General features: G+C 33.5%; 17 protein-coding genes, 3 long non-coding RNA genes, 1 other non-coding gene and 1 pseudogene across 29 annotated transcripts; 11 read left to right on the top strand and 11 right to left on the bottom strand.

Annotated features, from left to right (window-relative positions):
• The first annotated feature begins 1590 nt into the window (after nucleotides 1–1590).
• On the top strand, nucleotides 1591–7629 carry LOC100810168 (probable beta-1,3-galactosyltransferase 2). 2 transcript variants are annotated; one of them, XM_003550439.5, is made up of 13 exons: nucleotides 1591–2155; nucleotides 2252–2383; nucleotides 3078–3171; nucleotides 4104–4165; nucleotides 4260–4267; nucleotides 4348–4467; nucleotides 4591–4654; nucleotides 5055–5127; nucleotides 5237–5357; nucleotides 6281–6368; nucleotides 6436–6561; nucleotides 6778–6887; nucleotides 7149–7629. In XM_003550439.5, exons 2-13 carry the CDS (start codon nucleotides 2274–2276, stop codon nucleotides 7295–7297), a joined length of 1125 nt encoding a protein of 374 aa, XP_003550487.1. In that variant the 5' UTR covers nucleotides 1591–2155; nucleotides 2252–2273; the 3' UTR covers nucleotides 7298–7629. The 2 variants fall into 2 exon arrangements, with proteins under 2 accessions (XP_003550487.1, XP_006600308.1); XM_006600245.4 differs by having other exon boundaries at nucleotides 1595–2130.
• Nucleotides 7209–10122, bottom strand: LOC102664728 (uncharacterized). The gene is made up of 4 exons (XR_418958.4): nucleotides 9667–10122; nucleotides 9189–9262; nucleotides 9012–9104; nucleotides 7209–7331 (listed from the first exon to the last, which is right to left on the bottom strand). It is a non-coding gene; the product is annotated as an uncharacterized lncRNA (long non-coding RNA).
• MIR171Q (microRNA MIR171q) lies at nucleotides 9456–9564 on the bottom strand. Its single transcript, NR_126668.1, has one exon. It is a non-coding gene; the product is annotated as a microRNA MIR171q (primary transcript).
• Nucleotides 10123–16286: 6164 nt separating the features above from the next.
• LOC100305892 (uncharacterized) lies at nucleotides 16287–18492 on the top strand. 2 transcript variants are annotated; one of them, NM_001251394.2, is given in 6 exon segments: nucleotides 16287–16361; nucleotides 16452–16493; nucleotides 17054–17109; nucleotides 17188–17240; nucleotides 17995–18113; nucleotides 18207–18492. In NM_001251394.2, coding segments are annotated over 5 exon segments (360 nt in total). In that variant the 5' UTR covers nucleotides 16287–16361; nucleotides 16452–16456; the 3' UTR covers nucleotides 18302–18492.
• A 991-nt stretch (nucleotides 18493–19483) lies between these two features.
• LOC102664518 (uncharacterized) lies at nucleotides 19484–21854 on the bottom strand. Its single transcript, XR_001385839.3, has 2 exons — nucleotides 20219–21854; nucleotides 19484–19866 (listed from the first exon to the last, which is right to left on the bottom strand). It is a non-coding gene; the product is annotated as an uncharacterized lncRNA (long non-coding RNA).
• Nucleotides 21855–23515: 1661 nt separating this feature from the next.
• On the bottom strand, nucleotides 23516–26256 carry LOC100809631 (ankyrin repeat domain-containing protein 13C). Of its 2 annotated transcripts, XR_418957.3 has the most exons (3): nucleotides 24643–26098; nucleotides 23930–24417; nucleotides 23516–23844 (listed from the first exon to the last, which is right to left on the bottom strand). XR_418957.3 is itself a non-coding variant. In XM_006600242.2 (2 exons), exons 1-2 carry the CDS (start codon nucleotides 25984–25986, stop codon nucleotides 24073–24075), a joined length of 1689 nt encoding a protein of 562 aa, XP_006600305.1. In that variant the 5' UTR covers nucleotides 25987–26256; the 3' UTR covers nucleotides 23830–24072. The 2 variants fall into 2 exon arrangements, 1 of the variants encoding a protein (XP_006600305.1); XM_006600242.2 differs by having other exon boundaries at nucleotides 23830–24417; nucleotides 24643–26256.
• A 324-nt stretch (nucleotides 26257–26580) lies between these two features.
• LOC100789804 (uridine 5'-monophosphate synthase-like) lies at nucleotides 26581–29766 on the top strand (annotated as a pseudogene).
• Nucleotides 29767–33039: 3273 nt separating this feature from the next.
• Nucleotides 33040–40578, top strand: LOC100784846 (arogenate dehydratase/prephenate dehydratase 1, chloroplastic). 2 transcript variants are annotated; one of them, XM_041011270.1, is made up of 11 exons: nucleotides 33040–33701; nucleotides 35146–35213; nucleotides 35299–35391; nucleotides 35491–35676; nucleotides 36050–36130; nucleotides 36213–36308; nucleotides 37981–38058; nucleotides 38130–38219; nucleotides 38307–38374; nucleotides 38927–39008; nucleotides 40143–40578. In XM_041011270.1, exons 1-11 carry the CDS (start codon nucleotides 33416–33418, stop codon nucleotides 40197–40199), a joined length of 1185 nt encoding a protein of 394 aa, XP_040867204.1. In that variant the 5' UTR covers nucleotides 33040–33415; the 3' UTR covers nucleotides 40200–40578. The 2 variants fall into 2 exon arrangements, with proteins under 2 accessions (XP_040867204.1, XP_003549790.1); XM_003549742.5 differs by having other exon boundaries at nucleotides 33044–33701; nucleotides 35491–35691.
• Nucleotides 40579–41689: 1111 nt separating this feature from the next.
• Nucleotides 41690–44838, top strand: LOC100781095 (glucan endo-1,3-beta-glucosidase 1). Of its 2 annotated transcripts, none has more exons than XM_003549735.5 (4): nucleotides 41690–42121; nucleotides 42194–43504; nucleotides 44266–44293; nucleotides 44445–44838. In XM_003549735.5, exons 1-4 carry the CDS (start codon nucleotides 41992–41994, stop codon nucleotides 44614–44616), a joined length of 1641 nt encoding a protein of 546 aa, XP_003549783.1. In that variant the 5' UTR covers nucleotides 41690–41991; the 3' UTR covers nucleotides 44617–44838. The 2 variants fall into 2 exon arrangements, with proteins under 2 accessions (XP_003549783.1, XP_006600304.1); XM_006600241.4 differs by having other exon boundaries at nucleotides 41746–42121; nucleotides 44404–44545.
• A 3072-nt stretch (nucleotides 44839–47910) lies between these two features.
• LOC100776999 (uncharacterized) lies at nucleotides 47911–49952 on the top strand. 2 transcript variants are annotated; one of them, XM_003549727.4, is made up of 4 exons: nucleotides 47911–48477; nucleotides 48572–48708; nucleotides 48796–48906; nucleotides 49158–49952. In XM_003549727.4, the coding sequence occupies exons 1-4, from the start codon at nucleotides 48102–48104 to the stop codon at nucleotides 49740–49742; spliced, it is 1209 nt and encodes a 402-aa protein (XP_003549775.1). In that variant the 5' UTR covers nucleotides 47911–48101; the 3' UTR covers nucleotides 49743–49952. The 2 variants fall into 2 exon arrangements, with proteins under 2 accessions (XP_003549775.1, XP_006600303.1); XM_006600240.4 differs by having other exon boundaries at nucleotides 48572–48906.
• Nucleotides 49953–55485: 5533 nt separating this feature from the next.
• Nucleotides 55486–60305, top strand: LOC100819758 (L-ascorbate oxidase homolog). The gene is made up of 7 exons (XM_003549723.5): nucleotides 55486–55846; nucleotides 55999–56108; nucleotides 57659–57929; nucleotides 58019–58121; nucleotides 58244–58589; nucleotides 59146–59514; nucleotides 59761–60305. The coding sequence occupies exons 1-7, from the start codon at nucleotides 55688–55690 to the stop codon at nucleotides 60050–60052; spliced, it is 1650 nt and encodes a 549-aa protein (XP_003549771.1). The 5' UTR covers nucleotides 55486–55687; the 3' UTR covers nucleotides 60053–60305.
• A 1168-nt stretch (nucleotides 60306–61473) lies between these two features.
• LOC100817094 (U3 small nucleolar RNA-associated protein 6 homolog) lies at nucleotides 61474–65151 on the top strand. The gene is made up of 6 exons (XM_003549719.5): nucleotides 61474–62225; nucleotides 62357–63001; nucleotides 63271–63720; nucleotides 64257–64429; nucleotides 64530–64713; nucleotides 64897–65151. Exons 1-6 carry the CDS (start codon nucleotides 61821–61823, stop codon nucleotides 64987–64989), a joined length of 1950 nt encoding a protein of 649 aa, XP_003549767.1. The 5' UTR covers nucleotides 61474–61820; the 3' UTR covers nucleotides 64990–65151.
• A 292-nt stretch (nucleotides 65152–65443) lies between these two features.
• LOC100813904 (uncharacterized) lies at nucleotides 65444–67618 on the bottom strand. The gene is given in 6 exon segments (NM_001255278.2): nucleotides 65444–65670; nucleotides 65878–65983; nucleotides 66091–66263; nucleotides 66832–66990; nucleotides 67087–67206; nucleotides 67302–67618. Coding segments are annotated over 6 exon segments (837 nt in total). The 5' UTR covers nucleotides 67551–67618; the 3' UTR covers nucleotides 65444–65640.
• A 1755-nt stretch (nucleotides 67619–69373) lies between these two features.
• On the top strand, nucleotides 69374–72227 carry LOC100809241 (aminomethyltransferase, mitochondrial). Of its 2 annotated transcripts, none has more exons than XM_006600239.3 (4): nucleotides 69374–69666; nucleotides 70087–70652; nucleotides 71214–71332; nucleotides 71566–72227. In XM_006600239.3, the coding sequence occupies exons 2-4, from the start codon at nucleotides 70095–70097 to the stop codon at nucleotides 72110–72112; spliced, it is 1224 nt and encodes a 407-aa protein (XP_006600302.1). In that variant the 5' UTR covers nucleotides 69374–69666; nucleotides 70087–70094; the 3' UTR covers nucleotides 72113–72227. The 2 variants fall into 2 exon arrangements, with proteins under 2 accessions (XP_006600302.1, XP_040867203.1); XM_041011269.1 differs by having other exon boundaries at nucleotides 69397–69847.
• Nucleotides 72228–73555: 1328 nt separating this feature from the next.
• On the top strand, nucleotides 73556–74860 carry LOC106796750 (uncharacterized). The gene is made up of 2 exons (XR_001385733.2): nucleotides 73556–73751; nucleotides 74574–74860. It is a non-coding gene; the product is annotated as an uncharacterized lncRNA (long non-coding RNA).
• Nucleotides 74861–79872: 5012 nt separating this feature from the next.
• LOC100809088 (probable F-box protein At4g22030) lies at nucleotides 79873–81407 on the bottom strand. The gene is given in 2 exon segments (XM_014769489.3): nucleotides 79873–80139; nucleotides 80141–81407. Coding segments are annotated over 2 exon segments (1233 nt in total). The 5' UTR covers nucleotides 81323–81407; the 3' UTR covers nucleotides 79873–80088.
• Nucleotides 81408–83187: 1780 nt separating this feature from the next.
• LOC100808550 (probable F-box protein At4g22030) lies at nucleotides 83188–84684 on the bottom strand. The gene has a single exon (XM_014769485.3). The coding sequence runs from the start codon at nucleotides 84594–84596 to the stop codon at nucleotides 83325–83327; it is 1272 nt and encodes a 423-aa protein (XP_014624971.1). The 5' UTR covers nucleotides 84597–84684; the 3' UTR covers nucleotides 83188–83324.
• A 6513-nt stretch (nucleotides 84685–91197) lies between these two features.
• LOC100799838 (S-type anion channel SLAH4) lies at nucleotides 91198–93087 on the bottom strand. Its single transcript, XM_003549689.5, has 2 exons — nucleotides 91947–93087; nucleotides 91198–91509 (listed from the first exon to the last, which is right to left on the bottom strand). Exons 1-2 carry the CDS (start codon nucleotides 92817–92819, stop codon nucleotides 91261–91263), a joined length of 1122 nt encoding a protein of 373 aa, XP_003549737.1. The 5' UTR covers nucleotides 92820–93087; the 3' UTR covers nucleotides 91198–91260.
• A 1686-nt stretch (nucleotides 93088–94773) lies between these two features.
• On the bottom strand, nucleotides 94774–99401 carry SOYAP1 (aspartic proteinase 1). 2 transcript variants are annotated; one of them, NM_001250135.2, is made up of 14 exons: nucleotides 99274–99401; nucleotides 98245–98622; nucleotides 98062–98122; nucleotides 97510–97604; nucleotides 97310–97422; nucleotides 96940–97108; nucleotides 96822–96861; nucleotides 96634–96698; nucleotides 96340–96453; nucleotides 96150–96214; nucleotides 95884–96040; nucleotides 95678–95797; nucleotides 95193–95281; nucleotides 94774–95083 (listed from the first exon to the last, which is right to left on the bottom strand). In NM_001250135.2, the coding sequence occupies exons 2-14, from the start codon at nucleotides 98614–98616 to the stop codon at nucleotides 94999–95001; spliced, it is 1545 nt and encodes a 514-aa protein (NP_001237064.2). In that variant the 5' UTR covers nucleotides 98617–98622; nucleotides 99274–99401; the 3' UTR covers nucleotides 94774–94998. The 2 variants fall into 2 exon arrangements, with proteins under 2 accessions (NP_001237064.2, XP_014624820.1); XM_014769334.3 differs by having other exon boundaries at nucleotides 94864–95083; nucleotides 98245–98643; nucleotides 99274–99303.
• A 4311-nt stretch (nucleotides 99402–103712) lies between these two features.
• LOC100784668 (WRKY transcription factor 6) lies at nucleotides 103713–107130 on the bottom strand. The gene is made up of 6 exons (XM_003549661.5): nucleotides 106814–107130; nucleotides 106593–106694; nucleotides 106216–106377; nucleotides 105531–105821; nucleotides 105329–105442; nucleotides 103713–105208 (listed from the first exon to the last, which is right to left on the bottom strand). Exons 1-6 carry the CDS (start codon nucleotides 106967–106969, stop codon nucleotides 104564–104566), a joined length of 1470 nt encoding a protein of 489 aa, XP_003549709.1. The 5' UTR covers nucleotides 106970–107130; the 3' UTR covers nucleotides 103713–104563.
• A 3337-nt stretch (nucleotides 107131–110467) lies between these two features.
• Nucleotides 110468–112115, top strand: LOC100808021 (wall-associated receptor kinase 2). Its single transcript, XM_003550435.4, has 3 exons — nucleotides 110468–111371; nucleotides 111634–111678; nucleotides 111771–112115. Exons 1-3 carry the CDS (start codon nucleotides 110561–110563, stop codon nucleotides 111896–111898), a joined length of 984 nt encoding a protein of 327 aa, XP_003550483.1. The 5' UTR covers nucleotides 110468–110560; the 3' UTR covers nucleotides 111899–112115.
• Nucleotides 111808–114461, bottom strand: LOC100807483 (putative pectate lyase 2). The gene is made up of 4 exons (XM_003550434.4): nucleotides 113670–114461; nucleotides 112941–113044; nucleotides 112715–112853; nucleotides 111808–112593 (listed from the first exon to the last, which is right to left on the bottom strand). The coding sequence occupies exons 1-4, from the start codon at nucleotides 114402–114404 to the stop codon at nucleotides 112375–112377; spliced, it is 1197 nt and encodes a 398-aa protein (XP_003550482.1). The 5' UTR covers nucleotides 114405–114461; the 3' UTR covers nucleotides 111808–112374.
• Nucleotides 114462–121829: the final 7368 nt, after the last annotated feature.

The following is a 121829-nucleotide window of genomic DNA, read 5'->3' as shown; positions in this document are numbered from 1 at the left end:
AATTTCCACTATGAAAATGTTGAGATAATTTGTAAGTGTTATTTTAACCTTGAGACATAGTTGATCCTAGTGACACAGATCCCACTCATCTCAACTATTAGTTATAAAAAAAAGTTTCGGACGTGCCCTTTATCTTTTGGGCTTGCCATGTCCGGTATATGAATATGAAATAACTGCGGCGGTGGCGCGGTGCGGCCCGTGGGTATCCTACTAGTCATGAAATTGCGGAAGCTTTCGGCCACTTTGCTTCCTATTCACTGCTCCCATTATTTATTTATTTTTTGATAAAGTCTCTGCTCCCATTTTTTTTCTTCTTTTCTTTTTATATTTTTATTGGCCATATGCCCATAGTGCAAATATTAACTCCATAACGAAACATAAATTGCTTGTAAAAAAAAAACCAAGTATAAATTAGTGTTCCAGATATAACGTCAAATGACTCAAATCACTCTTTCATCATACTGGTCTGTGAAGAAAAAAATGCAACTTACTGCAAAACCCACTGCAAACAATTTTGGGCAAATTGCACTAGTTTTTTTTTTTTTAAAGCATCGCGTCCTGAAATACTTTTGTTTTAATTTTTTCCCCTTCTAACATCGAATTGAGACGCAATAATGTGAGATTACGGTAAAACATTCTAATTTTCTAACAAAACAAGCTGAATAGCGTTAACAATCTTAATCTTAACGTGAAACTAATTGGAAAAATTGGTTTAATGAACAAGATATGTACAGTAGAGTCACGGTCAATATTATGAGACATGAATATACGATGTGCAAAGTTTGGTATTTTAAAAATCAGGTGATGTATGATTTTAGAGTTAGTCGAAATTGGACATTCCTACTTGGGCGTTTTCAGTTAATCTAGCATGGGATTAAGCTCATCGCAAATTTCTATCATCGGAGATAGATTCCCTTTGTGTCTTGGGCACGATCTTCTATTCTTCATAGACATAAGTTCTAGTAAGCGCGTTACCATCCTTGGATAAGTCATTTCCTATGCCCTTTTCATATTTTAAAATGTGATAAAGCACACTTTTTCTGCCAGAAAATGAATAACAATGCAAAGAAGAAAAACGGTTCTTAGGATTTGGTTTCAGGCCTACTTTATACTATAAAATAAGTTTATAAGGTGAAATTGTTCTCAATTATATATTTTAATTTAACTATTATCATTAATCGATGAAGGAACATCCTTCTGCATATCGAAGATTGAACATTTTAAATATAAATTTTACAGGAATAAACATATCAACATATGCCACAATCCAACAACAATAGTTAGAATCCATCTTAAAAGTTGGATTTAGGCTTAACTTAATTCACAAAACATGCTTGTTAAACAAGGATTACTTGTCATTTTTTTATAAACTTTAATTTGACTATATCATCAATGGACGTGAGATCTCCAAGGAGAAGTAATAAAAATAGCCATGCGTTTGGTATAATTAGCAGAATTGTGGCAGCGTTACAGTTACACGTGCGTTAAAGGCAAAGAAAATAACTTTTTAGACTTTTAGACTTTAGCGTTAGGGTGGATTGGGTAGCACAACAATTTGGTTGGATTGCATATCTAATTTAGGGTGATTCAGACCAGTTTACTTGAAGAGACTCTCACTCGGGTGGGATCCATCTGAACTGGATTGAACCCACTGTCGACAAAACCTCAAGTGCCTAGTAAAAATAATTGTTACTACTTAACACCAGCCGACACTTTTTAAGGCAAACAAAATACCCCTCCTCCAAAATAACTTTAATCAATGCACACAAATATTTGTTTCCCCTTTTCACAATGGGGTTTTGTTTTGGGGGGTACAATGTTGTTAGTGTTATTTATTAATGCATTGTGATTTACCATGAAACAAACCATACACCCAGTTGAGCTGAAAAATTGTGGAACGGAACATTTAGGGGAGAAACATAACTGAAGGGAGACAAGATCCGAGAAGAGAAACCGTGATCGAACACTTGAGTTACTGTTACCGTTATTTGTAGTTATCATAGTAAATTGTTGTTCCGAATTTCGTTTGTGCTGTCAAGAGGCGTTTGTTGAAAAGGGACGGTTCCCAAAGACTGGAAGATAAAGAGGGGGCCTTAGTGGGTCTTCCTCTGTTGTGCCCAACGAAACAAGGTAGTGACTGGCTGCCACAGAAGCTGTAAAGTTTGCTTCTTTTTTTATTTTATCTTTGTTTCTCGTTGTACTTTTTTTTATACTGTGCATTATTATCTGTTTCTATTTCTGGTTATTATAGTGAGGTGAGGAAGAAGAAGAGAATGAAGAGCAAGGGAGGTGTAGAACTGAGTGGAAGGAATGTCTTACATAGGAAATGGGCTCTTCTGCTTTGTGTGGCAAGCTTCTGTGCTGGAATGTTCTTCACCAATAGGTACTTGTGCTTCTGGGTCTCTATATTTCAGTATCAAGTTTCATTTTTTTAGTTGTTTTCTGTGAGTGAGTGAGTTTTTAGGCTGCAAAGGGGGTTATGCTCTAAGGAATAATATTTCAATGCCTGTGCCTTCTGCCATAGGGCATTTAATCCATCCTTCTTTTTTGTTTGTTTTATACTTGTAATCTTGTATAAATATTTCTGTTCAATTTCCCATATGATTTTTTATTGGTTTCATTAAATGCCCAAAGCTATTGAGACTCATTTTATTCTTTTCTCTTATCCACTTCTTGTTTTCCCTTATGTTCCGCTGAATCAAAAAAGTGATGGGTGGGTATCTATATTTTATTCCCCCTGCCCTCTCTCTTCATATGAAAATCGTGAAGTTTTAATTGAATGAAGACATTGGGGTGAGCTTAATTAAATGAATGCTTCTTTTCATATGCATGACCTGTGATCCTCAATTTATTGACATTTGTTCATCTCCCTTGATTCTGGCCTTGCTTGTTTGCGAACAAATATCCACTTAGGTTTATAAATTAAATGCTCACAATCTCTGCTTTTATTATCAGAATTTGAAGGTAGAGGTCCTTTTTTTTGTCCAATTTCTACTCTATTAGTATTTATTAAAATAGGTCATGAATGAGATAATCATTATCATATACAAGGAATGCTAACCCTAATTGTATATCAGGATATGGTCAATGGCTGAATATAAAGAAATTTCAAGGGCTTCTACTGAGATTGAAAGAATAAAATTAAACTCTGAGGGTTGTAATCTAAATCTAGTAAGTATGTCTGTTACACTTTTACTTATGTTGTATTTTGGCTATGATTCTGTCTTGGACTTTCCCCCTATCCCATAATATAGACAATAGTCTGTCATTGACTGCTACTAGCATTAACAGCCTTAAAAGTCCCCTCCCCATGGAATGATCAGGAACTACTACTGGTTAGTTCATTATTTGTATACACTTGCATAATGGAATGGGGGAAATGTCACTAATAGACCCTTGTTTTCAGTAACTGTATTCATTGGGGGTGAATGTGCCTTCAGAATTAAGCTGCCAAGTGCCAAGTGCATGCCTAAGGTAGTGTTTGTATAGGAAGAAACTTCTCTAATTAGTTTCTATAGAAGTTTTCTCTTTTGGGTCTTGTTCATTAAAAAAAGGATACATTTATTTTTAAGAGCTTTACAAGGATTGTATTTGGCCCAACTTCTCCTTTTAAGGAGAAGACAACAACAACAACAAAAAAGCCTTATCCCCCTAGGTGAGGTTGGCTACATAGATTATATGATGCCGTTCGGCATGGTTAAAAACCAAAGTTTATTGGGCCAAACGTTACCTTAAAGTATTCTTGTCTCTGATATGCCATCTCATTTGGACTTGAATTCTGGACAACTGGCACATGCCACTAATACATTGTATTGACTTAAATTTAATTTAATTCAAAAATTAACAAGGGGAGAAAGGGTTGAACTCTTGCTTGGTTGAGAAGGTTCTGGACCAACTATTTCAAAGGATTAGGTGTTAGGTGCAAAGCTAGAGTGCTTTTTATCTGACACAGATTTTACTCTTGTGGCTTTTGAAATTTGGTATAGATAAAGTTTAAATCTCAGGCATATATGATATAACTACTAGCTGCATCTTCTGTTACTTTTGAAAAAAAGATATGTTATCATGACATGTTCTACTTGATGTTTTGCCTTTGTCCAAAGGTTGTAAGGCCTAACTCCAATTACAGTCAAGTGGAAGTTTCAAATACACAGAACGTTATCACGTAAGCCTAGCCACAGAGGTTGTTTGCACTAGATTTACTTATGTGCTTATCAAATAACTATAATGCTAAATTCATTTCTATACATGAATTGCAGGAAATCGAGTAAGACAATATCTACTTTGGAGCTGAATCTTAAATTTGCTTCACTACTTAATTTATGCTGAATGATTGTGCTGTATTAGGGAAGTCAGAGACAGTTGAATCAACTACAAGGAAAAAATATTTCATGGTTATAGGGATCAATACAGCTTTTAGTAGCAGGAAGCGCAGAGATTCTGTTCGTGCAACTTGGATGCCACGAGGTGATTTAATGATATTTCAACATTTTCTAGTTTTTCCTCTCTTAAAAGATCTCCTTTGGCTTGTTTAAGTGTTTCCATATGCCTCATGTATCTGATCCTGGTTTCTGATGGAACTTCATATAGCTGAGGAAAGAAAGAAGTTGGAGGAAGAAAAGGGCATAATCATACGATTTGTTATAGGTCACAGGTCAGATTTCCTGATATTCGCTGTCCTTTTTTGGTGTGTTTACCTATTTATGATTATCCTGTTGCACTTAATTTCTCATATGATCTGCTCATAAGAACTTTGTTTTGTGGTCTAACCATCAAATTGTATCCAACAGATGCTTGTTCTCTCATTCTGATGCAAGTTGTGTTTATTTCTATCCAACAGGATTGCTTTTTATTGTGTTGATTGGTAGTATACTCATTCTTTTAGGAGAGGGAACTATAAATAATTATTGTCAAATCATTAAATCAATGACACAATGTCATGAAACCTTCGGGTCATCCATGATGAAATCCTTTATGGTTGGTTGAATTCATATTTCCTTGTGATGTTAAATTAATGATATCCTAGAGATTTAATTAGCCTTTTTGGTCTATAGTTCTACATCTGGTGGCATTCTTGACAAAGCTATTGAAGCAGAGGAGAGGCTTCATGCTGACTTTTTGAGGCTGGTGATCTTTCTCTCCTGCCACTTTTCATTTAGATACATAATCCTATATCTTATTTATATTGTGCTGGCTTATTTTTGTTAATGAAACAAAATATGTTTGTGTTAAGCAGAACCACATTGAGGGATACCTAGAACTATCAGCTAAGACAAAGATCTACTTTTCAACTGCTGTTGCCTTGTGGGATGCTGAATTTTATGTCAAAGTTGATGATGATGTTCATGTGAATTTAGGTAAATAGAAAAATATTCAGTCTTATTGGAGAAGTAACTATGATAAATTAAAGTGATAAATCTAAGTCACAGTTCTTATGATTATATATGCAGATGAATAACCTCACGTCTTTATAAAAGAGCAATAAATCATTTATTACAAATGTTCTATAAATATGCTAACTGAATGAGGAAGGGTACTTCAAAAATAATTGTTAGAAATCCTATTGAATTTTTACTTTGTCAATTAACTTTAGGAACATACATCCAAATGATATTAGATTTAAATAGAATAGGAATTTCTTTTATGTATTTGTTTTGTTAGTAAAATTGCCTAATGAAATAAAATTAATTATCCGTGGGATATCATGACTTATTTTATAGAAGAAACTCTTGATGTATTAACATGTGACTCAACTAACATTGGACTTTCTGTCAATTTGTAATCTTGAACATAATCCCCGATATTGTAGCACAGCTAATTTCATTTATTCATCTGTAGTTTCCTTAATTGTTTGCATTAAAAAGTTTGAGGTTAGTATAAACTATGTGCAATAGGATTGACCAGGCACTATTACGTAAGTTTCCAATTAAGCTATGACAATGCTTAGATTCTTCTTGTGCTTGGTATATTGAAGTGTTATATTTTATGCTTTCTGCAGTGTTATATATTGAGAACTGGCACATTCTCTGTCAAACATTCATGTAATTATTATGTTGTGCTCGTAGTTGTATTTGGAGTGTTTGTTTCATTGGATGAACTTTTATACAAATAGACAGAAGAATGAAAGGCATAAAATCCACTCGACTCTTGGGTATTTTAGGTGTTTGACTACTTTCTTTATACTTCATAATGGACACTTCATTGACTAAGCAGTCATAATTGTTATATATATATTCCATCACTTTCCTCATTGTGCTTATTGTTTATTTTTCTATCTCAGCAACACTTGGATTGACTCTGTCTATGCATCGTAAGAAACCTCGGGTGTATATTGGGTGCATGAAATCTGGTCCTGTCCTTGCTCAAAAGTAAGAAAACCTGTATTTTATTTTTGTTAGTTTAAATCCACTTCCTAGTGTAACTGTCTTACCACAGGGGAGTGAGATACCATGAACCCGAATACTGGAAGTTTGGAGAGGTGGGAAACAAGTACTTTCGGCATGCTACAGGACAATTATATGCCATTTCACAAGATTTGGCTACTTATATATCAATAAATCAGTAAGTCTTGTTTTCCTTGCTCAAAACTGTTAAAAGCACACAAAGGCAAGGGGATGATAGGATGTCAATGAAATTGAGATTTTCATTAGGTAGGACCAAGTGCAGACTAACAATTTCATGGACTCTTCTCTGCTAGTATAGAATTGAATATCGTACCAACTAATCTGGGATATAGTATTTCTTTGATTGATTGACAGTTTGATTTTATAACGCCAGGGGTATGCTGCATAAATATGCTAATGAAGATGTCTCATTGGGATCTTGGTTTATTGGTTTAGATGTGGATCATGTTGATGATAGGAGAATGTGTTGTGGCACACCCCCTGGTATGTTATAATTCGCATGACACCATTATCATTGATCCAATACTACTTCAGAATCATTGTATATAAATCTGATTAACCAATGAAAAACTTAGCATCTGAATGTTTACTGTTTAAACTTTGAGATGCTATATTATGATTCTTTCCTCATTTTAAAACTCGAACTTCCATTTAAGCCTGCCTGACATAATGATCACTTCCCATGGTAATTGTTACCAGACTTTGAAGTTTTCATTTAACAGTAGTAGTGCTACCCTCCTGCAGATTGCGAGTGGAAAGCACAGGCCGGTAACATCTGCGTTGCTTCGTTTGATTGGAAATGCAGTGGGATCTGCAGATCTGTTGAGAGGATGAAAGAAGTTCACCAGCGTTGTGGGGAGGATGAAAACGCATTGTGGAGTGGAACCTTCTAAAAACTAAAGAAGTAGTAGTGCAATATTCAGAAACCTGAAGAAGAAAAAAAACATGAGTGGTGCAGTGCAGGCTATACACGTAGTCTGAGACTAGTAGGATGATATGATATGATATAGACATATAAGTGTAGCTGCTTGGGAGCCAAAGAGAATGAAGAAGAAAGAGTATAGTAGCAGCCAACCAATCCATTCTTTTGTTAAGTGGCTGGAGGGCTTTATATTCTAGTTCTCTGCCATGTCTAACGCTTCATAATAATTATTACTTGTCTTACAAAATCTAATATAATTTTTTTTGTTCGTTCCCAAAAGTGTTACCTTTTCATTTTTGTTTACCTCACTATCCCTTCTCAGTTTTGCTGTTTATCACTTTTTTGTGAAGAGTGGAAACGAGAACAAGTAATCTTTTCTTCTATTATTCAGTTATTTGATGAGAATCTAAGTGGGGCAAAAAAGCTGTATGAAGATGAAAAATTCTTGAGCTGTTGAAACTACAAAATCTCGAGCTAGAATTATCAAATAAATAATATAATCTATAAAATTGTGATTTTCAATGTGTTTAAAAAATGTTGAGACTCATTTTCTTCAATTTATTTAATAATTTTTGTAAAAAAGTTTATTAAAATATTTTAATATAATTCAGAAAAATTTATAATTATGTTGTTTATCTAAGCTTCTTTTCAATATATTATTGATTATTGATGTCATTAAGATATTTAAAATATCTAAACATGCTATTCCAGAATCAGATTTTTTATATTCTACAATAGTTATTTCGAAATATCTATACAGAAGAGTTATTTTGGAATAAGATTTTATATGAAATGTATAGGTATGTCAAAATAACTATTCCAAAATATAAAAAATCCTATTAAGAAATATCTATACACTTTTGGAATATCCGTTCCATAATAAAGGATGGTAATATTGCTCCATTGCATTTTGACGGGGTTGTCGCTGCCGCCATGGGGTTAAAGGGGTTGCGGTGGTGGTGCAAGGGTGCTGATGCCATGGGGAAAGGGGTTGTTGCTGCAGCAATTGGGTGCACATTAGAGTAACAAGTATTATTGTCCTCTATAAGGTGCAGAAAGCAAAAATGTGGATGAAGGAAGCAATTGCCCCCGTCAAATTGGATTTGGTTAAATTAGGCCTAGCCGTATAAACCTAGGATAAGATACAACACCTAAAATATATCAAACAAAATGTCATTTAAACTTGTCTAAAGGGTAGTGTGAGAGATTGAATAAAATGATAGATTCATTTCATAATTATATTTTTAATATTAAAATGACTTTGTTTTTTCATCTTGAAAGCTTATTAAGGAAGGTCTAGATTTTTTATATGAATGTTTTTAGTACTTGAATATCTATTATTGTAGAAGAAAAATGAATGTAAACAATTTTGTTAATCCAAAGGAAGAATATTACAAACAGATAACTAGGAGAGGATTACAATTTGTATCATCAAGAAGATTATTTGAATTAATATCTTGGTACGTACAGTACTGCTAACTGCTAAGGAATTATTGTAGTCAGAGGTACATAAACCAAATTAATCAGAATTTGATCTAACCTTTTATTGTGGAATCAAAAATATTTGTTTGGAGAACCGAAACAGAGTTCACACCTTTAAATAATGTAAAACAATTAAATTTAAAAGCAAGAGAAAGATGGGACATTATCAGCTACAATATTGTCAAAAAAACAAAAAGATGAACCTTTAAATAGAAGCAAAGTAAAAGTAAAGAAAGATTTATCTTTGCCAATTGCCACTTGCAACTTGATCCGCCTCTAATGAAGTCCCTACCACCCTGAAAAGAAAAAAACAAAAGTTAAAACAAATTTCCTACCTATCATACCAATTTCACTCTATCCCACATCAAAAAATTGATCACCGCTTTTCGGAGACACAACAAAACATGCTAATAAGGTGGTCACCGCAAAGTAGCAAGCATGATGAACACCAAATCTGCGGTAGAAAAAAAAACAATTAACGGTACTTACTCTCTTTGTCAACACTCATTTCCAGTTACCATTGCTACTTATGAACTCTAAGAACATGCAACAATCAACATATATAAAAAAAAACATAAAACTAAATAAATAAAAAAACCTTTATGGTGCTGCAAAGTTCCATATATAGAGAAAAAAAATGTCATAGCCCGAGATGAATTACATGTGATATTGGCACGGCTCAATCAAATAACACAGAGTTTTTGGATCATAAAACACTGCCTTCTGATTGAACCGCACCAATATCTCAAGTTCTCAAGCTATTCGTTAGAAGTTTGATCCTACACACTTCCTATTCCTGCACTTTGAAAAGAAACAAAGAACCATTTGTTAATAATGAACGTGATAAGAAAAGCTTACCCCTATGGTAACACTCCTATATATCCATCACCAGAAAACATAATAGTTGGAAAGTTTGATGAAGAAGGTAGTAGTATTATGTTCCCTAGAAGTAACTATAGTGTCCTGTGAGATTCTTAAAATATAATGGAAGAGAGAGGGGTACCGTGGACAGAGACAGAGAGATGCAGAGCCTTAAATAAGGTGGCATTTAATTTGCCAACGACCAAGCAAAAAATAGGAGGGGCACATTAAATTGTGAGAGTGGAAACAAATGGAGAAAGGCATATTTTGAATTGTGACAAGAAGAGAAAGGCCAGTGAGACAACAAACCGAGTCTTGGTTCCAGGTTTTTATATTTATTATGAGCCTCAGAGGGTAAGTTGGTCTGCTGCCAACCACATTTGAAATTCAAATACAGTAGGAAATGACTTTTGGAAAGTTAGTGAGTAGTTGGTGTGAATTTGTTTGTGAATATGATGGTGATTTGATTGAGTCATTTTCTATTCAACCAATTTTATTTGGTTTATCAACAACATCTATATGGTGCAAAAAGTTTGATTTCGTCAATATCAAACGGATATTCACTTTCTTCCACATTCAAAGGCAGAGATGGATAGATAGATAGTACCTGTGAGTGGAGTTAGTTAATAAAAAACCAAACGGTCTTTGGTATAAATCCATAAAAGGAAGCTCATAGGAAACTAGGAAAGTAGATTCATGATTCATCATTTATAGGGCAGATTTTCCTATCCCTTCTTTTTAACATGAAATGTATTGGTTGTTTAATTTATGATTAATTAATAATTTTCCTTCTTAAGAAAAAAAAAAGGAAACTAATGAACAGAATCCACAAAATCCCATGGAAGAGGAGGAGGTTGTCACGTCTACTAACATTCCAAAGAATTTCAAAATTCTATGGCTTTTTTTTTTTTTAATGCATCCATCTGGGGATTTTGTCCTTGATTCGTATGGCTTTAGATCCTTTTTACACAATGTGTAGATTTACAAATAATTATGTTAGGAAATTAGAAAATGTATATGAAAGTGTTTTATATTTCATTAGGTTAGGTGTGAAATATTTATTGTGTTTACCGATAATTAATTTTTGTCAAGAAATTTAGCTTATTCTTTCAGTGAGGTTTCTTTTTTCATTCATGTTATTTTTTTTATCTAGACCATAATTTGTGGAGACAATCTTATTCGAGTTACATTTATGATTACTATAGACAACAAACAAATTTGAACCGAGATTATTAATTAAGCTGAAACAATTTCATATTAATTGATTTATGTCTTTAATGATTTAATTATATTTTTTTCATTCATAAAACTTAAACCAAGATCTTTATTAAGAGATTCGAAGGTAGTGATACTATTAGCTGAAATATATTTGATTCTTTGTTTGTAGAAAATTTTGATATAAAAATCCTGCACAAATTTAAAGTTAAAGTAATGCTAAACAAAGAAATGTGAATTTTAATAAATTGATTATGCAGTGTTTCTCTTTTTGATATAGTTGAGGTGCCAGCTGGTTCTACCTAAATTCTCCTTTTGGTGACAGAAGCAGAATAATAGGTTAGCATCGACAGCGTTAATTAGTTCCCATGCATGCCTGTGAGGGACCTTGTGACATGTTATGTTGCTTTGTAGTATTTCCGCCAGTAATGCCCATAACTAAGGGGGAGATTTGTTCGCACACGTTTTCGAACGGAAAGTTTTCACTTTATCAACACGTTGGCACCACCGGTTATGATGCAGGGGCAGGGGAAATTAAATATTTGAAAAATAATTAAATAACTAAAGAATTGCAATCTTTTTTTTATTCTCTTCATAAATTATTTCGTGAAAATTTGGATTACAAATTAACCAGTAATTGCTCACTCAGAAAATGCAAGAGCAAAAACAGGCAATGCTGGCTGAGATTGCATTAAGCTTTGAAGAATTCAATATAAAGGTGATTAAATTACTATAGTTTATTAAAAAAAGGAGTTCAAGAGAGTATGTAAATGGCAGCAAACTCAAAAACAGGTGATTGGGCAGCTTAGCTCTAACTAACCGCAGCAATTGTCCTATTTATGCGTTGTACATGAACAGAAATTACAGAATCATCCAGTACTATTAGAACATTGCGTTCTAGCATTGATAATGTAATACAATGTTTTAGACTTACACGTTTCTTTATACAGTCATCTGAACACTGTTTTGGGGACAGGCCCCAAAAATGATGGGCATAGGAGTCCAAAAATAAACACTCCAATTCTAGCGGGAAGCTTCAAGCTTGGAATATCAAGTTAGACCAAAGGGTTGGCCAAATGTCAATTCCAAAATAAATGCCTGCATAAGGATGTAGCCTTGTTTTTACACGCTGTCTTCAAGTACGTTCTGTTTTTTGATAGACAGAAATTAATATTTGTCCAGAAAATTTATAGGCAGTATCGAATCGCAGTGCATGTCTAGATCTGCGTCAGTTTTCTTCCAAAATCACCTATTCTTCTTCTCCCACTTTAACCCCAAAAAAATTATTGTCAGTTTCCAATTTTTACATCAACTACTCATGTTTTAGTCTCTGAGCTCTAGGTGCAACCAACACGCAGTAGATCATATCAAATTTTGATGCTTCAACCTTTTACTTAGTGTGTTTCAATAATGAATAGCTACCAGAGTTCATTCGGACTCCTAAAATCATAGTGAAATTTTGGAAAAGTGGAAGTAACTACTTATTATTTTAGGTTTCAACGTGAAAATAGAATTGATTTTTGAAAAATTGAATCTAATCTGAACATGTACACTATATTTTATTTGTCATTGCAGTAAAAGTAAATAGAAAAATGTGTGTTTAAAAAATTGTGTTGTTTTTATTTTTTAAGTAAATAAACAAAATTTGTATTTATATCCCTCAATCCGTCATTTAAGGTTTGGCGTGTTTGGTTTTATGGTAGGCAATCAAAGTCACGTCAAAAAACATGAAAAATCAGAAATAACTCAGTCTTATTTTACTTTTACCATGAAAAAAATAGTTAGTTTTTTTTTTTTTTTTTATCAATGTGCCATTGATCCAACATGCTAATAGTGGATTAGTTGTTGACATTTTATGTGAAGTTTTATCTAATACCTCATATATGGCTTATCTTCACTACGTTTAATATATCAGGCTGCTTCAACCATTTTTTAATACATAATTTAATAAATTATATTTTATACGACATATAAAATGAAAGGGATGTAATATTAATTATCTAGGTAAAGCACCATAAGCAAGTGCATGCATGTATTAATAATAATTCCCCAAAGCTTGTTGGCTAAAAACTCGTGGATTGTTTTATGTCTAACAACATAAAAGGAAGAGAAAAGTTGAAGCATCTTAGATGAATTTATTATTTTGCTTTAAAAGGGCGAAAGTGGAATAAACACCGAAAAAATCCTAACACTCAAGTTTATAGATTTTTTTATTTATTTATATGATATTCAATTTTTTCACTTTTACTTTGGGACTTCACCACACATTTACTCCAACTCCAATAAAGTGTACTTGCTACTTAAGCCACCATATGTCCCTATCCTCATGTGAAATAATGTCTTATCTTTCACCTTCTTTTACACTAGAAAACAAGTTGAGTTGAGTAATGTCTGTTTACACAATAACTTGTAAATCCTGCAAGAGATATCCCACCTCTCTCCTTTTGAAACATTATTCACACTGGCTAATAAAACCTGAGTATTATTAATTTGAACTAGATAGAATCTCTTCTTTAATGTTGAAACGAAGAATCTTCAGACAGTGATCACAGATGCAATAAAGTGCTCATCAACATGGTCATTGAAATCCTCTGAGTAAGAGTAAAACCATAATATATATATATAGTGATTTATTTACAAACATGAAAGTTTATTACCTTAAAAAAAAATGGGGTTGGTGTAGTTAATGGTATCCACCTGCTAAAGAGAGGGGTGTGTGGTGTGAGAGTCAATATTACTCGTACTTCTGCCAGCACAGTAACATAGTAATGCACCTCTTTAGGATATAGAGCCTGGACCTGTGTTCCTTAGCTCTTTTGAGGAATCTCTTCTTCAAGCTTGAAGCCTCATCCTCCTCACAGCGACAAACTTGCAGTGTGGAACTTGATGAAGGAGGAGGAGTACTAGAGTAACAGTTATCCATGTGCACCGTGTGCTATGTTTTTGTGAAGAGTAGTGTATGTGTGTAAGAGAACGGAAAGAGAGAGGGGAGAATGAATGAATATGAAAAAATGTGGTGAGGGATATGTGAGAATGGGAAGTGTAGTGTGTGAAGATCGAGCTTATGGACACAACACCACTGTCCAATGGCATTGTGGTCCTGGTACGATCTGACTCACACAGTGGTCCTCCCCACACTCAGTTCTGGGTTCTGGATTCAGTGGATTGGCCCGTGGGAAACCAAGGATCTACTTGGATTGGAATGGATGATGCACAAAAAACAAAATCAATATCATTTCCTTAACATAAATTATTTTTTATGAAGAATGATAATGTGTGTACTGATTCAATCACATAGGATCATTTTTAATTGCTTGACCGTGTTCAACGAATGCCTTTTAAATTCAAAAAATAAAACATGTGATGGTTATTTTGATAGTTCATTTAAAATCATTCAGACATGTAAAACAATCTTAAAACTTTAAATTTTAATTTTCTTATAGGAAATCATGTAGGTGAGATAATTAAAGCCATCTAATTTTTCCCCTTAGTGAACCGTGATCAATACTTGATTACTTGTTACTTTCTAATTAAGGTGTAGCATAAGTAATTAGTCCTATGAAATATTTGTGGAATGAGGAGTTATTCTTAAGGGCTATTTTACTTTTTTGAGAGAGATTTTTTTATGATCCAAAAATATTAGTTTTTGTTATAAATATTAGTAATAGAGATTTTTGAACCCGTAATTTTTTTTCTCCCTTAAGTTTTTCTTTTTAACTATCAAGGTTAATCTTATATCTTTTATTTCTTTAAGAAATTAGTCTTATAACTTTGATTTATGGAGATATTTTGTATTTTAAAAAGAAAAAAAAAACGTATCGATTAAAAAGATGTAAGAGTCCAATTTGTTTAAATTTAAAAAATATTTTTTAGGAAACAAATAAAATTTACTTATTAAAAAAAATTATTTTATAAAAAAAGCTTAAACAAACGTACCTTAAAGTTTAGTTTTGTCCCAATTGATTCTTAAATTTTACCTTTTGTAATTAGGTTATGTTAGATAAAAGTAACTAAAAAGTTAGCTGAAAATTAAAAAACTAATTGATAGCGGAAAGCTGAAAAGTTAGCTTATTAAAATATAAGTATTTGATAAAAATTAATCATTGAATTAATTAAAAAGTGTAAAATAAGAGAAAAATAATAATATCATAATTTATTTTAAAAGTAACAAGGAAAAATATATTGAGGATAAAAGTGGAAAAAATTTTAAAAGCTAGAAGTTAACTTTTTAAAAATGCTATTTCAAGTATCGTTTTAAAAAATATTAAAAGCTACTGAAAAACTATTAAAAAAAATTTGTTTATGGAACAATCAAATGAGTTTTTTAACTAATAAAAAACTTAAAAACTAGCTAAAAATGCATTATCGAACATAACCTAAAAACTTCTGTTAGTTTTTTTTAGCTAGTTTGACTAAACATAATCTAGATCTTCCTATAATATTTTTTGTTTATCTTATTATTCATGATTATTTTGTTGATTTTTATAATAATTCAAATAATGATTTATGATTTAATGAAAGTGTAGAAATGTTTTATTCCAAATTAATTTAATTTGTTAACATTAATTAAAATTTTGTTCTTTGAAAACTATAATATTGTTAACATTTTGCTTTAAAAAGAATAATATAAAAAAATTGTATATGGGTGATTTTAGAAAGAGAGTAATGTTTGCTTTTTTTTTTTCTTTTGCTTCCAAACTTCCTATTTACTTTAAAAAAAAAACTTAATATAAAACCATTCCTACTCATTTGTGGCGGTTGTGATTTTTAGCTTTTGATTTTCAAATGCAATATAAAAAAAACGTGATTGACAAAAATTTTAATTCATTTTCAAAATACTTATACATTTATTTTTTAAAAAAGTTTTATGAATTTAATTTTTTATTTTAAAAACACTTTTACTCTAGGTTGTACGTCACTCAAAATAAACAATTTTATTTTAAATGTATTATATTTATAATTCAAAATAAAAATAAAAAATATAATATAAATTTATTTTTAACTATTAATAATTTTTTATAAATAAAACTAGTGAAATTTGATTTTGAAATTGAAACAAAAGATGACAGTTTAAAATGTATAATTAGAAATATTTGTTTTATTGATAATTTTTTTTATACGTAACAATCAAAACACAAAATTAAGTCACACACTCAAACAATTAACATGTAGGTGTAGGTGATAAACTTTTTTAATAATAGAGAAAAGATCTAAGGTTTTTTGTTTGGAGTGGAATATTCAATTTGAAAAATAGTAGATATGATAATTGAATTGGATAGGAATGAGTAAAGGCAGGTGACACTCCATCCGAATTGGAATAAAAAACCAAAGAAAAGAAAGCTGTCATGGCAATTGGCAAGTGATAATAATAGCAAACTAATTATACGTTTCTTTTCTTCCCCGTCTCAACTCAATTCCATTCTCTTCTCTGAGTCTCAACCTAATTCCCCATTCATCCATCTTTACGTGTTTGTTGGGTATGTCAAAATCCTTTCTTCGACCTTCCTTACTCACACATACACGTTATTATGTTTCGTTTCTAATGTTTCGCTGTTTGAAATTTTCAGATTCCATGGCCAAAAGCTCCTTCAAGCTTGAACATCCCTTGGGTACTCTTTTTCTTCTTAATCTTTTATTTTTAATATTTTCACTCTGATATTTCTATCTGTGGCCTTATTCATGATTCGTTCCGTTGCCACACACAAACACTTAAACTATACTGGCCGCATGTTTTATCTCACAAGGCCCCAACCCTTGTGTTTAGTAGGGTTTGCGCGTAATTAGTACAGTTAAAACCTGTCTCACTTAAATTGTAATGCCAACCTTTGATTCCTGGAATTCAAAATCGATGGCTTTTCGATTCTGTGGAAAAAAAAATAATTATGGCATAGGATAATTCATCTAAATGAAAATCTAATTGATTGGGATTATTTTCTAAGACAATTTCAAAAGGATCTTTTGCTTATTCTCTTTACGAATAGAATACTGAATATGTTTATTTCTTTCTTTTATGCCTGTCTCTATACACCTTATGTTTTCCCCCTAGGACAAATATTTTGTTTCACCCTTTTACGAGTATTGTATTTTCTCTTTATATCTAAGGCATACTTTGCTGCATATTTGTCTTTTTGAACTCCTGAATTGAACTTTTTGATCTTTCCCATGTCAGAAAGAAGACAGGCTGAGTCTGCTCGCATTAGAGACAAGTATCCTGATAGAATACCTGTAAGATTTTTGTATAGATTGTTTGGTTGTTTGCATTTTCTTGAGACACTCTTATTGAGATGCAGTCACTGTGTGCAGGTGATTGTTGAGAAAGCGGAAAGAAGTGACATCCCAGACATCGATAAGAAGAAGTTAGTGATTTTATCTAATTCCACTTACACTGTTGTATTCAAGTATAGTTTTGCTGTCAAATGGGGTATATATATTTTGCTTGAAGTTGGTTGATGCTTTCTGTGAAGATTTTGGGGCTTTCAATTTTTGTTGTCAGTAATAATGTAACAGTAGTGGTGGGTGGTGAAAGTAGAAAATTAGGAAGCCGAGCAACCTCGCAGAATTGATACTTATGAGCAAAGTCAGAACTGATATCCAAATGAGTTAGGAAGGATCCGTTGATGGATTGGAGGCAATTATTATTAAGAGTATATTGACAGAAAATAACTTGGCAATTCTGCATGAGTTCTGTATTAGAAATTGCATGACAGCAGTTATTCATAGGAAATAACTTAATGACGGTTATGTATTAGGATTATATCCAATAGTAGTGTGTGTAATTAGGCAAGTGTGTTGTTCTTTCTGGCCTTGTCAGCTGCTTCTTTCTTTGTTCCCAAGGCATATACTTTATATGCACGTGTGAAGTAATTTCCTTTCTTTTTGGTTGTATTTATAAAAATAATTTTTTAACGTAAATAATTAAATGCTAATCACTTGTATGTAGAATATTATTTTATGAACTAGTTTGCTCCCACTTCATAACTTCATTTTAATAAGATATTTGCCAAAGATTGATATAGCATTGGGTAAGTTAGGCCCCATCAAGTTATGATTCTGTGCATTGGTGAATTCTCACTTGGTTCTGTTTCTGATTCTTTTGTTGTGATGCTGTAGGTACCTTGTCCCAGCGGATTTGACTGTTGGTCAGTTTGTTTATGTTGTCCGTAAAAGGATTAAGGTCAGTGCGGAGAAGGCTATTTTTGTTTTTATCTACAACACTCTACCTCCAACTGGTAAGTAGCCACTACTCAAGCTGAATTATAAATTAATTAAATTATTGTGTTGGCAGTTCTGGCTGTACTTATGAACTGTATCTCTTGTTGCAGCCGCTTTGATGTCTTCTATTTATGAGGAAAATAAGGACGATGATGGGTTTCTTTACATGACATACAGTGGAGAGAACACTTTCGGCTCCCACTAGGGTCCAAATTTATGATATACTCTGTAAATAGATGCTGCAAGATGTAAACTTTCTGCTGTCGATAGTCAATGCCTATCATGTTTATTGCTTATGGTTTACGTATCTATTGAGCAGTTATTTTGCTGCTTTGATTATGTGCATTATCTTTACATTATGGATTTCAATATATGAACTTAGATTTTATGCTCTCAGTTGAATTTTTTTTTTTTAGTGGCGGGCTGAAATTTGTAATTTTGTTTTCTTTTGGTAGTAAGCACTCTAATAAATGAGAGGGGCGCTACTGATACAAATGATAATAATAAAATGGAGTAATCCCCAGTGACTTACTGAGTTTGGTAGTGTGTTTCGGCTCCATAATTGTCACAAAATAGCAATCAACGATTATAGCATTATTGAAAAGCTCTGCTACAAAAGGGCCTAAACCTGTTCAGGTCTATGGCCTGAACTGTGATCTTTTCTTTTCCGACACAATATTGTTGTATTGTTGTCCAGTGACACTGATCAATTGAACTCCGTAATGTTTAATTTCTACTGCCTGACATCCTATCCTTTTTAGAGTTGATTTCTCTGTTCAATTCATGTCCTTGCCAAATTACATTGTTCTTAACAGGGATCAATATTTGTGGCTATTCAAAATGCTATCTATACATTAGACACTGATAAGTTGGGAAAATGTTAAAAGTTTATTCTTTGCCATTTTTTTTGTTCTATCTTCTCTAACTATCTAGGACTATTGTTTCCCAAGACTCACTTAAGAACGCTGCTCCAAACACACTAAAAAAGTTTTTTATTATTAAATACTATACCTTTAAAAAATTGATATTTTTTTATATTTCAAACGATTAAATTGTACATGCACTAAAAAGTAATTGATTTTTTTATTATTATAATTCACGGCTTTAGACACCCACCACAACTTTTGATTTTTTTCATAATTTCCAACATTCGTGACCTACGATATAAGAGATCACTTTGCAGGAATGTGTTCCTATAAAAAAAAATAGTATTATATGTATAAATTTTAAGGAGAAAAAAAAGCTCTTTAATGTTTTACCAATATCAAGTTAAGAATTATTTTAAGCTTTTAATAATCATGGATTGTTAAGCGAAATAATGGCCCAGTATCCTAAAAGAAGTTCTTGACTCTTAGGCTATCAATCATGCAGTGTTGGGCAAAAATAGTGAGACTAATACTAACTTTACATATCATCTTCCTCTAGAATCGGATCGATCTTAACAGACCGAAACACCAAATCATTAGTTAAAAGGAAAAGAAAAAAAGTTACAAAACTGGTATCTGCCATGGTGCTGAATTACAAGTGCACACACACAGTATATCCTCTGGTTTACTTAGATGTACTCTTTCTCTTGCACAGGCTTTTTAACCATTTGACACAATTTGAGGCACTTGCTTTGACTTTGCCGAAACCACCCTTAGAACCTGAATTCTTTTTCTTTCCGGTTTCCTTTTGAGAGATTGTGTCATCATCTTCCATGGCACCAATACCACCAGCACCCCATTGATCAGCCCAACTCGGTGCTTCGCTTGCCATGTTTCCTGATGCCTTTTGCAGCATAAAATAATATTATTAATTCAACTTTGTTAGATCAGATCTCAATCTTTTTTCATTTTAGATATGAGGAGACAAATTATCAATAAATCATTGCCACAGAACAAATCTAGGGATAAGTTTGTAGTCATTTTGATCTTAGGCACACATATTGGAAGAAATTTAAGTACTTGTTTTGAAAATATATTACAACATCAATCGGGCACGTGATCATCAATTCGTATAAATTATTCCAAGACACAACTCATAAAATAAAACTATGGAAAGCTTTCAAATATAGAAATATTTGCCAAGTGTATACGTTGTAAAGTTGAAACAGAAAAGCTTAAAAAGACATTAGTAGTACCTCCAAATCCAAGGACTGAACTGGATTTTGATGCAGAAGATTTGAGAAGCTTGATGGAGGAGTTAAAAGGGACAGAAGGAGTAGTGAACCAAATTCATATATAGCTATAGAGAGAGAGGGCTAGCTAACTAACCATGTTAGATGGCCTGGCCTGTCTATCACCCTCTCCTTGTTACATTGCTTTTTCTTTTATCTTTTTCATAATAGGACGACAACTCACCTATTTGTTTGAGTATTCCCATCTGATTAAGCAAACTATGTGCGGCATCTTTCCTAGTTTATTTTAATTTTAAATACTACTATACTATACATTATCATATAATAGTGGATGGATATTTTGATTACCAATGTGAGTTGCCTTCCCCATTAAGGCTTTGTTCGGCCATTGTATGGTATGGTTGTGAGCCCCTGTCTTAGAAGGCCAAGGGTATTTGTCAATTGTCATCCAACGTTGTTGGACATCACCTTAGCCACTTTAACTAATGCATGGATTTACCCGTCTCTTAATACCTTTTTGGGTTCAATAAATTTTAACACTTATAAAATTTCATATTTGTGTTTTTTTTTTCATCATGAAATTGATGAGAAGTATTTTTCAGTTTTAATTTTTGAAATTTTTTTGATCTATTTTAATCTTGTTTTTTTATTCATCAATGTTGTTAGTCCTTAAAAGGAACTAAACATAGGCAACAAAAGGAAAAAAAAATAAACACACAGGGATTGATCAATAGAAATAAACATGGATAAAAATGAATAAAAACAATAATAAGAACTAAAATCAGAAATCTAATTTTTCATGAGAATCCTAATCTTGTTTAACTGTACTTTTTTTAGAGTCATGTCACAACTGGAGTGAAGACTGGAATAGTGCAAAGTATTTAAAAATGGATTGTCGTCAGTATTTTATTTTAAGTAAAAACATTGAATAGAAAATTACTTTTGTACATAAATTATAATACATCAAGGCATCACCGACACATACATACACAATTTGCTTTACGAAATAATAAAAGAATAAGAAAAAAATCACAGGTATAAAGAAATTGAAGTCAACCGAGAAGTACTACTCACATGAAAATACTCTCTATCAACAAAGAAACAGGAACAAAGTAAATACACAACAACACAAACGTGAAGGGAAAAGTACATGGTTAATATTGAATGATAGGATATATGTTTTCCAGAAATAAAAGTAAAATAATGAAAGGAAAAGAACCTGTGAACAAGTGTTGAGTCTGACGATATACCCTAGAGGGACTGCCAAATTGTGAACTAGAAGGTAGTATTTGCAGTTGCAGGTGATCCATGAGTGATAGAGATTAGAGAGAGGTCTTTTTTTTTTTTTTGTAACTGATCTGAGTCTGCAAGTCTTTTTTATAGTAAAACTGGCTTGCAACTGATTGTTCCATATTTTTCTGTACGTGCAACTGATTTATTTTCTCATATTTTCTTCTCGGATTCTCTGATTTTCGGTTTTTCAAATTTCCACAAATTTTACTTTTTTAAAATTGCATTCGGATATATTCACAAGCCGCATCAAACACTCAATTACTGTTTAATCTCCCATACTTTTGTGAGCAAAAAGAAAAAGAACATATATTTATCAAACTATGATTAGTGGGTGGCCTTTTATAGCTTGAAGGTCCAATAGTCTAGCCAGTATCCTATTTTCTATCTTTAGACACCTAGTATCAGCCTCCTTTATTGATTGTCTTTGCTATTAAGTTCCGAACCTGCTTTCAAAATTTATTTGCATAAACGGAAGGGAAATTGTGTGAACAAATTAAAAAGAAAGAAAGAAACTTATATATACGGGAAGCAGTAAAAAAAAAAATATTTACTCTTAAAAATTGACGTTCTGGGATTCAAGCGGGGACCGAACCCTTTAATTAATTAGATCCCACCAAAGGTCTGCTCTAAATGCTACAATCGAAAAACTTTAAAAAGAAAAAGGAAGGTTTGTCAAAAGAGAGTCAGAGCAGAAAAAGAATAACTCAATAAAGATTACAGGGTAACGTCTTCTGTACGAAGGAGGATGTATTTATTCAACAATAAAGTGAAGCTACGTGAAAACTAATTCGAATTTAAATCTACTCAGCTACAATTAATTATGTTTTTTGTACAGATAATTAATTATGTACTTATCTTTACAGTTTGAGAATGATAATGATTTCTTCTTGAAGATTTTACCATAGGATATTTGGTTTTGTTCAAACCCTTTATATATGATGTAACAAAAAGTGAGACTTAAAAAAAAACCTTTTAGTCAATATATATGATTTTTTATTTTAAAAAATTAATAATAAATAATTTTTTGTTACCACGAACCTCATCGCTTGTTAAACACGTGATAATTTCAAAGAACAAAGAGTTTTGCTATTACCATGAAAAACTGAATCAATTGGCTAAATGTACCACCAAACCAAACATAACATCTATGTACATGTTTTTCTCTTAAAAGAAAAGTTTGGATAAAGGAAATATAATTCCATGCAAAGTTAGGAAAGACTACCACTAACTCCAGCAAAAAATTATAATGAAATTTATATATTACATTTGAGAATCGAATAAGTCACATCTAGTCTGCGAAGGTTCAACCAAAGACGTTATTGAGACATGTTCTTTATTTACTTATTTTCTAGTTACCTACTAATATAAAATTTTCATGATAAAATTTTGTAAGTTATGACTGTATAAAGTTTAAAATATTTTTAAGTAATCCATTTATATATTCAATTATAGGACACTCTCAAAACTATACTATTTTTTATTTTATTGTCCTGGAAATTAGATGTATCGTGTATGTCATTCTTTTCGTAATTTTTTATTCTTTTAAATTTTTTTAAATAATTTATGTCTATCATTTCAAAAATTTAGATATTTTATTATATATCTAAATTTTTTAATTTAAATGAATTATATTCAAGGATAAAATGATAATAAGTTAATTTAAAAACTCAAACGAAACAAATTAAAATTTCAGAGACTTTTTCTTTAAACAAGTAGTGTTTGAATAAGGAATTTTAATTGTGTCGATTTAAATTATTTGGATATTTAAAATTCTTTGTTTAGATAAATTTTATTTTAAATTTCTTAGATTAAAATTGTGCCAACCGAACCTAAGCATGAAGGTTCTGAGAACAACCGAGGAAACGTGGATACCAACGTGATCAAACCTTCAGTTATAGGATTAATGTATTAAGTTGGACCTTCACTTAACGCTCCCGAGAAACTGGTCACACTGACAACCAAGTGTCCAAGTGGATGGAGAAGAAAAGGTTTATGGTGTTGAACAAGAGGGCCCAACCGTCGAAGGACCAAAACCATTGAAACATGATATTGATAAGGTAGACTCGTATCGAGGAAACGAAAACCTTTTTCTTTATTATTAACTGGACAGAGAATCTCCATTCTCACAGATCTATGAAGTCCCTAATAAATCCAGTCAAAGAGGTTCTTACATTACGTTCCTCGGGCGGGCTATCAAAAAACACAAGACTCTCCAAAATGGTGAGCTGTTGGTGCTAATGAATCAGCTGTCCTATTCCCTTCTCTAAAAGTGTGAGTAATCTTGACGGACCAATATCGCAACATCAAATATTGCCCGTATGAGATAAGACCATAATCTGATAGAAAAGAATGAATGCATGTAATGAAGACAGATAAAACAAAACTGTAAGCAAAGAAATGTAGCGATAGCTTCTAAAGCACCTTTTCGGTGATTCAATTGGAAGCTCCAGCTTCTTTGTGAACGAACACCATTTACCTCTCCACCCCAAGCCCCAGTTGAGTAAAAAAAATAGACGGAATATCTATCTACATATTGAACGTTAAAAACACCTAACTCCATTGGCTTACTTAGGCTTTCTGACGGACTTGGATTTCTTCATTTTACGAGATTTATCATCCACACTGGTCCATGTGTATCCCGCAGGAATCTTAAAAGGGTCTGAATCAAATGCCATACATCGTTGTTTATTCGACACGCTATTATTTCGTCTCAGCCACGTTGATGAGCTCGAAGAAGAGCACCTGTTTTCTGCTTTGCTCTGTTCCTCATCTCCTCTGCCTGCCCCTGCGGCACTGAGCAAATGCCTTGGACTGGAGAATGGAGTGTAGAATTGCTCCAGAGGTTGCAGCTCCACGAACTTTGTGAACGTAATCACCACCCTCACTGTAGGGACCACCGGTATAGCCACCTGAACCCACATCCCAATTATTATTTTTACATCAAATCATCGTATGGGCTCCACCGGTCCAAATTCTAATCCCCATAGAGGGATTTTTCAAGTCGGGCCCACAAAAAGACCAGGCCAAAATAAGAATAATAGACTAATAGACAATAGTAAAGCCAAAATAGAATCTGATTTAATTATAAATAAAAAAGACTCAAAAAAATGTGGTTATTCCCATAATGCCCTTACCTTAACGGGGAAAGTTCCCGGCGGGAACGTGGTAGTGAGTAACTCTCTAAGCCTCCTCACTGCTTTGACCTTATTGGCGAGTATGTCGAGTAACGGCAGAAGCTCCTCGGTCTTTAACGGAAACTGCTCCGTTAGCCACACTGACGGCCGTAAGCTTCTAACGTACTCCTTTTCCTTGGTCTGAGTAGGCATGGTCACGCTTCGCGGCTGTGGGGCCGTTACGGACGTTAGGTCGAGGCTTTTCCTTCCCATTGGGACCCACTCTGTCTCTTCTCGAACGAAGCTACTGTGTCTTCTCTTGTCTGGCATTGGGAACCCGAAATTCGGATTCTCCGCAACGAGAAAACCGTCGTCGTCTTCGTCCAGTTCCAACGGCAGCACCTGCTCGCTCCCTGCCACGTCAGACTCGCTGCCGGCCACTTTCCGTGACCGGAAACTGAAAACCACGTTGTGCATTTCGTACACCTTCGCCTTCCACTCTCCCACGCTCTCTGTTTTCTCTTGCCTTCGCCAATTCATTCTGCCTACAAGCTCTGCCTTCGTCACGTCCATGCCAGGACGGTACACGCTAGTCTGCGAGCAGAATCCGGCGAGGTCGGACTCGTTCATCGGTCCTCCGGCGTTCTCGAAGGCGTCGAAGATTTTGCGGTCGTCGCGGTTGAGGACGAGGAGCGAACCGGAGGGGACGTCGTGCGTGTGATCGCCGTCTCCAAGGAAGAGGAAGCTCTGGTCGGCGCGCTGGATCTTGAGGCCGTCGAAGCCGGCGAGAGAGGTGTCAGCGCGGAGGTTGCCGTCTCGCTTCCAGATTTTGTAGGTGTCGGAGGGAGCGATCTTTCCGACGAAGGGAATGAGGGAGCTCTCGAAGTGGAAGGAGATCTCCATGTAGAAGTCACGCATGCGGCGTAGCGCGGCGATGACCCGCGGGAGGCGACGGCGCCACTTGGACCAGGCGTTGCGATGGTGAAGGCGGAGGAGGACGAGCGCGATGTCGGAGGCGCGGCGGCATAGCGCCTCCTGCAAAGCGTTCCAGCCGGCGGAGTTCTGGAGGGAGACGTCGGCGCCGGCGGTGGCGAGGGCGCGGGCGGAAAAAAGGTCGTTGAGTCGGACGGCGAGGTGGAGAGGGGTTTCTCCATAAGGAACGTCGCGGCGGTCGAGGACGAGGGAGATCTGATCGGCGATTTTTTCTTGAGCGAGGGAATCGGATTCTGTTTGAATAAGAGAGGGATCGGGGAGACGAGGGAGTGAGGATATGATTCTGGAGAGGGTGGTGTGGTCGCCCAATGCGACGGCGTAGTGAACTGGACTGTGACCATAATTATCCGGAGGAGCGGTGGACTTGGCCATGTTCCAACGCTCTCGCTTAGTTGCGGAGGAAGGGGTATTTTAGTGAAATGGACACTGTTTAAAGTGCCAAAAGGGCAGTGGCTTGTGCCGGGGGATGAGGTAGCACTTCTCCTTTGGAACTGAGTCCTGTCACTTTGTCTCCTTCCAGGGGCCTCTTTGTCATTTCGTATTCCTTGCTGAAGTTACTTTGCTAGGGAATTATTAAAAGTACTGTTGCAATTGCGGCATGCATTAATGCTATTCGTTTATGTTAATTAATTGGAATCAATGACATCACGCGCTTAGTGGGACAAGAATAAAAAATAATATCATATTTTAATTATTTGAAAGGAGAAAAAAATACTAGAAAGGTAAATACATATTTTCTCTTCTTTTGTTTGATTTGAGTAAAAAGTGAGGAGAAAATACATATTTGTAAAAAAAAATTCAAAATAATATATTAAAAAGTAAGTTATAAGTAACTAATTAAATTATATTAGGTCAAATGACCTATTTAATTTTTTTTTATCTTTTAGAAAATTTATTTTAATTATTTATTTTTTAAAATTAATTTAAAATGATTTTTTTGTTAGTTTAAAACTAATACTGTTAATAATATTCATATGCTGCTGGCAGCTAAAAGCCGCTGCAATTTCACCACCACATCTCCACCCTCGTCAGCCACAGACACCCACACCACACACTTGATTCAAATGCCGTCAAAATTTGACACACCCAACTGAGAACAAACAGATCTGACACCAAGCAAGATAACCCCATCAATCTCCATACCCTCATCTCGGATTTCTCGAAAAACCTCCAATGCATTCCTCGTTAGCTACATTACATACCCAGTAAGTAACCTTTGTATCACCGCTCCTAGCGTAAGCAACATTCAGCAATGAAGGTATTAGCAAGATTCAACACACCAACATCAAAATTCCTAAAAGCTAACACCAGTACACGAACAAATTAGCAGATTAAGTCACACACCTTAGTGATTCCTACTTGAAAGCTAGATTGAATTTTTTCGGTTTCTAAAAGCTAACTTTTTTTTAATCCAAAAACGTGTTTGGAGGGCATCCCATAGGGATGCTTAAAAGTCTTAATTATTATTATTATTTTGGTTGAATAAGGATCTGGCTTCTTTGTTTAGGATTTTATATTTTATATTGTGGTTGTCGGATTTATCCATGTCTGTGTCATCTACTGAACTAAATTTTTCACTTTTTTCTAGCCATTGTTCAATGTTCATTATTCTGCATTATGTGTGTTGTAAGAATTGCCCAATCTGTGATTTCATTTTCATCCGCGAGGTGAGAATGCAATAATTAAGTCTATGCTATGAATCCCATTCTGATGCTTAAAATTACAGAACAAGAATCTAAATTGAAGATTTTTATCCATTCTGGATGTTGCAGGTGAGGAAATGTCGGCATCATCATTGATAGAGTCTCCAGTTCTTCAACTCCATGAGATCTCAGCTGTCAAGTTCGGCAACTTTAAGCTCAAATCTGGCATCTCCTCGCCAATCTACATAGACCTCCGCCTCATTATATCTTACCCTTCTCTCCTCCAGCAAATCTCTCAAACCCTTATTTCCTCAGTCTCTTCCACTTCCTTTGACCTCGTATCCGGTGTTCCTTTCACTGCCTTAGCCATTGCCACATGCGTCTCTCTTGCTCAGACCATTCCCATGGTCATGCGCCACAAGGAAATCAAAGATTAAGGCACTACTAAAGCTATTGAAGGTGATTTCAAGCCTGGCCAAAGTTGCTTAATCATTGAGGATTTGGTTACCAGTGGCACATCAGTTTTGGAAACAGCAGCACCACTGCCTGCCTCGGGATTGAAGATAAGTGATGCTGTTGTTTTGATCGATTGAGAGCAAGGCGGGAGAGAGAATTTGGAGGAGAATGGTGAAAATTTTGAGCAATCATGGGAAACTTGATGAAGAGATGGTAGGGGTTGTTATGAAATTTTAAGAGGAGAATCAGAAGGTTGCTGCTTTGGCAAAGGTGGGGAAGCCTGCAACTAAGGTCAAGGCTTTGTCATTTGGGGAGAGGGCTAAGCTGTCAAAAAATCCAATCGGAAAGAGGTTGTTTGAGATAATGGCTGAAAAGGAGAGTAATCTGTGTTTGGCTGCTGATGTTGGAACTGCAGCTGAATTGCTTGAAATTGCTGGGAAGGTTGTCTTGATATCATTTTTAGGGATAAGTACTATTTTAATCAGTCCATGCAATTTTGTTTTCTATCTTACATATTTGAAAGTATCCTATGTTCTCCGGCTTATTAACATCAACTGGATTCTAATTAGATGATTCGCCATGATCATATATTTTCTTTTAACTAATTTGATTGGTTTTCTCTTTCAGGTTGGACCTGAGATATGCTTGCTGAAGACTCATGTGGATATTTTTCCGGATTTTACACCTGATTTTGGCTCTATGCTTCTCTCGGTATAGCACTAAAAGAAGCTCTATTTCATTTATATGCCTTTTTTTTTTTTCATTTTCAGGATAGCTCAAGAAACCTTTTGGTTCCTGATATTATTGACATTAGCACACTAGAAGTTTGCTTGAATTTTTTTCAAACTGGATGGTGATTCCTGCCTTTAACCTATGATAAGGATGTTACGTACTGTGAGCATTGTGTCATTTGTGTGTGATAAGTTTCAGGCAATCCTTTACATATCTGGTCTAGTTGTATCTAATATATGCTTTATTTTATTGAAGATTGCAGAAAAACATAACTTCTTAATCTTCGAGGATCGTAAATTTGCTGATATTGGTAACACAGTGACCATGCAATATGAAGGGTAAGACTGCTCAACTATCATGGAATCTTTTTCTGGATTCCTCTAATTTATTTCTGCATTCCATAATCTCAGAGGGATCTTTCATATATTGGATTGGGCTCATATAGTAAATGCTCACATAATCTCAGGTCCTGGAATTGTTGATGATTAAAGTTGAAGGTCTGTACTAGTAAGCATTTTAATTGTACTATTTCATAGTAACACCTCAACTCATGGCCTAACATGTTTCTTGAACCATGCTCAGGGTTTACCTCGTGGCAGGGGTCTATTACTGCTTGCTGAAATGAGTTCAGCTGGTAACCTTGCCAAAGGAGATTATACCACTGCTGCATTAAAAATTGCTGAGAATCATTCTGACTTTGTAATTGGCTTCATCTCAGTCAATCCTGCATCATGGCCAGGGGCACCTATAAATCCTTCTTTCATTCAGGCAACCCCTGGAGTTCAAATGGTAACTGGTGGCGATGCTTTAGGGCAGCAGTATAACACTCCATTTTCTGAAAGTTCCTGCTTAAGATAAAGATTTGCAAAAGTATTCTGCCCCATTCTTAGTTGTACTCTCTTAAAGCAGCATTTTTTTTTTATCTTGCATTGAAAATTCATTAAAGCAGCATTTTTTTTTTATCTTGCATTGAAAATTCATTAAAGCAGCAGTTTTTTATATCCTGTAGCATACTGATCTTGTCAGTTCAAATATTTTTCTAGGTGGTCCATGATAGGGGCAGTGACATCATCATTGTGGGGCGTGGCATCATCAAAGCAGTAAATCCAGAAGAGGCAGCTCGTGAATACCGTCTTCAAGGATGGAATGCGTATTTGGCTAAATGTACTTGATGCCTGCATTCCTAGAATAAAAGGGTGAGCCAAAATGTTGTTTTAATGGGACACCCTCTCAATATAAAGTTAGTCATTTTTCAGTTGGAATTTTGAAGTGAATTGTTTATTTTCTTTGAGGGAAATTAAATGAAAATAAATATAAAATATAGAATGGTAATATAGAATTTTATATAATTTCCTCACAATAGATATGTAGCAGTAAGGTTTAAGAGGATAAATCAACTCCTCTGCACCAAGGTTTACTTATATTGAAACAGAGAACTTGATCAAGAATAGGGCAAATAGAGTAGTCAAATAGCAAGCTACCCAAGCTCATCTATCTTGAATTCGATTTTGGATTCCTGTATTCTATTTTTTACATTGAATAACATTTATATTCTATTTTTGTAGAGATTTCTTTCACATAAATAGAGTAGTGGAGTTATAAGGTTATTTGGGTGGTTAAAGGAGATCGGAAAATGTCTCTTAACAAAAAATTAACAACTAACATTTGTTGATAAAAAAATAGAATAGTATTAAATTGAACTGGTGTAGTATTACGTTCTTATTATTATAGTGAGAAAGACTTCATAAACTCCATGTCTGTCATGGATGAATGCTAAGCTTATTGAAGAAGCTTGAAGAGAAAGAAAACAAAAAGGAAGCAAGTGAATAACATAGAATGACTTACAAAAATTGGTTATTACAACAGATTATATAGTTAGTTATAAGAATAACTAACTCTCAACTAATTCCACTAATTGTAGTTACATGAGATTAACCTATTAACCAACTCTAGTTACAATGTTCTATGCTAAGAAGACTGTGCAAAGCACAAGCACAATCTACTTCACTAGCTTTAAGTTTTAACAACCGCGTACAATGTTTTGTGAGTAGGCATGGCAAACCAGACGGGAAAAATCCGAGTTGACCGGGATTGGGGTCGAGGTCAGATTTTCCCCGATAGCCAAAGTTGGGTTCGGGATCGGGATGGGATAATTAATACCCGCCCCAAACCCGTCTCCAAACCCACCCCGCTAATCATTAATTTACAAAAATATCATTACATATACATTTATCACATTAAAACATGAAACTATTAGATTGAATTTTATGCTAGTGTTAAATTGAATTTTATGTTGTCACGTAGAATCTAAAAAGATGTTATGGTTATTATTTAAAATTATATTTTTCATTTTATAAAAAATTATAATTTTTAATAAAATTTTATAAATATGTCGGGAGCGGGGCGGAAAAAACCCGACCCCGTCCGAGACCGGGATGAGGGGTAAATATATATCCCGTTGGGTTTCGGGGGCGGGGGTGTGGAGGGAAATGAGGAGTCGGGAGCGGGGGTGGGATAAGCAAAATCCGACCCGATCCGCTCCGTTGCCATGCCTATTTGTGAGGATAGGAGAAAAAAAATGAATTATGAAAGCATGTAAATATAATATCCATTAGTGTCTATCTAGTAGTAAGATTTGAATAATTTATATAAAGTCTTTACTTTAATCTTATTGCCGTCATTTTACACGTTTCCAAGTTAACCTTGTTAACATTATTACTAATAAAATTTGAAAATTAATAATCCACGGAGTATTGCTTATTTTACTGTACTACTAATTAGGAGATTCACATTGCACGTGAAATGCAAGAAACACCCAACAACGACTCAGTTCATTGGAAATGATTCTAGATTTCTAGTGTCAAATGATGGGAAAAGTCGCATTTATATACATATTTCTATTTCTTTTTCTGTAGGTTTTACCTCTTACCTACCTCCACAAAATGAAACCTTTGAAAACAGGGAAACTTTGACTAGAAATATTAGTAAAAAGTGGTCATTATGCTGCAGAGCCGGAGTGATTTATTTTTCTTTCTATTTGTGTTCCATTTCCATCTCGTCGTAATTGCTTCAGCGTTTAGACTTAAAATAGTTAAATTAGACTTATACCATGTCAATTTCATCCACAGACGTGGGTTCCTCCATCAGAGTGAAATTATTTCTAACACTATCAAATTTGAATTTCTTCCGAGAATCTTCCTACCGAACGCCTTTCTTCCAATAAAGTTTAAAAGAAAACTTGGAATAAATAGTGCGTGCACTTATAATATAAATTATAAGTAATTTTTATAATGTCATTTAATCATTCATTCATTGTTGCGTGTGATGAATTTATTGATATTTATGAGAATTATTTTTAAAATTATATTAGCTATAATTTTTTTTATTAATTAACAATATTTTTTTTATACATTACAGTATAATAAAAATTAAACTCAAAAACTTAACTATGGAAAAACTTAAAAGTCGTGGTGAATATGTAGATATCTTCATGTGTTTAGTGAAAACTTTATATATTGAATTTTGACCCAAATATGTGACTACAAATTATAGTCACCGTTTATCATTGACTTAACTGTTTATAATTAATATTTCAAGCTATTAAACTGGACCGGGTAATAATGTGTAGTTGTTGACACAATTGGTAGCTGGTTTCTGCATGCATTCTTTCTACCCAGCTTCCCTTCCAGTTCCAGATCATGAAAGCAGCTGAGAGTCAAAACAACTTAATTAAGAAATAAATAAATACAGAGAGATTTGGTCAACAATAATAACCCCTCCTATATATATATATATCTTGGCAAAACCCATTCAGAATTTTCTAGATCGATGTCAGTTAATAATGATTTTCGTAACTGAATCAATAACTATTCTTTTGTAATTCTATTTTTATTGAAGAAAAAGAAAAGAGTGAAACTCATTGTAAATCATTCACAAACCTTCGCTGTTTAACGAATTGAAATTGACAATTTTGTTTAATTGGTAAAAAGAAAGCGTTTTTAAAATATAAATAAGATATAATTTACGAGTCTTATTCTCCCAGTGAATTAGATTTCTAAAGGCTCAGATCATTCAGCCTGTTGGCATTGCAATTGACTTGAGCCTGTAGATGTTTTCAACACTCACAGCCAATGCATGTCACCAGAGATTGAAAATATTCTAGAAATAATAATATATTATATAATTAATATTTTGTATAACTAATAATATGTTTCTATAAATAATATTTTATGTTATCTAATTTTATTTAATTTTAATTACTTATTTAATAATTAATATTTTATATAATTAATATATTTTTATATTTATATTCTATATAAGTTTATTTGTATATATTTAATTTAATATAATACACAATCAATATAATACAAAATTAGATATTTTTTTATTCAATTTAGAGAATGAGATTTTTTTTTATATTTTTTCAATTAGATATTTTTAACAGAAAATGTAAAAAAAAAAATGAATAGTCAGGATTCCTCTTATACAGTACAAAAATTGTACATTGAATGCGATTTTTGGTTATTGAAGAGGCGAGTGCATTGTTTGTGTCTCACACGTTAAGTTAGAGACAATGTAATATAATACATATTAACTGGGCTGGTTAGTTACAGAATGTGTATGTATTATAACAATCTAAGGAAACTTGTAGCAAGCGACAATTCTGCTCACCTACCTGTTTCTTCGCGAATTGTTTTTGTTTCTCTCACATTTGAATCCCCAAACCAAACAGAACCAAATTTCTTCTAGTGGTGGAGGCACAGTTCGTATACGTATACCATCTGTTCCATTTATTTGTGGGGTCACCAAAAATTCTAAGCGCCAACCGTAATTCATTCACACTAAACAATTACTTAAACAATGTCATGCTGTGAATGAATAAACCAAACTCACCAACCACGACCACTCTCATGAACTCTGAACTTGTCTTTCTCTCTCTCTGACATTGTAGATTGGATTGCTTCATTTTGATGGCTCTTAAGGCTGTATCCATCTGGGGTTGTTACAAACCTCCTCCTCAATTGGGTGTTGGTGTTTCCAATTCTCATTCTACTCTGATTGGAAATCTAAGATATGATTATGACAAATGCCGCAAATGGGAGTGCTGTTGTTTGGGTGTTTTGGCTCAGAGAGCTACCACTGCTGTGGAAGATGAGGGCCCCAGTGTCCCACCTTTGGTTGACTCTTCAGGGGCTGCTGATGGTGTTCACCAAAATGAGTCAAAGGGCTTTCACAAGGACTTAAACTTACTTCCTAGTGAGTTACATGATATCTCCCTCCCAACCATAAAATTTTGATCTTTGTGTTTAACTGGCAATCTGAGAATTTAAGGCATAAATGTTGCATATTTCAAAAATCAAACTTTGCTTATCAACTAATCTTCTTCCAATTGGTGTTTGGAGGGATAATTTTGTTCGTGGTTCCTTCTGTTAAGTTTTCACTATTTTCTCATACAATTCTGTGGTTGAAGTTGGCAGCGCAAGATATTCACTGGATATGGATATGATATCAGCATTGAGCTAGTTTATTTTTATAGCTTATTCTCTTTCATGGCCACCCTTTTTTTTTCATTAGGAGAAAACTTAGATCAAGTTATTCAATTCTCCATTCAAATGATGATGACACATGAATGTTCTCTCCATTAACAAATAACTCCTATTGAATTTGTTTTAGAATTTTAAATAAATAACTACGTATCATTGTTTAATTGGAGAATTTAATGGCAAGGATGCAACAAACTTGATCTAAGTTCTGTGTTTTTTGTTAACACCCCCCAGGGGTGGTCCTATGTTAATGGATTTGATGTTTCTTGAAGATGTTATATTGTAATTTCCTACAATACCACCTGCAGCTGAATGATCTTTTTCTTCTGTTAGATGTATTCTTGGTTGAAATTTGTTGATAATAAAGATAGCCAAGACAGAAGAAGATCCCTACCAAGTAAAACACAAAATCTAAAAGTTGCAAATAAAATTTAGACAGGAACAGGTATGTAGGTAGATAAGAGGGAGAAGACAAGCAATATACCGGGGAACCTCTGTTTTTATTACTTGGCTGCTCTTATTTGTTTTAAGAAATGAAAACTATCTAAAGGAGAGATTGTTTATGATGTGACTGCTTACATTTGTGCTTGCAAGACATGTAGAAAGGCAATAGACTAATTATGCCATAGAACACCAAATTTTCTAAATGGTTGACCATGTCCGTTGCATCTGATGTCATTTTGGTGATCCGTAAAGGACTCATGGTGACACTGTCTAGATTCTTGGCTCGGTGTGATGGCATCAATGGAGAATGGTTATGACTTTTTGAGAGAAGGCATGCACTATATAGTTCTGACTTCAGATATTATGAATTCTATCAGAGCAACCTATATGGAATTGAATGATCCTCATGGCGGCCTAACCAATAAATTCTAGGTTACTCAGCTAATTTCAAATGTATTTTTCTTATAGGTGTTATGATTATCACATTGATTTTGCTTCTTGCAGTAAATTAAATTGAAGTTTTAGTTTAATACACTTTGAACCGTGCACCCATGCTAGCATACACATGTGTATGCGTGCAGATAAATAAAATTTCATAAAATATAATGGGTGGAATTTATGTTTTTATGTTACCAGTAGCCAGTAAGTGATGTAACTCCATTTGCTAAAAAATTCTACATTTTGTCACAATTATGTAACCTCGTTAATTGCAGAGCCATTAACAGCAATTGACATTTCTTCTTATCCAAGAGATGGATCAAAGGTGCGCGTGGCTTATCAGGTATATATGATGCTTAATAGTTTTTCTTCAAATAAAATATTCATGGCATTGTTGCCTTTGCTAACTAGTCAATTGGCTGATACAGGGACTTCCGGGGGCATATAGTGAGGATGCAGCTTTGAAAGCATATCCAAAATGTGAGACTGTGCCATGTGACAATTTTGAAGCTGCATTTAAGGTTCCATTTCTTGTTTTATTCTCTCTCTCTCTCACTCTGTGATGCATTGACTTGTAAGTTATAACTACTGCAGTGATATATTTGTATTCTTCTCTGTAGGCAGTTGAATTATGGTTGGTGAATAAAACTGTTCTACCCATTGAAAATTCTGTTGGTGGAAGCGTCCACCGTAATTATGACTTACTTCTTCGCCATAGGCTGCACATTGTTGGGGAGGTGCAGTTGCGAGTTAACCACTGCCTTTTAGGATTGCCTGGTGTGAGAAAGGAGGAGCTCAGAGCTGTTGTGAGTCATCCCCAGGTTGGCTATTATATATAGTTTTTTTTTTCTATTTTTATCATTGTGGTAAAGAGTGAATAGATATAATTCATTATGTTTCCCATTTGAACAAAATGAATGGGTATGCACAATTCTGCCTTAAGATAGCAGCAACTTCACAATAGAACAATTTATTAGATTACATCAATCATATTTACTGTTCTGCTATGTAGTAATGGCTAACCTCAACATGCCAGCTTTCAAGTGTTAACTTGGTTTACGATTGCACAGACTTTTGAGACAACTGACTGTGTCACCAAACTAAGCTTACCTGTTGACAACAAAATACCTAGCCTTATTTAGAAATTTTAAATTGATACAATGATAATTTTACATGCAGGCTTTTGCTCAATGTGAGACAACGCTTAGTGATTTAGGTGCTGTCAAGATTGCTGCACGTGATACTGCTGCTGCTGCTCAGGTGTATTAAGAATTTCTTGTTGTCTGAAAGTAAGCATTGATTGGGTTGTACAATGTTCTAACAATTATTTTCTTGAGAACAGACAGTGGCCTCAAATTGTGCAAGAGACACTGGAGCTATTGCAAGTTCCCGAGCTGCAGAAGTGTACGGGCTTGACATTCTTGCAGAAAGAATTCAGGTAAAACTTCCTTTACATTTTATGGAAGATTGAGCTGCTAAAGTATATTGCCTTAGCTCATGTTTTCCTTTTATCACAACATGGACTTTAATGTATGCAACTGATTGCATTGGATGTCATTTTCACCTAGGGCACGGAGTTGATGCCTCTTCCACTTATTGCTTTCCTTTCTGAGATAGGATTGGACTATTTTTATTTGATACTTTCTAAATGTTTGCGCCAATATTTTAAAATGAACTTTCATCATCATTTCTAGAAATGAAAATTACATTGGGCTTTACCCTAATTAATAGTTTTTCTAAAAATGAAATTGACCATGCAGTATTTTGCTTGGTGATAGAATTTATATTGTAATTATTTGAGTAGATCAGAAGAACTAGCTGATAGCATATGGTTATAGCAAAGGATTCTAGTGTGCAATAAAGCAGCAACGACCACAAAAGCCTCAGCCTACTAGGTGAGGTTGGCTACATGAATCATATGACACAATTTGGCTCGATTCAAATACTCAACTCATACCTACCATGAAATGATCTGACTAAATTTTGTAATAAAACAATTGATGTTTTTTGAGGAATAAGAAGCAAGTGTCTCTTTTGCTAGATTGATATTGGAAATCTCTGGAGGATCCTGATCATCAAATAAGCTATCCAGGGAATCAGAAGACTGTGAATTTGATTTTTGAAGAGCCTATATAATTACAAAGCAATTTGAAAAGGCAGTTAACTTAAAAGTTTTACATAAACCTTTTAACATAGTTAATCTTTTAAAAAGTGAACACACTTTTGGTCCTCTAAAGATATACTCAATAAGAAGTGACATACAGCACTAATTACAAATATCTACATTTATCCTATCCAAACTCCTAATCCTGTTATGTAGAAATTCAAATTTGAAACCTCTTTTGACTCTTTCAAAACTCCCACTCAAACTAGCTTGAAAATTCTTTCAGAGACAGCTTGCCGAATGATTCATTAAAGTTCTTATTGTACAGCCTGTTGATGAGAATGTCTACATAGTGTGTGTACTGTGCAGATCTGTCCAATTTCTCTTTCTTTTAATTGAAGTGTTTATATTATATACTTCCATGTGCCTGGTTCTGTCATCAAGAACAGGATGTTTGGCTACAGAGATTGCAGACTCGTCAAGTGAACCTTCATAGGTGCTGAGTTGTCAACCTATAGTTATTTAGTAGTATTTTCATCCACATAATCTTACAAATTCCATGGGCCATTGATATAAATTCCACTTAGACCTAACCACCATATTTTGTTTCTTACTTTGCCATGCAATAAGTTTCCTTGCAGATTGTATATCTGTATTAGGTTCAATGTGAATCAGAATGTGAAACTTCTTGACTCTTTCAATAACAAGTGTATTGTGTGTGATTTTAGTGTTCAATATTATATTTTATTAGTTTATCAATTGTTGTTCCATTCTATCTGTTCAGAGAAAATATAAGACAGATTTCAGTGATAGCATTATTCATTGTGCAGTACGTATACTTAAAAAAAACTCTTAGTGGATATTCCTTTCGCCATTTTTAGCTTTTATTGAAAAATATGTCTATTTGTATCCACAAAAAATGTAGAAGACAGAAACATGTTTGTTATTGACTTGTTTCTGGTGAAGTCAATATTAAAGTCTAGCTGATTCATTGCAATTTTGATAGGATGATGATGAGAATATTACTCGTTTCTTGGTCCTTGCAAGGGAGCCTATAATTCCAGGAACTGACAGGCCCCATAAGGTATACAAATTTTAATTCTTTACATTTATATTTTTATGAATTTTCTGATGAGTTCATGACTTTTCTCTCAGACTAGCATTGTTTTCAGTCTAGAAGAAGGTCCAGGTGTACTATTCAAAGCCTTGGCAGTTTTTGCTATGAGGGATATTAATTTGTCAAAGGTGTGTTGATGTGTTATATTAATTGATATTGGAGTTTTGAAATTGCAACTCACATCCATTGCTCTTATGTTTTTCTTGTAAAATTAGATAGAGAGTCGTCCTTTGAAGCAGCGCTCATTGAGGGTTGTGGATCATTTAAATGAAGGGAGTGCCACGTAAGTAATTTTGTTCCCTGTTCAAGATTTGCGATAGCAGGGTGCAAATTTTGCAAATTGACCAGTGATTCATACTTTATCCTGTGAACATTTATGAAGATAATAGGAGAATGAATGGAGTATACAACTTAAGGGCAAGAGGCTTGTTAGAGTAAAATGGAAGGGGATAGGATATAGTTTATGATACGTTGACATCCCTTTAGAGATTCACATTACTAGACTATCAAGGGTGTATTTGGGTAAAAAGCTTAATTAAACACTTATTCAATAAGAACTTATTCGTAGGCTTCATTATGAAATTTACTGAAATAAGTTGAAAAGAACTTATTTTAATAAACTTCTCCATTATCTGTTGATTCTCTTCCAAGCACCCATTAATAGAATATAACTTTATTCTAAAAATCATATTTCCAAGTCTTTGATTCAAAAACTGAAAGGAAAAAGTTCTGAGACAGGGTTTTACTTCATGAATGTGATCTAATGATTTTGTTATTTTGTATAGAAGTGTATTGCAAAACTATGACTTAAGGCATAAAACTTTTCTGGTGGCAGGTACTTTGACTACCTCTTCTATATTGATATTGAAGCTTCTATGGCAGAACCTCGTGCACAATATGCTTTAGGACAGTTGCAGGTCTGCCCATTATCTCATCAACTCAAGTTTAATATTTTGTTGCTTATGGGAGTCACAAATTTTATCAGTATTTTTTCTGAATCTATAAAATTTCTTAATGCAGGTGGGCCCATACAATTATTTAATAATATTTATTTTCTATTATTGATGAATAGTGAGTCTAATTACACATTTTAGAAACTAACAGAAGGGTGACAAATTTTGTAAAAAGTACTTTAATTAGATGATAAAAAATGGAAAGAATAAAAGAAATACTTTAATAATTAAGGAAAATAATTAAGATTAATGATGATTAAATCAATTATACTAACTAGTTAGTCTGTCAGATATACCAATCCACGACTAACAAACCCAACATTGTTAGTAAATAGTTTAGTCCCTTGAGCGTGTTAATCAAGGTTTAATTCTTGACCATTTGTATTGAAAATGTTATGTTGAGAGAAACAAAACTCACTTCAGTAGTCTTTATGCCATGAAAGAGATTGGCATCTAATTGTTGATTAGGAGATACCCTTGATGATCACACGCACACACGCACAAACATATGTCAGTCTGCTAATTTGACTTTTAACCAGCAAGTCAAAGGTTATCCACACCCCAAAAAACCAGGTCATGCTCTGGTGCACCATACCACATTCAATCCCGTTGATCTGGGTGTTTAAGGTATTGATGGTGGGATATCCTTCGCCAATTTATGCTGTGTAGAGTAAAATGTTAGCTATTCTATGGAGCTTGTGGTGGAATATTCACCATTTGCAATTGTTTGTAGATTAGTGCTTTTACTATTTGCTTGGCCCAATGCCATATTCCACAACCTTCTAGGAAAGCCTTTTTGTTTTTGTTAAGCAGCATCCCTGTTAGATAAATTTACTTCACTAACTTCAACTCTTTTCTATATCAGTTGCATAGTACATTGTTAAAATTACTTTTACTACTCTAAATCTGTGCATAATCACAAAATCCAGTCGTCCTCAGTGTTCTTACAAAAAAAATATATTAAATTAAGGTATTGTCTATGGTGACCATGACTCTAAGTCTTTAACCAAGTTGAGGACTCTTCAAAGGTAGCTTTCAAATCAAATGCTATCTCTATTTGTTGGTAACATCTGTTTATTTTTTTCATTTCCATTTCAGGAATTTGCTAGATTTCTTCGTGTTCTTGGTTGTTATCCTATGGATACAGTATTATAGAAGTTCAGTGTCTTAACTAGGAGCAACAGTCATGCTGTTCATTTTGCTGATAACATAAGTAGCTACTACCCCAGAGGTTCATCTTCAATCAGAGAGGTGGGCAAGAAGTATCCTTTAAAAGCATTGCCCCTGTCACCTCTTTCAAAAATCTTTTCATCTCCTAAGGAGGTGCTTTGAAGTATATCATCATAGTTTTGACAGTGGAGTGAATGCTGCTACAGGAATCTTCATTGTGTTTTATTCCTTCATTTAGATTTTAGAACTCTTCATATTAAAGAGAATTCCAATGCAAACTTAGTGACCAAAGTATGTACATATGGCTCTATTGAGCTATGGCAAATAAATGAAGGACCAAGCCACCCAAAATTTTCTTCTACCATTAACTGCTTTACCAATCCACATTCCACAATAATATGACTCCAGTACATTTTTTTTATTCAGTTGGTATAGTGAATAAGGACGTGTTTCTTACTGTGATTATTTGTGTTAACCAGGATTAAAAGGAATTGAATTTCCTTAACAGTGTGAGTAGTAGTTAGAATTTAAGTAAAGATCATTTCAGATTTGTTATTTATGCATTCAAAATCTTTTATTTCATCCCACAAACAACGAAAACGATGCAAGGACATTGTCAAGTGTCAACACACTAGAATCTGCTCGTAAGTTCAAGTTCTTATTCCTATTATCAAAATTTAAAAATGTTACTAGTCTTTCTAGGGTAAATTACACTAAGTTTCGTAAAATTTCACTTGATATTTCCTCCTTTTACTATTCTTATACTAATTTTACTTAATTATTTTAAAAATATTATTAATACCCCTTAATTATTTAAAAGATATTACTATTTTTTTCTTAATTATAAGATCATTTTAACTAATTCATTTCTTAAGAAAAATAATTAATTTAGTTAATCATATTAAATATATTAATTATTTATACTATTATTTTAAAACTATTCTTTTCTTAATTTTTTCTTATTAATATTTGGAAAAAAAATAATTAAGTAAGGGTATGTAAGAAAAAAATTAATACATCCAAAAATTAAAAAAGAATCATATAAAAATCATATAAAAAAAGACAAACAAATTTTTAAAAAAAACTTATAAATAGGTAGGTACGGAGAAAATATATTATGTATCTCTAAAAAAAGTTGTTGTAAATGGTAAAAAAAAAACCAATAAATTATGTTCAATCTCAAGAAATTTAAGGGGATGTTACTTTAGTTTACTCTACATTCTAATGATTTATGTACTTAATTCACATTTAAAAAACCTATATAGAAAGACTTCATATTAATGTTTATTTAAAATTAATAAATATTTTTAAATAATATTTAAAAAAAATTAAAATTTATAATACAAGTTATCTATTTCTTATATTGATCCTGTTAAAATCTATTCAAGCTTCAATTTGCCGGTCCAATCAAAATCCGTCATGTTAGCTTCAAGTCACCATATATGAACCTTTTGAAGTTATTCAGCACACATGATAGAGCATATTTTTGGCAGAAAGAAAATAGAAACAGAAGGCAAAAAGTACCAAAAAGAAATAGGAGGCAAAGCACTGTCTTCCACCAAAGAACTGTCGAATTACAGTTTTACCCCAGCCACGTTGTCCGACAATTTTCTTCATTTTGCGCAAATGTCTTTAAGTCTAAACTCTGAGAAGACAAAGAAAGCCAAAGCCCCTTTTCCCAAATTAAGTCCGTGAGATCACTTAGATGTCTCTATTCCTAATCCAAATTTAATAATTAAAACATATTATAGCTTTGTGTGAAGGAGTAAATGAAAATATGTTGCAGTTGGCACATGTCATCTCCTCTACTCGAGCTGAAGCAGGGATGAGGAAGTTAAGTCTAGGCTCCTTTTCAATGGCAAACTCTAATCTCGTCATCATCCTCTACTTCTCCTTCTTCACCTTCGGTAGTCATTAATCAACCTCCAAAATTAGCTTCACCAACCCAAAAACCTAATTATAATTAACTCACTTTGCAGCTGAAGCAGAAGCACTACATTCCCAGCTTAAGCAGCAAATCCAAGACCAAGAGAAGCTTCCATTCGTGGGCGTCAACATCGGCACCGACGTCTCCAACCTTCCATCTGCCTCGGACCTTGTCGCGTTCCTTCAACTGCAGAAGATAACACACGTTCGCATCTACGATGCAAACTCAGACATCCTGAAAACTTTGTCGGGGACCAAGATTCGCGTCATCATCAGCGTCCCCAACAACCAGCTCCTGGCGATTGGTTCCTCCAACTCCACCGCGGCCTCCTGGATCGATCGTAATGTCGTCGCTTACTACCCCCAAACCCTCATCAGCGGAATCTCCGTCGGCGACGAGGTTCTGACCACCGTCCCCTCCTCCGCCCCGCTGATTCTCCCCGCCGTCGAGTCCCTCTACAACGCCCTCGTCGCCTCCAACCTCCACCAACATATCAAGGTCTCAACCCCTCACGCCGCTTCCATCATTCTTGACCCTTTCCCTCCCTCTCAGGCTTACTTCAACCAATCCCTCGTTTCCGTTATTCTCCCTCTCCTTCAGTTCCTTTCTCGAACCGGTTCCCCTCTCACGATGAACCTTTACCCCTACTACGTCTTCATGCAGAATAAAGGCGTGGTTCCTCTCGACAATGCTCTCTTCAAACCCCTCACTCCTAATAAGGAAATGGTCGACCCCAACACCTTGCTTCACTACACCAACGTCCTCGACGCTATGGTCGACGCCGCTTATTTCTCCATGAAGAACCTTAATATCACCGATGTTGCTGTTCTTGTCACTGAGACAGGTTGGCCTGCCAAGGGTGATTCTAAGGAGCCTTATGCTACCAAGGACAATGCTGATACTTACAATTCCAATTTGATTAGGCATGTTTTTGATCGCACCGGAACCCCTCTGCACCCTGAAACTACTTCCAGTGTGTTTATTTATGAACTGTTTAATGAGGACTTGAGGGCTCCGCCGGTTTCAGAGGCCAATTGGGGTTTGTTTTATGGGAACACTTCGCCGGCTTATTTGCTTCATGTGTCTGGGATTGGGACTTTTTTGGCGAATGATACCACTAATCAGACATACTGCATTGCCATGGATGGGTTTGATTCTAAGACGTTGCAGGCCGCGCTGGATTGGGCGTGTGGACCGGGGCGAGCCAATTGTTCCGAGATTCAGCCTGGAGAGACTTGTTTCCAGCCTAATAATGTGAAGAACCATGCTTCTTATGCGTTTGATAGCTATTACCAGAAAGAAGGCAAGGCTCAGGGGACTTGTGACTTCAAAGGACTGGCTATGATCACCACCACTGATCCCAGTAAGTTCAATTTTTCAGTTTTCATGTGCCTTTTTGTTCAATTATGCTGGAATTGGAAGGAAACAAGAGATAATCTGTTGTTCAATTTGAGCAACATTGTCATTCTTTCTTGTTTTCTCTAATTAGCTAACCTTAAGTTTATGGCAATATAGCAGAATTAAGAAGACATGCTCAAAGTGCTCAAAGAGGGTTTACTTTGTGTGAGACTTTAATCATACCTTCAAGAGCGCTTAGTGATTCAAGGGTTTACTTTCTGAGTGACATTACTTAATAATTAAGATTTGAAATGGGGAAATGATTTGAAAATAGAGGTGTGGTAAGGTAATGATTCCAGACATTTTTGTGTGTGGTTCCCACGCACTGCAAAGGCCATTTTGGTTTGGCTCTATTATGTGAAAATTGAAATTGAAATTGAAGGAGGGAGCTGGTAATTTCATTGGATTGCCACCCGTTCCATGACTTGGATGCTTGCTTGTTTGTCTTGGAGCACACTGTTTCTCCTGACAATAGCAAAGATTCTGGACCGTGTTTCTAGATTACCTTCACAGAGTTGTAATTTTCGTACTCTCCATTTTTTTACGGGGCAGTTTCTTACTACTGTAGTCTTGCTTGCTAGCTCAAGCAAGTACTTTTTAGAGATTGTATCAGTGCAATATGGGCTCCACGGTTGCGTTTTTTCTCTCTCTTTTGGTCTGTTCCAGGTATAGCACTTGTGATTAATATTTTTTTTTCTTTCTTTTATGTGGGGAATACCCTTGCAGGTCACGGGAGCTGTATATTTCCTGGAAGGTAAGAGACAATGTCTGCCTAGTTACCGTATTGTTTTTTAAATTATCATGGTCCTATAATGGGGATCTTTGTTATGCTCAAATTCTGAACTTTGGAATTTTATTTAACAGCCTACCTTAGTTTAATTGATTCCACATTCGATGTAATGCAGCAAGAAAGTGAGCAACAAGACAAAGGAAGTGGTCAACTCTACTATCTCAAGCAGTGCAGGAGAGAAGTTGAGGTTTAAAACCTTTAACAGCATAAAAATAAGTGCAATTGGCAACATTTTGCACATTTTATTGGTTGCATATCTCCCTACTTTGTTGGTAGTCCTATTATGAGGTGCAAATAATTCAATTTTTTGTTCTTTTTGGATTTTGAATTTCATAGAGTTTAAGGATGAGGTCATAAGAGAAAAGGAATCGCGCATGATCTGTAGGTCTAAACTTAGGGCTTATGTAGATGCTTCCTTTTTTAAGAAAGCAGTGTTAATAATTTTTGTTGGGGCTCTTGTAATTAACGTATGTATTTCTTAAAATTGTATTTGTTGGTTAATATGTTTAGAATGTGTATCAACATGTCACCATTATCTCTGTATTGGAGGCCCATGATTTTGGTCATTTTTCGTGGTAAAATTTATTTTCCATTACCTTTCTATTTTCTCTGTATATTTATGTTGGGAGTGAGAGAAACATAACCAACAAACCAAATGCCAATTTTTTTTTTCCATCTACCAATAAAATAAAAGTTAGTTTTGAGAGGTAGCTGTCTAGCTGAGAATGCTTTATTTTCCTTACCAAAAGAAGGTGGTACTCTGGTAGTGCCCCTCAGTCTCACACCAGGCTGTTTTTCATTTTCTGAGAACATTGGACTAATTTTATTTCTCCTAGGTACAACATGTTTTAAAATTCTGAATACATGTGATAATTTTTTTAAAAAATTAATTCAAAAGAAAAGGAATAGAAAATGAGAATGAGGCGTGCCATTCTTTATATGAAAGTGGATTAAGAAATAAAGTTAAATCCAAAACAGCATTCCAATTTTATATGAGAAGTTTTCATGTTTTCTTTTACAGAAAGAAATTTACTTTATTTCATTCAAAATAACATAATGAATACAATTTAGAATAATATAATCAAAGGTTTGAGAGCTAGCAAAATACAATGATGCTCTAGCTAAATTATGAACAAGAAAAGAGAACAAAAATGTGGTAGCGTGGATCGAAACACAACCTTCAGATCTCCAGTCTGACACTCTCTCAACTAAGCTATCCCCGCTTGTTAATATATCAATAAAACAATATTAATTAATGACTTTATATTAAAAATAATTATTTGAAAAAAAAGTCATCATAATGTAAAATTGATTTTAAAAGTTAAATTTGATTAATTAATTTATCTTAAGTTAGGTTTATTAAACCAGTTATTATTTTAACATGCTAGTTAATGATTATTTTAGAAAAATATTCCTTATTAAGTTTAAAGATACATTATTAGTATAAAAAAGTTTACATTATTAACTAATAAAAAAACATCACTATTGTAAATTTTAAAATATTTATTATTAAAATAAAAAATAATTATTATTATTATTTTTAAGGTTCTCATTGATAAATTTTTCAAGTAGGCTAAGATTCATATTTTACCTAATCTTGACTCAACATTGGTGATATAATTGAATAAGTAAGAAAACATTGTTTTACATATAAGAAAGCAAGATGGGGGATAAGAAGTATAATAAGAACAACAATGATATTTTGCACGAATGTTTCCTTGTACGAATCACTCGAATTAGTTATATGAGATAATTTACTTTTTCAAAATTAATAAATAATTAGTTATATGACACAATTTACACGTTCATACATATCTTATGAAAATAATTTTGATCTAATCAACATTTTTCTAATAAGAAATATTGGAGGTAAAGCTTGACCTTTTTTTTTTGTTAAAGCCAAAATAAAGTTTCAAAGCTTATAATTATAACGTTTTATAATTATAATGTCCTATGATTGTCGACTTCTGGATGACTCTCATAACATTTCACTCAACTCCCTCATTTGTCATAATCATTTACTAATCATAACTTAACTTTTCTTATATAATTCTTCTTGAGACCTTCACAATTTACTTTAACTGCTTTTCAGGATCAATGTTTGTTCTAAAAGCTAACTTGAGACATTTTAATGTATTTTGTTTTCATTTACACCTTTTTTAAAAACTTTCAAGTTTATTCATTTCATAACTATTTTAAGTCAAATATGTTTAATTATGAAAGTCTTATGTAATAAACTACCAAAAAATAAATATTTTTATTAGTGTAAGTAATATTAATTAATTATTTTAAGTCATTTTTAATTGTATAATCTTATATTTTGACAGTTTAGGAATCTTTATTTTTTTTATGTGATTTGTTCAGATATTGCAATAACTAATGAATGAACTCTTGTCTAGTAAATGGACTTTTTTGCGGTTCACACAAGTTCTTTGTCTTTTTTTCTCTTCAGCGGGAAAATTCCAAACTAAAGGAGATCCAAACCCATAATCATTCACCATTCAAAACAAGTATTCATTGAGAGGTGGATTTCTGTCACATTTATATCATTGTGTTTTTACGAAATAAAACACCAAAGAGTCGTGACTATTTGAAAGAAAGAAAAAATATGATAGGTAAGCGTGATAGCATAACATACAAAGGGATTGTTACGAACAAGCTTAGAATGACAGAAATACAGGAAGCACCAACATCAATGGTGCAAAAAGGAGAAGGGACTAAAGGAAGGTAGTAAAGCCCACATACCTTGAAGACTACATTTGAGAGTAGTTTCGGAAGAGGGAAAATAGGAAGATCTGCATCAAATCCTGCTTGTGACATTTTGGTCCCTCGTGGGCAATTTTACAAAACAAATTTCATTACTAGAACATTCATAGGATAGAATTGTACAAAATCTGTTATAGGAATTTCTATAAAAGGCTATGTAAATAATCAAGCAGGCATCAAAAATAAGAATTCTCTTTCCTTACCTTTGTGTTTCCCTTCCTTCTCTTCATTCTGGAGGTCGTTGCCCTCGAAGCCAGCTCTGGATTCTTACCCTAACAAAATACTTTAAAAAAAAAAACTTGAAAGAAAAAATACACCAAAATACACTCAAAATAAGCATTTTTGTCCCACTCTCTTACTCTTGGGATAATAATAATCTCTTAAATCTTTATGGCTTGGTGTAACTTTCATGACAACTTTCTCTTACATTTACTTTTACATAAATCACTCGTCTCATTTCTAACATGACTTACATATCGAGTATTAGAATTGCAAGATATATGGACTATATATTTTCTTCTTCTGAATACTATGTATTATTCGACAAGATAATTAGAATGTCATGAACATGAAGTTGATTGTCGCTATCTTTTATGATATTATGAAATAAAGAATTATAATAAGTACTATATGATTTAAATTTTAAATTTTTTTAATAATTATATCATATTTTAAGGTATTATCTAAAATTTATGGAGGAGAATGTGAAATCTGCCAGAGTTTATTTGTAATAAACAAATAAATAAATACACCAGAAATGAGAAATGTATTAAAAATATTGATAAAAGTATACTGATATTAATAATTAACAAATTGAGTATTGGGAGAGAGCATTGTTCCTTCGAAGTTCCAAGTGCTGCGTTTTGATAGCCGTGCAAAAACGGCATGAAATTTGAAATGAAAGGAGTGGAATGCGAGCCGAGCAATTATGTATATGTACTAATGTAGTCTTCAATTTCATTTTCAACCTCTGTTCTCATAAAACCCTAGAAACATTCAAACAAGGATGTCTTGTTGGGCATGCAAAAAATGCACCTTTGTGAATCTCCCTTCTCAAAAAGGGGAATGCGAAATCTGCTTTTCCCCCGCGTCCCCATTGTCAATGGGTCCTTCTTGTTCTTCGTCGCCCCCAAAATGGTCGTGCAAGGCCTGCACTTTCTTAAACCCTTACAACAACCCTTCTTGCGAGGTCTGCGCCACTCGATGCTCCGTTCTCTCCCTTTCCAATCTCACCGACTTGAATGACGCCACCGATCACGATTCTTCTGTCGGTTCTGTTTTCTTTCCTCTTCGAACCTGCAACAAGAGAAAGGCCATTGATGATGACGATTCTTCTGAGGTCATCAATTTCAAGGTCAAGCCATCCAATATCACCGGTGATGGTGAGCGTGTTTCTATACGTTTTATTGGTTTTAACTTTTAATATTTGCAATGTGCGTTTTGTTTTTAAAAAAACTTTTATTTGATATGTGGCAGAGAATATCGACACAGGAAAAGCGTTTAAGATATTGAGTTACAATGTTTGGTTCCGGGAAGACTTGGAGTTGCACAAGAGGATGAAGGCTATTGGCGACCTTGTTCAGTTGCATTCACCTGACTTTATCTGTTTCCAGGTTTCAATATTCATGCTTACAATTTTCATATTTGATGAAATTTTTAATTTATGTGGCTTTGTCTATTTTGGACCGCTTCTGCCACAGGAGGTTACTCCCAATATATATGACATTTTCAAGGGATCCGCTTGGTGGAGTGTGTATTGTTGTTCAGTTTCTTCTGAGATGGCTTATTCAAGACCCTACTTTTGTATGCTGGTAATTCTCACATCTTTACTCCCTTGGCTTTGATATACCCGCCTGTTGTGTCTTAATGTGGTTATTATTTCAAATTTAATACTTGTCACCATTTCTTGTGTGATTGGCACTTGTGTTATTTTTTCTGCTTGATTGATAATTTTATGGTGCTGATATATTATAGTATTTATAATCCCTATGATATATTGAACTTGGTGTTGCTGTTTTGACATTTATGTATGATATTTTATCCTTTGAACTTTGTATTGTAGTTAAGCAAACTGCCTGTGAAATCATTCAGCAATAAGCCCTTCAGCAATTCTATAATGGGAAGAGAACTTTGCATTGCTGAGGTTGAAGCTGCAAGTGGCAAGCCATTGGTTATTGCCACTAGCCATCTTGAGAGTCCCTGTCCAGCTCCTCCAAAATGGGATCAGATGTACAGCAAGGAAAGAGTAGTGCAGGCCAATGAGGCTATAAACCTTCTCAAGAAACAGCCAAGTGTTGTTTTTGGGGGAGACATGAACTGGAATGACCAACAGGATGGTCAATATCCTCTACAAGATGGATGGGTTGATGCCTGGTCTCAGCTAAGACCAAATGAAAGTGGTTGGACTTATGACACCAAGTCAAACCAGATGTTGACAGGCAACCGTACTCTCCAAAAGCGATTAGATCGCTTTATTTGCCAATTCACTGATTTTAAGATAACCAGTGTTGACATGATTGGGATGGAAGCAATACCTGGTGTTTCATACAACAAAGAAAAGAAAGTAAGAAAGGAGATAAAACAACTGGTACTCCCAGTTTTGCCTAGTGATCATTATGGCCTGCTTTTGACAATTTCTAGTAAGTAAAGCCAGTCAGGAGAATCTGGCTGGTGAAACCATTGTTATGATGTTCTCACTCTCCGCTGTTGCTGTATCTGCATGCAATTTTGTATAGAACTTGTAAATGGAGACGGTACTGACATTGCAAATGGGGACAAAGTGCAAAGTGCTGTATTTTTCAGAACTTCTATAGTTTTATCTACCTTGGATAGTAGATATATAATTTTCCTTTCTCGATATTGCATTTGCTTTGCTTTTAAATTTGAAGGTATCATACTATTCTGTAATTCTATTACCATTTTATTTTGTCCCGAATCTTAGTTGCCTTAATCGTTAGAATTTTATTTTGCATTTGAAAGAGTTGGTTACTAGAATATTTTAACGTGAAAGCTATTATTACTTATAAGCAATGGTGAGGGGGATGTTAATGTTGAACAGTCCATAGTATAATGCATGTATATATTCAATGTTTGCCTTCAGATGCCAATCCTATCCTCAAAATCATCATCATTGGTAATATCATGTGCTTTTTCCCAAACTATTTGACCCATTTCTGCCAAAATAGTTAAACAGGACCAAAATCTTGGCTTTTAGCCAATGGGAGTAAGGGGGTCTGTGACGAGACGCATTAAACTTGTGTTTATGCACCCAGACATTTAAAATAATTTTCTTTTTATTTGTTGTTAATTTTAGTATTCCAATGTAAGATTCAAAATTTAGTGGCTTGCTTGGGTTTTTGACTTGATGGGAGATACTTTTAATTCATCCAATTTAGCCAGTCGTGACAATTTTAAAATATTGACACGAATAAATATCAATGTCGACATTAGGATTTTGATTAAGAGTTAATTTCATATAAAAATAATATAAAATATTTATAAATAATATAATAAAATAAAATAATAACTCATAAATTTTATAATATTTAAATAACTAAATTTAGTAATACATTACAATTAGATAATAAAGGTGAGAATTTGGTGTTATTTTGGAAACAACACACTAAATGAATGTATGTTGAATATTTTAATTTTTTAATTTATGACTCGTTGATTTGGTGATAAATTCGAGAGTCTATCGACTTTACTTAAAATTTATAAAGTCTACTAAAAAGAGATATAAGATAAATAGACTTCGTAAGAGTAATTAAGTTAATTTGAGGATTTGGAGGATGGTTTGTTCATATGATGCATGTACACTATAGTCCTAATGGAAGTACTTTATCTAGGCCTAGTTGGATCGAGCTATGCAAGAAAGACATACTGAGATGGCCAGTGGACCTTTATCCTTGTAATAATCACCAATGAGAAGAACAATTCTGCAAGCAGGTTTGAGGTTTGGGTGCATGTTTAGTTCTGCTAATTATCAGTGTTCTAATAATAAATTGTGTACATCATTTCTCACTTCACAAAAGACGTTCAACGCCAATCATTCTTGCACGCTGAATTAGCATTGAACGTGACTCAAGGCTTCTTAAACACCGCTAAATCATGCTAAGAAAGTTTGGAAGAATAATAGGCGTAATATTTATACAATACTTTTTGTTTCATCTCTTTTTCTATCTTATTTTTCTTCTCACCTCATCACTTTATTATCTTTTACTTTGTTTTTATTTCTCTTTTTTATACACCTAGCTATGCATTTCAAAATTGAGGTACAGATTCAACAATTTGTGTTTAAAAATGATTAAGGAGCAGAAACCCCATAAGTTTAAAATGATAAGAAAGTGATTCTTTCTAACGTCTAAGAAGTGCTTGCTTGATGATTATTTGCCAAGAGCTGTCGGTTATTGTTGATAGACAACAAAAGGATACTTGGCAGGAATGTGAAAGTCGGGCCAATCTGGGGAGAATGTAGCCATACAGATGACCAACAAGTAAACTAGAATTGCATTGATGACCTTATTTGTTGAACTATAGTAGTAGATTACTTTAGGGATCCACTGTTTTCATTTCAGATAGAATTTACTATTTTGCCAAAATGTTTTATTTTGCAGGCCCCGCAACCCTCGAGTTTCAAGTCACAGTAATGACTCCATCTTAATGATTTTCAACGTGCTGCCGACGGTACCTACGAGGGTTTTTTCTGCCTGTCTTGTACTGTTATACTACATACATACAATGTCCCACTAATTGAACCATCAACCACTTTCTTTAGTCGTAAAATACTAGCAAAGTGATTATTTGTACCTTGAAAAGAAATGAAGATACAAAATTGTTTGGCCAAGTTGTTTGCATCCCTAGTATGATTCAATTAAGAAATAAGTCAATTAATGATTATGAGCCTTAAGTCTATACTAAGAATTTAGTATTTATATTTATAACTTGCACGGTAAGTTAGAAGCTGATTTTAACTTCATAATACGTCTGGTCGGATAAAAAGTACATGACTATATGTAACAATTAAAGTGAATAAAAAGGAACCAAACATCAGCATCAGAATAGGCTAATAATCATCAGCACCAATTTAACAAAAAGAAGAGTGGAATCTTGAATCAGTCCATATATAGCAGAATTGTCCTTGCCTATGTATGACGCATAATTGGCTAATGTGATCTTTTTAGTTTAAGCAATAATTTCACATTCACAATTCATGGGTTTGGTTAATTATTCCCCCTCATTTGGTCATTGATTACTATTCTCACGTGATAAACATAAACTACCAGTATCTATATGACTTGTGCCATTGAGTGGTCTTTGCTGCACAGCTTAGTATGAACTGTGAGATATTAGTTACTCGGTTGGACCACCGTTAGTCATCACTGACTGGGAAAGATGGCCCATAAAATTAAGATGGGCCCACACCCACAACTTTTCCATCTCTATTTCGCCATCTTACACGCGCGGCAGTCATGGACGCTGGTGTTACCCTGGATTTAAAAAATGAGAAAAAAGAAAACAGATCTTCACACACTCTCCCAACTCAGCTATCACTGCAGTTTAAAGTATTTGGTTACTTCTAAATTTTGAAAACATAAACAAAACACATCATTATGTTAAGTTGTTCTTAAAGTTAAATTATCTTTTACAGTCCAATCAAATATTTATCCTATGTTACGTAAAACCTCTCATCAATAACTTAAATATCTTTTTCATTTTTGTAAATTAGTATTTTTTTTTATTTTTATGTTTTGTAAATTTATTTTTTACAAATTATATTTTTTTTAAATATTTTATATGATATTTTTTTACTTTTCAAAATACTTTTTACTATTTAAAATATTATTTAAAACGTTTAAAAATTAAAAAATAAGCATATTTTAAAAAATAAATTTATAAGGAAATTTTTTAAAAAAAAAACACTAACTTATAGGAAAAAATATGTATTTAAACTTATGTATAAAACTTGTCCGTAAAATGTGTGTCTTAATGTAAATTACACTAGTGGATAAATAATCTAAGGAAACGTCTGGATAATGTATTTTGATTTTCTCGTTAGAACTCTAGATTCTTTTTTTTTTTAAAAAATTTAATATATGTCCAATAGTATTTAAACAAGTGGATAAGTAGCTGTTTTTATTTTTGCTCCTGTAATGTTAACGTTTGACTTTTTGAACCATATAATTTTATTTGTTTTAATATTGTCCTCACTCCATCTATAACATTGTTAACACTTGTTTGAGTGCGATGCCTACTACACATAGTGACATATTGATATGAGCTTAATATCTCCCTTCACTACTATACCCCATATTTGAACCCCTATCGCCCATCAACCTTTTTAAGCACTCATTCTCCATTACTAGCTAGGGTTCAAAATCCATGCCAGAAATTAAGAAAGGTAGTAAATGAACACGTGCTCGGTGGAACTTGCTTAACTCATATAATTGCTACTATATTTTAAGCTTGAAAGTCTTAACTCTATGTTTGTCACTAACATGTATCTTCGTTGGTATTGTCGGTACTCACCGTAAATGAATGCGCTATAAACCAATCACGAGCCTGTGTAGAAATCTGCTTCAACCCAACAACCTTATTTCGCATGATAACAAGTGCCATATCTCTAAGCATAGCCCCTACATTATGCTCCTTCTTCGTATAATTGGTATACAAATGCTTAATACATGCCATGTGCTACTTCTAATTCACCCAAAAAAATGTCATATGCAACTTTTTAGATTCAAAACCTGATTAATTACTGGAATTCATCCTTGCCCATCAAAAGTTAAGGTTTTTATGAATCAATTGAAAATGAATAAAAACTCCGACTCACACAACTTACACTGACCATTGGAAAAAAATGAAAATATTTTAAAAACTTAACCACACAAACAACAGAAGGATTTTACTATTAGGGCAATCCAATAAAAAATAAAAAATTCTCATCTTGAATCAGAAAATTGGATTTTTTTTTCTCTCTCTCTAGATTACCCACTAGGATTAGGGCATAAGAAAATTGTATTTACTGCCACCAGTGTTGTGTGTTGATGTAAAATGTGAGTTGCACGTGACTCCAATTCTTCAACTTCAAAAAGAATACAGAAAAAAATAAAAATTCAAATTCGTAACTAAAAGTTAAAAATATTACCATGAATGACTGACATCATCTTGGTGCAAGTAAAATATTTATCGTATTTACTGCTAACAGTTTTATATTTTTGTTGATTTAAAATGTCAGATGCATCAGGCATGTGACTTGAATATTAAAAAAATTAGACGCAGTTTGAGCGTGCAGCGAATTGGGCTGGCGAGGATGCATTACATTAGTGAGGTGCGTGGGGACCACTCTGAAGCATGTGATCACGACGGTCCTTTATTTGTCCCACTGGATGACAACTCATTCCATCTTTCTTTGCTTCCGCTACCAAACAAAACTCAACTGAGGACCCTGCCCCTCCCTCCATGATCAAATTACCTATTCTTTTTTCTTTAAATACATCCAAGTTAATCGATTTTTTTATTATTATTTATAACTTAATTCAACAGGGTTTTCTAATACTTGGAAGGCTACATTTCTAATACTTAGATAATTACTTGTGTAACGTTAATTTAGGAACTGCTTAAGAGACTGAGTAATATTTTAAAAATTAAATTAACGATTTATTGATTTCAATCAAATAAATCACTGATAAAATAATATTATTTAAAGTAAAACAATTATGCGATATAGAAATGTACAGTATATACTAATTATATAATATATATTCTTTCAAAAAAATCATTTAATATAAATCAATAACATACTAATTAATACGCGCACAACTTATTTAAAAGTTCGTTTAAAAATGTGTTTATACTTAAATTTAAATTTTTAACGAGTAAAGTTATTTTATTTTAACCCTTATAGATTGGTGTCATATAACAAGATAGAATCTCGAATCAATAAAATTATATCATATTTTAAACTAAATAAAATAAAAAAATAAGTATAATATGCTTCCTTGGATTATTTATCCATTGGTGTAATTTAGATGAAACCGTACATTTTGTGGGCAAGTTTTATACAGAAAAACTAGGATTAGTAAGTAGAATAAGAGGATTCACATGCATAGGATAAATTTGTAAATTCCTCTATCCTATTTTTATTTTTGTCAGTATCATCCGTCCTTATATTTGATTTTAAATAATTAAAATTAAACTATTTTAATATATTTATTACATAAAATATAAAAATTTAATAATTTTACCTTGAATTTTTTTGTAAGAGAAAAAATTCAATACAGCTCCACTTTCACTTGTCTGATGTCTCAGTTAACCAGAAAAAAAAGTTCCACTAACGCGGAACTATCCAAACAAAAATAAAAATAGAAATAAAATGAGAAAGACAAGGAGGAACTAGAAAAGTGAAACACTGTAATAGTTGTAGACTTGGTTGTAGGTTGTCTTCTCTATTATTGACCTGTGCTATAAATCTTTGTTTTGTAACAACAAACAGATCTATAATGTAAAGGGAAGGGAGGTTCACATTCACATTACAAGCAACAACTTAACGCTTAACAACAGCACTCTCCCTAATCCTTCTGTGTATGCAAAATGAGACCATGCAAATGCAAATGCAATGTTCTCTCTGCTCTCATTCTTCTTGTCACATTCCTTTTTATTGCTTCTTCCGTCCACTGTGAAGACCCATATCGGTACCTCACTTGGAAGGTCACCTATGGTGACATCTATCCTCTTGGTGTCAAGCAACAAGTACTTTCTTTTCTTTTTCCTAAATAACTAACTGTCACTATTGTTCCTTGTTGATCTCGTGCTTCTGTTCTTCTGAGAAAGGAAACGCTTTTTTCTTAGCCATATCGGCTCATGGAGGGGTAGTTTTTGTTGAACATGTTTCGATTTTGCAGGGGATCTTAATTAATGGGCAGTTTCCAGGGCCTCAAATAGATGCTGTTACAAATGACAACTTGATTATCAATGTCTATAACTACCTCAGAGAACCGTTCCTCATTTCATGGTACATTCTTGTATCTTATTCCTAACTGCATTGCTGTGTTTTTGTTTCTTTAACTCTTGTCCTGGAACCATGCCTTTTTATAAAAATTGTATTTGGCGGAATGCATGCTATATTTATTGTATCTCACTATCTCTGAATGCCATATTTAAGATGAAATAAAATAAAAACTATTAAAAGTTCCTCCCTTTTTAGTTTTTATCCACCAAAATTACGTTTGTCGCTCACAACTTTTCTGATAGATCACGTGAACTTATTCTTTCCCTTGAAGGCGCAATTTTCCTTTGATTCGGAGGTATTCAGAACCCACACAAATTGGTATATTAGATTTATAAGGTGGTTAGTGCGATAGTTAAACAAAATCTGTTTGCCTTAGTACATGAAAAAGAAGGGAAATCTTACGTTGTCTTTGTCAATGTTATCTTTTTGGCCTCTTTTGTGTAATCGATCTTATCTTTTTTTATAAAAAAATTGTAAAACCACTTTCAAGCAAACAGCTAATTAGAGGTTATATTCCATTTTTAATGATGCTTTATGGTCCAGTCTCTGTCCTATATTACTTAACACGTGAATTATGTTTCTATGAGTGGCTGCATAAAAGGATTCATCATTACAATATTCTATTTGAGCATCTTGCAATTGACTATGAAGATCCATGTTATTAAAATAGTATATTTTAGCAGCTGAGGTCACCTAGCACATTCTACATGTCTTAACCACAACCGCGATAAAATTTATTGGTGTGGTTGAGTCTATATAAGACTCCATACCTCCACAAAGAGTGCCCATCCAAGTGAATAAAGTGAGCTTAGACACGTGAGTTGCTAAACTAGACATCTCTAGGACAATGCTAAACGAGCTGGTAAAAGTTAACATTGTTTTTGCTTAACAATGCAAGTTTTGATTCCCCAATTTGAATTTGATCCCACACATCTTTTATTTGAGTTGACAAACATGGGATCATATCCCTATTATAACAAAGTGTCAATACGAGAAACTTGTGAACGATCAGAAACCTAATACAGAATCTTACTGGAATTTTGGACAAGCTGGATTTACTATTATGATCATCAGATAATGGACTTACAAAATTGTTAATTTGTGAAAATTTGTTCACACTGTGAATCCACTATGTTTCATAGGCATCTTCTCAACCCTGCAAACGTAAACCGTCTTTATTACTTTTCCTGTTTTCCATTCCAAATGCTGGATAATAAATTTTTTGTAATGATTTCTCGCATGAACTTGTTCAAGGATTCAACTCAAAATGGAATTGAACTCCCCTGTCATGTGGGGTTCTTGCAAAATTTTGATGGTTCTCTGCGAAGATATACTTAAATGCAACATATTTAAGCAGATTAAATCACATTTCACGAACAATTGTATGTGCTAAATTTTAGAATTGATGCTATTTCATAGGTTTATCTAATGTGCAATCAATACCAATGATTTTTACAAACACAAACGAAGTGAATGATATAATGTATACATTTAGCAGCTAGAAAATAATTGCCATTTGTCAGAATTTGATGATCTTATCATATCTTCTGCAGGAATGGCTTACAGCATAGGAGGAACTCATGGCAGGATGGAGTGTATGGCACAAACTGTCCAATCCCACCTGGGAGGAACCTCACATATGCTATCCAGGTAAAAGACCAGATTGGTAGCTATTTCTACTTCCCATCTCTTGGAATGCACAAAGCTGCTGGAGCATTTGGTGGCATCAGAATTTGGAGCCGGCCTCAAATTCCTGTCCCTTTTCCTTCTCCTGCCGGGGACATTACCATACTTGCTGGAGATTGGTTCAAGCTTGACCACCGAGTAAACCCCTTGCCTTCATTTCTATTTATTCTCTCTTCATTTCATCCTCTCCTCATCATTCCCTTGATAATTACCCTTTGTTATTGTAGAGACTGAGACGACTCCTAGAGAATGGTCATAATCTCCCCTTCCCTGATGGCCTTCTTATCAATGGACGTGGTTGGAATGGAAACACCTTCACTGTTGATCAAGGTAGTTATCCAAATAATTCGTGATTGTCCATTTTTTATTTTAAAGCATTGATGAACTTCCTTTAAATTTTCAAATGCATCCCTTTCATTACACCATTGTTGCAATGCATTCATCATCTGCAGGTAAGACTTATAGATTCAGGATATCAAATGTGGGGCTCACAACATCAATCAACTTCAGAATCCAGGGGCACAGTTTGAAACTTGTGGAGGTAGAAGGATCTCATACCCTCCAAAACACCTATTCTTCCCTTGATGTCCATCTCGGACAGTCCTATTCCGTGCTGGTCACAGCTGATCAACCTGTCAAGGATTACTATATGGTTGTCTCTACAAGATTTACCAGACGGATACTCACAACAACTTCCGTTCTTCATTATAGCTATTCAAAAACAGGGGTATCTGGTCCTGTTCCTCCAGGGCCTACCCTTGATATTGCATCGTCTGTCTATCAGGCTAGAACTATCCGGTACTCTTTGTGTTGCATGTTGCTATTCTGTTGTTTAAGTCTATATTTATTGGAATTTTTATATTCATAGAGCTTCCTTATACAAGTTGAGTTAATATACAATTTGTTTCTACTACTTGTGTTGCCTAGGTCCTTGAATGAGTGCATTTGTATGAATTGACCCCTAAAACTGTCAACTCATAAACAATTTCATCTCGCAGAACTAATTTGTATTTATATGCACTTTAGAGACCAAATCCACACAAGTTTCCACTTTACAGGACCAAATTATACATTAACTCTTACAAGCACCATACTGCCTATAATTCTGGATCAAATTTCAAACAATCCAAAAAACAGAAGATATGCTTGTTGCTGATACGTTGAGTGATACGATAGTTACCTTTTTCAAGTACTGAACCGATATTAAAAAGGAGTCTCTGATATTCCATCTGGAGAAATATGATCACTCTCATTTTAAAGATCAATGGGGAAAAAATTGTAGTATAGTCATTTTTATCATTTTATGTTTTATTAGCCAGTAACTTGGTATTCTGTTTTGATGCTCCAAAACCAGGTGGAACCTGACAGCAAGTGGACCAAGACCAAACCCTCAGGGATCATACCACTATGGATTGATCAAACCGAGTCGAACCATCATGCTTGCAAATTCTGCTCCTTATATCAATGGCAAGCAGAGGTATGCGGTCAACGGTGTCTCATACAATGAACCAGATACCCCATTGAAACTTGCCGACTACTTCAACATCCCTGGAGTTTTCTACGTTGGAAGCATTCCTACCTATCCTAACGGGGGCAACAATGCCTACCTCCAAACTTCTGTCATGGGGGCTAATTTCCATGAATTGGTGGAGATTGTATTCCAAAATTGGGAGGATTCTGTGCAGTCATGGCACATTGACGGCTATTCCTTCTTTGTTGTAGGGTATGTCTTATTTATACATATGTACTTAATATATTTTTTTTTATCAGTTTGTTAGTTTTCTTAGAAATATGAATCGAGGGATTTGAACTGGCGACCTCTCTCCCCCCCTTCATCCTTCCCCCAACGATCAACCTTATATCTCCACATATGTAGTTAATATTTAACTAACCGATTATTAGTTTGCATTGCATTTTAGCCATGTAAGTGTAACTAACATATGATTTTATTTGATGAGATGAAAAATAGGTATGGTAGCGGGCAGTGGACAGCAGACAGTAGAGTACAATACAATCTGAGAGACACAGTTGCTAGATGCACCACTCAGGTGTATCCAAGGTCATGGACTGCAATCTACATGGCTCTTGACAACGTGGGAATGTGGAACATAAGGTCCGAGAATTGGGGAAGGCAGTACTTAGGACAACAATTGTATCTGAGGGTGTATACACCTTCCAAATCATGGAGGGATGAATATCCGGTGCCAAAGAATGCGCTTCTATGTGGCAGAGCAAGTGGTCGTCGCACAAGGCCTTTCTAATTTAATTTAGGTAGCAATTAGCATTGCAATTGCATCATGTCACGAGAGGGTGGCATATTCATATTGTGACTGCTTCTATTTTTTTAGCTACGTGCAGGCAATTTTACTTTTTTATTGATTGGGATTATTTTTTAACGGATGGTGAGATGAGATGAGGTATCTGACGCATGATGCATGTGTAGTAACTATGAACTTCCAAGTTCCATCATTTTCACGTATTAATTATTAAATAAATAAATCAAGTTCTGAAGAAGAAAGAGTTGGCATTTTTGGTAGCATCAGCATGTGAACAAAAAGTCTGGGCACCCGTGACCGTGACGCTGCGCAGTGCGGTATTGTCCTGAACGTGCTCGTGACCCAATCTGCGTTTTCTTTTTGGGTTCATCATTATATGTTGGCATAGAGCAAAAAAGTCAGCTATGCATGTGAGGGAGGGACAGAGGGACATATCTCAGAAAAATATATTTACAAATTACAATCATTGAGTAGAAAATTAATAATTTATTGAATATATTGATTTATAAACAATCCTAAGATCACGGGTTTTGTTTAGGAAAGAAATCATGCTAAAAGATTGAAAAAGTAGATGCAACTATATGTTGTTTTGGCTTTCAATATGGTTTCAGAATTGATTTAGGGAATCTGAATCTAAGAAACATGTTATTACTTTATGAAATATCATTCTAAAAATATAGTTTTGATGTTGTTTAAAACATTTAGTTTGCTTTTGTTTTACTGATAATTTTTTTAGTCTCAGAAATGATTTTTACTAAGAATGTTATCTTTGTATATTATTAAAAATGTGTTTGGTTAACTATTATTATTGATTGAGATTATTTTTTATGTTTCCGAGAATAATTAAAACATGTGTTTCGTTGAATTATTTTTTCCTGAAAATATTAAAAAAAAAGTTCTCTTATTACAATATGACAAGTGAACATATGGAAAACAATTTGTGAGTCAAAGAAAGATTGAATTTTTAACTCTATTTTTTACATATGAATACACATGTCGCATGCCTCTTGAAAGAGAAAATCAGAACTCCTACTTGGACAATCACAATAATTGAAAGAGGAACAAAAATTGTCTATTAAAAGAGTAACATTGGAGTAAAAAAAAAAATTATGGAAAAATTTTTAGGAATGAAATTGGTGGTAAAAAATTGCGGGAATATTAATTTGGTAGAACGAAATTTGTTGGATTAGAAAAAATTTGAGAACTTATCAATAATGAAAGAATAGTGGGATAATGTTTAATAAAGGGTGTATATCAATTTTCATTCATGAAAAAATATTATTGTCCCATGGGAATAATTTTTTCCTATCTTCTCTGTTGGGACTATGTCTTTCCCAGGAATAAAATATATTCGGTACTAATGGGGTGGTTGCAATGGTGATGTTTGGTGGGGTTGGTTTCGGTGGTCATGGAGGTTTGGGACAGAGGTGGCTAGGGTTTTTTTTTGGAGGAGAAAGGATAGAAATGGGATATTAGGAGTTCTGGGCGTGCACCAAGCAAACAATTGGATGCGCTAAGTAATTTCCTTCCGTCTCCCAAGTAGTAAGAAACAGATATATAATGAAGCCTAATAAGGCCCAACCCCATATTACGGGCTGTAGCAATAGTTGGGCTGGTTTTAATAAGAGATCCAACTTGCAAAACCCTTCTTCAACCTCCCTCCCTCCCACACTACTCACGTTCTAAACACAAGGCAGCATCGTTCCGTCTCCGCCGCAGTTGCCTCCGTTGACGGTGTTCGTAGCGAAGAGCCATGGCGGACGTGGTGCAGTACCGGTTGGAGCGCATGGTGGATGAGCTCGACGACCTCGAGCAGCGTGGTCTCTTCAGCCGGCGCGAGATTGCGGAGATCGTAAAGCAGCGCCGAAAGTTCGAGTACCGGCTGAAGCGTCCGAGTCCTCTGAAGCAAGACTTCTTGGCCTACGTGGAGTACGAGACTCAGCTCGACGCCCTCCGCAGGCTTCGCAAGAAGTCCGTGGCGCGCGAATTGATGAAGCAAGGCAACAAGAAGCTCAAGAAGTCCAAGTCCGATTTCGCTGGATTGCTCAGGATTATGGACATTTACGAGCTAGCTTTGAAGCGCTACAAAGGCGATATCGATCTCTGGTTTTGCTACCTCGAGTTTTGCAGGCTCAGAAAGAATGGCAGGATGAAGAAGGTGTGCTACTCCATTCTCCATTTATTTTGGTTGCTTTTTCTGTCATGTATGACTGTTCGTATGTAAGTGTGTTGTGTGTATGTATATATTTACGTGTATGTTTGAATAATTTTTTTTTGAATATTTTGCAGGCCTTGGCGAATGTTATTAGGTTTCATCCAAAGGTTCCGGGAGTTTGGATTTATGCTGCGGCTTGGGAATTTGATCATAACTTGAATGTTGCGGCTGCTCGTGCTTTGATGCAGGAAGGTCTCAGAGTTTGTCCAACTTCCGAAGACCTTTGGGTCGAGTATCTTCGGATGGAACTTACTTACCTTAATAAGTTGAAGGCACGCAAGGTTGCTTTAGGTGAGGATCAAGGAACTCTCACCCGTGATCCTAGGAGTTCTGATGAAAAACATTGGAGGGATGAAAACAGTGAGTTGTTTATGCCTCTTGGCAAAAGAGGGGATGATGATGGTGGAGCAAATGTTGGAAGTGATGAATCAGAAAAGAAGCAGGAACTGTTTGAAGAACATGGTATGAATATTTTTCAAACTGTCTATAGTGGAGCAGTTGAAGCTGTCCCCTCAAGTCTCAGTCTTAGGAAGCGGTTATTTGAAATATTGGAGGGTACAAACTTGTCACATTATGAAGATATGTGCAAGGAGATATTGAATGACATGAAGAGGGATTTTTCTACACAACCGGAATTTTGGGACTGGCTCGCAAGGCATGAATGTGATCTGGAGATAAGTGAGGAGGGCATAATTCCTCAGGTGGAAAAGGCAGTTCAGGTATGAATCTATGAGAACTACTGAAACCATAGGGTGTATGGTATTTGAGTAATGTTTTTCTAGCGACTGAGATTTATGATTGCTTTAACCTGAAACTAGGAAAAATAGGCATATGTTGATGATGAAGGTTACTATGGTAATCCTATTTTAATTTTAATTGTATCCCTGCTCTAGGAATAGTAATTGTTAGATAGTGATAATGCCTATGATTCTTTGTTTCTTGTGTGCCTGTTGGTGTAGTGAACCTTGGGCCTTTTTCTGTTTTGTAGGTTTATGAGGAGGCTTTGAAAAATGTGCCATCAGGAACTATGTTTAGTTTGTATGCAAATTTTCTAACAGATATTATAGCTCCTAAGGAAGGAGAAACTGATATAAATGGGTCATCAGGTTGTGCTGTAAACTATATATCACATCTCCTGTCAATATACGAAAGGGCTGAAAGCATGGGGTGCATTACTGAAGATCTTGCATGCAAGCATGTGTCCTTACATTTGCAATTGAGACAGCTGGATGAGGCCCAAAAACTGGCAGCAAAGCTTTGCAGTGGAAAGCTTGCAGAATCGGTAGAGTTATGGGGATTAAGGATTACCATAGAAATTAGATGCATCACAGGAAGTTCTTCTTCACCAAGTGATGCTGATTTGCAATCCCTTTTTGAGCTCCTTCAACAAATTTTGATGAAAGTGTCTGTTTCAAGATCAGAGAACTTGTGGCTAAAGGTACATTGTCACCACCTATGTCTTTCTTTCTTGTGCTCTCGGTGAGCTGTCGTTTTTTTTTTTGCTCTCAGTGGGATATGTATGCCCTTGTACAAAATCTGCTTGAATCAAATAATTTTTTACACAAATATCCATTGCCTCAATGGTTTAATTTATACAATATTTCTTTCTTCCTTGATCATTGGATTTTTGAATAGTGTCTTGATTAGAATTATCTGGCTTTCTTTTTCCAATATCATATCCATATGCTTTTTCCTAGAGAAGATTCAAATATTCAATGTTTACTGCTTATTGTTAAAGACCTAAAGTAGTGATTCATGGTACTGAAAAAATAGTTGTTGGCCATTGATTTATTTCTCTTGTTGCTGAAAAGTTTTCTATTTAGCTCCTACATTCTCGGTTATTAACTGTTCATGCATTTTTATCATTATTCAGTTCAGCTTGAATTGTTTTTTCCTTCACTTGAACTATTTGCATTATATTGAAACCACAAAGTTCTTAAATCAGTTTATTTTTCTAACCTTCACTCAATACAGGCTCTTAAATTCTATGCAAATCAAAGACGATATTTTGATAAATTGGTGGAGATTTCTGTTGTTACCTTGGTCAGAGATGGTGGTAGTGAAAATGGATTTTCCCTTTCTTCTGCTATTGTAAGTTTTATACTTCAAAAGGATGGAATTCAGAAGACCAGAGATATCTATAAACGGTATGTGCAGTGGAAATAGCTCAGGTTGCTTACCAAAATATGCTTCCGCAGGGGATTTTCCTTCTTGTATCTAAAATTCCTCAATTGGCTATCATTGCAGATTTCTAGCTTTACCGCTTCCTGGTCTTGCTTTATATAGACGTTGCATTGACCTGGAAACAAACCTTGCATCAATAGGAGATAAAGATGGTCTTATAAATGCCAGGAAATTATATGAATCTTCACTTGCAACATATGACCAAAATGTCAGCTTGTGGCAAGATTACTATCGCCTAGAGATCAAGGTAGGCCTTCTTTTCCTTTTTCCCCCTTGTGGTATTGGTGAAATTGACAAAACATGTTTGGTCTCCTATTCCTTTTTAAATTCTTTGCTGGATTTGGTTTGTGTACCTTTGTGTAGCATATAGTTTATCATTCAATTTCAATGATGCATCCATGACTTTATTTTTTTGGAGTTGTCAATGCAGATGGGAACATCAGAAAAGGCTACTGCTATCTATTGGCGTGCAAGGAAAGTACTCAAAGATGCTAGTGAATTTGTCACTGCCCCAGATATGTGATAATATTTTCAAGTTACGACCATGGCTATTGGAGTTCAATTTTGACCACTTTATTTATTTGAGTTTTCTTCTGAAATTTCTTTTCGACAAGTCTAATCTAGACTCAAATTTGTTTTTCCTCCCAAGAGGTGAGGAATAGAGCTTCCTCCTTTTCTCCAAAAAGCTAATTAACTGTATTGCACCCTTGTTTGCGTATGTTGGGTCACGTTAATGAGAATGTTAAATGCATCGTATGTATATATTCGTATTCAATTGGAGCCCGTGATTTTAAAAACTGTCAAATATATGATTGTGTCAAGGTACCGTGTGTAGGCATAAAAAATGGCGGGTGGAATGGTTGCGAAGTTGATCATATAAGACGAATGGAAAGTATTATGAAAAAAATAAACGTGTGAAGAGAAAATGAAATGAATGAAACAATACTGTTTTTTTTTGGACCAATTGATAATTAGCCTTCCTCTAACTTAGTATAGCACTAAAATTGCAATATATAATGTCTCACTTTGATAACATACAAAATAGAAATCCAGTTTTTTCTTTTCTTTCCTTTTTAATATCCTCTCTGGCATGATATTGCTACATTTGTTAGCAAATATGGAATACAACTCAACGTGAAATGATTGAGAGCCAGTTTTAACATGATCCCATGGTCTATGCTCTTGGCCACTGTGGACTCACTACCTGCAACAGTCAAATAACAGCATGAAATTCTTTTTTTATTTTGATAACAGTGTATCATGATGAGCATGAGACTCGCAGGACATTAAATTAAAGAATAATCATCTAAAAAAAGGCATGTGATCCTCTGTCGTTTTCTAAAACAAGTTAAAAATCCAGTAAACGAATCAATAGTTTCCATACATTGATCGTAAAATATAAATTGCTAACCTCAAGTGTGCTAAAGACTAAACGCATTCGGCTAGCAACAACTGACGGTTTCTCAGCCTGACCCATCACAGCCGTCTGTTCTAATTGAAGAGTCTTTACAGGAAGCCTTCCATAAACACATAGTAAGCAATACAGTGAAGTTCTTTTGGGGGAAAAACAATACTAGAAGCATATAAAGAAAAGAAAAGAAAAAATGCTAGGATGGCATCTCACCAAGCCATTCCCTTCATAAAATATGCATTTGCTATAAGAGCACAAAAGCCTTTCCACTGAAGTCTAACTTCATCTGAGACTGGAGTTGTAGATGACCATCTAACAATAGTTGGTTGGGGTGTACACAAGATGGTGATGAATATAATGCTTAGCCAGAGAATGCATTCATCAACCTGCATGACAGCATAGAACAAAGCAACTGAGATCTAGCAGAGTTGACCAACAAAATAAAGTAAATGCTATTGGTGATGATGCAGGTGATACTAACTTGGCGTAATCACACATCATACAGCTCGTAGAGGAGAGAGGTTGTTCCATAGAAGTGGGAAATCATTGTTATTGATTGATTAATATGATCGAATAAAAGGGGAACGTGTATTATAGGAAGCATGGGAGCATCTAATTAACAGGACAGCTAGGAATTAGGATGGTACCATTCAGTGTGAGTAAACAAACTAACAAGCTTAACGAACAACTATCAGTTGTATAACTACTGTTACTGTTTGCTTCTATAATACTCAGGATTGAAACGTTCCTTGAGACACGCACTAGCCTCTTTATATAGAGGCAAGCCTGTCTTTATGAATCTGGTGGACAGAAGGGAGAAAATCAGCTCCCTCCTTTACAAAAACAAGCTCTAACAATTTACAATCTTCTTAAGGCTGATCCTTTAAAGAAGTTATCGGGATAATCATGATTCGTGCATTAGAAATAGCTGGTTAAAAACAAACTAGAACTTACCTCCTCTGAGATGATCTTAGATTTTAAGCTTGTGCTTCCACCATAACTTTGCATTACATCAATTTCGATCCCAGAATTCTTCATATCCACAAGTTCTTTCCTTAATCCTTCATCAGTGCATCCTAGCGCATATGCATTTACCCCGGCAGTGATGAACTCCTGAGAGTGAAAACACACAACAAAAATTGATAATTGGAATATAAAGAATTGAAAGAACCAATAAAGGGTGCAAAGGAAGCATGTCAATGGAAATACTTTTAGATTGTCCCCTCCACCACGATCAATGAAGTTCCTGTATCGCCTGAACAAGCTGATGGCTATGTTGCGTGAAGAACGATACTCATCATCAGATGAAATGGAATCCTGTAATCCACACTGTAGTAAGGGAGAAAAAAATGAATCAGCGAGAGCAATGATAATTGATAAATAAACTAAACAACACAAGTAAATGATCCAGCAAGCATAGTTACCAGCCATTTATGTGTGGCAACATGATGGAATAGATGAAGGCTCTTTTGTAGCTTATCACATTTCCCAGAGAAGGAGGAACTATGAAACGATATATTAGTACAAGGAGTGCCAAAAGGTTTAGGATTACAATTCACCAAATGAACATTATTATTGATCTTGCATGGATATGAATATGGTTGTTGAGAAGAAGCTGAATCCTGGTGTAAATGGCACTTTAGAACTGCTCTGGGAGCATACACCGTTAGCATGTTTGAACCATTATATTGTATTGATCCCTTGAAAATAAGTAGTAATCAATAGAAGAGGAAAGGGGGTTGGGGAGCAGAGTGAAATCTCCTGAAGGTATATAGGCTTAGCAGATACACCAAATGAGAAAAGTATCTATGAAACGGGGCTTCAGCGGAACCACGAATTATATGAATGGTTTTCGGCTACCAACCATCGCTTTCGACTTTCGACTCTTAATATCATAAATCCCTTGCTGCGCAACACTTACGTTTCGTGTACTGTATCCAAACTATCATTCTTGCGTTTTTCTTTTCTGCTCCCGCCATCCATATGCTTTATTTACATATTTATTATCGATTCCAAATATGTTATTGTTATCTCATACATGATTGATGCTCAAATAGTTTATCAAATTAATATGTGACAATCTAAAGATTTTCTTAATCCAATCGCACATCTATTGATCTTTTAGATAAGTTTCTTAGCACAAAAAATTTAGGCCCATTGGGCTTGATAGTCAATTACCAATTTGGGCCACTCAATTAGGATAATTGATCAGGCTAGCTTGCTGATGTTTGCTGCACTCTCACCATTGCATTCCAAAGTGCAGGAAGCAAGCAAAAATTACAATGGCTTTCTGCACTCCTTGTATTGCTTCATGCCCTTTTCATATTATTTCCGGAATCACCATTCGAGAAGTGCGGGAAACAATTCTGAAATTGTAGAACGAAACACTCCAGGAAGCATTAGTAGAAATACATACAGTCCGTCCCTTACATCAATTGATAACTGACCCCAAAATTAGTGGGATCTGTTAAGATCCACTCTGTTTAGGTCCAAATTGTGTGAACACTTTCTAAAATATAAAAGAAGTGGTTAGTGAAAGATAACAACCATTTTTTTAAGGTTTTTGAATTTAAAAGTTGTTGTACAAAAAAAATAGGCAACACAACTCGGAAGCAACTCCAACATTCCTACAATTTAGGAATTATGACCACTTAAAGCAATTGATCAATCCTCAACTGGATTGCTACTGAGCCGATTAGACAACTTTGACCTAGTGAATGTGGGAAAACACTGAAAATTAAGAAACATGTCGAGAAGTTAAATTGTATTGCTATAAGTCTAGTTATACTTTATAGTATTGAATATTAGACTTTAAAGAGACAAGAAAAATATGAGAGATAAAAATGAAAATATTAAAAAAATGTGTAATTATATAAGAAAAGACAATATACAAAATGTGTAATTTATTTTGATAAACTATATTTTTAAATTCTTATTTGTTTAAAAAATATTGATGAGATCAGATTAACTAATGCTATTATTTAATAATGGAGACTAGAATAAAAAAATCTTAAAGTAAAATAAAAAAATCCTATTTTATAAGGAGCTACAGATTATTTAAACCTTTTTTTTTTTACTTTTTTATACCAAGTTTAAAGCTACCAACCACCGAACTGCTTCCTTCAAACTTTTGTCATAAAAAACCTTTTCAAGTCAGTTCCCACAGTTTTTGCTTTCCTTCTCTTTCATGACCAGACCATCTCACCAACTTCATTGCTTTCCTTTCGACTGTGAAATTGCTACTACATCAGAAGAATTATTACCTTAATTATCCAAAGTTTGTGATTATTAATAACAGTCATTTTATTTTTAAAATTATAAAAATATTATGCCTAGAAATATTATTTTCATGAGTATGCTTAATTAACAATTAATAATTTATTCACAAAAAAATTAATAATTCTAGAAAAAAATCAATTTAATTAAAATAGATGAAAGAGAAATAAATAGTGATTATATAAAATAACTTGCAATGAAATAATAAAAAATACAAGATAGTGGTATTTTAAGTTCCATTCCCAAGTAATTGAATGTATTAGTGAAAAGAGATTGGGAAGTAGTGAATTTCGTCTGGTAGTGCTTCTACCACTCACTAACGATGTGGTATTATCGATTTGGGAAGAGGATCCCCTCACCTCACAGCCACCAACTCCCGCTTTTTATTTTATTTAGATATATCTCTTCTCTTTATGTTTATGTCCAAGTCCAATAGATAAGCCTTCCTCTCTGCAGAGTGCAGAGCTTTCTCTCCCCGTTGCTTCATTCATTCTCAACAACAAACCAATCTTTGTCAGTGCTCTACCCTTCTTTTTCTCACTTGCATTTTACCATCTCAATTACTAGCTTATTAATATATACATATATATGTATCATTTTCATCCCTTTATTTAGCTAATGACTTTGTGATGATCTGCAAATTGATAATTAGATCTAGAAAAATTACAGAGATATGGTTTTTCTGTCGTTCTGGGTACGTGGATGCTCTTGATCAACCTCATTTTATCATTAGATGTATGATTGATTCTTGTTTATCATCTGCCATGTTACACAGATATGTTGATTTAATTTCTGAGTTCTGCAAAATGTAACGGGTAGAATGTACTGTCTTGTGCCATAATATCCATATTTCCCATAATAGGGATGACATGAAATCTTGTGACTCCAATAACTTGTTATTTTAACCTTATAATTCATTCGTCTGATATTTAGCTTAGAAAATGAGGGGGGGCTTGTGGCAACTTGGGCAATCGATCACTCGCCGTCTTGCCCATGGAGATAAGAAGGCTGTTGCTCGTCGATGTTTTGCCTCAGAAGCTGAGCTGAAAAAGACAGTGTTTCATGACTTCCATGTTGCTCATGGTGGGAAGATGGTTCCATTTGCTGGGTGGAGCATGCCAATCCAATACAAGGACTCAATCATGGACTCTACCATCAACTGTAGGGAGAATGGTAGCCTCTTTGATGTTTCCCATATGTGTGGGCTGAGCCTCAAAGGGAAGGACGCTGCCCCATTCCTTGAAAAGCTGGTCATTGCCGATGTTGCTGGGCTTGCCCCTGGAACTGGGACGTTGACTGTTTTCACAAATGAAAAGGGAGGTGCAATTGATGATTCAGTAATTACTAAGGTGACGGATGACCACATATATTTGGTTGTGAATGCTGGCTGCAGGGATAAAGATCTGGCTCATATTGAGGAACACATGAAAGCATTCAAGGCCAAAGGTGGTGATGTGTCTTGGCACATCCACGATGAGAGATCCCTACTTGCTCTGCAGGTCATTTAGAACGCTCTTCTACATTGACATCATGCATGCTAAATACACACCTTCAACTTGTTTTGTTTGTTATGTATTACCGATTTCCTGCTGTTTCTGAGGTTTTCTCTTGATATCTCTATTTTAGTTGAGAAACATAAACCAAATATTGAAGTATTCATTCACTTGTTATGTGTTTAATTTTTTACTTCAATCTTTTTTTTTCTTTCTTGTAAACGTTCCTCAATCCTTTTTACTTTGCGATGCCTGTAATGTGCTCTAGAGTCTAGAGGCATTAAATATTAAATGAATGATTTAGGAAACTATTCAGTATACTTTCATATCACCTGCTTTTTCTATCTTTTGTTGTAGTGTCTCATACTTTTGGCCATGTTGCTTGTTATCTTTTCCCCACAGTAAAAATATTAGAACTTTGTTAGCGTGGTCATTAAGCGATCATAGTTCACTTGTTAAGGTGATTTGTACTCATGTTAAATATACAAATCATTGAGGGGATTTTAAATTAATGAATTGTTTCCTTACTGTAACATCAATAAAGGATTCTTATTGTCACCGGTGCAGGGTCCTCTTGCTGCCCCCGTTCTTCAACACCTGACAAAAGAGGATTTGAGCAAGCTCTACTTTGGGGAGTTCCGTGTGTTGGACATCAATGGCTCAGAGTGTTTTCTTACCAGGACAGGGTATGCTTTTCTTGTCATTTTCTTCCACCAACATCACCAATTTATTCATCCGAGTTATGAAACTCCATCTTGTATTACTTTGGCTATCATGCCTTTCCTTTCCAAGATACACTAGCTTTTTTAATTTCATTTTTGCATGTTTGTGTTATTAGCTCAGAGTTTCTCAGGGACACCATGCCTAATCTCATTGATTGTACCAAGCATAATAACCTTTTCTTGATTGGGACTTTCAGGTATACTGGGGAAGATGGATTTGAGATCTCAGTTCCTTCAGAGCATGGAGTAGATCTTGCCAAAGCAATACTGGAAAAATCTGAAGGGAAGGTAAGATTGACAGGATTGGGAGCTAGAGATAGTCTGCGACTTGAAGCTGGATTGTGCTTATATGGAAATGACATGGAACAGCACATTACACCTATTGAGGCAGGACTAACATGGGCTATAGGGAAGAGGAGGAGAGCAGAAGGTGGTTTTCTAGGAGCTGATGTTATCCTGAAACAGCTTGAAGAAGGTCCTAAAATCAGGCGTGTTGGTTTCTTTTCTTCTGGTCCACCTCCCAGAAGCCACAGTGAGATTCAAGATGAAGGAGGCAACAACATTGGGGAAATCACCAGTGGTGGATTCAGTCCTTGCCTCCAGAAGAACATAGCCATGGGATATGTGAAATCTGGATTGCACAAGGCAGCCACCAAAGTAAAGATTATTATTCGGGGAAAACCCAATGAAGGAGTCGTTACAAAAATGCCATTTGTACCAACAAAATACTATAAGCCTTCCTGATTTACTTCTGTATTTATATCTTAAACATTTCCTAATTGCTCTCTCCCTTGTTGACAAATTTTCCCATAATCGAGTGTTACAGTCACTGTTAATGACTTAATGTCATTGTCTTAAATACAAGGCTTTCAATTGCATTCATAACTCTATATCAATTTTCTGACATGCATGAGTTTAATTTGGCATGTTATCTTGAAATTTCCCGATATTTTTCTCCCGCCGAGTATTAAGTTAGAACAGCACACTATACACCCGTGAAACTCAACAAGTCGTGTGCAATGCGTCGCTTATGGTACTTTCAATTTTATTTTTTTCACTTTTAGTTGATTATGTTTTAATATTTTGTTATTTTGGCATATTAAGTTTTGAAAATTTCCTTTTGATATATTATGTTTTAGAAAAATTCATTTTAGTACATATTGTTTTAAGAATTTTATTTTTATTAAAAAAACATTAGTTTTTTTGTTGTTGTTTTAAATTTTAATGGAATACCAAAAAAATTAAATATAAGTAAAATAATTAATTTAAAATAATAACGGTTAAAATAATTAACTATTTAAAAACTTAATTAATTTTTTAAATTATATATTGCTAAATTATAATGGTACATCATTATAATTGTATAACTCTCTTTTGAAAATGTAGCAATTAGTGGTACATGAAACAAAGTCAAAAACACAAGTGGATAAACACTTTTGGACATTCCAAACTCCAAAGGCTACCCGTGTGAGAAAAAAAAAAAACAGCTTGAATCAAACTGAATAGGTTTGGAAAAAATGAACTGAACTATTTTTTAAAATAATTTTGATTTGAGTTGAACTATTTTTTGTAAACCAATTTGGTTTACTTATAGCTGTTTTTTTTTTTTTACTCACAAGTTTCTAGAACTCTTGATTTTTATTTTTTTACCAATCAATCTAAGCACGCACACTACTAAATCTCAAACCACTGATTCACAAAGCATGTACATTTAATTTAAAATTTTTATGATCTTCAATTGAATTCACATTTTCACTAGTTTCAGCATTACTAGAAAATTCACCAAGAATACTTTAAATGAGAATATGAGATTGTGGTTATCACAACAAGGACAAAAGAATGAGTTAGTCATTAATAAAAAAATATGATGAGTTAGTGTTGTAGAAACGTGAAAATTCAATTTTTGTTTTAAGAAAATTGATCGAACCAAAACAAACTAAATTGTTTTAGACTTTTAGTGGTACAAAGGTGTATCATCTTTAGTTAGGGCAAAAGGTGTGCCTTTCTTTGAAGGAGTCTACATGAAGTACCTATCTAGTTGATATTTATTAACCGTTAGATATATTAATAAAAATGTGGTTGAGATTACTGACTTGGTATCCGCTAATAACATGGAATATTTTTTGCATATTAGTCTTCGTATAAAAACATGAATGGGATGATTCATTAGTCAGATTTGAGAGAGGACAAAAATCCTCGGAGAGCCGCAACCACAACGATGCTTCTTTCACCCTAATCGATTGTTCTTCATGGAGAAATAACATAATCAAACACTACTCGCGATTGTTCTTCATTGACACCTCTCTCACCTCTTCATGCGAGATATTTAACCATGAAGTTGTGCCTTTCTCCCTCGCAGAGACTTCATCCATTCCTTTTTCGGGTTCGTAAGTTATTCAAAAAACTGACTCATTTTTTAACGCAAAAATGAATATTGGGTTAAAAGGGATTTTTTATCATTGTTTTTCGGTTCCTTCATTTAAATGAAAAAAATGTGGGTTTTGTTGGTCCTAATTTTCTAGGAAATCATCAAGGTTCATGATTTTTTATTGATGCATTGGTGGAAATTTGGAACTCAATCTCCAATGTTCATGTAGATTTAATGATTTATAGGTTCTAGGTATTTATTTCTTATTTTTAATTTTAAATAATAGTGATCAAATGAAAATAAATATTGCTATTTCTTTTTGTCTTAGTTGAGATTGACATAAATTACAGACATGATATGATGTATGCGTTGTTATGGGCTTAGAATTGAATATCGTTCTTGTTGTAATCCTAGAGGTATCTGGATGTTGGTGTCTAAGCACTTGCAATTGTAATTTATGTGTTTGACAGATAAATCTTCATCAGCAAATTTGGGTTCCATATTTCCCTTCCATTTTTCTTGGCATTACAATTCAGTGAATATGAAAAAAAAAATAGTTGCTCCCCTGTTTTGGCACAAAAACTCAACTTGTTCTTATTTAAATTTGTGAATTAGTACATCAATTACCCACAATTTGTTATGTTATTTTGGTAAATCACTTTTCTTTTCTTATTTTGGAATCCTTTGATTTATCAATATATTACTTAATAGGTTTAATTCTCATGATCAATCTATCAATTTATAATATATTTAACTTAAAAAGCTTATTGTTCTTTACAATATCATATTATTAACATGTTAAGCTTGTATTAAGGTTTTTGTGTTTCTAATTTTCAGGTACAACAACTAATAATGGTGAACAATCTTTCACAGTTGTTCTAAAGTCAAATTATTTGGCAGTGGAAGGAGGAATATATATTTGGTGTTAGTTTTGGGAGCTACTAGGTGCTGATGACAACTACTACAATGTTCAAAGATGGATGAGTGTTTGGTGTGAGGCAATGGCAAAGCTTTTGGTAGGGATGTGCAAAATTTAGTTGTTTTATTTATTTAAAAATTAAACTGAACAGAACTGAATTGTTTAAAATAGTTGGTTTCTTAATTCAAATAAGCAAATTGGTTTAGAGAATAAGTCCCAAATTGATTTTGAAGAACCAATTCTAAATTGATTTTGTATTAAACTAGTTTCGAATTGATTTTAAAAATTTAATTGGTTTTGAACTAATTCTAAAATCTAAACTTGTTAAAACTAGTTTTTTAAAACTTTTTTAAAAAAAAAATTGGCATTCAGTTATTTTCACAGTTGACAACAAATATATGATATTATATATATAAAAAACTATAGGAAGAGGAGGCAATTACAAATTTTTATTTGAATACATATGAAGTGGATGACATAATGAAGAGCGTAATTACACAATAAATGGATGGATCAATTATTTGCAAAAATAAGAAAACAATATTGATTTTTTAACATATCCTTAAATCAGCTCCCTAGTTCAAAACAATCCTTAACAACTAATACTCATCTTTTTTTTTCTTTTATTATTATTATTATTATTATTATTAATAATAATGACTAACTCATCCTTTTGTCATTGCTTTCAAAATCACAATCTCATGTTCTCTTTTTAAGTACTCTTGGTGGATTTTCTAGTGTTATTGAAAGTAGTGATAATGGAAATTCAATTAAAAATCATAATTTTTTTAGATTAAATGGTTCTTAACAACTAAGATAATAATTAATAATAAAAAAGAAATGACATTCCACATATCATATGTCAATTAATGTACTATTTATGCATATATAATATGTCCAGTATCATATCTTTACATTACTAATTGTTATCTTAGTTGTTAAGAGTCTTTTAATCTAAAGCTTTTATGATTTTCAATTGAATTGTCATTGCTACTACTTTGAACACCATCGGAAAATCCACCAAGAGCACTTGAAATAAGAATATGAAATTATGGTTTTGGCAGCAATGACAAAATAATGAGTTAGTCATTAATTAAAAAATGATGAGTTGGTTAATTGTTAAGGATTGTATTGGATTAGCGAGTTATTTTGAGGATATACTACAATTTCATTATTGTTTCCTTCTTTTGATCAACAAAATAATTGATTCACCCATTGCTTGTGCAGCTATAGTCTTCATGATGTCATCCACTTTATAGGTATTCAAATGGAAGTTTGTAATTGCATCCTCTCCCTTCAGTTTTTTTATTTATTTATATATATTATGTATATTTGTTGTCAAAGGTGAAAAATAACTAAATGCCAAATTTATATAAAAAAGGCTTAAAGCATGCTTGGGAAGCAACTATAATGAATAGGGCTTCAACATAATCCATATAATGAGGGTTATTCTTCTTACACTATTCAAATTTATTCTACACACAATATATTTTAAAAAAATTTAACTTTATCCTTTTTTACTTTTTCTTTGTTCCTTCCTTTTTTCTTTTCTTCATATAGTCTATACGAATTAACAATAAAAATACATTATTAGATCAAAATTAATTGTTATAAAATATATTATGTAAACTTATATGTGTGTTAAATATACATTAGAAATTTTAGTGTGATATATAATGTTATTAATTATTTTTTAATATAATTGACTTATTAGTTCAGTTGATTAGAGTGTTGTGTTAATTACGTAAAAATCATTCATATGGATTGGTATGAGGCTTACGGATTCATATGAGACTTATGGATTGATGATCAGTAAGTTTCACGTTCGGATGTATCGGATGGGATTACATGTAAAGATATTTTTTATTTTTTCCTCTCATTGCTGGGTGTATTAAAAAAAATACTAGGTGTAGAAAGAAAATCCCATAATGGTCATTCTAGGCCCAAGCATTGGATTGACCCAAAGCCACAAGTGTTAACTAGGTCAACACCAATAGCACGAGAACAAGCTATACTCTTGTAGACTATCGGTAAATATTAAAAACATATTTTCAAAAGGACCAATATGTAAGATTATACTTATTAGGTTAAATGTATAATTAATTTAGGTTAATATTAAACGGTTTGATGTGGGGTCGGTCGGACCGATGGGTCTAGGCCGGTCTTCACAGCTATATAATTAATTTAGGTTAAATATTAAAACATATTTTCAAAAGGAGCAATATGTAAGATTATACTTATCAGGTAAAAATAAAAAATAGAATTAAAAAGAAAATATTTAATATTATACTTATTTAGTAAACTTAATTTTGAAAAAAAAGATAATGACTGAATCCAGAAGTATTAATATTTAATATATATAGTATAATACTAAAATACAAGGAGTGTAGTATAAAACTATAAACAGAGGCAGAGAAGTGACAACATGAGATAAACGAAACCATTTCATCTTAATTTGAACATTTCACTGGGGTTCAATTCATAATTATCTCTCCACCTCAAACGCATGAATAGCAGTCCATTTCGAACAAATCAAGTGGATGACAAAGTTTTTTCTTTAATAAAGAACAAACATCTGATCTCACTACTTGCGGCTTAAAAAGTCAATGATTTACATTTTAAATAGAACAGTTGTCACAGGTATTAACAAAAATAAATTTTAAATAAGCTGAGGTTGGTGTACGAAACCATTTTTTTTCCATAAAAATATGCATTACTTTAAAACTAAACCTTCACTTTCCAGTTTCTACATGATACAACTGTGCAAAAAAGAATGAAAGTAAGTGAAAACAACATCATATGCTTTCATTTACTCTGCAAGAAAAAGACGAAGAAACTAGACTTGAAGTTTGTATAGAATAAGCCATGAAAGTAAGAGTTGGGGCTGGCTAGCTAGCTAATTGAAGCGTTTTCTTTAGAATATATTATTGTGTTTGGCTAGCTTGTGTTTATATATATATATATATGGTTACTTTGATATTTATTTATGAGGGTGCATGGGAGTATTTATATTAGCTAGCTAACCAAAACGGAAGGGAATAGAGTCAAATCAAAATAAGAAGATTGATGATGCTGACCAATTTAATTAATTGACTTGGTCTATTCAAAATTTCCAGCCACTGTCTCGAGCCGTTGGACTCTCAACATGCGACGTAGTAAAACCTTATGGCTGCACTTCAATATTGCCTAGCAAAACCAAATAAAAGAATTAGGCTACTATTTTAATTAGTTTTTAATTTTTTATATTAGTTAAAAAATTGATTTCACTGTTTGTTAAATAATTTATTTTTGTAATTTTTAGTTTTTTTTAAATACTACTTTAAGTAATATTTTTTAAAATATTAACTTATAGCTTATATATTTTATTTTATTTTTATTTTTGATATATTTATTCATTTTCTTGTTATCTTTTTTAAAATAAATAATAATTTTATTTTATTATTTTATATTTTTCGGTTACTTCAACAATTAATTTTATCAATCAGATTAATAAACTAACATTTTAACTTTCAATTAACTAATTTTGTCCAACATCCTTATATCATTATTATACACAAGTGTTAGTACTGTTATAATTTATTGTTACTTACTACCATACTCTTCCTTTTTATTTCAGCCACTAGCTTTTACTTAATTCAATTTTCAATACAATGGAACCGTCAAAAAAATAAAAAAAAATTCAATACAATGGCGATGACTATTCGGGGTCATTAATTTTTTCAAACAAACAAAAAAATCTTTTGCTACTGTGGCGGTAGGTGGACGGACAACTTCAACACCGAAGCCTCATAGACGAAGTACAGCGATAATTTCTTTCTCCCTAATTCCAATTCAATTTTTTTTCTCGACAAATTAATCCGAGGAGCACTTTCTGATTATACTTTATAGAATTCTCAGTAATTTCCTGTCATATATTTTTATATTCATGATAATTTTTTTTTATCTTTCTACTTTTAATTAATATGTTATTTGACTTTAAAAAAAAACACGAGAAATATTAAAACTTTCCACTTTATATATATGTTATGTATAGTTTTTGAAGTGTCTTTGGCCAACTGAATTATCTAAAATGCTCCACTCAGCTAATTTTGAAATTGGACTTTCGTTAGACAAAATATGTTTGTGTGGACTTGTCACCATTTTGATATTCAAGAACGAAGAACGCCAAGGCTGCGTTTGATATTGATTTTGGAATCACTGCGTAAAAAATAAATCCAGAAAAATATCGGTGACAAGAGACAATGACAATATAACTGCCATAAGTATATACAAATATATGAAACATTATAATTAATAAATTAATTATTACTTGTCATGTTGTTGCTATAGAATATTTGATAATTAATTTCATTTTGAGATCACAATATTCTTTTAAGTGTTAGAGTGAGATTTAAGGACCCGTTTGTTTGAATAATGTTATTAATTAAGAAAAAGTTTTTTTTATAAAAAAGTAAAAATATTTCTCAAAAAAGAAAGAGATATGGCAAGAGAAGGGAAGTAATTAAAAATGAAAGATTAATTTTTGAGAGTCACAGATTCTTGATAACCTCTACTTCCATCAGTCTCTCTCTATATATATTGGTTTACCTGACTAGTGAGTTTTTATTATTCTTAAGAAGTCTAACTTTCTTAATTATACAAGAAACTAATTAAAGATAGAGATATTTTTGAATTTATGTATTTTAAATAAATAATACATAATAAACACTTACTTATGTTTCTCATCTTGCTTTCCTTTTCACTTCTTTTATGACCCAAGTGGCTGAAATGCAAACCAAGTGGCTGAAAATGAATAATAATACGGAATGCAAACCTAGTGGATGAAATTAATTAATGCATTAATGCCCGGATTAATTCTCTACTCTTGCCGAACATGTTCATTCATGCACCAAGGTCGATCTGCATTACTAACGTTTATGAAATGCAGAATATTACACAAATTACAGTTCATGCCATATGAGATAAATTATTGTATGGGCATTGGGCGGACAGAAATTATTGTAGCCAAATTTTATTGATTACTCCTGGTGAGGGCGGTGAGGCCTTTTTTTCTTGTTATAAGTCGTGACATGCATGAGCTCTATCTCTTTCATTCGCAGCTGAATTCCTTACACACAAGCATATATTATAGAAACATATAATTTCCATCTCCATATTAAAAGGCAAACTTTCAAATTTAAATAAAAATATGCAACCAAATAAATAAAAATCTTCGTGTTAAGACAAGAAAAATGGTGAGAAGTAAATATCGATCATTGAGTCAGTTACATGAACGTACGTACAAATATATGTACAGTATGTAATAAAGCTGTGTCAGAGGACTATACAATTAGTAAAGAATATGTAACAAAAAAAAATAAAGAATAAAAGAATATTGCGTGTAATTCGTGATGAAATGTTGTCCTAATTAAAAAAGCTTGCTGGCGAATTCATCTACGGCAATTCCTTCCATGCGACAGGAAGCAGATTTTGAGGCAAGTCGTCTCAACTCCGAAACGCTTCTTCCCAACTTCATTGCTACCTTCATTTCGAACACTTGACCATTTTCTCTTTTGTCCAAGTTTTTCTCTTCAAGTGTGGCTTGAATAGTCTGTTCCAAAAGCGTGAAGAATCCGCCACAGTTTCTGTACATTTCAAAGACCATACCTACTTGGCCACCATGCTCAAAAGCATTAACTGCTGAAGCCAATGAGCCAGCAACGAGAGGTACTAATGCTGCCCACGATCCATTACCAACAAATGAAGACCCCACTGCTGCAATGCCACTCAATAGAGGCCCTGCAATCGCCAAACTCTTGTTTACCTTCAAAGCTATGTTCCCAAGCCTCTCATAATCCTCTAAGTCTTTATTCTTTACCACTTCAATCACTTCCCTCATTTCCATTTCTAGATCTTCACTCCATCCATTGTTACTCTCTTGTGTTTTACTTCTTCTTTGGAACTGATGAGATGAAGGCCACCAAACAGCAGGTTCATATTTTTCGGGAAATTTGTCAAGCATGGCTCCCAACAAGGGAAGTGGATAAGCACTGTCAAGTGCTAAGACCTTCTCCATTGAACTCTTCACATCTTCTTCTGTTGGATTTCCCAGTGCGATTATGGTTTGAATTTGGGTATGAAGCTGCTTAAACAACCTTGTAGCATTGCGTTGCTCTTCAGCGAGTTGTGATGGCTGAATTTTGTTAATGATAAGTGACATTCCAGTGGCCGCAGAAAACAAGAGTGTGGATGATAGTTTCATGGCCAAAAGCGGCTCAGTGTCACCACTGGTGGCTGCAGCAACACCGGTCATGGCTGTGGCAGTGAGAGTGATCATGTTGATGGAGTTTAGAAGAAGGGAGTTCCAGTTGTTTCTTTGTTCGCCAATGTTTCTGTGCATTTCAATTCTGTCAGCTACTTCATCTAGAACTGCGTAGAGTTGAACAATGGCCTTATTAGATTTCTTGCTACTGCTAGGGCTGAATAAATCTGGGTGTATATGAGTGGTGACCGCATTCTTTTTTAATGGGCTTGTTTGTATAGAAGCATTAAATTCCTCAACGAGCAGCTTTCTTGTTGGTACTTTAGGAACAGAATAAGTCACTCGTGAAGGTTTAGGGAGATGGATAGAGGCGTTGAATTTTCTTAGAGAAGAGGAAAAGGAAGATGTGGTTTGTAAAGAAGCCATGAGAGATTAATTAACTGAAGGGTCTCTCTAGTCTTTGTGTGTTTTGTGGTGAGGAGATCAAATCGGGGGCTGGAAGGGATTTGAAAGATATGAGAATGAGAATGAAGGGTAGCTAGGGTGGTGGGCGTTTATATAGGGAATGGGAAAGGAACAAGTCAGGGAAGGAAAATGTTGACTATTCTACAACCAAAAATATTTATAAAATAGACTTGGCCTTGGGGGACCCTTTCCAGCTCTAAGACTTTCTTAAGTTCCAAATTTCAACATCTAGGCCTTGTGCGACCAAGTAAAGCCATTAACGCCATCAATATGGGAACGTCAAACTCTCTTGTACGTACTTAATTCAACATAGGCGGATAATCTTGTTTCTTTCGTTTACTGTTTCTCCACTTCTTTCACTAATTTGATTTATAACCGTCAATAATTTTGTCTTGATCAAAGCTTTTATCTTCTTTTTTTTTTTAAAAAAAAAAAAACTGGCTGAGTAACTCAATTTTATTTATTTTTTGATTGGAAAGTAACTCAATTAAATATTAGGGAGTAGCATTTGAGCTAATTTGTTTAATCAAATATATAAAAATGAAACTCACTAAAAAAAAGTCATAATATATATGGAGGTATGTGTTTGGTGTATGTATCGCCAGAATGAAAAGTAACTTGATACATCCTTTTATGTATGTGTGTTACTTACACCATGTTTTAGAAAGGAGCATTCAAGTAATGTTTCAATTAAATAAATAATAAAATAATAAAATTACACCATATTTTATGATTTTAATTGTTTGATTTTTTTATCATTAGTATTGTTAAAATTTAAAAAAGATAAAATAATAAAATTATTACCAATTTATGCTCTCTTTTGTCTTTTGCAGTTTTTTACATTCATTTAAAAAATATTTCATGAGACAATATCATTATTTTTATGAAGACAAAAATAAAATATAGCAAGTATATTCAAGTAAAAAAAAAAGTATTGTGGGAGCAACTGTTCCCACACACTTGAACCTGAATCCGCGGTTGGTTCTATTAGGTTGCTCGCCATATTTATCGTTCTCTTGTGTTGCAACTTCTCGAGTTACATTGGCGCCTCTACCTCCAAGACCCATTCCGTCATATTCTGTGTGTGGTGGGCAAATATCTTTGTAGACATGATCGGGAAGTTTAAAAGTGGCAGATCCAATTTTTCATACCGAGGGAAAGTAAAAATCAGAAAAATCTTTTGATGTCACAATGGGCGATCCATTTTGAAGTTATTGACATTCTATTATTGGAGTTCAAATTCAAGTCTTGTGAAGATTTTGCCTACGGGTAGCAAGATTAATTATACAAGAATAATCTGAATTCACAAATGAATTGTCTAGCGAATTAGGGCAAAGGTAACTGCAGGCTGCAAAGTAGAGAAGCTGGAAAGTTTTCTTGTTTTTACTGTTTTTAATTAAGTTTTATTTAATTAAAACAATATTAAAATGATGTGGTAATTTGTAGAACCGTGATTGGTTGCATGTGTAAATTCTCTTTACACTAACAACTAACAATGTATGAGCATTTTTCTCATAAAAATATATGTACTTAATATCTCCGAGTACCACACACACAGTATTGATATAATTGTTCTTGCTCCATTAACAAACGAGTAGAGAAAAAATCTGTTTAAATGATCTATTGAGTACTCATTTAGTTATTCTTTTACAAGATATGTATAATTTAAAATGATATACTTTTTTAGACACACATGCATAGAGGCATATAATCTTCCATCTCCATCAAGGGCAATCTTTCAAATTAAAATAAAAATCTGGATCGTGTAATCTTCGTAATATAAGAAAAGAAAAATTGTGAGAAGTAAATATCGATCATTGAGTAAATTGCATGAATGTACCTACAGATATATATACAGTTCTTCTACGTCAGAGGACTATACAATTAATAAAGAATATATGTAACAAAAAAAAAAAAAAGAATAAAAGAATATTGCATCGGTGGTGATGAAATGTTGTCTTAATTAGAAAAGCTTGCTGGAGAATTCATCTACGGCAATTCCTTCCATACGACATGAAGCAGATTTTGAGGCAAGTCGTCTCAGCTCCGAAACGCTTCTTCCCAACTTCATTGCCACCTTCATTTCAAATACTTGACCGTTTTCTCTGTTGTCCAAGTTTTTCTCTTCAAGTGTGGCTTGAATAGTCTGTTCCAAAAGCGTGAAGAATCCCCCACAGTTTCTGTACATTTCAAAGACCATGCCTATTTGGCCACCATGTTCAAAAGCATTAACTGCTGAAGCCAATGAGCCAGCCATGAGAGGCACCAATGCTGCCCACGATCCATTACCCACAAATGAAGACCCCACTGCTGCAATGCCACTCAGTAATGGCCCTGCAATAGCCAAAGTCTTGTTTAGCTTCAACGCTATGTTCCCAAGCCTATCATAGTCCTCTAAGTCTTTATTCTTTACCACTTCAATCACTTCCCTCATTTCCATTTCTAGATCTTCACTCCATCCATTGTTGCTCTCTTGTGTTTTACTTCTTCTTTGGAACTGATGAGATGAAGGCCACCAAACAGCAGGTTTATATTTTGCGGGAAACTTGTCAAGCATAGCTCCCAACAAGGGAAGAGGGTAAGCTCTATCAAGTGCCAACACCTTCTCCATCGAACCCTTCACATCTTCTTCGGTTGGATTTCCAAGAGCGATTATGGTTTGGATTTGGCTATGAAGCTGTTTAAACAACCTTGTAGCATTGCGTTGCTCCTCAGCGAGTTGTGAGGGCTGAATTTTGTTCATGATAAGTGACATCCCAGTGGCCGCAGAAAACAAGAGTGTGGATGATAGTTTCATGGCCAAAAGCGGCTCAGTGTCACCACTGGTGGCTGCAGCAACACCGGCCATGGCTGTTGCAGTGAGAGTGATCATGTTGATGGAGTTTAGAAGAAGGGTGTTCCAGTTGTTTCTTTGTTCGCCAATGTTTCTGTGCATTTCAATTCTGTCAGCTACTGCCTCCAGAATTGAATAGAGTTGAACAGTAGTGGCCTTATTAGATTTCTTGCCAGGGCTGAATAAACCTTCATATATGTGTGTGGTGATGCCATTCTTCTCTAATGGGGTTGAGTCTACCGGCGATCCATTAAATTCCTCAATTTGCAACTTTCTTGTTGGTACTTTTGGAACAGGATAAGTCACTCGGGGAGGGTTAGGGACATGGATAGAGGCGTTGACTTTTCCTGGAGAAGAAGAAAAGGAAGAGGAGAATATAGCTGTGGTTTGAAAGGAAGCCATGAGATTAATGGAGGATTTCTATGCTCTTTGGGTGTTTTGTTAATTGGTGAGGAGATCGAATTGGGGGTTGGAAGAGATTGGAAATGAGAATGAGAATTAGTTAAGGGTAGGGTGGGCGTATATATAGAGAGAGAAACGGAAAGTAAAATATTGACTATTCTACAACGAAAAATATTTATAAGAAGTTTAAGATTAGACTTGGCCTTGTTCTGTTGGCGGACCCTTTCCAGCTCTGAGTCTCAGACTATGTAAGTTTCAAAATTTCAACCCTTTCAATGTGAGACGCAGTAAAGCCATCAATGTGGTATATTGCCATGTCATATCGTACGCCCAGAAATGTCAAACTGTGCTATATTTAATTCAACAGGACACGCAGTAGGTCAGTTATTTGGTCTCAATCATTTTCAACAATTCCATGTGTCTTTAGTTAATCAAACGGTAATTTCGTCTTAGTCAAAAGCTTAAAAAAAACACCACTGAGTAACTCATACTCAACTAAATGTTAGGGAGCAGCATTAATTTGATCTAAGATTTTATATATATATATAGATAGATAGACACACACGGAGGGTTTTGGTGTTCCACTTACACCATGTTTTATATTATAATTTTTTAATTTTTTTACAAAATATAATTTTAATTAATACAATCATTAATTAATTAATGCACACCCATCTACATTACACATATTCACACTCAAACATACACAAGTGTGTAGATGCCCACAAACACAAGATATATAAATATAAGAACATATTTAATAGAAGAATCTATTTTGGTTTTTTAATGAATTTTTGTGGGTTTTATGGCGTCACATAGAATATAAGAATTCAATTTGAGTTTTTAAATTTTACTTGTAAAAAAAAAAAACTTTGAAAAAAAAAGTATTCTTCTCTTAAAATCCAACCTTCAACTTAGAAAACTTTTAAGCAAAAATAGATAGGATGAATAGAAGTTTTTGAACTTAAGAATCCTGTTAAAGATATTATAAGAAAGCATATCGGATGATGATATAATTATAAAATAAGAATCACTTTAGATTGTATTCAAATCATAAAAATAAAAAAATACACATAACTTTTTTTTAGGTGATCATGCGATTATTAATTAATTTTTAATCTTTCCTATCTATGTGTATAATTTTGGTCTTAATTTATAATTTATATTTCTCGATCAATATCTATATGCATTCTTTTCAGGGGAGGTGTGGTTCTTATTAAATATAAATGTCTTTTTGTAGTGAAATTGCGATTCACTATTTTGTGAGGTAAATGTAATTCAATATTATCTCGAATTTTTAGAAAATATTTTAACAAGTAGTTTAAAATATTTTAAAAAAATTTAATTAAGTTGTAAATTGCTAAAATATTCCTTTTTTAGAAAATAAGTATGAGTGGCACGATGTGTGCTTTTTAAAAGAATATTTTAATAAGTTGCATCTGTTAGAGTATATTTGAACAAATTTAAAGTTATATAATATTTTCTAATTTAGTAACATATTTTTTTACTAAAAGAAAAAATACAAATGACGATATAATACCGTTAATTGCTAATGTTTAGCTTTCCGCACCAATCAAATTTTGGTTATTGGTATTAATGATTTAGCAATAGATGCAGTATGTGATTGCTATACAATTGGCTGCCAACTTTTTGTTACTAAATGACAAGTTTTTCAAGTCATATTCGTTAACCATATATGATGTGACGTTGAAAGATGGGAAGGTAAGAAAGATAAGAAAGTTGATAAAAGAGATAACAATTGCTAATGTAGTAACATTTCTTCTCAACAAGAAAAAACACAAATGAAGATATTTTTTTCTATTTTCTTTTTCACCATTCCCTACCCATCACATCACATTTATCCCTTTCCCATATTGCAACTAGATCTAACAACCAAAGGTTGGATTTAGCCATTTAGGCCATTTTAATCAATGTTGCTGCAGAAAATGTGCAAATTCAAAAGAAAGAAAAATTTTAAGAAAAACTCATAGCTCTTTCTAGATTTATTTGTAATAAGAGAATGCGTATTTTTGTTCACAAAAAAAAAAAAAAGAGAATGTGTATTTTATATGTTTATGTTCTTTGGGTTTGTATTTCCAAGATTGCTATCTTGTTAGCTTTGAGCGTGCGTGCTCGATCTTCATATGTTATGCCTACTGTAACACTTTGTTTAGCATCCTGTGTGCCTATGTCAGTGACATTAGGTATTTTCAGTGTCAATGATCGATTCATTTTTATAAAAAAAAACAAGTGATGCTAATGTGTCACACTGAACCGGCGAGTTATGTTCAGTTCATAAACCTTTGGGTATTCCTATTTCAAAGGAGGACATTAATTCTTCTAGTTAAACAAAAATTGACCATGTGTGGTCAAGATTATATAACTTGGGTGATTCTCGATCGTATGAATGAAAATTGGAAAGGTCCTAACGCTAAAGATTATAAAAGGGAAAAAATGATGGAAGAGATGAGAAGTTCAAATGAACGTTCGAAGCACAACCATTGTGAAAATGCTACAAGGTCAGTGAAAAAAACAGATTGGTGGCCCAATGAAATCTCAACATAATTTGGAGGCTAATTGTCACATGTGGATGAAGATTACCAAATATACTTAAATTCTTATAGGATAGATGTTTGTTAGGTCTATATGCCTAGTGAATTAAAGGAAAGAGATCAAGTATTATGCTAAATTCATAAGTTTTGATCAAGCATTTGATGCTCCTAAGGCACCAATCGAGTGAAGATGATGATGATTACCAACAATTTCTGAATTTTGTTAGGATTGTTGACGGGAGGCGCATATATAGACAATTGGTGACGGTAACATTTCATTTTTTCGTAAGCTAATTTAAAAAGAATGGTTAATTATAAATAAATAGAGTTTTAAAAAATAATGATTTTTTTTTATAATTAAATAAATAAGAAGATATAACTTTATTAAAATAATGATTTTAGAGAAAATAAAGAGTGTATTTTATTTATTCATTTGATAAAGAATAAAATATAGTTTGCTTTTATAAAATTATAAAAATAAATAAATAGAGTAAATAATAAGTTGAATACCTTAAATATAAATAACTATGTTAGGTTAGTTTTTACACCCAGGATGCCTTCTCTTTTTTTTTTTCATTTTCGTTCTTCCCTCTTCTCCCAAAACTCTTTCTTTTTCCCGCAGATCACCAAACATGTCTCAGAAAAACAACGATATTGGACTCATTCACCGCGGATCGCCGTGAAATTTAAATACCAGGTTCACAACCCAATTCTGAGAATTCTTACCATTGGGAATTTTGAAATCATGTATGAGCTGAGAGAAAAATACCCTTCGCATCGTAGTCATTTATTTTTTCGCAGAAACCCAAAAACTATCTCAGTAATACTACAATCTCGAATTCGTTAACCGTTGGATTGTAGTAAAATTTTGATATGTGGTTAGAAATTCATTTCCTCACGACTCCACCCTTGGGATTTGCAAAATAATATCTTTGGACGAAGAAAGATGCATTGCACGAAGACAATACAAAATCGAGGCTTCAATCTCTTCTCTTTTTTTCTAACGTTTGGGAACTCTATCATAGCAATCAGAGAAAAAAATTGAGGAATCTCAGAAAATTGCTAGAGATGCCGCTATCACTTTTGGAAGACACGTGAGTCTGCTTAGAGGTAAGGGATGAATTATTCACAATTGGGGATTAGTGAGAACATGTGTAGGGGTGAGAACATGTGTAGGGATCCTTAGAGTATCAATTAGAATGAGTTTTGGGGTGTTTCTATAATTTTTATTTTATCCTTATAATTATAACTGTGAATTATATATGTTTGATGAACCAGTTGATGTCCCAATGAAAAATTATTGTGAAATTAATGTGTTCTTGTGTTGAGTGTGAACCCTTAAAAAATTGAGCTTTTATTTATTAATGTGAATTATATTCTAAATAGTATTATTTTTAATGACTTATTTTATATGAATTGTTATCTTATTCTATATTTTTACACGACGATGATCAACATGTTTTGTATATATATTTATTGTAATACTAAAATAATAAATTAAATAAAGTTGTAAGGTTAATGTCTAGTGATAATTTCTTTTGATGTAACATTAAATTAATTATTATAAAAACTCTTTTGATTAAAAATAATATAGCTTCATTTACTATATATATATATGTTTTGTGTCTTGCAAATATGATTATTGTGTGATGTGTATGAGTTCTGAGATGTTAAATTGTGGGAATGATATTTGGTTGCAAATAAGTGTTTGTGTTTAACACTTATGTGACAATAATTATGTTGTGAGCTATGAATTATACAATAACCTGACCAGTGTTGATATTGAGAAAAGTGTTAATGCGCAGTGTTAAAGAGAAATTGCAGGTCTTCTATTTAGGAATCAGTGTTAAATTGTAACGCAATGTGTTAAACGTGTTTCAAAACACGAGTGTGAAGTCATGAATATTGTATAATTCATGAACAATGTCTATGAATGAAAGATGTGATGAATTGTGGAAAAACATGTTGCTTTGAGATTATAGTATTGTTATTGAAATTATACCATTGTGATTGAGATCAAGTGTATGTGATAAACTGAGTATGCATGTGATTGAGATGTTGTGTGCATTGAGTTGTGAACTATGAATTGTACAATCACACGACTATAAGTCCCTTTAAGGACGACGAGTTAATGCTAAGTTCCTTTTAGGATGACGAGTTAATGCTAAGTCCTTTTTAGGGTGACGAGTTAATGCTAAGTCCCTTTTAGGGCGACGAGTTAATGCTAAGTCTCTTTTTGGACGACGAGTTAATGTTAAGTCCTTTTAAGGACGACGGGTTAATGCTAAGACCCTTAAAAGTCGACGAGTTAAAACTATTTTGATTACAATTGAGGAGTTGTGTGTTTTTACAGTTCATAGATAGAGCCTGTGTGCTAAAATGATTTTAGGGGCTGGACCTGAATCAGGAGGGAGAGACCCTGATGGACTCTTTGGAGTGTAGGCCTTGGGGGTCACCCGATTTGAGTGCTCCTTTAAATATATGTTGATCCTATATGATTGGAGTATTCTCGCAAAACACTGTGATCCTGACTGGTCTCCCTATGATTTTACTTAGTGAGAGTGATCTGACATACTCATTGTGTGGTGTGTCTTGTCATGTACTCCTAAGCGTCCCAGGGTAGTTTTCCACTGACATAATACCACATTGCATATATAGGCTTGAGTCTTAGCATAACCGTCTCATGCGCTTGCTAATTGTTTATTATGAAATTGATGTGTTATTATGTCTTGATCGGAGTGTGTGATTCATGTATATTGTAATTGATGATTGAAAAGTGAATTTTGAATGACAAAGTGGTGGAATTACGTAAGTTATGTTTAAGTAAGTTTTATTTTGTTTATATGATATGTATATCTTGTTCCTCTCCATTAGTTAGAAATGTGATAACTCACTCCCTGTGTGTTATTTGTGTTTGGATTTTGTGATGATCTTGAACTTTGTGTTTGAAGGAGCAAATGACTAGGTGAATCGCTTTAAGGAACCTTGTATTGAAGGATCTCGGAACACAATGCCCTGATAGAATGTGATGTTGGGGCATAAGTTTTTATGTTAATTGCATGATGTTAGTCTATTTTATTTTACCTCACTGATTTAACAAAATATTTTTATAAATTTTGACGGTCTTATCTTGAGCTGAATATATTTTTAATAAGTTTTAATCGATAATAATAAAGTAAATATAAATATTTTATCCAGGTGAATTTATTTACTAATTTTTTATATACTTTATTTATTTATTTATATATATATATATATATATGAAAGTAGAGGGTGTCAGAGTGAATCCTCTAACAATTTTCTCCTTTTATTTCTTAGCTTCTTCACTAAATGTGTAGACTACCATTAATGTCCACGAAATATTGTTCTTTTTTAGTGAAAATAAGCATATAGTTCTAATATATTTTTTAAGCGTATAGATAACTTCTCCTTTTGCTTCACCACTTAAGATTTGACACACTAGTCCACCACTTTCTTTTTGGAACATGAGAAATTGTAAAGAAAGATAAAGCCGTGAGAGGAAGCACCATTTTTCACGTATCTTCTTTGGTATGGATAATCAGAGAAACGGAACTTTTCCCTCCCAAAAAAGTAAACAGAGAAACGAAAGAGAGAAAAGAAATAACATGGGAGCAGCGGGATAAATTTCATTTTCATTTTTACCCTTGTTATATGTCACTTAATATTCTTACTAAAGTACGATAAAATTTTGTTCATGACTAAAAATTTAAAAGGAAACTAATTAATTTTTTAAAAAAGTATTACTAAAATTTAATATAAAATAGTGAGTGCAAAAATGAAAATTTTAGTTTTTAGTTAAACAATGTTTTAACCAAGGAAATATTTGTCTTTATAACAAAATATTACTTGTTCTTCCTTACTTTCCTTTATATCTCTTTTATATTTTTTATGGAAATATTTCTCTTATATATATATAACAACTAAAAATTTTATTCATCTTTTATTATTTTCTGTTTACTCATTCTTTCTTTACAATTTCTCTCTTTTTCTTTTCCTTTTGAAAGCAAACAAAGTGAACAAGAGAGAAGTGCAGCTATAATGGAGCATTTTATTTTCAGCCACTCAATTTTGAGTTGAATGACATTTCATTTTCAAGTCATAATCGGAGCATTTTTATGGAACAGCCTCTCAATTTTGAGTACAGTGATGATCATCAAAGCAATAAAAACCAGCACGGAGACCATACATATAACCAGCATTAACCAAGAGGCCATGCCACTTTCCACCTCTTGAGCATATTCAGCACAAGCTAGTCCAAGGAAGGTTAAAGGGAATGAATACGCCCACCATGTAACGTTTAACCTCTTCATGGATTTCTTGAACATGGCTGGCCTGCAAGCCTGTATTCAACAATGTTCAAATGAAACAGATTAAAACAAACAAACAAACCAAAAAACCGATCGAGAAGTTAATGATCTTACATATTGATTTCCTTCTAACTTTTTTATTTTATATAAAAGTTTTTTTTTTATAATTTCATACTATTTAGTATTTAATAATTAATAATTGTCCATCTAAAATCTATTAAATTTTAAAAATTATTTCTAAAACAAGTGCTTTAAAAATAAAAAATAGAAACAAGTTGGAAATTTTGTTCTCTCTTTCTATTGTTTTGTTTTGTGGTCCTAACTGGGGTGTGAATTATATGGAGTGATAAGGTAAGACATGAATTTAGTGTAAACATCTGTTTCCTTAATTTATTTTTTAAGAAAATTAAAAATAGAAATTAAACGCATTATGAAGTAATTAATTTAGAATCAGAAAAGAACGTAGGTACCTGAGACATAAACAGGAATAAAGACAGAAAGAGGAGCATCTTTGATGGGGTGACAAAAGCACCTGTGATGGATTTCCAGGCTAGACTTGCTATGCTTGGTGCAGCAAAAAACAACAAGTAAGTTGGCCTTAGCACTGTGGGGAACTGGCTGCCACTTGTCAGACGCTGATACAGCGTTACAAATATAATTAGATAATATACCAATCCGAGTGAGAACATTAAAACTGCACTCTCTTTCCAACCAATTTCTGCAACAACTTGAGCAGACACCAAGTTCCCTATAACCGACACCTGGCTAGTAGGGTTTGCCACAACTGACAGGAACCTCTTTTTAGTTGTGAACCATTGTCCATATAGTTTTATGTCAAGCAGCAATATTACAAACGAAAAGGCCAAGCAAAGAACTTGGTAGCAAGAAGTTGAATGAAGGATGGTGGGTGCTGATTGAAGCATGAGAAGCCAAGAAATCCAAGGAGCATACATGCAGTTCACTCCAACATGATGTGAGAATTCCTCCTTCACCATTTCCAAGTGAAAGATGCACTTGAGCACGTAAAGTAAAGACAAACTAGTGGCAGTCAGCAGTGACACACACCAAAGAAGTAGAAATGCAATGGAAGGCATCAAGTTGAATCCATGCCAGAGACTTTGTGAGTCCTTGTTGTGTTTACTCAAACTCTTCCAGAGCAAAGCTTGTGCTCCAAAGGAAAGGCATATGAAAAAGTAACCAGCATGGAGCCTGGTCAAGATTGGTAATTGTGATGGCTTGGTGATGTCGGTTGGGAGGGTGTGGTTGTTTGCGCTATTATTATTGTTCATGGAAGCACATACGACTACTTCAACTGATGGCTTGATCTCAGTGTCACCCATCATATATATTGCTATAGGAAGATATATAGGAGTGTGATTTTGGAATTAATGATGTCTCACTCATTTTTTGGCTCCAGCAGCCCCAGGGATTTATATAGTGCAAAGTAGAAGGTTTTCCTAATCTGGAGTGGCTTTCGATAGGATAGATTGATTTTAGAATGAAGAAAAAAAAAATTAAAGTAAGGAAGGCTACAATATAGATTAAATTTTAGTGGGTCGTTAGTTATGTTATAGTACTTTAAATATTTCGACCAATGATTAATGTTTATTTACTTACTTTAAAAGAGTCTTATTATTTTTACAATGGCTTCTTACGGAAGACATGAAAAGTCATCACGTTGGCTATTAATTTAGTAAAACTTTTCTTTTAACTCACCTTTTTAACATGAATACCAACAATAACATACTATTTAAAGGTTGGAGGGAAATAAACGAAAGGAAAGAGTAAATTGAAAGATATGCATTGCAGAGTTAGATCGATCTTAAATATTCGAATAATTGAAGTAGATTGAGAGGAAACACCAAAGTATTGAAAAATATAAACGCAAAAGTTTCTTATCCTAACACACAACTCACGTAACCGCTTGGGTTAAGTATATATGTCAAGTTGTCCCTTCATTTTTGTATAAGTTATTGCTTTATGTCGGATATTAATCAATTATACTGTCCTTTCTCATGTTCAGTTCTCCTAGTTGTGATTATAAGTCATTAAATCTGAAAATATTAATTGTTTATGGCTACCGTGGAACAGCGTAGCAAAAATGGGACTAATTATGAGCTGCATGTCAATTGTAATATAAAGTATGGCGTTATTACAACATAAAATATTGACTCAGCATGCGCTTGATTTTAGTGGCGAAAAGTATGAAGCAGATAAGAAATTTCCCAATTTAGTGTTTTAATTGTTTAACACTGTTTAATATGGTTTCTGACGTAGTCTGTTCAAGCGGAGCTTTATAGTTCAACCAGAATATTGCATAACAAGATGTACAGTTGGACAGCAACTATTGCCAACTCGCGAGGGATAAATTGGTGAACCCAACAATTAGTGGGAAAGAATTGACTTAAATATGAGCGGTTTCAGAGTGCTCCTGCCTAAACCCCTGACCCTGAGAGCAAAATTAAAGGAAAATCAATTATATTCACGTAATTGCCTCTATTGTCTTTCTTTTAATCTTTTTCCCTGCAGTGGCTAAAAAATTATATGATCTTTTCCTACTTTACCTAACTTTGATCGTGGATTCCACTAGTTGCCATCCAAATGAACATATGATCCTTTCATGCCCTGAGAAGACGCTTAATCATTTTAACTCAGTATAATGTAGGATAAAGATTTATTTTATATAATTAGAATTGATGATAAATAAAATATTATTTCATATATAAACTATATAATTAAAATTTGGAATAAATAAATTTTTTATGCTTATAAATTATATTTTGAATTTATCATAAATATTTTGCATTGATACTAAATTATTTAGGTAGATTGAAAGAGATATAGTTAAATGAAAAAAAAAAATTGATTTGAGATGATTTGTGAGAAAAATTTCAGGCTAGTTGTTATAAATCAAATTAAATTATATAAGATTAGGACAAGATAGAGGCGGCCCAATGAGTAAAAATAACTCTAAAAAGGGCTTTCATTCAAGTGCAACTCCTACAAATACTCTCATTATTCATCTTAATATGAAGCAAATTATTTACATCTTTAATTTTTTTTTTTTTTTGATCGGCTATTTACATCTTTAGTTGATTGACAAATTTCCCTAATACTGTATATAGATATAGATTATATCTGTAACTTGAAATTTGAAAGCTGACTCCTTCGATTTCTATTTTATCTTAATATGAAGCAAACTATCATTATGGAAGGTCATCGCATATAACCCCATACACGCATCTTGCAAAAGAAGACGAACAGAGGGAACTAACAAGGAATCATGAGAACCATAGCTATACCCTTTCAACTAAAACATGCATAGAGTCTACGGAGCCAATTATGGACTATTTCGCAGCCGCAGATACATCTGTTAAGCTTTTAGTATTATGGAACACCCAAAGTATTAACATTAATAATATAAACCTGTACAAGCCAGAACTTTAGGTCCATTTTGACTGCAACGGTTATATAAACTAATAATAGCAATTGGATCGCCATAGTCTGAGAAACGCTAACACTCTATGCAGCATCAGCAAATCCCACTCTGAGTTTACCAAAATCAAACACTGTGTGATAACGCCCCATGAAGACATCACCAAGGATCCTACATTAACGGAGATGCCATTGAGTGATTTGAGTCACAATCCAAAGACAACATAGGATGAAAAAAAGTGAGGCAAATATAATGGCGCTAATTGAAGCAATTTAAGTACCAGAGAGGGCCACGTGGAGGTGGAATATCTATAGCAGTAAAGCCACTAATACACTGAGCCACAGGACCTTCACCCACCTTGAGTACGTACTGAATAAATAAAATAGAAGCTGAGTGAGGACAACAGAGAAGAAGACTCGCGTAATCACATTTAACTAAATGTCAATGTCAATCTGATAAAACCACTTAACTAGAAAACCCGATTTATTATGTCAGGATAATATTACTCTATGGAAAATAAGGCACCTATAGGATGTGTTTCTTTAGGTAAAGTTATGCAATTGCAAAGACACCGTAAAGCTATTGATGTACTAGCTTTAACTTGAATTCTGATTTTATTTTTCTATAAAAAGTTTCCTGATCCTCCCCTACTCTAACTCCTGCTGCTCTTCATGAATTTAGCTTTATCCATTAAATTAAATCTGGTTAGTGACTAGTCATTGCAAAAGCAACTAATCAGGTTTGAGCCTTTGGGGGAAATCATACCTCCTCTGGGCTAAGGTCGAAAGTTCTTCCACCAATAGTAAAGGACACTACAGGTAATGAAGAGATATTCCCACAGTCAACAGCTGATTCTCCCATCGGGCTAGGCATTTTATCGCAAAGCTGCAATATCAATCTATCATCATGAGGCTATAAATCAAGAGGTGCAGCAGGACGCTTGAATAGCAAAATTAAGACAACTGACTCACCTGGTTGATGTAACTTAGTATCTGATCTTGTGTCTGATTTCGGCTCAGCTGGTTCTGCATCCAAACAACCGCCATCTCACATGCAGGACAAGCAGCACCATGATGACCACCCAATGATTTTCTTTCATTCTCATCTACAACGCTCTTGATCCCCACACTGAAGGGCAGAAGGAACAAATAATAAAATGGAAATTTTACATAAATATATTAAACTATTTAAATAAATGACCAAAGATTCAAGGAATAAAAATATCTTCGGGACTCACTCAACACCATGAGTCCCATCAAATGCGCACAATCCAATTCGGGAACAGATCTTCTTCGGTTGTGTCTAAAAGGTGCAAAAGCGAAAAACATAAGAAAAATTATTAGAAAATCATATCTTTCAAACATACCCACTCATGACCATTAATCAACCAAAATATGCAGGGAGAACAAATTACAAATGGTACTCACTTCAGCCAAAAGCAAATCCAATATTGTTTGTCCATACTCTGCAACAATGGTCTTGCATTCTTGGCTCATAACTCCAGATGCTCCAATTGCATGGTTTATCATAGTTATGACAGTCTACAAGAACAAAACCACATATGTGATCATAGAAACAAGCTAGTTAGAAGCATTTGTTAGATCTTTTTTCACATGCAATATAAACAACGCAATGAGAATTATCAATGTCTAAAGACCCCCATAATTGTTGAATACTACATAAACATTAATCAATCTATATCTACACTCATTTATTCATACCGTTGGACCTGCCAACAAAGAAGTCCCTGAGTCTGCAATGGCTGAACAGCCATTAGCACAATATCCTGATAGACAAATAGATCAGGTCAGTCCAAATAAATTAAAACTCTGACCCATTTACAAAAATGCCAATGATGCATCATAGGAAGAACAAATTATCAATTTCTGCTAACACATTCTCTACATACCAGTGGGTTTACCGCCAATAAGTACATCTCCCATATCAAACTGAAAACAAAAATAAAAATTAACATATAGAAAAAGGTAAAAAAAGAAAGCATTATTAAGTATTAAAAAAATTATAACCTGCCAATATCCTTTTCTGGTCACAGGCACATAAGTGTGCTTTCCCTTATAGTGAGCAGGATCAACACCACCGAAAACAATCTCACCCCCTTCCTCTTCCTCTGGATTGCGGTTGAACCAAAATGAAAATACTGGTTCCTTAAGAAGACCTTGGTCAACCATGTTGTACCTGTGACAGGTAAGATCAGATAAACACATGGGGATTCAATAAAATTTTAAAAACAATAACAAGGGTAGCCTGGTTCTATAAGACTCTCACTATAGGAAGAGTTAGATCCAGTAGGGTCTGATGTAGTAAGCACTAACAAAATTCAATAAATTCAATAAACTTCTAACAAAATGAGGAATCGAAATTTAAATAGTAACATACCACACTGGAGCAGCATTTCCAACTGATATCTCTTGAAATCCAAGTCCCAGTATACCATCAAACTTGGCCGCCAAAAATGTAACACCAGGCTCCCTAGTTGCTTCAATAAATTCCTGAAGGGGATACCAACTACTAATTACTAATCATTATGAAAGAAGCCCTATTGAAATAAACATTGATGATCCGCAATTCAGTATTGCCTGGTTCTTTACAACTATTTCACCAACTCTGACACTGTCGTAGCTAAAGAAACCAGAAATTGCTCCGGTACCATATTGAATTGCCGCAGCAGTCCCTAAATAACAGCAAGAAAAATATTGTCGCAGAGAAAGACGTAATCAGAGCATCCCTTTTACAGGTACAAAATGACGAGTGGCCCAAAATAGATGAACATATAAACAAGCACAAGTCACAATTACAATGTCAGAAACTACAAACTTCCGACCATATGATGGATGGTAAAATTTCAAACTTCAGCTCCATCATATAATAAATGTTCACACCCCACCCCGTTTCAGTCACCAGGAAAAGAATATTTGTTTGTTCCTATTGATATTATACAGAGACAGGAAAGACACGACTTCAATATACTCCGACAGATGATAGAATATTAGCCAGTTACTCAAATCTCAAAACTTCAGTTTTTTAATTTATAAAAAGAGGGAACTTCTGCAAACTGTAAAAGGTCAATCACGGACTAAAAGAATGAAGTTAACTTTAAAGCCTTATTAGAAATGACGAGCAAGACAAACCATTTTTCTTGAAAGTACTTGATTTGCTAGACTTATACTTAGCATGAAAGTAGCATGCAACCTGCACCAAAATGCAAAATGACATGAATAAATAAGGAATTAAATTGATACTAATTCACAAGTCCTAAATAACAGAGTGGTATATAAAAAAAAAAAAAAAAAAAAAAAAAAAAAGAAACTCACCGAGAAGGTGCATTTAGATGATGGAACCCACAAATTAGAGCTGCCAGTGTCGAAAATGACAGCGAACTTTTGAGGAGAAGTTCCAATAGCTATTTCACCGTAGTACTGTGCATCCAAGTAATTCTTTAACGCGACAATATCGGTTTCCTCAGTGCCACCAAAGTTGTTTTGGAGATGAAACTTTCTAATAGAAGCCCGGAAAGAATCAACATCCTTGGACCCAACTCGAGCAGCAAGCCTGTTTTTAGGGTCCAATTTAATCTTCTTCAGCCCAATCCTACGGAGCCCAGCATTCGGTGCACAATACACCGCAGAAACCAACAGGGTCGACACTAACAAGCACAACGCGATCGCATTCATCTTGTTCCCCATGTTCTCCTATTCATCCAAATTAATAAACTTTAATTGCAATTGTTAGCACATAAATAATTACTCTAAATTAGGGGATGTGGGCTTTAACTAACAAGTGAAAATGCTAAATATATTATTATGGGGACGTGAAAAAAAAACGAGACATTTCAAAATCTTGTGTCAGTTCTTCTAATCTCTATAGTCTATTCCACCATTTCAGTCAAAAAAATAGTCTATTCCACAAAAACCAATGCAAACAAAACAAGAAAATTGAGTTGTGAAAAATTATAAAAAAAAAATCACCGAATGGTATACGAACGAAAAAAAATATCATGTGTTCGATCATACCGATATGGATTTTTTTTTATCGAAAAAAAATCGACGCATCCGTGCAATTTGAAAAAGAGACCTCGATAATAGATTTTATTTTTTTTTTGTTATCCACCGAAACAAGGGAAGCAAAAGAAAAAAAATTGAATTCGCCTGACATAAACAGAAAATAAAAAGCGATTATTATATTATAAAGTGCAATTTGCAGGGACAATCTGCGCATAAAAACAAAATAAATAAAAAATGAAACGCGGTTAGGAAAACAGATGAGAGACTGAGGGCTGTTTAAGATGAATAAAGTAAAATGCGATGAAAGAATGAGAATGGGGGTTAGAGGAATAGGTTTACCGATACGTGGAGAAGAGATTCGCAGGGGAGAAGGCAATTGAATTGAGAGAAAGAGAAAAAAGTTATAAGCAGTGCAGTATGACAGTAGTGTCACACCTTCCTTCCTCTTTATTCCTTTCTTCTCGCCTAATAAGAACGCAACGCAGGCCAAATTCCCCTAAAACAACAAATAAACTTGGCGGTGCAATCTTTCAATCATCACCGTCCATTTCTACGTGATCTTGGCCGTAGATATGAAAGGATGGGTTGGTAAAGATGAATGAAGAAAAAGGAACGGTTTACCCTGAGACCATGCATATGCATATGCATCATGCATGCAGATACGTAGCGAGTGGGGTTTGCAACAGAATCCCTTAAAACTAGAAAACGATGCCAGCATCTGCACCACTTGGCTTCCTTAGCACGCGACACCTCACCTCCCTCTCCTCATTTCTCTTTTATGCTTGTCTTCACTTACACAGTTACACCTTCATTTCCTATTATACATTTATACTTTTTGTTAAATTATCTTCCAATCTTCACAAATCATGTTTTTAAGGATATTCCAAACTATGTTTAAAGGGATTCAATTGAATTTTCCTTTCATCAATAAATTTAATATTTGATATTAAAAAAAAGTAATCATAGAACTTGATGATTTTTAGAATATTAAAATAAATTGAAAATAAAAAAAATCACGCTGAAAAAACACATTTACATAAGAGTCTTAAGGTCGGTTAAGAATTTAATAAATCTCAGCATGCAGTCATATAACAATTTTGTAATAGTTCTCAGTTCTCACCTTTTTTGCAGGGTGACACTGACATGTATGGTTCTTCAATTTAAGCCTGAGTCTAAGGCCCATTAGATGTTTATTCGTTTGTATTTTTAGTGTTTGGTCTGCTAAAGGACTTACTTGAGGGTTGCTATTATCACTCCCAAAATTCTTACTCCCAAAACTACCCTGTTGGCAGTTTCCCTACACCCCTACCTCTCGTCCTTTTCTCCCCACTTGCTTCCATCTTCTTCTCTTTCTCCTCCATTTGCTTCACAGTGCCATCTCCTACTTCACTTTCTTTACCCTTTTTCTCTCCCACTGCCTTATTTTTTTGTCTTCTTAGTCTATGTGAGAGGTGCATTTTTGTGTGTATGTGTGTTTTTTCAATGAAAATGTGATTCCATTGTATAGGAAATTAGCAATACACAACCGAATTACATTTCTATTGAATGTTTGATAAAAGTGTATAATGCAAACACATTTCCATTATATATTTCACCATACAAAAACACATTCATTATATTAAATTATAAGGTTCAAAAAGTACAAAATAAAAACACATTTCTGTTATATTAATGAAGAGTGCAAAAAGTAGAAAATGAAAACATCTTTCCTTTATATTAATGAAGGGGTGCAAAAAGTACAAAAAAGAAATTCCAGTCATATTAATAAGGGAGTGAAAAAAAAAAACTACAAAACAGAAATATCATTTTGTACAATTTGCATAACGAAATCATATTTCATTCAAAGGGGTACTTTTAAAAATAAAAAAATAAAAAAATTCAGCACGTGAGGGATGAAAATAGCAATCGATGGAGTGAGAATAACAACTCCCCTTACTTAGTTAGCCATGTCCAACCCTTATATGGAGACAGAATTTTAAGATGGGGGTTTGATACAAATCATTCAGCTGAGAAATAAGATGAGTGTGATGAGTCCCAAGTAGTAACTTTTTTTTTAGAAAAATATTAGTTAGTAGTTTGTTAGTAGATGGGATCAAGTCTACCATGAGATCAAATCTACGATCATCAACAAAGGATAAAAAGTTTATTATACCCTTCTGAATTTCTTCTTTCACGTTACATTAATTATTTTAGAGAATATTTTTGTCATTTTAATTTTACTAGACAACTATATAATATTATTTTTATTATATTTTTCACATATTTCTCTTAAAACAAACAACAAAACATGTCACTTTATTTCTATTATATTTTTTCTTTTTCAATTTATGTCTCTTTTTTCCATCCACTCAATTTTTTCTTCTAGGCCAAACACAATATTTCCAATTGGACGATCCATTTAAAAATTAAATTTTGTTTTTAATTTTCAATTATTAAAATACACAATACCTATGCCTAGAAAATAAAATAAAATTTTGTGTAATTTTACTTTGGTCTTTTACTACAAACCAAAATACACGTCTATAAATAATTTTGAGAAAATTGATATTTTTATGTAAATAAAATATGTTTTTTAGGTTGACATTAGTTTTTCCTAATAATATGCATATAACTCGTGCATAATTTTTTACTCTGTTTTAAAATTCGGCTCAGTTGGAGGAAAAAGAGAAGAGGGAAACCAAAATAGAGCAATTAATTCTTTAAGAGTAACAATAAACCCTTTAAACCCTAATTAATTATGCCATTAAATATAAAAATTACTAAATTCTAATTAATCTGTGCCGTTAAACGCTTTATATCAGTAATCAAATGCTTGAAATACCTTACACAAATCTTCATGTTCAAGTTCTAAATATAAATATGATCAATACGGATATTGCATAATGGTAATTACTGTTGTTCCTTTTCTTTTTTACTACAGTTACTGTTGTTCCTAATTAATAGTCATGAGCCAACCATGCAGGTCAATAAATACAGCATATCTTCCTGGTATATACATCAACAAGATGTTGAATACCAGAACGCAGTCCTATGAGGGTGATCACCATTTCCTTCCATCAAGGTTGGTCTAGGTTTTGAAAAGGAGGCCAAATTAGTCTCACCCGTCGCATGCAAGCACATGCTTCATTCAAATTAGGAAGCTGGCGGTCTTTATATATATACATCAACAAGACCACAACACATTCACACGTACACCGATGCAAATTAAAACTAGTCATCTGCTTCATTTGTATCGAGTCAAATAAGAGCTGAAGATCAAAGACCCATTTGTACGATGGATGAAGTATTGTGAGACCGTGCAAACGGCACAACCTTGACATGGTTGGATGAAATACTGTCACATGGTGTGTTCAATGTTCAACACTTCAACGTGATCATTAAGGTGGTACTAACGTGAACGTGATAAAACACTGCACGGAAAGTCAAACACGTATCGCATTTTTCCAATCAAAGTCCACCACCTCATCCCTACTTTTTCCACGTCTTAAGTTGACCTTCCCATTAATTGTTCATAATTATATAAACGATTATTGATATGACGGTCACGATCACGCACAACCGGTGCAAACGTAGTTTCTGAGAAACTCGCTTAGTCCACTTTTGTATTTATTTTGTTTTTGGTTAGACACCGTCACATTAATGTCATTTTAAGAGTCATCATCAATATCAAATAGTTTTTTTTTCTGAATATGTAAAGTCCTCACAAATTATCAAAAAAAAAATAATTAAATTTTAGTTCTCAAAAATAAAAAAAGTATGATAAATTTATTATTAGTTAATTTTTATCTGTTATCATTAATGAAAGAATTTATGTGACATAGATGATAAAATTATCATACAAATAATTGTTAACATGATTGTTGAATAAATTTCATTTGATCAAAATGTAAGTGAGTTTTTATTGGACTAATTTGTTAGATCCAAAATTTCGTTTTATTTAAGGGTAAAATATAATTTAATTTTTATCTTTCTTCTCTTTTTTATTACTGCAAACATAATATTATAATAAACACTTAAAAAAATGGGAAATCAAACCTAAGTTAGAACAAACATAATAATAAACATAATATGTCTGTTACTTCAACATTTTTAATGTGACAATATTTTATCCAAAATAAGATACTCAAACAAAAATACACTGTCATTAAGTTAATACTTATAAAAAATAATATCTAACTTGATTTTGTCACTATCTAATATTGTCACAATAGAAATTTTTTAAAATAAACATTTTACCAGTGTATCAAAATAAACATTGTAAAATTTTCCAATCATAAAAGGGAAGAAGATGAAGATTAAATTATATTCATCAGCCAAAAGAAACTTACTAGTATTTTGGTCTAATGAAAATGTACTGATATTTTAGTCCAATTTATTCAACAGTCATATTGAGAATCATTTTTGTGACATTTTTGTCCCTCTGTGTCACATAAACTATTTAATTAATGGTTAGAGATGAAAGTTAATGAATGAATGAATTTGTTGTACTCTTTTCACTTTTGGGAACTAAAATTTAAATTTCATTTTTTGAAAACGAATTTGTCAACGCTTTACATATTTAGGAACGTAAATGACTATTTATCTTAAAAAATATAAAGATGTTACAATTTTTTTTTCTATATGTATATTCTAGAAATTTTATAAGATTGACTTGATGGTTAAGAAAAAATAAAATTGGTGTGTGCTAAACCCTACCATGACATGGACAAAAGTAATATTTTTGGACAGATAACACAAACCTAATCTAGACCTGTCAAATGTTATGACACTATTTAATATCAGAAGAAGGTGCACTGTTTTTTTGTTTTCTATGAACAAATCAACTCCCAGTTTGTGAACTAAGGAGGAAAAGTGACCTTACAATGGTGAAAGTAATAATAGAGAAGAATAGAATTAGAGAGGAGGAGAATTCATAATCTAGAGAGGGAAAGATTTCATCTCACATTCCTCACCCTTTTCCCATCCACTCATTTACTCTCATATACCTACTTGTCACACATAGTCCCTTCACCTTAAATTGGTTACGGGCACTCTCTCAGTCCTCCTTCTTTCCTTCATTTCTGGATCGTAACTAATTCATTTGTCTCATTTTTCTCTTACTCATCATTGTGTAAACCCCAATCTATGATTGGGGTTGTTACACCAACCCAATGGCCTACGAGAGTAATTGAGCTGAAGTTCATAGCACAAATGACCCAGTCACAAAGCAAATTAAATACACCTAGGACAAGCAAAAGCAACTTAGCTCTACTAAGCACATAGTATAATGCTCACAAAAGGGTATCTCTTTAAGATATATATATATATATATATATATATATCACAATTATCATGTACATATTTATGACCATTGCTGTCATTCAGCTAAAATCCTTACCAAAATATTGAAGTGCCTTCAAAAGTATCCTTCACCTTAATGCTCTCATTGCATGGAGAAGAAGACCACGGTAGAAAAACATCACAGAATTTGGCCAGAGATGCCAATCATCTTGGACCGGTTCATGAATCACAAATTCATTTTCCCTTTAATTTCCCACGTATTAACGAATAAAAGTAAAGAATATAATCTATGACAAAAGAAAAGAAAAGAACCAAAGAACTTCATTCCTATTAGTTTCCTGATGAAAAGCTATTGATTAATTGTAGCACTATTTATGACATTGGGATTGCTACTGTTGTTGTTGTTGTTTGGATTAGCACCACCGATAATGGAGGAGATGGCGGCCGTGAGCGCTGCGGGGAAGTTTGGATCCGCGGTGATGGCACTGACGGTGTCAGTGAGTGAGACCTGTTGGCTTGGCTGCAACAAGGACGGTGTTGGAGCTTGGGAATTATTAGGCCCCACATCCTGAGAAAGTTGAAGGCCTGAGAATTTGGATTGATTATAGAGCACTTGTGCAATCAGTTTCGGCAGTTGTGGTGTTGTGGGTCCAGACATAAAGTTCTGAGGCGGTGACGGGAGGAATGGGGTTTGAGTTTGAGGTCTTAATTGGTACTGCTGCAACGCATTTGGGTTGTGTGTGAGGTCCAATGTCACTGTGGGGAATGGTGCTGAAGCTGAAAGTGTTGCCATGTTAGAGCATGGAAGAATAGCTCCAGTTAGCAAATTGGGGTTCATTTTTCCATCAGCACTGGACATTGACCCAGACAACAACATGCTAGTAGCAGCTACAGTGGTCGATGCCATGGCCATAGCAGCTGGTGGCAGTGGATGGTTATGGGTCCCTTCGTACGTTGTTGTCAAAATTGTTCTGTCCTCCGCACAACGTTGAACCTATATATATAAACCACCAATATGCATGCATGCAAGTTTAATTCTGATAACTAATATTATATTGTCAAAGGCATTCAATTAATACATTGATCAATTAATCAGAAAATTTAATAAACTCACTTGTTTGCGAACTGGGCAGCCAACTGCCATAGTGCATCTGTAGTATGCTCGAGGACAAGGGTTTCCCTTAGCCATCTTTTGTCCATATTTTCGCCATTGGCACCCATCACTGATCTGGAAATAAATAATAATTAAGTTAGAGCTATACTATATATTCATCACTTGCTATGCTAATCTATAATTCAGAATGATTGATTCATACCATGGGTGCTTCTGATCGGGCACGGACTGAGACACGAGCTTTTCTCATAGCGGCTTCTGGACTAGTGGATGGATCCGTCGTAGGGTTGGAAGGGTTCAACTTGTCATCAGTCTCTTTGTTATCCTTATCATTTTTATTGCTGGGAGGTGTGGTTGATCGAGTCCTTTCACCGGAAGAAGAATTAGATACTTGATCATCTATTTCACTTGGAACTAAACTCAGGAATTGTCTAGGCACCGTTCCTCCGCCAACTCCATGCTTTCTCTCCTCAGCTAATTTTCCTTGAACAACCTGAAACATGTTAAAATTATCAGAATTTTCTTACCAAATTAGTGTATATTTTTATTAAGGATCAGTGTGTCCAACTAGCCTAAACAAAAATCATCATAAAAATTGGTGTAACTAAAATTATACCAATTACTATCTTTAAATAGATGAAAAATTACACTAATCATATACAATAAAATGATTTAACTCTATTTTCTTTTGAAATAAGTTAAATATCTTCTTCTTTATACATCTAAAAAATGGTAAGGGCGTAATCGCAGTAATAATTAACTTGTTAATTCGTTTATATTATTGGTTTCAAGTATTGTTATAAAAATATTCCTGTTGCTGTTGGAGTAATTTAAAATGGGCAATTAAAGATGTTAATAATATACTGTAATTATTAATAATTACGTACCTCTTGTTCCGTGCTCTCAGTGCGTTGGTTCTGTTGCTGTTGCAGTACTGCTGCAAGATGCATTTGCAAGTTCGCGTAGTTACTGCTGACATGGCTGAGCATCTCCTTCAGCTTTTGGTTCTCTGCATTCATGTTTCGAAGGTCCTCTTTCAGTCGTGCCAGCTAAAACCAAGTATTTCTTCTCAATTAATTGCGGCGTATAGTAGTCAACAAATAAATAAATTTTGACAATTAAGTGCACAATCCAACCGAATGTTAATGATAAATCTATTAAATTCGTTCAAAAACCAGTCGCATATTTGAATAAATATATATAACCATAATGACTTAAATTTATGTAACAGTAAATAATATTGAGAAATTGAATAAATATACACCTCAGTCATCTTGGCACGCTTATCTTCAGCATCCGACGAGGCCCCATCATCCACCGTCGACTGGTCACTCCCAGCGTTTGCGGTGAGAAGTTGTAAACCGGTCTAGAATTTGTGCACCAAATTAAATTAGAAAAAATAGCATTTAGTGTATCTGTATAACACAAGCGCTAAACTAAAGGAAAAAAAAAATGAATGAAGAGTGGAAGTTGAAGGAGTCTTACATTTACATGGGGATAAGACTTAGGAGGGGTTCCATGATCGTTAGTGTGAGGTGATGAATTGTTTCTAGCGGAGAGGAAGTCAACTTCAGCAAGGACCGTCCGATGGTTGGGATCGGAGGGGCTAAGGTTGACCGGAAATCCTAAGGCAGGGAACATGTTGTGGTTAGTGGAGGAGGAGGAAGAGAGAGAGGAATCAAGAGTGAGACTCCATTCCTTAAATATTTAAGAAATTGGAGGCGTGGAGAAGAGAGAATTAGAGAGTGACAGAGTCAGAGAGAGGAATTCAAGTGTGTCAAGTCTTGTAACGGTGCAACGGGGTCGGCTATAAAAGGGTTAAGATCTGTTCTTGACTCGGGACAACGTAGACCAAATGGATTCTCGTTAATTTCCTCCCTTTTTTTTATTTTCTATTTTCTTGCGTCAGATGGTGCGTAATCAAGAAAATATGTTCAATGCCCCCACACCACATACCCACGGTCGGTCTTGCCACCTCTTCATTCATCAGCTTCTGTTGAAAATTAAGGTCGGTACAACGTGTTTTCTTCCTATTATTCGCCAAACAAACAAAAAACAAATATGATATTACTACTTTATTTATTACTTAATTTAATTCTACTTTTTAGTTATAACAAATTAACAATTAGTTTTAGAATAACCAATGACAAAACTATAAAAGCCTCGTATCAAAAGATTTCACATTAGAAACTAGTCAAACAAGGGTATGGGCAGGTGAACGTGTGATTTTTTATTTATTTTTTTTACCTTGAGGGACGGGGTGTTTACTTTTTTTTCTATATTTTATTAATGGTTTATAAAAGAAATATTAAATAAAAATTAAACGCGTTCAATACTTTATACAAAAATATTAAACGAAAAATTAAATGTATGTTGACTTTTTTTACAGCAAAATGCATGTTGGCTTAAGAATTCAATGTTTAGATCCTAAAATGAAGAATTATTCTAGGAAAAAAATATAATAGTCATAATTCATTATGAAAAAATCAATAAGGTGATGCTAAATCACTGACTATCTAGTAGTAGTAGTATTTTTCTTTTTTCTTTTTTCTTTTTTTCTTTAAAAAAATTAAAGAAAATTATTAAACATGATAATCTGTAATTAAATAATTAAATAAAATTAAATGCATTTAATATTTTATAAAGAAAACATTTAATGAAAAAGTAAAAGCATGTTGACTTAAGTGAGGAAATAATGTGTTTAGCCCTCCTGTACAAAATTTTCAACAAAAGTTACCAGATTTATAAAATCTTTAAATAATTATGATTACTTCTTTGCCCCCTCGTCCGGATCGAAAATAATTTTTTAGTATAGGTATATAATAATGGATTAATGATAATATTTACTAGTTTAACTTTATATAGGAGAACAATTTAGGGAAATAATAAATAATTTTGGTGTATTTAAGAAATTCCTCTGTAAGGATATGATTTTGTTAATAACTTTCCTAGGAGCCTTAAAAAAGGAGAGATAGAACGAGGGAATGGATGATAACAACGACTTAAGCAAGCATATTCTCCCTCCAAATGAAAGGTACTTATGCTGCCAAGATGCTAATTTTCTCTGAAGTTTCTCCAAAACCGGTACCGAAGTTAAATCACTTCCTGAATTTACCTTTAGCACTGAGGCTAATTCAAAGCATCTCAACATGCTTTTCAAGGCTAAGACATTCTTCATAGTAGGCTCACAGAAAAATAATGCGTCATAAGCGAATTGCAATAGCAGGATCCTCAAATTTCCATAATCCACCCTATATCCTTCAGAGAGTCCCTTCGAACAAGCCATCCTCATCAAGCCACCTAAACCATCCTAAGTAAGAATAGAAAAGGTGCTATTGGATCACCTTGACGCAAACCTTTCTGATTTTTAAATTCGGACGTTGGACTTCCGTTCACCAAGACAGATAAGGTTGATGACTCCATGTACACTTTGATCCAGCCTATCCATTTTGGGCAGAAACCCATTCTTTGCATCATGTAATAAAGAAAATCCCACCTCACTGATTCGTATGTTTTTTCAAAGTATGCTTTACAAAACATGATTTCTTTTTCGTCCTAGCATCTTGAACCAGCTCATTTGATACAACAATCCCATCCAGCAAATTCCTGCCTCCCACTAATGTTGTTTAAGAGTCATCAATGAGTTTAGGAAGCACCTTCTTTAGTCTCAATGATAGATCCTTGGCAAGGATTTTATAAACACAACCTTCCAAGGATATAGGTCTGTATTCATGTAATCCTTGCGGGTTATCCTTCTTAGGAATGAGTGCAATGAACGCCGCATTTGAGCCCTTTGACAAGACCCCAAATCTGTGAAATTTCCTAATACTTTTTTTTTAAAAGATTGACATATTTATGATTCAAAGCCAACTCAACCAAAAAAAAAATGCTAATTAAAAAGAGGAATTGAATGGTCATAGTTTTGTTTTTGATTTTCAAGAAAGCCTATAAATGTGAACTGATTTTTTTACTGCAGAATGTACTGTTAGAGTTTCATTTAATAAATAAGATTTAAATCAAATTTTAAAAAATATTTTACTTTAAATTAAAAAATTGTAAATATTTTACTTTAAATTAAAAATTGTATGAGACCTATATGTAACTTTTTTTAAATAAATGTGATATTTTTGTTTTATAAAAACTAAAAATAAATATTTTTTTGTTGGTAGGCTTAAACTTATTTTTTTACCTTGGACCGATCCTGATTTTAGGTAACATGAAATTGTTTTGTAAATTAAATTATTTACTTAAAATGTATTTGTCTGCGGAGTAATGTCTCCATTTTTTGCTAGGGTTGGAGGGATATTTTTAGAAGGGGATTTAACCTGGTTATGTATCTTGCAATGCGTGCCGATGATCATTGAGGCATGAGCTTCGCCAGTGAAAAATGATTGTCTTTAAAGCTCACAAGTCTGGGCCATACTTATGATTTAGCGGGGGAGTTGCTATTGGCACTATTCATCTGGGTGTCTTTTAATCGTATCCTGAAATTATCTTTTTGATGGAAATATAATGTGCCTTTTAATCGTATCCTGAAATTATTCTTTTGATGGAAATATAATGAAAATATGTTTATATTGCTTAAATGAGAAGTGAAAAAATTAAAATATAAATAAAAATATAATTTTGTCGTAAAAGTATATAATGAGATGACATTTTTAGGATAACTTTTTCATTTGTAATAGAATTATATTTTTATTATTGAGTGAGAGGTGAAAAAATAAAAAAATAAAAAGATTTAATATTATTTTTGATCCATTATGTTTGTCTTGTTTCACTTTGATACTAAATTTTAAAAGTTTCATTATTTTTATTTTTTTTATAAGTATTATGTTAACTTTTAAATTTAAAATTATTTCATAACGTTTATTTTTATGAAATCATAATTTGATGTGCTAAGCTTGAGGACTTGAATGTATATGCCTACATGCTAGACGAGGCCCAAAAAATGTGCAACTGAATAAGAAAGTTAGTTCTCTCTACTCTCTTGCGCGTTCTGTGAGCGGCTTCAGAATGCAGAAAGCAAAAAAACAAATAAAGATAATAAGGCAGGATCAGGAATTAAGATTAAAGATACCAAAAGTGAATAAAAGCAAAAGGATAATTATGAAGGGGCCTGTTTTATAAAGCAACACTTGCAGATATTATTCGATTCTCTCTTGGATGTTAATTTCTTGACTTGACCACTTTTGTAGCATAAACCATCTAGTTGTTCGTGCTACATAGTCTCTGATGGGTTTGCATCTTACTACCCACAACCAAAAACCAATGTTATTATTACTACTATTGCTGATTCACTCATTGTTGATCACTCAATCCACGCCATGCAGAACTTCTTGTGGTGACATTCCCATCGAATACCCTTTTGGCATTGACGATGGGTGTGGAAGCCCATACTACCGTTACATCCTGGTTTGTTCCGACTCCGGAAAACTCCAAGTCAGAACCCCTTCTGGGAGATACAATGTTCACAATGTTAGCTATGCTGATCCACACATTCTAATCACTGATCCATTCATGTGGAACTGTGACGATGGTGAGAATTACCGTCCCACAAGGCCATTCAGTTTGGACACCAGCACACGCTTCAAGCTTTCCCCTCATAATGAGTATCTATTCTTCAATTGCAGTGAGGATCATGTGATCGTTAAGCCAAAGCCAATTTTCTGTGAGCGCTTCCCTGAGCGTTGTGACTCTTCGTGTGACAGTGGTAGTTATCTCTGCAGGCACATGCCAGGGTGCTCCTTTGCTATGAGTGGTAGCTCTTGCTGCTCTTACTCTCCGAGAGCCACTGAATCGTTGAGGTTGATGCTCAAGTATTGTACTAGTTATACTAGTGTTTATTGGAGAAACGTTGGTGCTCCTCAGCCTTATGATCAAGTTCCTGAATATGGGATCAGAATTGATTTTGACATTCCCGTAACTAGGCGCTGCCTTCAGTGCCAGGATCCTTACAAAGGAGGTGGAACTTGTGGATTTGACACTGGGACTCAGAGTTTCATGTGCCTTTGTAAGGAAGGAAATTCCACTACCCATTGTAAAGGTATGTCTAAGTCTAACAATGATAAAAAAAAAAAAATTATTTTTTATCCACTAAAAATTTAAACTATCAACTAATAAAAAATCATCCTCAGTTCAAAGGTAATTAATATTTATTATAAAAATTAACAAACTTAACATATATGGTGATTTATAATTAGATCTCTTTTATTGCATACACTATTTACTTGAGTTACAATTAGGAAGGTTTGTATTTTGAAATTTGTTGAGAAAGTAAAATTAATTGGATATTGTTTGTCTGGCAGATTATGATGCAACACGGCACAACAGAAAGGTCCATGTGATTGCAGGTGATAAAAATGAAGTTAATTTCTCAATGATAGTTTTTGAAGTAGAAAATTAGGTTCATGTTTGTGGTTGTGTGTTCGAATTTTGGCTGCAGGGACAGTTAGCGGTGTTTCAGCTGCAGGGGCATTTGGAATTGGAGCTGGTATTTGGTACTTGAAGAAAGTGAGAGCTAAAGCACCAGTAACATGTGGAGTTCAAAGCAATGAGAATAGACTTTTTTGAAGAGGACCAAAGAACGTGAACTATATAATTACGGAGTACATCTTAATTCCCCCCAGCTATTAAGCTTATTTATTTATACAATATTTATATAGATAGGCCTTTTTTGCTTCCCAGTTGGCATCTTTATGTGATGTTGGGTTGTAATTCTCTCAAATATTGCAAGAAAGCACTTTGCTGCTTGGTCATCTTCAACACTACTTTGAAGTGTTAACTTTAATCTTTGATTTCCTTTAGTAATATTGAATCTGATAGTGTTAATTTACAAACTAAAGCAGTTCATTCTTTCATTGGTTGAGACACTGATACCCTCACTCCTCTGATAAACTCCTCTAAAACGGGCTTTCCGGAATCAACCAAAAATATTAAAAGAAAAAAAGGAAAAAAAAAAAGTGAATGAGGGAGACAGACACACAGACAGAAAAGTAATGGCGATTCTAAGTCTTACTTTTTTTTTAGACGCTATTCTTAGCCATATACTAACATGCTCTCCCAACAACACAATTTGTGGGGCCAGCATTGAGAGTCATTGCAGGCACCAAGTACGCTGGAGCAGCAGAAAAAGATTGAGTAGGTGAATAATTTGGGGCACAGCTTCCAAACCCAGATGGTACAAAATAAGCACCATTTAGGAATAAATCCTTGGAAGACCTCCATTTCCAACTCTTCCAGTTTTCCTTCCCTTCCCTCTTGGTAACCTGAACATCATTCAAGAACAGCACTCAATATGATGAAGCACTACTAAATATGTATTGGGTTTGAGAGGGGAAAAAATAAATAAAAAGAAGAGGATTTAATTTCATGCTACTGCATTTTGACCTGTTTTGCATTTGGGTCATTTGGTGCTACATAAAGATTGCCTTCACTTAAAATGGTTGGGTTAGCACTGCCGCCTATAGCATACATCTTCCACTCATCATATTTGTTGTTGACCACATGGGCATAACCAAATCTTACCCTGCATGATCATGGACAAGTCAATACAATATTTAGTTTCAATTTTTCATGGAATCCATGCTGATTCAATCCATAAAATAACTCTCACCTTGGCATCCTTTCAGTTAGGCCACTAGCAAAACGGTTGAATGCTATTGTTACTCTCATTATTTTATCCGCTGTGTATTGGTCATTATGTCCTAGCAACATAACCTGCAGGCACGTTAGCTCAATCAGATGCTCTTCCTAGTCTCATAATATAGGGACTGGTAGCAAAGTGATTACACTGGATTTGACAGGTTTATAGTGATCCAAGGATGCATTTTATAGAAGTTAAAATGTGTGTAGTTATAATTGTTGATAGGAAAATATCAATGCTTGAGATTGTAATAAAATATATGTACATGTATAGCAAAATATGAAAATGTTAAAATCTGAACTCTTGTTTTTTGAGTACATATTGGACGATACAATCTTTTTAACGAAAACTATACACGGATACCCTCTTGATTTTCGTCAAAAAAAAAAAACAAGAGATATAGTACTTTAAGTAACAAATTAATGCTTCTTTAATCAATAAAAGTGTGCTGCATGAATTTGTAACGGATAGGTGCAAAACTTTTTTACACTATTTTTGTACTTTACCCTTAAATTAAATGCAGTCATCGTTATAGCCAAGTCATCAAATCCAATTGTAGCATTTACTCATTTATTAGTAATTATATTGGCATGCGTATATATGACCAAAAATCTCATATCAGAATGAGGAAAGATATGCTTCGTATAATAAGACATCAAACAGAAATGGAAGAAGTAGCTATATCTTTGTTCAACTTACTTTGTCATGCTGGGTAAAGTAATTGTTAGAGATCGCAATGGCGGTTGATGCATGAATAACATCGATTAGGCCATCAGTGGAACGAGCCAAAAAGCAATGATCAATCCAAATATTGGAGGAATCAAATATGCTAATGGCATCTCCATCAGAGCCTAGACGATGACCAACATGGTCAGGAGTACTCCTCACAAGGCCAGGTTTGGCTGGTTTACAATCATGGATGTTAATGCCATGTATAATGACATGACTAACACCTTGTATTGTAATGCAAGGCCCATCAGTAATTTCCACTTTAGCCCCTCTTCCATCAATGGTCTTGTAGCTATTCATGATAAGCTCATTTTTTAGCCTAATAACCATGTCTTTGTCAAAAATGATCCAGAGGGGCTCTGTTTGGATTGCACCATAACGGAGTGTGCCTGGTTTTGGGTTTACAGGGTCATCAGAGGGATCTTTGACTCGGTATATTGCACCATACTTGCCACCTGTGGCATCTTTGCCAAAGCCAATTGCACAATCAGCCAAGGCTTGGCGATTTGAAGCCCAATTTGGCTTTGTACGCCAACAAGAGTCTATCACATTGAGCAATGCTTTCTTAGGACTCTCCGGGATCATATACTTTGAGGTAGGTAAAGTGTTGTAGTACTTGTTATCTGTTGAATGGACAATAACGAAGGTTGAAGCAAGGTGTAGCATGAAGCATGAAAGCAAGAGGAGTGAGGTTGACGTGGCCATGCTTGTTGTTAAGGAATTTGCAAGGGAAATTAGCTCATTTAATAGGTGGGGAGAAGGTTGTGCACACAATTTAGGAGCTTGGCTTACAAATATTTTTTTGAGTTTAGATAACAAAAACGTGGCTGCACGAGCTTGGGTTGTTGGTTGACTTGCTGATTATAATCTTAAAATTTTATTTAGTGTTCTAAAGGCTACCTATTCATCCATATTACATTTCTTGTATTAATTACTTTAGAATATGATGGTTCAATGGACAAGGGAAGTTCATAACAGAATGCTCCTTAGAAATCTAATATTTGGACGGCTTCGGAGTAGAACAAGCACGTTTTGTAAAAATAGTCGTGGGCTAGGGGATTCAATTTAATAACTCAACAAATTTAAGTCAAAAATTAGGTGTCTATATATATATATATATATATATATATATATATATATATATATATAACTATTAAGCTACAAGGAATGACTAAATAATTATTGTTACAAGTTTATAATACTGCGTGTAAATTAACATATAAGAACTGTTTTAAATTAATCAATAATCTTTGAATGTGATTCTTGGAAATGCTTGCAATTGAAACAACTTTGTGGTATATGAAACTCATGGTATGAAAATTTTCTGAAATAGAAGTTTTGAGACTTATGGTGCTAATTTGGCTATTGTAAATTTATGAGGTAATTAACTCTTTTGAGGATTTTTTTTCTCAATATATTTTTCTAATTATTGACTCAAATAATCAAGTTACTTGAGATTTAGAATGATTTTCTGTAAAAAAAGATTTAGAATGATTTTTTTAATACTGAGGACATAGCTAATTAAATATATGGATTTTTTTTTATTATTATTAATACACAATTACTACTTTTACTCCCTGCTTATCCACTTCCCTTTTCAGTTTATTTTTCAAAAATGTTCTGTTTTGAAAATAATACACTCCCCTAATGGAAGACAATTGGAAGAAACAAATCAGTGCGCATGAGAGACCAAACTCATTAGCATGAGAAAGATTCTCGTTTTCTACAAATGAAGAGCCCCTAATCAACAAAAAAAAAATGATTGGATCATGCACGAGTATAGGCTTGAAATTGTTGAAAATGGATCTCCACAGACCACACGTAAGTATCTCTATATATTTAACATAGATTCATAGTGCACATATACCATTACCGTATACCCTTTTACGTATTGTGTGTCAATTGTTGCTTACTAGTCTATATTAATTATTTAAGTGTTTGTGCAGTTTAATTTGAGATGTTTAGTTCACACTTGATGAGCTACTTTAGATGGCCCCCATTTAGTCAATTACACATAATTACCACATACTATTTCACTACCCTAACCCTATCCTATTTCACAAACGCAAACAAGGATAGCTTTTGGAATTCGAGATCAAGCGCTATTTCTAACTTAGTTTAGTGTTAATCACTTCCAAAGGGCTTTTCGATTTTCAAGTAATCCATTCATGTTAGTTTTGTCTCATGCGCCGTATGTTTCTGTATCAATGCTGATTAAGCACTTGATTGGCTCCCATAAACTATTGCTTTCGTAGACTACTAATTGAATATTCATCAGGGCACGTACAAGCTTTCTACCTATTTGCTACAAAACTTTTACCAACAATAAGTCAGAAGGCACATACATGGGGAGTGTATCTTTTGAAGGAGGACATTTTTGAAAAAAAAAATTAAAAGGGGGAGTGTTTAAGCAAAGAAGGGGAGTGGAAATAGAAAGTGACTAAATATATGGTTGTTGCTTTGTGCACCCAAAGCAATAGTGCGATTCCAATATTACCCTTTCGTAAAGCTAATACGAGTTGGTCAATCCGTATTAGCAATCCGTAAGTGGCTCAAACAATTTTTAAAAAATTTCTTTTCAAAAATATATTTTACAAATTAATGACCCGTGTAAGAATCAAACTTGTGACTTTCGCGTTATTAATACAAAGTTCTAACCAATTGAGGTAATAGGTCAATTATGTTATAAAATAATTAATGTCGTTATATATAACACTAAAATTTCTAATGTATATTTAATGAGCATGTAAATTTAGATAATAAATTTTGTGATAATTAATTTTGACCTAATAATTAATTTGTTTACATATATAAAAATCGTAAATAAAAATCATAGGTTTATTAACATAAATCCACTAATGTATTTTTTTACCTTATTACAATTAATTTTGGTCTAATAATATATTTTTTTACATATATAAATTTTAAATAAAAATCATAGGTTTCATAAAAATTCATATATGTAAACATATTAATTACTCGGTAAAAATTAATTGTCACAATTTATTATCTAAATTTACATACGCATCAAATATATAGTAACATTAATTATTTTATGATATATAATAACATTAATTATTTTATGATATAATTAATTTATTAACTCAGTTGGTTAGAGCAACGCGAAAGTCACATATTTGATTCTTGCTTGGACCATCACTAGATCTAGGGTTGACTCAGTAAATCACCATTTGACTTGCATGACCTAATCTATATTAAAAAAATCTAAATAATTTTATAACACTTAACCTTTTATGTTTAAGATTTAAAATTTAATATATTTAGAAGTATAGTTATCAATTTGTTTAAAATTTTGAATATGCAATATTTTTTTTCAGAATTTAATATAAACAACCTTAAGTTAAAATTTAAAATATATATCATTATTTTACAATAAAGAAATATTTTAATTCACACACAAATTAGTCAACGGAAAATAGAAAATGACAATAACTTTATCAACTCAAATTTTATTATGTTTATGTTTGGTAAAAAAAATAAACAAATATAAAAATAACACAAGTGTAAGATATAAATTAAATTTTTTAATATGAGTAATATTCTTCAAATATATAATATGACACGTTGGATCCAATAATTATGTATGCAACTCCTAGGTTAAGTGGGTCTGTGGAATAACGGGTTAACTGGTGAATCAATTTTTAATTTTAAATACAATAAATGTTATTTAAATAATTTGAATAATTTTTTATATTTTATTATTTTGAAGAAAAAATAACAAAAGTTGGTCTCTTGCCATTATGATTCTAATTCATTGGAAGGATTTGTATATAATTCTAATAAAACATAATTCTAAATCTACTTATAGTTACATTTTTTTAATTAATCTTATTAAATAAAAATATTAAATGTTTTTAAGATAGTGAATATTAATTCATGCATTTTATTTATTTAATATTTGTTTATAAAGCATTAAGATGATGTGCTTTTTTTTTCTTTTTTATGAAAATATAATTTTAAAAATTGATAATATATTTATTCAAGCTTCTGAAAAAATAGAATTTAAAAATATTATTAATTATTTTGAAATTTTATTTTAAGTAACTCAAATAAAATTTTAAATTTTTAAAATAAAAAGCATTTTTATAATTGTATAATCAGATCAAATTTTATTTTAAGTAAAATATCTAAATAATAAATATCAATTTTTTATAATAAGTAAAATTGTAGAGATTTCTAAAAAGGTTTTTTTTATATATATAAATTTACATTTTTCCATTTTTTTTTTTACTTTATTTTTCTTTCTATCGTTTTGCTCTTTTCTCACTGCATCACTTACATATATATCTTTTGTTTTTTCTCTTTTTTTCCTATCTCTTTTTTTCTTACACCTATCCCACCTCAAATTTGTGATGTTAGGATTAACATTTTCCATGTTAACATAATGGAAAAGGTAAGTAGATTCAAAATTTTCACATAAAAATCAGCACCGTGTAATGAAACTTTCAATATAATTTGTAGAAGCTACTACGTACTCCCAAATGAATGAAGAAATTAAATTGAACAAATAAGCTTTCTTTATTTATTCCATAAACAATGAATTACAAATTATGCTTATGCAATGACAAGAATTTAAAACATTATTGTAATATCATAAATTACAGCAAGCTACCAATTAATGCAATGTTAAAGTTTAAAACAACAGTAGCAGAACTCATCAAGTTGTGATGGCTGTTTTATTAATCACACAAAGATGTTGTTGCGTGCATTGGCCCCAAAAGTAACACAGACATGCTCGTCCATTTCATATATGTACTACGCATAGCTGCACATCCCATAGATACATGAACTCTCAGAGTTGCACTTGTTGCCACATTTTCCACAATGCTTCTCGTTAGTCCGGGGATTCACGCACTTACCTTCGCAACATATCTTACCATAGCTACATTTCTTTCCACATTTCCCACAATTGGAGACATCTGTGGACAGGTTGACACATTTATTCTTGCAGCAATCAGATCCTGCGCTTCCTTTAATGTGACATACCTTTGGGTATTTGTCACATTTCAGCACCACCCGGTCAGAAAGGAATCGATTAATTTTCCCTTTTGGTTCTCCACTTCCGGGAGATATTCCAGACACAAAAACGGCCAAAGCCATTAGCATGGCTAGAAGGAAGAGGGTCTTCAAGGACTTCATTTTTATTTTTTTTAATTTGTTGACAAATAAAAAGAAGTCAAATGAAGTTAAAGAGTGTATATATGTTTTTTTATAGACACGATATACAAAGATGGTGGAAGTATTTATAGACGAGTAGGTTCATGGAGTTGGTAGTATATTTTGCATAAATTGCTTTCATGAAAGAATGTCCCTGTACGTATTGATTAGTTAATGCGGTGTGGTCTAAACTTGTTAGGCTTGTTTGGCAACAACTTCAAACTTCGTCCATACTAATCAGTTGAAATTGGATACAATTGGAAGAACTATTCTGGTTTTTGCTTAAGGATAAAGATTAACATTAGTTTAGTTCCTAATAATATCCGTCGTATAATCTTAATCAGAAACAGTATTCTTGTATAATTCTACGTACGTAAAGTCGTAAACCAAGAAACCGTTACAGTACCACCGTTCGGTTCCAGCTAGCAGACGTACAATTTTGACAATTTTATGGAACGAATTGGATTTAAGAGTTGGCCATTTGGCAATAAAATAAAGATGAACATGCACTTACGTCACGTTACTGTAGCACGAGCAACCAAGTATATAGTATATACTATATATAGTAGTAGGGTTTTGTGATTCCGCTGATATACACACGTGCAACTTTTTCACGCACCATTTCATTATTCTTTACATTTTAAAATATTTATAGCTTAACAAAATATATAGTAAGAAATAAAAATAAAAGTTCAAAAATAATTAGCAACTATTTCAGTAAAAAAAAATATTTGTATAATATTTTTTACAATTTTTACTTGCTATTATATCATATATCATATATATATATATATATATATATATATATATATATATATATATATATATATATATAAAATCTTGAGTTAAATTTTTTTATAGCAAAATCGTTTTTAACATCCAAAGATAAATTACTTAAAAAAATTAATTTTAACCAAAATCAATTTTATAAGCATTCATCCAAATAAAAAGTAAAGACTGATAAAAAAAAACAAAAAAAGAACAGCAATAAAGTGTTTGATTGAATAAACAAAATGTAAGACCAGTTTGTTTAAAATTTAAAATAAATAATTTTAGAATAAAAAATACTTATCGATAGGATTTACTTCTTAAAATAAATACAAATTTATTTTTTAAAACAAAAAAAATTAAATAAACACATAAAAATATTTATTTTATTAAAATAAGCATTTTTTTTAAAAAAAACTTAAACAAACTCCCCCATAGACGGATAAAAAAAATTATAAATTTAGATCATTATAATCAACATTAAGAGCAAAAAGTACACAACTTTTTTACGTGGTCATAAAATTATTAACTAACTTTTAATCTTGAATATGTCTGTGTGCTCTGCGTGCAAAATATTTAAATATTTAATTGTAATTTTAGGAAAATGTCTAACCCTATACAAAGGAATTTTCTGTCGTAGACCACGGAAAATTCATTTTATCATGCTTACAAATCCCACGTTTTTCTAAACCAAACTTTGGAGTGCAGAGCACGACCCCACAACGGCTTCTGGTCAAATTTCTTAGCTGCTAGTGTCTATGATTAATCAAATACAACGCAAGTTTCCTTTAATTCAAAATTTGGCAGGTTTTAATAGGATCAAAGTTAGGGGAGTCAAAGACGCAAATAAGATTACCAAGCAATAAGTTTTTTCCTTAATTTTGTTATAGACGCATTCAATTGCCTTTCAATAATGCATTTAATCAATATTCACACACACAATTGCAACATGGCACTGTTATGCAGAAAACAGTTTCATTCAAGAAAGGTTATGTTAGCAGTTAGTACATTATTCATGACATTTTGTGCGTCTCCTAACTTAAGAGAGGAATAAATAATAATATTGATTGAATTGTGTTAACTTTTATTGAAGCAACATATATTCTTCCTTTTAGTTTGATAAGGAAAGCATGCACATATTCGCAACAACCAAATATCACTTAGACAATCGCATGCAGCTGGCAACTTTTTAACATTAATACCTGTTTTTTCATCTCTTAAACATAAATATCATTTCTTTGAAACTAAATAAGGAAGCCTGTATTAAATCAGATCCATGGGGATAATAAATTTACGTGTTCTGTTGTGGTTGTAGCAGTATCTATGTTCTGCCTGAGGAACGTGAACGTGCCTCTCGCAATTACTTTAATTTGCTTTGGTTTTCTGAGAGTGACGCATTGACATTGAAATATATATGTCATGGCACTCTGTTGCCTAATTCTTCTTCTTGGTTTATTTGTTCCCTTCCATTCTATCAATGCCCAAAGTTCCTGCAGTAACCAATTGTCTCAAGTTCAAAATGAAAGAAGAATTCTCTTGGAACTTGACACCAAAATCAATGAAATGGAGGTCCAAATGCATGGTATGTCTATGCAAAAGCCAGAAACAGCTAATAAAACAACAGATGTAAATGTAACATCTTACAAAGACAAAGATAATATTCTCACCCGGGATCTTCGGCACCACTTCCAAAATGTAAAGTCAATTATTAACACCAAACATATATATGCATCATATTTTTAAATCATGATTGTAAGATATGTATATATTGACATGTTTGAGCATATATATCATTATATATATTCTAGGTTCACGAGATTTTAATCCTCATAGGATGGGGCACTTTGCTACCCATTGGAGTAATCATTGCAAGATACTTGAGAAATTTTCTGTGTGATGTATGGTTCAAGTGGCACATAGCGTGCCAGACTCTGGGATATATTCTTGGCACAATAGGGTGGTGCATGTGGCTGGTGCTTCAAAACTCATCAAATCATTTGGTATCTAAAACACAAAGTACTATCAGCATCATTCATTGCTTTCACATTCATAAACGTACAAGTGAGTATGTGTGACATTAATTCCATCTTAATTTTACTCTACGCCCGAGTCCAAATATTTAAGGCCTTAATATTAATTAACATTTTGTTTCAATGAGATACTTGGCACACCTTCATACAAGTA

Source organism: Glycine max, chromosome 17 (assembly GCF_000004515.6).
Source record: "Glycine max cultivar Williams 82 chromosome 17, Glycine_max_v4.0, whole genome shotgun sequence".
Lineage (NCBI taxonomy): Eukaryota > Viridiplantae > Streptophyta > Magnoliopsida > Fabales > Fabaceae > Glycine > Glycine max.
The sequence above is the reverse complement of the archived record's forward strand: the minus strand, read 5'-3'. Positions and strand labels throughout refer to the sequence as shown.

Bases quoted from the DNA above. Each gene is read 5' to 3' on its own strand.
- LOC100776999 (XM_006600240.4), top strand. From the start codon at position 48,102: ATGTCTTGTTGGGCATGCAAAAAATGCACCTTTGTGAATCTCCCTTCT. The intron at 48,478-48,571 runs GTGAGCGTGTTT...GATATGTGGCAG, and splicing joins ATCCAATATCACCGGTGATG to AGAATATCGACACAGGAAAA. The intron at 48,907-49,157 runs GTAATTCTCACA...TTTGTATTGTAG, and splicing joins GACCCTACTTTTGTATGCTG to TTAAGCAAACTGCCTGTGAA.
- LOC100784846 (XM_003549742.5), top strand. From the start codon at position 33,416: ATGGCTCTTAAGGCTGTATCCATCTGGGGTTGTTACAAACCTCCTCCT. The intron at 33,702-35,145 runs GTGAGTTACATG...CGTTAATTGCAG, and splicing joins GGACTTAAACTTACTTCCTA to AGCCATTAACAGCAATTGAC. The intron at 35,214-35,298 runs GTATATATGATG...TGGCTGATACAG, and splicing joins AGGTGCGCGTGGCTTATCAG to GGACTTCCGGGGGCATATAG.
- LOC100810168 (XM_003550439.5), top strand. From the start codon at position 2,274: ATGAAGAGCAAGGGAGGTGTAGAACTGAGTGGAAGGAATGTCTTACAT. The intron at 3,172-4,103 runs GTAAGTATGTCT...CTTTGTCCAAAG, and splicing joins AGGGTTGTAATCTAAATCTA to GTTGTAAGGCCTAACTCCAA. The intron at 6,562-6,777 runs GTAAGTCTTGTT...TTATAACGCCAG, and splicing joins ACTTATATATCAATAAATCA to GGGTATGCTGCATAAATATG.
- SOYAP1 (NM_001250135.2), bottom strand. From the start codon at position 98,616: ATGGGGAACAAGATGAATGCGATCGCGTTGTGCTTGTTAGTGTCGACC. The intron at 96,699-96,821 runs GTATGTAGAGAA...TTTGTCTATCAG, and splicing joins TATTGGCGGTAAACCCACTG to GATATTGTGCTAATGGCTGT. The intron at 95,084-95,192 runs GTACTTAAATTG...CCGTTAATGTAG, and splicing joins CCTCCACGTGGCCCTCTCTG to GATCCTTGGTGATGTCTTCA.
- LOC100807483 (XM_003550434.4), bottom strand. From the start codon at position 114,404: ATGGCCACGTCAACCTCACTCCTCTTGCTTTCATGCTTCATGCTACAC. The intron at 113,045-113,669 runs GTAAGTTGAACA...ACGTGCCTGCAG, and splicing joins ACTTTACCCAGCATGACAAA to GTTATGTTGCTAGGACATAA. The intron at 112,854-112,940 runs GTGAGAGTTATT...ATGATCATGCAG, and splicing joins CTAACTGAAAGGATGCCAAG to GGTAAGATTTGGTTATGCCC.
- LOC100819758 (XM_003549723.5), top strand. From the start codon at position 55,688: ATGAGACCATGCAAATGCAAATGCAATGTTCTCTCTGCTCTCATTCTT. The intron at 56,109-57,658 runs GTACATTCTTGT...TATCTTCTGCAG, and splicing joins GAACCGTTCCTCATTTCATG to GAATGGCTTACAGCATAGGA. The intron at 59,515-59,760 runs GTATGTCTTATT...GATGAAAAATAG, and splicing joins TATTCCTTCTTTGTTGTAGG to GTATGGTAGCGGGCAGTGGA.
- LOC100809241 (XM_006600239.3), top strand. From the start codon at position 70,095: ATGAGGGGGGGCTTGTGGCAACTTGGGCAATCGATCACTCGCCGTCTT. The intron at 70,653-71,213 runs GTCATTTAGAAC...TCACCGGTGCAG, and splicing joins GATCCCTACTTGCTCTGCAG to GGTCCTCTTGCTGCCCCCGT. The intron at 71,333-71,565 runs GTATGCTTTTCT...TGGGACTTTCAG, and splicing joins TGTTTTCTTACCAGGACAGG to GTATACTGGGGAAGATGGAT.
- LOC100781095 (XM_003549735.5), top strand. From the start codon at position 41,992: ATGTTGCAGTTGGCACATGTCATCTCCTCTACTCGAGCTGAAGCAGGG. The intron at 42,122-42,193 runs GTAGTCATTAAT...CTCACTTTGCAG, and splicing joins CTTCTCCTTCTTCACCTTCG to CTGAAGCAGAAGCACTACAT. The intron at 44,294-44,444 runs GTAAGAGACAAT...GATGTAATGCAG, and splicing joins AGCTGTATATTTCCTGGAAG to CAAGAAAGTGAGCAACAAGA.
- LOC100808021 (XM_003550435.4), top strand. From the start codon at position 110,561: ATGGGTTTGCATCTTACTACCCACAACCAAAAACCAATGTTATTATTA. The intron at 111,372-111,633 runs GTATGTCTAAGT...TTTGTCTGGCAG, and splicing joins TTCCACTACCCATTGTAAAG to ATTATGATGCAACACGGCAC. The intron at 111,679-111,770 runs GTGATAAAAATG...TTTTGGCTGCAG, and splicing joins AAAGGTCCATGTGATTGCAG to GGACAGTTAGCGGTGTTTCA.
- LOC100305892 (XM_006600057.3), top strand. From the start codon at position 16,427: ATGTTTCGCTGTTTGAAATTTTCAGATTCCATGGCCAAAAGCTCCTTC. The intron at 16,494-17,053 runs GTACTCTTTTTC...TTCCCATGTCAG, and splicing joins CAAGCTTGAACATCCCTTGG to AAAGAAGACAGGCTGAGTCT. The intron at 17,110-17,187 runs GTAAGATTTTTG...CACTGTGTGCAG, and splicing joins AGTATCCTGATAGAATACCT to GTGATTGTTGAGAAAGCGGA.
- LOC100784668 (XM_003549661.5), bottom strand. From the start codon at position 106,969: ATGTTCCCTGCCTTAGGATTTCCGGTCAACCTTAGCCCCTCCGATCCC. The intron at 105,822-106,215 runs GTACGTAATTAT...AACATGTTTCAG, and splicing joins CTGAGAGCACGGAACAAGAG to GTTGTTCAAGGAAAATTAGC. The intron at 105,209-105,328 runs GTGAGTTTATTA...TTATATATATAG, and splicing joins GCTGCCCAGTTCGCAAACAA to GTTCAACGTTGTGCGGAGGA.
- LOC100817094 (XM_003549719.5), top strand. From the start codon at position 61,821: ATGGCGGACGTGGTGCAGTACCGGTTGGAGCGCATGGTGGATGAGCTC. The intron at 64,430-64,529 runs GTATGTGCAGTG...CTATCATTGCAG, and splicing joins ACCAGAGATATCTATAAACG to ATTTCTAGCTTTACCGCTTC. The intron at 64,714-64,896 runs GTAGGCCTTCTT...TTGTCAATGCAG, and splicing joins ACTATCGCCTAGAGATCAAG to ATGGGAACATCAGAAAAGGC.
- LOC100808550 (XM_014769485.3), bottom strand. From the start codon at position 84,596: ATGGCTTCCTTTCAAACCACAGCTATATTCTCCTCTTCCTTTTCTTCT.
- LOC100799838 (XM_003549689.5), bottom strand. From the start codon at position 92,819: ATGATGGGTGACACTGAGATCAAGCCATCAGTTGAAGTAGTCGTATGT. The intron at 91,510-91,946 runs GTACCTACGTTC...TGTTGAATACAG, and splicing joins TATTCCTGTTTATGTCTCAG to GCTTGCAGGCCAGCCATGTT.
- LOC100809631 (XM_006600242.2), bottom strand. From the start codon at position 25,986: ATGGCCAAGTCCACCGCTCCTCCGGATAATTATGGTCACAGTCCAGTT. The intron at 24,418-24,642 runs GTAAGGGCATTA...ATGTGGGTTCAG, and splicing joins CGGGAACTTTCCCCGTTAAG to GTGGCTATACCGGTGGTCCC.